Source organism: Rhinoderma darwinii, chromosome 11 (genome assembly GCF_050947455.1).
Source record: "Rhinoderma darwinii isolate aRhiDar2 chromosome 11, aRhiDar2.hap1, whole genome shotgun sequence".
NCBI lineage: Eukaryota > Metazoa > Chordata > Amphibia > Anura > Rhinodermatidae > Rhinoderma > Rhinoderma darwinii.
The window spans coordinates 46,552,841-46,659,808 of NC_134697.1; the positions used below are offsets into that span (position 1 = coordinate 46,552,841).

The 106,968-nt window shown below is 40.3% G+C and overlaps 1 protein-coding gene across 2 annotated transcripts; it reads left to right on the top strand.

The window, feature by feature from the left end:
- Positions 1 to 17,909: 17,909 nt before the first annotated feature.
- A1CF (APOBEC1 complementation factor) lies at positions 17,910 to 89,092 on the top strand. Of its 2 annotated transcripts, none has more exons than XM_075841195.1 (12): positions 17,910 to 17,992; positions 35,070 to 35,213; positions 55,612 to 55,746; positions 61,436 to 61,566; positions 62,495 to 62,733; positions 67,258 to 67,422; positions 68,603 to 68,700; positions 69,478 to 69,754; positions 71,702 to 71,919; positions 82,584 to 82,720; positions 84,156 to 84,280; positions 84,686 to 89,092. In XM_075841195.1, exons 2-12 carry the CDS (start codon positions 35,115 to 35,117, stop codon positions 84,835 to 84,837), a joined length of 1,776 nt encoding a protein of 591 aa, XP_075697310.1. In that variant the 5' UTR covers positions 17,910 to 17,992; positions 35,070 to 35,114; the 3' UTR covers positions 84,838 to 89,092. The 2 variants fall into 2 exon arrangements, with proteins under 2 accessions (XP_075697310.1, XP_075697311.1); XM_075841196.1 differs by having other exon boundaries at positions 71,726 to 71,919.
- Positions 89,093 to 106,968: the final 17,876 nt, after the last annotated feature.

Below are 106,968 nucleotides of genomic sequence, written 5' to 3' on the forward strand. Positions count from 1 at the left end.
TGTTCATTGGGGTTGAGGTCAGGACTCTGTGCGGCCAGTCAAGTTCTTCCACACCAAACCCACACAACCATGTCTTTATGGACCTTGCTTTGTGCACTTGGGCACAATCATGATGGAACAGAGGAGGGCTGAACCCCAAGCTGTCCCTACAAAGTTGGAAGCATACAATTGTACAAAATGTCTAGGTTTGCAGAAGCATTAAGATTTCCCTTCACTGAAACTAAGAGGCCTTGGCCAACCCCTGAAAAACAACGCTATAGCATTATCCCTCCTCCACCAAACTTTACAGTTGGCACAATGCAGTCAGGCAGGTAACGTTCTCCTGGCATCAGCCAAACCCAAACTCGTCCATCAGACTGTCAGATAGGGACGCGTGATTCATCACTCCACAGAACACGTTTCCACTGCTCCAGAGTCCAGTATAATCTGCAGTGCTGTATAGAGGCTGTGATCATGGTAGTATCATAACCATTGGGGCTTACAATCAAATTTTCTAATCTCGACTTGATACACACACACATACACATACAATGTCCATTTTTATAATAACCTCTCAGTAAGTTTTTGGAATGTAAGTTAAAACTAGAGTACCAGCAGAAAACCCACACAAGCACGGGCAGGACATAGAAATTCCATGCATATGTTGCCAAGGTCAAATTCAAAGTCAGAGCTTTTAGGGCTGCAACAGGGGTTAAAGTGTCCCTCCAATAAAAACATCCCACCCTGACATCGGGCGTGTAAAGACTCTCCTGCATGCTTAGCGACACAGTACCTGTGGCAACTGTATGATGTGAAGAGATTATCGTGCAAGGATCCAATTCTAGCTAATAGGACCCATGCGCGATACTCTCCTCGCAAGTGTACTGCAAAATGTGCAGCAGCATCTCTTCAAACCCAAATTGTGTGCCAATGTACAACTGGAGGCACTCTTTAGGATTGCATTAGTCACATTATATCTGTTTAAAATATATTTTTGGTCATGAATTACGATGACTCCTTCTTTATTACTGTTAGGGTATGTGCACACGTAGTGACCAAAAACGTCTGAAAATCCAGAGCTGTTTTCAAGGGAAAACAGACCCTGCTTTTCAGACGTTTTTTGACCAACTCGCATTTTTCGCGGCGTTTTTTGCGGCGTTTTTTACGTCCGTTTTTGGAGCTGTTTTCATTGGAGTCTATGAGAAAACAGCTCCAAAAACGTCCAAAGAAGTGTCCTGCACTTCTTTTGACGAGGCTGTATTTTTACGCGTCGTCGTTTGACAGCTGTCAAACGACGACGCGTAAATAACAGGTCGTCTGCACAGTACGTCGGCAAACCCATTCAAATGAATGGGCAGATGTTTGCCGACGTATTGTAGGCCTATTTTCAGACGTAAAACGAGGCATAATACGCCTCGTTTACGTCTGAAAATAGGTCGTGTGAACCCAGCCTTACGACAAATCAGCCAACTTCCCATTAACATACATATTTGACTTGGCCAAAGGTACCTCTTATTTCTACTGAACAGAGAGACTAGGGCGAAGATCGTATATTAGGGATGGGGTGGATTTAGACAGAAAAAATCTAACTTCTCTGATTTTACCCCCAAAATTTAAAATTGAGCAATGGTCCAGATTCTGCCAATAATTATCTAATGTCTATGGTCTACTTTACTTTTGTTACAGACCTTTCAGGCAGCAGGTAAGACAGAATATTTACACCATACTGTATGATGAATGCCAAAGGTCATTTTAAAAAAAATAGTGATCTCTCTTCTATAGGTTATCCCCCGAGTGTCAGTGTTTTGTAATCCTTTGTGACCTTAGTGTCAATATTTCATGGCTTTCTCAATAGAATATACAGTTAAAGGGACCTCAGAGGTAGCAGATTATCAAATATGCCAGACTATTGAACCTGGAATGCGGTTCAATAGTAATGTCAACAACGGGACATTTGCCCCAACATGATGATATCATGACACAGACATCTTAACCTTAACCAAGTAGAGGTAGTAATTAATTGCATAGACTATTACATATGAGAATAGGAGATTAGCCTAAAACTAATGTAATTGTCTATGTAGTCCCCATGCAGATGCCTAAATTAACTACTACAGAAATCTAATGGGATATAGGCAGTGGTGTAACTACCGCTGTAGAATCCGTAGCGGCTGCTACGGAGCCCGCAGCATGAGGGGGCCCGTGCCGCCCGCCAACACAGCTCCCCCATGCCCAGTGCCACCGCTAGCAGCTGTTATGGCTGCTACAACGGTAGCGACGCAACTACGGGGCCCGAACCGCTCGGCCTCTAACATTTTTGGGCTGTCGCCACGGGCCCCTCATGCCCGAATGCGTCGCTAGCACTGGAGGGGGCCCCGGTGCTAGTGACATCCACATTGACTTGCATCTGCGTCCTCTGGACATAGATACAAAATATTATAGGCTGCTGCTGCCTCTGTGAGGGGGCGGCGGTACCACTGAAGCCAGCCGCCGCCACCCCTCTTGCACTAATTGTACCTGCATTAGCGCTAAATGACCAGGCATGATCCATGCCCGACCATTTAGCGCCTTACAATGACGCTGATTGGCGGGGCAAAATGACTTGCCCTCCCAATCAGTGCCTTTTAACAATGCTAGCGGCGCGATTAAATCATCGAGCCACTTCCGTTGTTGAAAGGTGCTGATTGACAGTCAAGTCACTCTACCCTGCTAATCAGCGCCTTTTAACGACGCTAGCGGTGCAATGACATCATCGCGACGCTTGCGTCGTTCAGCCCCAGCAGACCTGCTTAGAAGAGAACAGGTCTGCATTCCCACCGGACGGCGCGGGAATGGGATCATGTGAGTGTGTAAAGTTTTTCATTTTTTTCTAATAAAACTGTGGCATTATCTACAGGGGGGGGGCTCTATCTACAGGGGGGGGTCTATATGTGGGGATGTGGCCCACTATATATAGGGGGAGCTATATGTAGGGCACTATCTACAGGGGTGGGCTATATGTGGGACACTATATACAGGGGTGAGCTATACGTGGGGCACTATATATAGGGGGAGCTAATTGTAGGGCACTATCTACAGGGGTGGGCTATATGTGGGACACTATATACAGCGGTGGGTTAACTGTGGGGCGCTATCTACAGGGGGCTATATGTAGGGCACTGCCTACAGGGGTGGGCTATATGTGGGACACTATATACAGAGGGAGCTATATCTGAGGCATTATCTACAGAGGTGAGCTATATTTGGAGCACTATCTTTAGGGGGAGATATATGTAGGACAGCACGGTGGTTCAGTGGTTAGCACTATTGCCTTGCAGTTCTGGAGTGCAAATGTGGACACTATCTACAGGGGTTCTATGGGGGTCACTATCTACAGGGGGCATGGGTGTGCGTGTGTGCGTGCGTGTGTGCGCTCGCGCATGTGGGACACAGTGTATGGTGCTATTATAATCACTGGTGTTGAGAAATTTATCTTCATTTATACAAAATAGTAAGGCAGGTAGGAGCAGCACAAATGCAAATTACCAAATAAATGGTCAGTGCTAAGCTTCAAATGATAGGAGTGACTTCTCCCCATATGATGTATAACAAAAAGACAAGAGCATGGAAGCAGCACTCACGGAAAAAAAAGTGAAGTTTATTCAACCAACAACTGCAACGTTTCACTTCCTCAATGGAAGCATTTTCAAGCCTCAATGGAAAGCTTGAAAATGCTTCCATTGAGGAAGTGAAACGTTGCAGTTGTTGGGTGAATAAACTTCACTTTTTTTCGTGAGTGCTGCTTCCATGCTCTTGTCTTTTTGTTATCTTCATTTATAGGTGCAGAAATGTGAAGAAAGCTGAAGACATCTGAGTGGAAAACTGCAGAAATGGGTTGTGGCTGGGAGAAGTCATCATAGTGGTATGGAGAAGAAAAGAGAAAAAGAACAACTAGAATCTGAGATGTCACCGGTGAGTCACGTAATGTAAATGTTTATTCTGCCTCTAATCAGTAATGTAGTCGCTGAATGATCTGCAGCAAGATGATAGGTGGTTTCAGTATGATATGATATTTTTTTTGCTAAACAGCAACTTCCAGCATATCCTTACCATTGTTTGGGCAATGCTGGGAGCTATAGTTTTATGCCGTACAAACCTGTATGGCAGGGTTTGCACTAAATTGAGCTGTATTTGTTCTGGTGCTGTATATATGTACTTAGCTTGGTTCTGTGGCTGTATATACGTACTGAACTTTGTTCTGGTGCTGTATTTATGAACTGAGCTTGGTTCTGCTGCTGTATTTATGTAATGAGCTTGGTTCTGAAGTTGTATATTGTAACGTCTATGGCCGAGAGCTGTCGCTCAGACTTACCCTCTGGCGGCCCCGAACATGGACATCTGTGTTCTCGGCGACATCTTCCTCCAGGGAGACGTCGGCACTCACTTCCGGGTTCTGGGACTGTTTCCCGCAGGGCGCGCCTGCCCGTGAGTGCACGGCCTTAAAGGGCCAGTACGCGTTCAGCTGTCATTACTCAATAATTAGCCCAGAATGCTGCTAGGCTATAAAAAGGGCTCTGCCCACTTGATCCTTGCGGAGCATTGTTGTATACCTAAAGATTGTCTTGCAAATGGTCTCCCAGTGTTTTCCAGTTCCCAGTGTTAACCGTTCCTGCTGCCTGTACCCTGTATTCCGTGCTATCATATCTACAGTGAGAGTCAAGTCATGTCTTCCGCTGCATCTACTAAGCCATCTACAGTGAGAGTTAAGTCGTGTCTTCCACTGCATCTACTAAGCCATCTACAGTGAAAGTCAAGTTATGTCTTCGCTACTCTCTATATTGCCTCAGGTACCTGTTCTGGACTATAGACATTGTTTTGTACCGAGTTGGCCAGCCGCTATCCCGCTACGCCGTACGGCCCAGTGGGCCCACACCCCACGTCGTGACATATAGATCTATTGAGCTTGGTCATAGTGCTGTATTTATGTACTGAGATTGGTTCTGGGGATGTATATACGTACTGAGCTTTGTTCTGGAGCTGTATATGTGTACTGAGCTTGGTTCTGATGCTGTATTTATGTACAGAGCTTTGTTCTGGTCCTGTATTTATCTACTGAGCTTGGTTCTGGTATTGTGTGTATGTGTATATATATATATATATATATATTAAGCTTGGTTCTGGTGCTGTATATATGTCAGAGCTTGGTTCTAGTGCTATATTTATGTACTGAGGTTTGTTCTGGTGCTGTATATATGTATTGAGCTTGGTTTTGGCGCTGTATATTTGTATTGAGCTTGGCTCTCGTGCCTTATATATGTATAAGCTTGGTTCTGATGCTGTAATTATATAGGATATATTTATAACAACAAAATTGCCGGACAGATGGAATTGTTTTAAACTCATTGTATATTTAATGGGAACCTGTCTGGTAGTTTTAACCCCTTGAACCGCCACAATGCGGTAAGACATGACCTGACAATATTTCTAAATGTATGGTTTTTTCAGATTCAGAAAAATCTATAAAATGAACTTTTAAAACGGCGCATGCTATATGCTAATTACTCATTAAAGGGCCATGGGGCGATGCCGCTATCCTGAAGAGTCACATAGTCCTGCCTCCAAACCCACCTTTCCATGTTTGATTGACTTCCCCCTGGCTAATACAACTTTCTCGGATGCGCCATTGCCTTGTACTACTTGGGCACGCACCGTGCAGCAAGGTGTACTCTGCCTGACTTCATCGCTGCACCGCGCATGCCAGGGGAGTACAAGGTAACCGCGCATTCGCAAGAGTTTGAGGAGGCTGGTAGTGATGTAGAACAGCCAGGGGGATGTCAATCAAAAACCGGGGGGCGCCATTTCAATTTTCGCCTGAGGCAGCTGAAAAGCTAGAATCGGCCCTGAGGCTGCATGCCACTTTAGGCCTGCAGCCTGTAAGGTGCTGGGAAGACTCCCTGCGCAGGCCGGTGTGATGATGTCACTGCATCACGCTGGTCTGCGCATGTGTTCCGACCAGAGCCTGTGCAGCGCTCCGTCCGTCGCAAGAACGAGGCAAGGTAAGTACAATATTTTTTTTGGGGGGTAGGGGCTGTGTGGCACTATGTACAAGGGGGGAGCAGGGTGACACTATATACAAGGGGAGCGGGGTGGCACTATATACAAGGGGGGATCAGGGTGGCACTATATATAAAAGGGGAGCAGGGTGGTAGTATGTACAAGGGGGGAGCAGGGTGGCACTATATACAAGGGGGGACTGTGTGGCACTATATACAAGGGGGGGCTGTGTGGCACTATACACAAGGGGGAGCTCTGTGGCACTATATACAAGGGGCTGTGAGGCACTACTAAGAGGGGGCTGTGTGGCACTACTATGGGGGAGGCTGTGTGGGGTGCAATCTGCAGGGGTCTGTGTGTGGCACTATCTACTAAGGGGGGGTTGTGTGGCACTATCTACTAAGGGGGCTGTGTGGCACTATATCCAAGGGAGGGGACTGTGTGTCACTATATACAGGGGTAGCTGTATGGCGATATCTACAGGGGGGGTCTGTATGGCACTATCTACAAGGGGAGGTGGGGGTGCTATCTACAAGTGAGTTGTGACACGATACAGGGGGGACTGTATAGCACTATCTACAGGGGGGCTGTATGGCACAATCTACAGAGGGCACTATCTATAAGGGGGGCTGCGTGTGTCACCTAGGGGGGCCCAGTCAAAAGTTTGCTATGGTGCCCAGTCTTTCCTAGTTACACCCCTGGATACAGTAACATCTGTGTCATGACATCATCACAGATGCCCCGATACAAACATTTCTACTTGCTTTAGGAGTATCCCTCACTGGACTATCAGGTTATCTTTATGATTATCAGGACCATGGGATGCCGGGTTAGTGGAATTTTACTGTATTGCATCGAGGTACTACAAAAATAAAGGTAGTGCAAGGCTACATTCACACGAGCGTGACAGATTTATGGGTGTAAAACATGCGTGTAAATCTGACCGTGTGCGTTGTATTGTGCATCAGTGTGCTTTGTGAATGGCATGAGTTTTTCACGCACTCGCAAGCACTTCTTTTTTTTCAATGTAATTGATGCGTAAAACACGGACAGCACACGGATGGCATCCGTGTGCTGTCCGTGGTTTTAACACACCCATTATTCACGCATGTGTGAATAGCCCCATTGAAATCAATTGGGCCGTGTGCTGCGCGTTGTTTCAACGCACAACGCACAAACAAAATTCACGCTCCTGTGAATGAGCCCTAAGAATACTGTTAGTAAAAATCTTGATGTCAGCACACATGAAAAGAATATAAAAAATGAAGATATATTTTATGTTCAAATGAATATATTGCACAATGAAATGTTTTCTTGGCTTTATTCAAATAGATAATGTTCAGAAATAAGCAGGAAATTAGATTTGTACAAATAAAGAATTACAAATGTAACGAATATCAAATATGTTATGAATGGACTCTAATCTAATTTTCTTTTTGTGAAACAGATAAGTTACTGAATACAGAACAAGACAATACAAACATCCAGGGAAAGAGTTAATGAATACAAAGTCACTTTGAAGTATCATCATCATCAGTAGTTTGAATAGACCAAGTAAAATGTATTAAAGGACAAAGACAGAAAATTACTTACTGGCCCACATTTACTAAGACGAGCGTATTTTACACCAGTCAGTTGAGAGGGTAGATGGCGAGATTTGAGCTAAAATTATTAAAAGGTGTCCTTTGACCTCTCTAACAAGCAAAAAAAAAATCTTTCTACCCCTACTATGAGCAGATGTAGATTTGCTCCACAAATTTGCGCCTTTTTTTGTTCTTCCATAAATTTGATCTAAACTGCACCTCCTAAGAGATTTATTTTTTTGTCACTATCAAATTTGAAGTGAGGAGAAAAGTCACAAAATATTGCACAAATTTGGTGCGTGTTCTGGACCACTGTAGTGAAGCCTTTAGAGTTATCAGTATTACATAAAGTGGACTGAAGTATTTTTAATCTACATCCCACAAGATAGTTGCATTCCCCAAGGGTCCCTCTTTTCGGGGGTTGTTCCTACTCAAAGTCCTATGTCCATTTAGTTCCTGAAATGTCTCTTTTGTCCTGTAGAATTGCAATCAGGGCTGGCCTTTGGTAGGTTGGTGCCCTGTGGAATACCATCTATTGAATCCCCCCTTATGGTATACTGCCAGACAGTTGCCCTAATAACAGTGTCTAATCAATAAACTAAGAAAGGTAGCTGCATCCTGCATCCATAGGTTTGGGTACAAAGTGTGGGATCAGGGGTGCAATCTCTGGGTGCCTAGGCCATCAAGGAGAGTGGCACCCTCTATATTAGTGACAGATGATGTGTCCTGTGCAATGGCACAGGTCACACATCCCTCCCTACGGCTGGAGCCACAAAAACAGTCTGCTTTTTTTTTTCCTGATAGGCTGAGAGGAATTCCTTACCCTGTGCATCCTTTATAATCAGATTGATTAAGATTTTTCTACCAAGTACATACAAAAAATGCTAGTTTTAATGCAATACCTTTTATATTAGTTGAGGCTCAGCAATTTTTGTAGGTTATATTATGCATTCTGTTGTTTGCACTGGTAAAAATAGCCTGTTTCAGACTGAGAAGCACCTCTGTGCAGCAATCTCTGATGCAGGGATGACAGGTTCTTCTTTTCTAATGAGATATTGCAGGGAAAAATACTTTTTTTATGAACAAAGTAAAAAATGAGATCAGTAGAGTATGTGATGTCCATGTACCCTTTATGCCACACGATCTACATGGACATCAGCAGGCCCTAATGACCTAATTTTTCATGGATGGTGATAAAACTGACAGGTTGGCAGCCCCGAGCTTAGATGTCCAAATCTTGATTTCAGGTCATTGGGTACAATTATCAATGTACAGTAAGCCCCAACCAAATACTAAATATGTTGACCCCTTTCATTTTAACAGTGCCAATATAGAGTCCTGGCTTACAGTTTCTAGCTTTTTCTTGTTTTACTAGAATCTTAAAATGAGCTGCCATTCCCAAATTATTTAAACACTAATATTACACAAACATTATTCACATTTTACTCCATATTTCCTGATAATAGTAACAATGAAGGCTATGAAGCTTATAAAATTGCTATATGTTGACCGACCATTCAGGAAGTGCTCAAGGTTCCCTGGCCAAAAGGGGCCTTCTGCAAGTCTGATTTCGTGGCTATTTAAGTTTTAAAACAGTACCTATGGTTGAACTATAACTCCACATGTACCCGTTTGGAAGCTAATAGTGGAACAATTTACTTTACTGTCAGCCTGCAATGAGCACTTCAATCTGTTGGCAGCTCGGCTACGCTAAGTGAATTCGCTGTGCCAGTGACATCAAACACAAGAATGAGGCAAACCACTAGCAAGAATGTCATGGAAGAAGATGCTGTTATAGTGGCTAACACTCTTATGTTGGCATTATGGATGGAACTGGTATTTGGACATTGTTACTGTTACCGTGCCTGATACATTTAGGAGGCAAAGTGGTTGGCGCTATCATAAGGGCATTGTGGCTGGCTCTGTTATGGTAGCACCATTGCTGCCAGGACACTAATACGCACCTGACATACTGAGCACCAGGTACCTACTTTCCCTCTTCTGTAAACACCATGTAACCTATTATTCTCACTGAATAAGTTACTTACTAACTGGTCACTAGGACACTTACCTAACTACTATTCCTCTCGAATTAGTTTAACCTACGTATGCTCTCAACTGGACGCCAGGACATCTAACTATCTATGACATAGGATATCAAGTCTACTACCTACCTTACCCACCTCCCACAAACACCAAGTAATAAACCTACTCTTCTTCACTTGAGACCGTACTAACCCTCTGTCTCTATTAAACTGTAAGCAACCTACTAATAATGCCTACCAGAAAGCGGTGAAAATAATCGGCCTCTCTTTCTTTCCACCAGACACTAAAGAATAAAACTATAAGTGGAATTTACCACTAGCCAACAATGAATGCTGCTCCAGATGAAGTTTACTTATGGTAGCATTCTTGTGGATATATATGGCACTTTGCAAAATATCTCTCCTACCAATATGTTCGGCAGCGCTGTACAGAGGTCCACAGCTGGCTCCCCCATCAAATAGCAAATTCTGCCAGGGGAAGCCGTAGTTTTGCAGGGGAAATGTAGCATTACATGGCAGGTATTCAGAGGAATGGTCGACCATGTAAAACAAAGATGGCTTGAGTCCGCAAGAACGGGAGTTCCTCGTACAGATCCGGCTCCTAGGGGTGAGATCCTATGATGTCCATGTGCCTAATAGGAAATATTGACAGGGGTTGGCTTTATGAGTTAATGGTTCCATCCTTGGATATCTAAGGCAGTGAAGGAATGATTGGCTAAAAAAAACATTGGTATCATAGACATGGTGTGTTCAGTTCATAGCTTCAAACTTTTGGAGGTAAAAACGCACACACATTTGGACAACTTAGGCCTACTAAAATCCCTAAACTATACCACAAAGTAATGGCCAAACATAAGCAAATTGTTCGTACAGTGGAGCCACTCAACCTCCCGCTTTGCCACTTAACTAATATACAAACTGTGCAGGTGCACCAGGTTCCCATGTGGCATATGTGAAGGAAGATAAACCACTATATTCAATGTCCATTTTGACTTTTGCTTCAAAAAATGCTTCAGAGGGGTAAGGATATTGACACCATTAACCCCTTAGTGACTAAGCTTGTTTGGACCTTAATGACCAAGCCAAATTTGTCAAATCTGGTATGTGTGACTTTATCAGAGAATAACTCTGTGAAAGTTTTGAATATCCAAGTAATTCTGACATTGTTTTTTCGTCACATGTTGTACTTTATTTAAGTGGTAAAAGTAGACTGATACGATTTGCGGAAATAACTTAAAAAATAGAAAAATTGAAGAAATTTTGTAAAAATTATCATTTTTCCCTATTTTTAACTGCAATATGTCACATATGTACACACATACTGTACAATTTTTTTTATTAAATATATATTTCCATCTCTTTACTCTATTTTGGCAGCACTTTTGAAAAAAAAAATAATTTTTGAGCAATTTAGAAGACTTACAAGTTAAGTAATAATTTTATAAATTTTGTAGTACATTTTGTTTTCCTCCACCAAGCCAGGTTTTCATAGGCTCATAGGTGTCAGAATGGTGACCCCATTTTGAAAACTAGACCCCTTAAGGTATTTATTAAGGGGTGTTGTAAGTATTTTGACCCCACAGTTTTTTTGTAAGAATTCATGCAAAGCAGGCATAAAAAAATATAATTTAACTTTTTTCATAAAAGTATCATTTTGAAGACCGATTTCTTTGTAAAGCGATCATGAGAATGAAGAAACACACCCCAAAATCTATCACCCTGTTTCTCCTGTTTTCAAAAATGCCCCCATTGTGACCCTAATGCGTTGCCTGGACACACGGCAGGGCCCGAAAGGGAGGGAGCACCTGGAGGCTTTCAGGACTCATATTTTGCTTGAAAATGTTTTAGGCCCCACTGTACATTTGGAGAGGTTTTGAACTACCAGAACGATAGAAACTCCCCATAAACGACCCCATTTAGAAAACTAGACCCCTTAAGGTATTTATCTAGGGGTGTAGTGAGTATTTTGACCCCACAGTTTTTTGCTCAATTTAATGCATAGCTGGTGAAATTAAAAAAAAATAATCACTTTTTATATAAAAGTATCACTTTGAAGACCGATTTCTTTGTAAAGCGACCATGAGAATGAAGAAACACACCCCAAAATCTATCACCCTGTTTCTCCTGTTTTCAAAAATGCCCCCATTGTGACCCTAATGCGTTGCCTGGACACACGGCAGGGCCCGAAATGGAGGGAGCACCCGGAGGCTTTCAGGACTCATATTTTGCTTGAAAATGTTTTAGGCCCCACTGTACATTTGGAGAGGTTTTGAACTACCAGAACGATAGAAACTCCCCATAAACGACACCATTTAGGAAACTAGACCCCTTAAGGTATTTATCTAGGGGTGTAGTGAGTATTTTGACCCCACAGTTTTTTGCTAAATTTAATGCATAGCTGGTGAAATAAAAAAACAAAACACTTTTTATATAAAAGTATCACTTTGAAGACCGATTTCTTTGTAAAGCGACCATGAGAATGAAGAAACCCACCCCAAAATCTATCACCCTGTTTCTCCTGTTTTCAAAAATGCCCCCATTGTGACCCTAATGCGTTGCCTGGACACACGGCAGGGCCCGAAAGGGAGGGAGCACCCGGAGGCTTTCAGGACTCATATTTTGCTTGAAAATGTTTTTGGCCCCACTGTACATTTGGAGAGGTTTTGAACTACCAGAACGATAGAAACTCCCCATAAACGACCCCATTTAGAAAACTAGACCCCTTAAGGTATTTATCTAGGGGTGTAGTGAGTATTTTGACCCCACAGTTTTTTGCTAAATTTAATGCATAGCTGGTGAAATAAAAAAAAAAACACTTTTTGTATAAAAGTATCACTTTGAAGACCGATTTCTTTGTAAAGCGACCATGAGAATGAAGAAACACACCCCAAAATCTATCACCCGGTTTCTCCTGTTTTCAAAAATACTCCCATTGTTGCCCCAATCTGCTTATTAGACGTGTGGCTGGGCCAAAAAGAGAGGGAGCACCCTTTGGCTTTCAGGGCACAATTGAATAAATTCTAGGCCCCATATCATCCATTTAGAGGTATTGAGCAGCCTGAACAAAAAAAAAAACACGCAGAAATGACCCCATTTTAAAAACTAAACCCCTAAAGGTATTCATCTAGTGGTGTAGTGGGCATGCAGACCAAAAATTTTTAAAGGAGGAAATAATGGTTATTATTTCAGACACTATGGGTATATAATGTTTTCTTCAAACTCTTATTACGTTTCCACATGAAATAGAGGAGACGTGGTAGAAGGTTATTTTGTTAGAAATATGCTACATTAATAAATTTGTGCGGCACAGAAGAGAAGTGAAGCCGTGTATTCATAACGGATACATGTTGCTATAGACGTATTTGCCTGTACTTATGACTATGTCTTGCTGAAGAAGCAGTTGGTGCCATTATGATGTCATTGTGGACAGAATTCTGTCCTAATATAAAATCAGTCAGAGAGGAAAAAATAAACTGTACTGGAGTGACGGGCAATATCTTCAAACAAATGGAGGAAAATGTATCTAACTATGTTGCAAACTCGAGTCTGTTCACTAGATAGAAGAACACCTGCAGGGCTGCCATGACAAGGTTTGTTTTTTTTAGTGACTGGTTGTACAACGTCTCTTTAGCTCCATCAATCCTTATGAGGGACGAATGTGCCAAGTGACGCGGTACACCATAACAGGCCCCAGCCCGGCAAGGTAGGAACCGCTATGTGCACAAAACAACCAATCACCTACAGAATATATAAAGGGACAGTGTCCAAAACCATCTATAGGAACAGTAAAGGATCACTAATCCCCAAAATGATGTCAGTATTTCCAGAAGAACCGTAACAAAGCCCATGGTGTATTGATAAGGAACAGCTCAATTATTAGAGATCCTCCAAATAAAAAAAAAGATCATGCCCGTATCACGGTACAGAATTAGGAATGTAACAGCTGTATGTGGCAGGACATAGTCATAAGAACAGTCAAAATAAAAAAATTGTGGATGTGGGATTTTGTACTGGACAATTAATTCCAGCACTTGATCACCCACAAATAAATAAAAAAAATCATAAGGGGTAAAATTAGTTTCACGGTCTGAAAAAAATGTGCTCTACAACCTCTCCCACAAGAAATAATCCCTACTTGGAAAGCCCACGAACTAAAAAGAAAATATAAAGAAATTGACTCCCTAAAAAGGTCCCCAACCCATTTTTTTTTTTTTGTGTTAAATTCTAGTAATTTGCAACCGTGTGAAAGGTTTCGAAACAGGGGTAGTTACAAAGGGCTGGTTTTGATGGACACATGGGGCAATAAAAGCGGGTATCCCTCCTCCTGCCATGCTTGCTACATACCCGACACCTTTTTTGGGGATATTTTTGGGTCTCAGAGGAAGGAATAGGGTGTAAAAAGTGGCGCTCTGAAAGCCTGCGCACATCCTCAGATTCGCAGGATTGTGCCGGTATAGTGGACTCAAAAAGGAGATTCTCAATGACCTTCTCCTGAAATTGAAGGAAAGTGAGCGTTCCTTGGGCTTTTTTGAAAATAAGAAAACTGTTATAGGTAGCAACCTGGATGAGGTAGATTGCTACCTTTTTGTACCAGGCCTTATTTTTGCGCTTCACCAGGTAAGGCTGAAGCACCTGGTCGGAAAGGTCTACACCCCCCATAAATTTGTTGTAGTCTGTTACACAGACAGGTTTCTGCTTTGCAGTGGTAGCCCCCCTCTCCGTAATTGCCACAGTGGTGTCCGTGTGTACGGTGGACAGCATGTAGACATCCTTCTTGTCGGCCCACTTCACTGCAAGCAATTCCTGACTTGCAAGGGCCATGGATGTTCCTTTTCCCAAACGCCTGGTCACCAACTGTTGTGGGAGTCCCACTCTGTTCTTCCGTACTGTCCCACAGGCCCCTGTATTTGCAGCATGGAGGGCTTTATAAAGGGCAACGCTTGTATAAAAATTGTCTGTATAGACGTGGTACCCCTTGTGCAGAAATGGCTCCATTAGGTTCCACACAATTTTGCCAGAGGTGCCAATAGTTTCTGGGCAGCCTGGGGTATGAATTTGGCAGTTCCTGCCTTCATAGATTTTGAAACCGCAGGTGTAACCCGTTGTGCTCTCGCACACTTTGTACAATTTCACCCCATATCTGTCTCGTTTGGAAGGGATGAATTGACGAAAGGAAAGACGCCCTTTGAAGCTCATGAGCGATTCATCTACAGACAAATTTTTGTCAGGGGTGTACAACTTTAAAAATAAATCATTTAGAAGGGTGATTAATGGCCTTAATTTATTAAGCCGATCATAGGCTGGGTCACGTCTTGGGGGGACTTGGGAATTGTCAGTAAAATGCATGAATCGCATTAGGGCCTCATAGCGGTTTCTGGACATCACTGCTGCAAATACAGGGGTAGCGTGGACAGCACTACAAGTCCAGTAGGACCGGACAGAGGGTTTTTTAACCAAACCCATATTGAGGGTAATGCCTAAAAAATTTTTTATTTCTGGGACACTTGTGGGGCTCCACATTCTGGAGTACATAGACGCAGGCTTTTGTAGAACAAACTGCCTAGCATACAGATTAGTCTGCTGGACTATCAAGTCTAGGACCGTATCACATATAAATAAATTAAAAAAATTATAGGGGGTAAAATTTTGGACGTCGACACTAATTCCTGGGGTCGCTTCAAATTGGGGTACTTGGGGGGAAAATGATAGTGCAGGATCCCACATCACGGGAGGGACTGCAACACTCGGCCCTGCACTTGACACCTCTACAGCGACTGACGTATCCACCACCATAGGACTATGGGGTTCAGCGGTGGAATTAGAATCGTCACTGTCACTGTCTGGAACAAATTCTGAAGCGGTGTCTGTTTCGCTTTCAGAAGTGTCGGAACATAGCAAGGCGTAGGCTTGCTCTGCGCTGTACATACGCTGAGACATATTTATAGATATGTGTATGTATATATATATATATATATATATATGCCCTATAAGTCCTAACCCTAAAGTAAACCTAAAATCCTAAAAACGACACAAATTATTATTATTTTTTTTTATATATATATTTTTTTTATATAACAGACGTAAAATAAATTCTAACGGCCCTAAACACGAAAGCTAAACTAGCCCTAACCCTAAAGTAACGCTAAACTAGCACTAAACCTAAAGTAACGCTAAACTAGCACTAACGCTAAACTAGAACTAACGCTAAACTAGCACTAACGCTAAACTAGCGCTGACGCTAATCTAGTGCTGACGCTAATATAGATTTTATATATTATTTTTTATTACTTTTTCTTTCTTCACAGCACAGGACGCAGACTGATTTCTCTCTCCTCTCAGAACAACTACAATGGGAGGAGAGAGAAACACAGCCCATGTCCTGGCTGTGTTATGAAAATAACGGTCAGTGATCTCTGTGATAGGTTTTATCACAGAGATCACCTGATCAGGGACCAGTCACAACGGTCCCTGATTGTTGCTGTGCCAGCTGCCGACACAGGTAAGATATGCAAAGCGCATGCGGGCGCCATTTTGGGGGGGGGGAATCGGACCGGGGAGGGGATCGGACCGGGGGGGAATCGGAAATGAAGGGGAATCGGACGGGGGGATCGGACGTGGGAGGGGGGGGGCCGCACTAATTACCCGTTCTCTCTCCTCTCTAAGGAGTTATTCCATGAGAGGAGAGAGAAATGGCGACAATTTGCCGCTTTAGCGTGAACGCCGTGAAATAGCGATTCACGGCGATCACGTGACCAGAGACCACTCGTTATGGTCTCTGGTTGTTGCTCCGAACTCTCAGCTACCTCCGGTAGCTGGGAGAACGGAGCTCTGATCTTTCATTTCGGCGCTACTTTAGGCTAAATCGATCACGTTAAAAGGCGTCGCCTTAGCCTAAAGCCCATTAGTGAGGAACGTAAAAAGGCGTACTGTTGGTCACTAAGGGGTTAATGTTCTTCATACTGTAGACATCTTTCAATTCCTGGATCCATATGCCACAATGGCTTATCCTGGAGCTTAAAGTAGTAAACACCATTGCTCCTTTTTTCAATCATCACACTTATTTATTATATTCTCCATAAAGATTTACATTTTCAGCCAACTATCAGCAGTTATCCTGACAAGTGTGTTTTACTAACAACTATATTCTATTGGATGCCGTATCACAGATGTGTTCTCCCCTCCGGAAGCGGTGCTTCTATGGGAGAATATCTCCGTAATATGGTGTTGTACAGAGGCACCATATGGCGGCACATAGAGTGCCTTAATTCTGTATTTCAGAGCTGATGGGCCTTTGTTAGTCGCCAAAAAGGCGGCATGCCCAAATGCATGAGGCCTTTGGCATACATCCGGCAGGTTTGCATCACGATACCTTTCTTTTACAGTACTAAAATAGGTAGGTTGATTCAGAGATCGAGAAGGGGGCTGGTTTAGCTTATGAATTGAGCCAGACAGCCAGCCCCTTATCTACGATCTACGTCATCATTACTCGGAGAGGAGGGGGAGCTCCTTGCCCCCTGACTCTGTGATGACACGTCACAGCTACAACAGCAGCTCTGAATCTGCGAGTCCATGAGACGATGACTGAAAACCTGCAATCCGTGCAAGTGTGAAAAATAAAATAAATTATTAAGGTTTTTTTTTTATTTCACGAATGCAAAATAATAAATAGTTTTTTGCGGACAACGTCTTTAAGCTTTTCAAGAAAATAGGAAAGCACCAAACAATGTAAATGTTGAAGTATATGGTTTTTTTATATATATATATATATATATAATGGTCAATAGGGGACCTATCCAAATGTATGCCTATACATTTTTTATATGTTTGTACAGTATACATGGAATTACTTCCCCTCTAACAAAAATGTAAGGAAATGTGATGCAACAGCTTTGTGTGAACACTGTTGGGCTATTTGGGTTATTGGAAAGCCTTGTTCTAAATTAATATGAAGCATTTAAAATAAATGCACCACTGGATAATATATTACTTCTTGTAACTAAAAAATATCCCTATTGGTATAATAAATCTTCTGAACATCTTCATAGAAAAATAATAAATGACTATATTTAGAATATTTTTGGTTCTCCCATATGCTACTGTCTGGGTACAGTTTTGGTCTGTTGTGTATTTGTCTGATGATGCTGTGTGTGCTGCAACCTAATTATCTGGTCAAAGGGCTATACAAGCTAAGAGATAGAGCAAGTTAAAGTTTAACCTGTAAGGATTGTAAACCAAACCTGGGGCCAATGAACCTTTGGAGTTTGATATGATTAAGGGATAACCAGAGGTACACGTCTCAAATTCGCCATAATCAAGCAGAACCTGCTGGTGGTGATCTCTGAAATTGCTCAGGTAAGGCTGGTGGGCTCTTTTCACTTGTGAAAAAGAATTCTAATATATAATACCGATGTAAAATTAGCTACAGAGGACACATGTAAAAACCCATAAAATAACCTTCCCTGGAAGACATATTAATTAGTCACCTTATTAAATATCACATATGTTTTATAGCATCCCAAAATTGTTCTAATTAAAAACAAAGAAACATTGATGTAAATACTAGATTCAGGTGTTATATTGTATATTTTATGTATAGAGAAATACAGGGCACAGTAAATGTATATTACAACGGTTTACATGTGGGTTGTGTGGGATGTGATATAGCAGAGCTCCATTAGTGTCTGTCTAGCTCTATGTAAAGCTGCAGTTGTTAATCATTTATATGTTTCCAGAAAACATTTGTGTGTGTGTGTGTGTGTGTGTGTGTGTGTGTGTGTGTGTGTGTGTGTGCGCGCGTGTGCGTGTATATATATATATATATATAGACACACACATTTATGTAAAAATATAAGGCTGCAGCTACTTTGCTGATGTAATTATTACATTCTATAATTATTATTTTATTATTATTATTATTGTTTTTATGATATTTATTCCAAAATGTATTTCACGACAAAATTTGGTCTTAAGCTATATTATTAGGCTCTCATAGTTAACTCCATCAGTTACCTTATATAATAATAATAATAATAATAATAATAATAATAATAATAATAATAACAATAGTAATATAATATATTGCTAGCATTATTAATATTGGTATTAATAGCAATATTTATAATTATACCGGTCACATAAATAACCGGTAATAAGCAAATAAATTATGGGAGCACGGTCTGTAAATAGCAAAAAATGGGACATGTCCTATCCTTTGCGGAGCCTTTCTACGGCACGGACACCTTCCCGTAACTATGCGGGAAGGTGTCCGTGGGCAATAGAAATGAATGGGTCAGTTATTACGGACCGTTATTATGGATGAATTCTACAGTCGTGTGCATGGGACCTAACACAGTGCAGTATTGACCAGTATTTTGCATCCGTATTTTCAAGACAAAACCAGGAGTGCATTGCAGAAAGAGAAGTATACGTCTTTCCATTATACTTATTCCGTGTTTAGGTTTCACTCCTGGTTTGGCTTTAAAAAAAACTGCAGAAAAATACTGACCAAATCTGCACTGTGTGAAATGGGGATAAGCATGTATTCCAGAACGATTACTACTTGGGCCTGTATTTACTAAATATTCTTAGACCCTAAGGAATGGCTTATATGACTGATGTTTTCCTTCCTTTGTGTACGGCTTTGTGATCTACGGCAGCTGCTTGTTTATATAGTCTTATTTATGCTGATAGGATTTCTAGAATTTAGAGTGTTTGCAACATTTGATGTTATTTTACCACAAACAAAGTATGTGGTCTGGATGAAATATTTAACATCAATTTTTAAAATCCATCTTAGAAATATAAAAAATGTATCTAATAAGGTTGGCTCTTAAAATTCTCAAATCATTAGGTCTAATAGTCCAAAAACTAAAAATGTATAATGTATTTATAAAATAAATAATAATTAAAAAAAATTCTGAAGAGATATTCAATGGTTTACAAAAGTGATACTAGTTGTGTAAAGATTTTTTGTATTTTATGAGAACTGAGAGTAAGATGAAATTCACAGCACATCTATGGTGCACCTTCGGCATTTAGACTGGGACAATCTTCTAACATATACACTGATGCACCTATAGACTCTAATGGGCAAACAAATGTCAAATTCTATTGGCTTATGTGTGGTCAAGATCCTGCTGCCTCAATTGTGTTGAAAAGTGTATACAAAAAAATGGATTTCATTTTTTTTATTTTTTGACAGTCTATGTCAGACGTCTGCAACTGTACAAGCTGTTCGAAATGGTCCAGGCAAACATACACCCCACATTTACATTAGTGTTTTTTGAGTCTGTATGTTTTTCGTGCGGAAGGAACAGCCCATCTGGTACATTTGTTTGCACTGGTTTTCCTTTCCGTACTCTATTGAATTTAGTGTAAAAGAAATATTTCCCTACATTTTCCCCTGGGTTTTTTTTTTTCACATTGAGTACAATGTGATACTTATTGGATAACTGCAAAAATAATGCATCATTTGTGCAATCCCTTCTGCACGTAGAAACATACACTCAAAGGACACCACTGTGAATGTGCTCTTCACATGCTTTAATTGCAAATCTGTTTTTACAGTATAAAGCTTATAAAATAATTACGCTCACACACGACAAATACAGAAAACAAACTGATATTTTTTTACACAACATATATGCACAGATATTTCTTTACTATTGTAACAACTTTCACGTGGTAAACCATTTGGATGTGAGCACTAACAAATATTTACATTGCCCTGCAAGGGAAAGTCAATTAATTGTTGTCAAGTGCTACAATTGTTGTAAGTGGTTCTACCAGTGTTTTTAGAGTCTTTTTTTGTCATGTATTTTGGCACTTTGTGTGTTTTTATGCATTTTAATTCATGATATAAAGGCTTTTGAAGTCTGTGGGGGGGAAGTGAAGCCTTAAAATATGGCACATCTAGTACATGTAATGCTCTGAAAAAAGTCACTGACCATAAAAACACCATAGAAAGGCCACAAACTAAAACTGTATATGTTTTAAGGTATTAATATGTTTCTATAGACTAAAAGGAAACCTCTGACCACAGAATTTTTTCCTGAAAAATTGGAAGCAGAACGCTTACAAATATCTGCCCATTGATGTCAATGGGAAAAACAGCGTTCTGTTCCGACGGGCCGTTTTTTTTAAAAAACGGCCGCGAAAAAGAAGTGCATGTCACTTCTTGAGCCGTTTTTGGAGATGTTTTTAATTGACTCTATAGAAAAACAGGTCCAAAAACAGCCGTATAAAACGCGAATATGATTAAAAAACGGCTGAAAATCAGGAGCAGTTTTCCCTTGAAAACAGCTCCGTATTTTTAGACGTTTTTGAGTTTTCGTGTGAACATACCCTAATAGATTCATAGAGATCTACAAATGTACCGTACGCCATACATGAGCACGCTCTGATTAATAGTGCAGATACAATTATAACAGGGAGACATATCCTACCTCTAGCCACGAACAGTTCCCACATGCACAAATAAACTAAATAGACATATCTAAAAGCTCCCAGCCCCAGCACTGGGGACTGTCACTATTTTGTCTTACATAGTGCTGGATGACCATGCTACTGCCTCTAGTGCTAGCAGAGCTTCTGTTGTATGAAGGTGCCCATGCTAAAGCTATAGGATCCCATTAAGGTTCAGCATGGTCACCTTCGCTGGTTGTTGGGCAGCTGCCCAGACTTTGAAGGAGTCGCAATGACTGATAATGAATAATTACAATTACAAATTGCAAGCAAGTTTTTCAAAGGCCTTTAAATTATTAGATCACATTTAGTGTTCTGTTATAGGAGCTGCACATAGGTAAAAAAAATATAGAACCTGTTACTTTCCATATTGAGTTGTAACATTATATCTAATTTACCAGGGGTTTAGACATTTCCACTGGGGCTTCACCGGTGATCAAAGTCCATGTCAGAATAAAAACATTAACATATCTTTAATTTGTCTCCTGAGCCCCATACAATAAGCACAAAAGGAAACCATTATGTTGCTAAACCAGAGATTACTGCAGGCAGGGAAAGGCCTGTGCAGCGATCAGTATATGATCAGTCCTGTCACAGTGGATTCCCAGTTACACCTAAGCAACCACTGAAGAAGCGCATCACCAGTGACACTCGTCTCACAGTTTAAGGCTACATTCAGGCGAGCGTGTCCGATTTGCACATGTAAAAAACACAGCCCTTTTCCTACATTTCGTGTCCCTGTGCATTGCGTATTGGTATCAGTGTGCTTTGCGTGTGGAATGCTTTTTTCACGTCCGTGCAAGCACTTCATTTTTTTTTTACATTTATTTCTCTGCTTTAAAATGTATTTGATTTGTGAAACATGGACGGCACGTGGATGGTTTTCACGCACCCTTAGACTTCAATGGGCGACTAGGTGAAAACGCACCAATATAGGACATGCAGTGAGTATCACGCAACGGACACGCTGCGTGAAAAACAACGCATGTGTGAATGGCCCCATTGAATTGCATAGGTCCGTTTGCTGTGAGTGATTTCAATGCACAGCACACTAACGAGTATTATGCTCGTCTAAATGAGCCCTAAGAAGCACTGTAATATACTGTCAATTTATTTCTCCCTGTATTTTATTTTTGTTAGTATTAATATTATTATTATTATTTTAACCCCTTAACGACCAGCATGTATACTTTTTACATCGGCCGTTCGGGGGCAGTTCTTCTGAAGTGCAGCCTTTTCACATCGGCACCTCAGAAGAAGTTTTCCCGCTTCGGGCAGGGTGCTTCTGAAGCCCAGGCTCTTACTAACAGGCCTGGGATTCAGGGCATCAATTCAAGACCACTAGCAGTGGCATGGCCTAACAGATGCTTGTCAGTTTTACACGGACAGCCATAAAACACTGCAATACAGAATTATATAAAATTATAATACAAAATTATTATAAGAGCGATCAAAACATCGCATAGTAAAGTCCCCTAGTGGGACTAAAAAAAGTAAAAAAAACGTTTTTTTACAAAAAATTTATTAAACGTAATCAATAAATTATAAGTACCCCAAATGGTGCTATTAAAAAATACAGCTTGTCCCGCAAAAAAACAAGTCCTTATACAGCTATGTTGACGGAAAAATAAAAAAGTTATAGCTCTTTTAATGCGTTGATGGAAAAACTTAAAAAATTGCTTGGTCATTAAGGTTTAAAATACCTTTGGTATTAATCGGATCAAATTAACTACAAAGCAGTTTCTGAATATTTACTGTTAATGTCCAGTAGCCATGTCAGAAGCCTCTTCATTGACAAGCAACCATAACAATATATATTTTGGAATAAAAATAAATGTAAACGTCGTTTTTCCAGGTAAGCCTATTTTATGTTAATTTTATATTTCAAGAATGCTAACGCTTCTTAAGAAAATATCCGAAGGTTAATTTCCTATTTCCTTATCTAATCTTGACATGGATCACACTATTAACTGCAGTCAATAGTGTATAAGCAGTAAAGGTGGCCATATACATTAGTCTAAAGATGAGCAAAACAGACGATTGAAACAAAACAATAGATCGTCGTGTGGAATTTGACAATGAATGATCGGCCTAGACAATCGATGACTAGTAGTCATCGTCTTGAAAGATATTTCATTTTATTTTAAATTTTCATCCGATAGTCAGCAGTTCTTGGCTAAAGAACCTATAGAAAAAATGGTCAAATATTAACCCAGACGTAATAAGTAGTAGAAATTTATTTTATTAACAAATACAGTTTAAAAATTGAGTGATACAATGTTTAAAAGGCGTCAACCTATGCAGGATATTTTGTAGTACTATCAAGGTATAAACAAATGTACGGAAGACATATGAGGTAGAAAACATATCAAGTTTGTGCTGACTACAACTGACATGCAATGATTGGACAGTGCAAGAAAAAAGTGCTATGTGCAATATGAAGTGCTATTCTATATATAGAACGCTATTTGATGTGTGTATAAATGTAACATACATGCAGGGCAAAAGCAGCAAGTAAACCGGGCCTTAAAGAGGCTCTGTCACCAGATTTTGCAACCCCTATCTCCTATTGCAGCAGATAGGCACTGCAATGTAGATAAGAGTAACGTTTTGTTTTTTTTAAAAACGAGCATTTTTGGCCAAGTTATGACCATTTTTATATTTATGCAAATGAGGCTTTCTAAAGTACAACTGGGCTTGTTTAAAGTTATGTACAAGTGGGCGTGTATTGTGTGTGTTACATCTGGGCGTTTTGACTTCTTTTACTAGCTGGGCATTGTGAATAGAAGCGTATGATGCTGACGAATCAGCATCATCTACTTCTCTTCACAACGCCCAGCTTCTGGCAGTGCACAGACACACAGCGTGTTCTCGAGAGATCACGCTGTGACGTCACTCACTTCCTGCCCCAGGTCCTGCATCGTGTCGGCCACATCGGCACCAGAGGCTACAGTTGATTCTGCAGCAGCATCAGCGTTTGCAGGTAAGTAGCTACATCGACTTACCTGCAAACGCCGATGCTGCTGCAGAATCAAATGTAGCCTCTGGTGCCGATGTGTCCTCGCTCGTCCGACACGATGCAGGACCTGAGCCAGGAAGTGAGTGACGTCACAGCGTGATCTCTCGAGAACACGCTGTGTGTCTGTGCACTGCCAGAAGCTGGGCGTTGTGAAGAGAAGTGGATGATGCTGATTCGTCAGCATCATACGCTTCTATTCACAACGCCCAGCTAGTAAAAGAAGTAAAAACGGCCAGATGTACATACACAATACACGCCCACTTGTAATGGTCATAACTTGGCAAAAAATGCTCGTTTTAAAAAAAAACAAAAAAACGTTACTCTTATCTACATTGCAGCGCCGATCTGCTGCAATAGGAGATAGGGGTTGCAAAATCTGGTGACAGAGCCTCTTTAAAGCAAAAAATGCAGACCGCCCTAGAGAAATTAAACCAAATGTCTAGATGAATGAAGGTACATACCCAGGTTCATAATCCCGCATAGAGGAGACGCCAAGCCCGACGCGTGTTTTGGCAGATGCCACCCTCGGACGAAAACCACCATCTTCAACGGTATACAATTCTGATATAACCTTATTTATTACATATTACTTGTTGGTATACATGTTTATACTATCATTCATTGAGATAGTCCATTAGCGCTTCATGTGTACAAATTGGTTGTATAGCAGTTCTTGACTGTATAGAATATAGTGCAGTTGGCCGTTACATAAACAATTATTCAGTGAAAGAGCGTTCCATACTGAAAGATCGTACTGCCTTCGCTTGACGTCATTAGCGATGTATGTCCAGTTTGAACAACTGGAATGGCCAATATGGACTAAAATATGTATGGCTGCATCTCCGTATCGATCGTTTGCGAGACGATCATTCGTTCAACGATTATTCAACCTTTAACTCACTTGCATCTAATGTTTACGGTAACCTTAAAGAGGACATGTCTTCTCTCCTGACATGTCCATTTTAGTAAATACTTGTACCTCCCATGAAATAACAATTGTGCAACATATTTTCTCGGCATTTTACCATTCATCTCTTATCCCTCATACTTCCTCATAAGTATTGGGCTTCTTTTTTTTTTTTTTTTAAAGCTCTTTGCAGTATCAAATTATCAAAAAAATTAATTAGTGCAGGAACCTTGGGGCTCAATGGTTGATAGGGGCTGAGTAAGACTCTGCCAAAGTCAAGACCAGGGCCGGCCTTTGGTTGGATGGCGCCCTGTGGGGCATTCTCTATTGCTGCCCCCCCACAAAACAAAAAAATTAACCACATATATATATACATATATAGACATGCACATACTGGAACGTATATACTATACATACATTGAGGCACATATTTAGACATACAGGCAAATATACACTATATATATATATATATATATATATATATATATATATAAAAACACACACACAAGGCATGTATACACACACAATAGGTCTTACACAAATACATATAGGTAAATATAAGGACATACAGGCCCAAATATACCCACGCAGGCACATATATACGCAGAACAGATAGTTACCTGCAGTCCTATGTAACACCACAGATAACACAGTGATAGCTTTCTGAGAACAGATAATGTAGTAGTTACCTGCAGTCCTATGTAATACCACAGATAACACAGTGATAACTCTCTGATTACAGATAATGTAGTATATGCACACACAAAAATATATACACATACAGATACATATCTAGGCACTTAGTCCCACAACTACACACACACCTGCAGTCCTATGTAACACCACAGATAACACAGTGATAACTCTCGGAGTACAGATAATGTAGTCGTGTTACCTGCAATCCTATGTAACATCACAGATAACACACAGTGATAATTCTCTGATTACAGATAATGTATTAGTGTTACCTGCAGTCCTACGTAACACCACAGATAACACACAGTGGCACATGCAATATTGTTGGAATGCACATCTGCCATACATAGACGGATAGTGTTAAGAGGTTAAAGGGATTGTCCGGGTTTAAACTTTTCATGTGGCAGCAGGAGAGGAGGGCTTCAAATAAAAAAGCAGCCCATACTTACCAGGGCCGGCGTCAGCACCCGGCGTACCCAGGCGAGTGTGACGGGCCCACTACCCTTGGGGGCCCACTCGGCCGCCGGGTGCTGACTCTGCCGTCGTCACGGCATCACTGTTCATATATGGACAGTCAGGATTTCAGGAGCAGAGCAGGAGAACCGGGGCAGAGTGCTAGTAGTGCTCTGCCCGGAACTATGGCTCTGGGGCTGCCTTGGAAAACACTGTCCATATATGGACAGTGATGTGAGGGGCTGCTCCTGAAGCGGAATCCCCACCCAGAGTGTCAGCAATGCTCTGGCTGGGGATTCCACTCCTAGAGGGAACCCCAAAATCGCAACCTACAGGGAGGGTGGCAGTATGGAACTACCAGGGAGGGGGGCTGTGTGGAACTACCAAGGAGCGGGGCTGTGTGGAACTACCAGGGAGGGGGGCTGTGTGGAACTACCAGGGAGGAGGAGGCTGTGTGACACTACCAGGGAGGAGGGGGCTGTGTGGCTCTACCTGGGAGGTGGGGGCTGTGTGGCACTACCAGGAAGGGGAGCTGTGTGGCACTACCAGGGAGAGGGGGCTGACGGGAGCCCCCAGCGCAGGAACGTCTGGGAGGAGAGAGGTAAAAGTGAGCTATTTTTTTTATTTTAACTCCTCGTGCTGCTTCAACAAAATGTTTCATTTGTATTCTGGACAACCACTTTAAAGGCTATGCACCCCTTTGAAATCGTGTTTTTTTTTTGTTTGTTTTTTTAAATAATCAGGGTGTTTTGTGCAACCTTCTAAATCAATACTTTTTATTAAAAACTATTTTTTTACTTTTTGAGATACAGCTGCTTTGTATTCCGTATACAGAGCAGCCGTATCTTGCGATGAGACCTGAATCCATCAGGCCAGTGGGACTGACGGGTTCAGTGTCAGCAGGTCCTGTGTCTCTGACACGCAGGATCCACCTGTTATCGATCACATCTAAGGTATGAACCGTCGACACACAGGATCCGCTGACACTGAACCCGTCAGTCCCACTGACCTGACGGACTCAGGTCTCAGTCCTAGATACGGCTGCTCTGTATACAGAATACAAAACAGCTGTATCTCAAAAAGTAAAAATAGTTTAATAAGGCTCCGTTCACATGTGCCTGGAGAGAGAGTTAAAAAACACATGGCGCCAAAATGGTGCAGGTCACATTTGGTAAAGGTAGAGCAAGACAATATGAATTGATAACTGCTCACCTATTGGGGTTGTGCTGCAACAAGCACAACAATGGTACAAATGTAAAGGATGAAGCTGCACCTGGGTTAGAAGTACCGGCCACCTGAATAGGGGGAAAAATGGAGCGCTGCTAACATCCAATAGAGGACAATCCAGTAGTTCAAAACATGTAGTTCACATGTGCGTCAGGGCTCTGTTCAGGCAATCCATCTGAGCTTTCCGTCAGAACGGAACCCTGACTGAATCAATATTGTAGTCGACTGCGCTTTTTATTGCGTCAAAACGACGAAACCCTTGCACAATGGAGACAAACGCAGACCATTTGCACCAAATCTGTAACCATTGAAATCAATGGTGATGCAAACGGAAACCTATGGTTTCCGTTTGTTTCAGTCAGGGCTCCGTTCTGACAGAAAGCTCAGATGGAACGCCTGAACGGAGCCCTGACACAGATGTGAACGAAGCCTTAAATGTAATTACAAAGTTGCACCAAACCCACTGATTTTTATAGAATTATTTTTTTTTTCAAAGGGGTACATAGCTTTTCACGTAATCTGAACAGGGTTTAAAAGGGCAACAAATGGTAAATGTGCACTATGAAGGCACTGAATTCTGTGCCCATTTGATATTTATTAACACTTTAGTGCCTTTTAGTGCCACCATGGTGCCCATTTGCCACCTATTGCCCCTTTAGCATCCTTCTGTTTGGTGGCCCCTTGATGCCGATTTGCCATTTACTGCCCCTGTAGCAAATGGGCATCAAGGGGGCACTGAATAGAAGGACACTAAAAGGGCAATAAGTGGCAAATGGGCACCAAGGTGGCACTGAATACTCTGTCCATTTGCCATTATTGCCCTTTTTAGAACCCCATCAGTTCCCACATTTAAACAAAGTTCAGTCAGTGACTTACCTGCTGGGCTCCTGGTAAACACTGCCTGCTGGAGCTGGTGCCGCCCTGGAGAAAATGTTCACTCGGTGTCCCCATTAGCACTGGAAACGCACAGAAAGCGCAGGGTCTCCTCCCTGTCTTGCATCCTGAATGATGTCATCACGCCTGTCTCGTCATTCAGGACGCAGGACAGGGTGAGCGGACGAGCGGTGGCCAGGGCGCGGGGCAGCCAGTATGAGGTCGGTGCAGTGAGTGGCACCTGACTCGCTGGTGTCCCGAATACTGGCCATGGCGCGGGGCATGTACTCCCGGTGGCGACCCCACCTACAGTGCGGCGGGCGGCGCCCTGTGCGACCGCACTGGTCGCACGTACCTAAGGCCGTCCATGGTCAAGATTAGCCTTGACATCAAAGATAAGAGATAGGAGATAGACAAAGTTCCTGCATAGGGTATTTCTGGGGGCATTCCGATAGAGATAGACAATTGTTATTGCTGTTAAATTGCAGTTATTTGATTATGAGATTTGCTGCACATTTGCTGTATGTAATTTAGAGAAAATATAACAAAATTTAACAGGCTTCATAAAGGATGCAAAGCAAATGTCATAACCTACACTACTTTTTTGTCCCCAAGCGTGAATTAGCTTTGTATTCTGATTACTGTAAATTAGAACCTTAACAATATTTGTAAATTGGTTAAGGTCCAATAGATGTTGAAAACTGAGCAGAAAACCCTTCTCTGTCATAAATGTTGGGAAGAGACTTTACTGAGACTTCCCATTGGGTTGCTCAGCAAGGGTGCACATAACATAAAGGCTGACCATGCAGCTTCTATGAGGCCCATGGAGAAGGAAGTCCCAGGTCTGACGAGCTCTGGGGAACCGTAACAAGCCATCCCCTATCTAGGATCACTTTGTTAGCAAACAAGGGATAAGAACAGGCCAGAAAATCTTCCTACCTTTGTATCTCAAAAAAGAGGTGGAGGACAGACGAGCCCTGACCCTTCATTCCCAGGATATGGGGGTGGGGTGTAACCGGCCCCATTTCAATATTTGTCTTCGGGCCTGCTATACTATATTTGTATTTTTCATAAACTTGTGTAGTTTACCAACTTATTGAGTTATAGGTGCAAATAGTGTGACAGATGGGATAAACAAGTCTGTCCGACAGTACATCAGCTGTTTATACACCTAGAAAACATTTAGATGGAATGATATAAAGCTCTTTCCTGCTATCTGAAAAAAAAATACTGCCTGGAAAATTGTACATAACATGAACATAGTTTTTCCGAGCTGAGAATTGCTCCGGAAATAAAGGACAAATAACAGTATTTGCAGAAGGACATTTCAGTCTGACCCTATTTTAATCTGTGATGTAGTAGTAACTTGCATCCATCAAAGCGTTTTCTTAAATGGTGGCAATACATTATATTGATATCAGTTCGTATTTGTAATTTAAGTCACAAGGAATTTCAAATGTTACATTGCTACACTAGTGGCCCAAAAATTCCAAGGTTTCCTATGGGCAAAAAAATCACAAATGACCTTGTGACTATCACAAACAATCCAGCCATGATGGTTGTAATCCTGCAATTTTTCCCACGACTCGTACCCTTGCCTTATAATAGTCACAGCTGAGAGCTTGGTACAATTGTATCTAGTCTAGGAAAATCCGAAAAACCCATTTAAAGGCTATATACACCTTTGTAAAGAATTTATTTTTTATTAAATCAATGTGTTATATGTTTTTAATAAATTTTCAAATTGAATTTATTTAAATTTGTTTACTATATAGCTTCTATGTATCCTGTATACATAGAAACTATATCATTCAATCTCAGCCGATTCCGTCAGTTCAGCTATACTGACGGCTCATCTGAGAGTAGGTCCTGTGTGTCTGCAGCTGATATCGATCACATCCAAGTCAGCTGAACTGACTAAATCCTCTGAGGGAGAACGATACAGTGTCTATGTATACAGGATACATAGAAGCTGTATCGTAAAAAGTAAAAAAAAACAACAATTTAAATAAAAGTCAATTTGAAAGTTAATTAAAAACACATAAACCATTGATTTAATAAAAATAAAAAAAAATTCTTCTAAAGCTGTACATAGCCTTTAAGCATTTGTACAGCCTGTTGGACAGCAAATCTTTCCTGTCTAAATTGATTATGGAACATAGTTTCATGCATCTATGGGATAACTTTAGGATTTTCAATAGAACTATATTTTTGTGATCATGGCTCCCAGATATAATGTTCTCTGTATGAGTCTTTGGCACATTGAAACATTGCTTATCTAAAGACTTGTATGGTGCTAGATTTATGGATGTCTACAGAGTAAACAGTTTCCAGAGGGAGATGGTGAGGTAATCAGATGGTGACAGCTCGGAGACAGTGCCGCATGGAATGCAGTGTAATGGGACCTTACCTTTCTGATAGCAGATAAGATAGGCGGAGCAAATTCATATATATATATATATATATATATATGTGTGTACATATATGTGTATATATATATATATATATATATATATATATATATATATATATAGTGGTCTTCTGACACATCATTCAGAATCCACCCCAATTTATATAACTCTCTGCTCGATTCCATCTGAACCACAGACGTTTGATTGTTAACCAAGTGCCAAGACCGGGGATATTGAGCAGGTTTAACTCACGAGTCTTCCTCAATATGATATCTTAATGCAGTGACTCAAAGCCACAGGTTGGCAACTACTGTTCTAAAATGTCTAAATAACATGTGAGAAGATTGAGAAACTGGACTAGTCATGTAATGAACGTCTGTATAAGGACAAGTCAGGAGTAATGTACAGAATCAGTAAACAGATTCTATAGATTCAGTCTTAGGCCAAACCATATACTTTCACAATGGTAGTGATGTCTATTCACTCTCAGGACACTTGAGTAACCTTAAAGTGTGTGTATGTGGCTGCACATAGTGAACAATGCAGGATCACTATGTGCAGAGTAAATGAATGGGGAGAAGTGTATGATGCTGATCGGTCACTGATTGGTCAGCGTCATACACTTCTCTCCACAACGCCCACTTGGGGATTAAGCATAAAGCTAAAATAGGTCATAACTCCGTCAAAAATGATAGTTTTTCTAAATAAAAAACACTGCTGTAATCTACATTACTACGCCGATCACATTATGTACAAGATAGGCCACTTATAATGTGGTGACAGAGCGAGCCTCTTTAAATAGGATATTCTGGACAAAGAATGTATCACCTGACTAACAATAATGTCAATTTAAATACAAGTACAAAACATCTGATCACTAAAATGAGGGTCCCGAGCTTCCTGTCCCTCCCACCACACGTGATGAAAAGTTTGAATGGGGCGGCGGACACGCATGCACGGAGCTGTTGCATTGAAAATCTATAGGAGTAACGGAGACAGCCAAGTACAGTGCATATCTGTTTTCATCAGCCCCATAGACATTGAATAGAGAGGCTGGGCGCATGATAGACGGCAACTTTCTTCATGCTCCTTCTCACTGTGGGGTGTGCAGTGAAAAGGAAAAAGGGGCTCAAGACTGCCGTTAAAGTGATTGGTGGTGATCCTAGTGGTGGAACCCCCAGCAATATAACATTTATCACTTATCCTGTTGATAGGTGATAAATATGTATTGTGGGAATACCCCTTTAATGTTTAATGCTAAATAATTAAATGTTAATTCCAGCTTAGCTAATACATATATATTGCAGTATATCGTGATTATGACAGGCATCTATTAAGCCCTGACGGAGGCAGAGCTTAATAGGAGCACAAAGATGGTGGACCTGTGGGCCTTCATTATGCGCCCAGGCAGCCATAGCAACTATTGCCACCCCACGATTTCATTGCGGGGGCGCGATGAGCTGTGAGAGGGGGTCACCCCCCTCTTTATAACAATTTAAATGCTGTAGTTGCTATTGACCGCGGCATTTAACAAGTTAAACGAGCGGGATAGCGCTCGAGCGCGATCCCGCTCGTTACTCTGAAGTGTCAGCTGTAACATACAGCTGACACTGACATCGTATGGAGCGGGTTCACTCCGTGAGCCCGATCCATACTTCCCCTACCCGACTTTGGTGTATGGATACGTCAAATGTCGGGAAGGGGTTAATATTATTAAAATGCTCGTGTTGACACAAAGTATTTCCTTCAGTATTAGATGGTTTTTAATATGCATTGTAGTAAAAGATTTTCAGCACTCTTTTGTATTAGTGCATAAGGTGACTCCCTCGTCACTGTTTTATATGTATTCATTTAATGTATTATTTGTATTTTATATAAGCTGGTAGGCACGAAATGTTGACCTTTAAACCACACTGTATTGATGATGTAACATGCAAGGCACTCTGGTATTATTTGATTGGTGGGTGCTGTGTGGAGGTTTTTTTAGAACAGGTTATGATTAAGAGTGTTAGCGCTTGAAATGCGTAAGCGGGTGCTTTAACTTCTCCATGTGATGTCGTATTTATTGGAGTTGGATTGAATAAAGAGCATCTATTTTTCTCTACACAAAGTGCTGGGCTAGTTTCATCTTGGACTAAGATTTGCTAGTTGTGGAAAAGCCTGTGATATTCAGTGGTTTACATTTTCACTGACCTATTTTATGTCCTGTCATTAGAATCTGGTAAGAACAGAGCATTCCATAGCTGTATTAGAACCTATATGTTAATATGGACTACTCCTCTTATCTCTGACTATATCCCAAGGCAAAGGTTTCATGATAACTACCATCTCTATCATTTTTGCTGTGACAACAGTGATACAATCTAACAAACCAAGCCTTCTGACAATGTTGCATTCTATTACACAGCTAAGGCCCTGTTCACATCTGCATCAGGGCATTCCGTTTTTCTGCTCTGTCAGAGGAGAAGAACAAAGGGAATGCTGGATGCAACGGTCCCATTGTAACACGGTTACCACCGGCGGCCGACAGAACCCATTGACTTTAATTGCTTCCGTCGGCTTTCCGTCAAGGTGTCTGTGGCTATTGTTTCCAGTAATTTCTGCCGGATCTGCAATGGAGGCCCTTAACGGAGCCTCCAATGCAGATGTGAACAGCCACTAAAGTTACAGCATAATATTAGCTTAATTGATTGAGAATGTTTTTATCATTGTAGCAGAGGGTTCTAAAATCAATCTTATTCATCTACTTATTCTACTCTACTATTCATGACATTTCTATGAAGGCATCAAATGTCTAGCATCTTTGTAATATATATTTTACAGTGAAATCTCTTTGAGATAACTAACAAAAATTCCATTGAGAATGGTCTTCTATATGGTTGGTCTACTCAAAGAAAATGGCAAGTATGCCAAGTATATAATGGAACTTAAAATATGTCACTGGAAATCTTGTCTGTACTGTAAAAATGTGTCACCTGGAAAAAGCTGCTGTTGACAGATCTGTTATCTCATTATGTATTCAAACCCTAATAAGCCTATTTGGATATTCATTATATAATGACCACCATTCATCTGTTGACTAGCACGCTGTCTAGGATTTCTGGATATTCATGCAGACCATGATTAGAATAAAAATAAGGCCATAGGATCAGTCAGCTTGTTGGTTTCCAGATAGTTACACATTTTTCCTATACTGCACAAGGTTTATTATAAAATGTTAGCCAGGAATCCACTTTTAACAACCCTTATACATATGACTGATTAGTAAATATGGATGTAAAAAGGGTGATTTCCTATTTGGGACATTGTAAAGAACCTCTTGTAGGCCTTGAGCATCCATTATTATACAGCCTGCCCTTTGATTTTGCCCCATTGATGCAGAGGATGAGGATCCACCGGCCACATACCAAGTGGTAATTGATGATCGTGCCAACAACAAAACCCTCAGAGATCAGCTCATCATAGGGGGATCCTTGGAATAATATGTAATATTATTAATATTGTACAAATGATAAATTTAAAGATGACAAAAAAATGGTAGTGAATATATATTACAAGGAACCTTCATTTGACCTTTCAAGGCTAGCTTCACACTATCACACTATGGTCCCTAAAACTGTACATATAATATTAGCATTGTACTTTTTAGTGAAAGCAGCCATTTTAAAGGTCAATATTTCAAAAGATTATAGCTTATCCATAGACTTGTAGTCACTGATGTAAGTAAATTTTTGGGTGACCAATATTCATATGGTGCTGGTTCCTTATTAACTTAGTGTGATAATTCATCTCACAGGGTGGCTGCTTCCATTATGTGAATGCAGTAAGGGCAGTTCATATATAAAATTGATAATATTATTTGCTTGTAGAGTCTCAGTCAGTTTGCATATTAAACTTTGGTAACTTCCGCCATGCAATGTCCATCATAAATAGGACCCTAAACTTAAGTTGTAAAATTTGAGTCACATTACAATAGGAGCCACGCTAGTTGCTACTGGCTTTTACTGGAGTGTGATTGGTGCTTAACACTAGTGTTGGAGATCAGAAAGTACTGTAACTGATCTTTTGGTACCTATGGTGTTGCGGCCACATAGGTTTGGACACTTTGTGTAACCCAATCAAAACATATGGGACCAGATTTAACATTCTGCGGCTAAAGTTGTTGTCTGTAAATAGCATGTAATCTGTCATAATGTGTTGTAAAATCTACAAATATGTATACAGTAAGCTAGTATTGAAATAAAAACAGATGACACCAAATAATTAATTTCTATACTTAGTGTGATAAATAATAATTTTAAAAACATCTTCAAATTATTTGTAACCTTTTTTATTTTTAGCAATATTAATTCATTTAATTTATCTTAAATTTGATTGCAGTGAGCACACCTAATTAACCTGATTTTTTGCTGATAATCATTCACAATGGAATCAAATCAAAAATCCGGGGATGGAATGACCGCCACACAGAAGGAAGCCGCTCTGCGCGCACTGATTCAGCGTACAGGATATAGTTTGACTCAGGTAGGAGCTTTAGCTACAGAAGGCTTGACACATAATCATCGTATGAGTTAACTATATAATATACTATGAAATAACTTTATAGTTCAGTGTTGCACAATTTTTCTTGCTGATGCATATCACTGATAAAAAAAAACATTATATCAAATTGAGATCTGGACTGGCAGTATAGACAATATTAAAAAATAGAGACTTTTTTTCAGGAACAGCACCACTATTGTCTCTGGGCTCTCCAGGGTATTGCAGCTCAGCTCTAAGCAAGTGAATGGGGCTGGGTTGCGATACCAGATACAGTCCATAGACAAGAGAGGCGCTGTTCCCCAAAAAAAGTAGACCCTTTAATCTAATGTCAGACAACCGCTTTAAAAATAAATGCTAATTAGCATAGTTGTTATTAATATGGGAGGATTTTTAAGTATAAATTACTACAGCTCTTGTATTTATCAGTCTATAGGCTTAGCATTAGATATTTTGTCAAATGGCATTGGTCGAAGGATTGTGAGGGCTTATAATGGCTGCCATGCATAACCAGCAATTTCTGATTTCTAGCATATATAAGAGCATCTTTTTATTTTATTATAAAGTCTAGTTATTTTATTTTAAATCGGGCATGCAATGATTATTATTTCCTTCTATAAAAATGTTGGGTTTAGCATCTGATTGTTAATACATATAGAACTATAGTATATAAGGTTATATCAATATTTTTATTCATGGACTATGCAGACTGAAGCATAACTTGAAGCTCCTGGGCCCGAATGCAAAATCTGTACCTTTGTCACCAACCTACAATGTGTGTTTATAGTAATGGTGTCCTCTTATGTGTCAGAGGGGCTTTCTGACCCCCATAGGCACCCAGGCACAGGTGCGACTGCTACCCCTGCCCCCTTATACCTACACGCTTGTATCCAGAGGTTCTGGAAAATTAAACATTAGGTAGAACATACAGCCACCTAGCCAATAGACCCCCTGTTGCTGCCAAGGCAAATAAGATAATTGAGTGCATCAAAAAGGGCATAGATGCATAGAATGAGAACATAGTTCTACCACTTTAGAAATCACTAGATTGACCACACATGGAATATTGTGTACAGTTTTGGGCACCAGTGCACAAGAAAGACATAGTAGAGCTTGAGCGGAGTGAAAGGTGGGCCACTAAAGTAATAAATGGAATGAGTGGACAACAGTACACAGAAAGGTTATCAAGATAAGGATTATTCCTTTTAGAAAAAAGATGTCTGAGGGGTGATCAAATAACTATGTATACATTTTTCAAAGACCAAAACATGTATTTATACACAGGACTGTAAATTTAACAAGGGGCAATCTCTACGTCTAGAGGAAAGACGGTTTCTACATCAACATAAAAACAATTTAATAAGTCTTCATAAAATTTCCCGTACATGGCTAAATTCTCACCCAGTAGGGAAAAAAATAAGACAGGGAATGTCAACTCGCAGCCAACATGCTTTTGATCTATGGTTCTGCTTAGCACATTGTATGCCCTTTCTCCTCATCCTTCCTTTAAAGAGGATCCGTCACTAGTTTATTAAGGCCCTATCTCCTAACTAATATTCACTATTGTGCTGATAACTACAGCGTAATTTTTTTCAACAACTTTATTATTTGCAAAGATATGTGCATTTTTCCAAATATGCTAATTTGGCTATACTTGCTAAATGGGAGACTACTCGTTCTTTTCACTCTGGGTTCTTTTCAATCTGGGCATTGTAATGTTTTCTGTATGATGCTGTCCAATTAGAGTCATACAGTTCTCCTCTACCCAGCCCAGCAACACAGCGTTATCATATAGTATAGAACTGCGATTCTAATAGATAAAAGATAGATAAAAGATAAAAATCTCATATTTCATATGCCACCCGAACCACTGTTCTAGGTGGTCCACAGCCCGAGATATGGCTGTTTGAAGTGATCCCCCTTCCCTCCAGCCTCAGTCTCTCACACTGTGTGAAGCAGCTTCATGCTGATAGGACAGTGTCAGAGGCTGTGAGGTAGCTCCACCTCAGGAAAGTCGCTGGTGTTGACACCCACTTGTCTAGTATAGCCTCATTTGCATATTTAGAAAAAAGCTCATAACTTTTAAAATAATATATGTTTTGGGGCACAATTTTCACTATCATTATCAGATTGGGCATTAATAAACTAGTGACAGTGTTTAATGCTTGTGCTGTTTATCTCTTTTCTATTATCGCATGTGTATCCTTTGTTGACTCTCAGTCAACCCACACCTCAGCTCTCTATAGGCCCTTTTACACTGGGTGATTATCGTGCAGATGAGCGTTCATATAACGATCATTGCCGATAATTGCCCTGTGTAAACAGGGCAGCGATCAGCAGATGAATGAGCAAACGCTCGATCATCTGCTGGTTGTATTGTTTTAAAAAAACTAAAAGATTATCGTTGTTGGCAGCATATCTCCTTGTGTAAAACAGAGAGATGCGCTGCCGACATGATAATAATGGATGGGGACCAACGATGGGGGTAACGACCGCTCATCCCCATCCATTGCTATGTGTGACAGGAGCAAACGAGCGCCGATCAACGATGTCTCGTTGATCGACGCTCGCTGCACCGGCCTATTATCAGCCGGTGTAAAATGTGTAAATTATGTCTACAGCCTGTTTTATACATTGTTTATTGCTGTTTCTTTCTTTATTCTATTTTCTGTATTCTTTAACCTCATATAGACAATTTATTCCTCATCTGATATTTTTTATTTATCAACCATGGTTATAGTAGTTAATATAGGGATTGCAGAGATACTGTGGCTATCACATTCAGGTCCTAACACCGACAGGGAGGTCTATATCACACTGGCACATAAAAGAGTGGTGTCATAAGTAGACAGGACAGAAGTGTAATTACAGTGTATGTAGATTCCATAAGATATATCACATCTGAGGTCATAGGCAGCTAATTGGAATGATCAAGTAAAGCTTTTTCACTAAAGCCCAAGACCTTAAAGGTGCTGACCATGATTATCAAAACGGGGCATGCTTTTTACCAGAAACAGCTCCATTCATCCATGTGTCTGGTATTGCAGCTCAGTTTCATTCACTTCAGAATTCTCAATAATGCAATTCTGCATCAGTAAGAACACTTAATATTAATCATGTTTGCCAATTTATGGCTAGGTTCTCTTTCTTCAGTTTTCATGACAATAATCTTTACATTTGTGATAATGTAATGTAGGCCATGATGAAATGAAGACCAGGATGATGGCAAAACAAAGTCTCTACTCAGACCGGTGTTACTCTCACACACGGCCACAGCAACAGAAAAGGAACACTTCTCAGCTGAACAATTGTGAGACACAGTTCTTGAGTGTCACAACTTGCTCAATCGTCCCAACTTGGTTCAGGCAGGAGTCTCGGAAACTGATATAGGGGTATGTTCTCTTAAATTTCAGAGCTTCACCTGGCACTTAGTGCTGCTTTTCCAGCTTGAATGCGGGGAGCCTGTTCCCCGTCCACCTGCCATTCATGTTGTCTCACATGGGGAGGTTCTTGCCCATCACTTGCCTGCAATGTTCCAGACCAACTCCTGGTCTGGGCCCTGACTCCAGCCGCCTGGCACCAATGCAGCTCACAGCACAGCACTCACCAATAACGCTTGTTCTTCTAGAGCTTAGCTTACTCACTGAGCCCCGTTAGATGGAAACCGCCACCTTATAAATGTTAAGCATTGCCCGCAGTGTGAGTATGTAGCGTGGCCATGCTGGTCACGTCCTAAGTGCTGTTATTGTGCGGCAATACCCTAACCAGCATGGCATCTGGGCTGATTCTCCCAACGCCAGAAATTTACAGCTGCAGCAGCAAGTGCCTGAACCAGTTACAATCACAACAACACAAAAGCAACACAATTGCCATATTTTCCGCCCGCCTCTGTACTTATGGGGCGGAAAAAGGAGGTTAGCATACAACATATAGAATGTTAAAAGGGACAGTGCAATACACAAATATATAAAATTCTTGCACAATTTAATGACGCCGGCTGGCCACAATACAGCAGAGATATGTTTTGCCTAAAGCAATCCCCTTTCCCAAAGACTAACAGTGTCTGCTGGTACTCAGTTATCCCCAGGACGTACAGTAGGGTTGAATTGTGAACCAACTGGACAGTTGAAGGGAAGGGAATTATGGGAGCGCATATCACAAAACTGACAGGCAACAGCAATACAAGAAACAGGAACTCACCAATTGAAAACAGGTAAAAAGATGATGATGTCAGACAGGTGATGGAAACAAATGTGTGATGATTACAGTCAGGTAACCACGGATGATTGGGGCTGATAACAGTCATATGATATAAAAAACTAATGGTATGATAAAAAACCTGGATGATGGCTGATGATAATAAGCTAACACTTACTAGCTCTACCTTTATCTTTTCATGGATCTACCCTAAGCACTGACCCTAACAACAGACACCACTAACCCTCACTGTCCCAAACACTGGAGTCCCTATTTTGCTGACACTGTTCCTAACCGTTCCTAACACAGCACTAGGAAAAAACTCAGAACCAGAGGCAATGAAAAAAAAAAGTTACATCCAAAAATCAGTGAAACAGGACAAGCAGAACAGAGAACAATTAAGACAGGATAACTAAACGAGGCCAAACACTGAAGCAAACAAGGACCTAGGAAATACAAGACAGGGCTGGAAAAACACAAGACTAGGCTGCTAACATAAGATCAGAGTAGCTGAAGAAAGCACATCTATCATATGCTATCACCAACCCCCGAATGAAGTCAGGGATTCTTAAGGCGAGGCCATTCCCATCAGGACATCAGGTCATTCTCTCTAAAGGAGCCACTGTGTCTCACATCAGTGTGTTTATATCCGAGCTGCTGCTTAATATCTAGGAGAAACGAAACGCTTGTCAGGGCATCTCCTGGGCATACAAGACATACCATCACTATGGGTAAGACACTTGGTCTCTAATTACCGTTGAGACATTATCTCTTTTTCAGGGTTTAGAAGTTTCTTTACCTTTACGTGTTAGTTTACACCCCCATAGTGGGTTCATAGTGTGTTTCATAATCACATGGTCTGCTCATAAACACTTAGGATATACACTATCACTCTTTCTCCTCCTCCTCGCATGGATTCATTTAGAACCCATGCTATTCCACTATGTATTTCTTTATTTACCTTTACTATTGTATATCTTTGATAACTGTAACTTCTGGCAAACACTGCATTTGTAATTTAGCGTCCCTAAGTAGGTATTTTATACCCACTGTGTTTTGCATTCCACATCATAGCTTTTCTCTTGATATGATTATATAACTCTTTATATGTGAGATATTATCGCTATTTGATGTGGATGATTTTTTTATGTAGCCCATATACATATATATCGATTTGAATCCTCTGTGTACAGTTTTAATATTTGTTCGGATTAAAGAAAATTTTGATTTTTCTACTTTTCCAATACCAGCAATAGTATATGACTCCTTTCTTTGAGAATATATATGATATTGCGGAGTTTCAATTTGTTACCTGGGAGCTTGGATACAGGGATCGCCTATCCCACCACTAAATTGTCCTGTGTTTTTAATATCTAGGAGATGACGAGCATACAGGAACAGACCTGCTGCTCGTAACACACAATAAATAAAATGCTAACAACCCATACCTTGTGGCCCTTTTATGGGATGGGGATCATCCCTACTTTATTAGACAAACAAAATTATTATTTTTAACCAATTTGACCAAAAATCTTTTTTATCAGTTTGGACCATCCAATTCAAGAAATATATTTTGGCTTTACAAAACACATCTCTTCTTGCTTGTGGCCATTAGGTATCAATCTAGGTATCAATAGGTATTAATGTAATATCTATGGGGCTACCAGGACTTTTAAAATAAAAAATGAATGGGACAAGTTGGATTTTCTTTGTTTGCTCCTATTGTACCTGATGTTGTTCCCAGCCATGTAGTTCCCCTTCTCCACATCATAGAAAGATCTAGCATGCACTTTTTGCTGAGCCAAATATGCATGTTAATAGGGGAACTGGACAGCAAATAAAGCATGCGTATGTCTTTCTAATGAAATAATCTGTTTGACAGTAGATTAAGTGAATATTAGCGTGTTTCTTTTGTAGCATGTTTGCCGAAGCGTAAAATTTTGCATATGCAACTCTTTGCAAATGTCCATCTGGTCTGACCAGACGTATGTTATCTAAAACATTTTTGACATTGCAAAAGTTACAAGCACTTAATAAACTGTGACAGAGTGACAGCAAGCCATGTCTACCATACCCTCAGCTTGACAAGCGAAGAGGATGTTTACCAAGATCGCCCCTCACCGCCAAACGCTTAGCATCTTCTGGTGCTTTAGCTATTTACATTAAAGAATATGCTAGGATATGTTAATATCGCCCAAGGTAATAATGCATTTCGATTCCATTACCTATATGCCTTTCCTGTTCGAGCAATTACATTAAAGGGTAAGGCTAAAATATAACTTTTAAATAAGTATCAAAAGATTTAATAGTTCTGAGAGGGGAGGAACACACAGACTCCTATGTAGGAAGAAATGGGAAGCTACTGATCTGACAGTAACTTATATTCTATTGAGTTTCTTACCCTAATATTAGTCAGTAGAAGGGTGACCTTCCTGAAAAGAGCAACCCCTGACCAAGCTGAAACCAATGCCCTACTCTGGCTGATTATCCCTAAAGTCAGTGCTCCTGCTCCAACATGTTTCGCCAGCCGGTATGAAAGACAAAATGGAGCAACATGGATTTAAGTCACTATTTAAATGGCAGTGGACGCTTCATGCTAGCAGCTTTTTCTTTATATATTAGAGGTCCTGTCCATTTGGAGACTCGTCCCCCCTTGGCCACCAATAAAGAATATGAGGAATGTCCTGACATCACTTATTCCCCGCTAGCAGCGGCGTCCATGGTCAAGGAGACCTTTTCTGCACGGCTCCACTCCAGTGATTAGCTTCTGATATTTGAATAGCTTGATCTACAATCTATCTCATTGATCATGTAGTTATGAGTTTGTGTAAATGTTTTTTGTATATTGCATCTCTTCCCTAATCAGATCCCAGTTCTTGGGGAGGTAATGTGGTTAAAATTCAACCATATCTGCAGATTTTGTATTGCTGCAGATATTATTTTTCATAAACATGCTAATAACTGAATGGAATCACCTATCGGGCCCTCATTATAATAAATAGGGACGGTTGAGCTGTGCATCTAATATCCCAGTCTATGTCAACATTTAGTTATATTTCTTCTTCCTCTTCTTTTTTTATTCTCACCCCCCATTAATGAGCTCTTTATCTAATCTGGCATAGAACATACTATGATAAGGGGGGTTAATATTTTAATACGAGACGTGGATGGGATGGAAGCAGTAAATGGGGGAGATGATCTCCAAATCATAGGTTAGAGAAAGCAACTAAAACGTAGCTGTTCATTTAATCCGTCCGGTGTGACAGATTTCATTTTATGAATCCATTGACACTGTCTGCAGGGTTCTTTTATACCAATACCTACCTCTCTGTTGTGCTATTCCTCTGTTAATCCTTCCATAAATTTGACCCAGTTTTAAATTTATTCATAAACATAGAATTCTAGGAAAAGATGCTCCAGATTTGATATTTCATAGGAATTACAGTTATTTACTAAAACAGACATGTCAGGAGTGGTGACAGGTCCTCTTTAAAGAGGCTCTGTCACCAGATTATCAAATCCCTATCTCCTATTGAATGTGATCGGCGCTGCAATGTAGATAACAGCAAAGTTTTTAGTTTTTTTAAAAACGATCATTTTTGCTCAAGTTATGAGCAATTTTATATTTATGCAAATGAGCTTTTCAATGGACAACTGGGCGTGTTTTCTCGTTTTACCAACTGGGCGTGTATTGTGTTTTTACCAACTGGGCGTGTATTGTGTTTTTACCAACTGGGCGTGTATTGTGTTTTTACCAACTGGGCGTTGTGAATAGAAGTGTATGACGCTGACGAATCAGCGTCATACACTTCTCATCGTTCCCACCCAGCTTCTTTCACTGCAGACACACAGCGTGACGTCACCCACAGGTCCTTAAATCTTGGCGTCGGAAGAGAGAAGACACATCGGCTCCAGGCGTCAGAGGGTACAAGGACCTGTGGGTGACGTCACGCTGTGTGTCTGCAGTGAAAGAAGCTGGGTGGGAATGCTGAGAAGTGTATGATGCTGATTTTTCAGCGTCATACACTTCTATTCACAACGCCGAGTTGGTAAAAACACAATACACGCCCAGTTGCCAAAACGAGAAAACACGCCCAGTTGTCCATTGAAAAGCTCATTTGCATGAATATAAAATTGCTCATAACTTGGGCAAAAAATATTGTTTTGAAAAAAAAAAAAACTTTGCTGTTATCTACATTGCAGCGCCCATCACATTCAATAGGAGATAGGGATTTGATAATCTGGTGACAGAGCCTCTTTAAGGACTCAAGGGTCCCCATTGTGTAATGTATGTCTATGACGGGAAATGGAAGCGTCTCTATTTTTGAGGTATGTCATACACATGGTCCCTCACCTGACGACGGAATTCGTGTTTGGGCTTCCCTACATAATAAAGGGGGCAGTTGCACTTAGCCAAGCACACTACTCCCCTTGATGTACAATTGATGAAATCTCTGATCTCAAAGTTTTGGTTGGTGGAGGGGCTCGAGAACGCGCATGTTACCTTTAGATGGTTATATATAAGACACCCACTGCAGTAAAATGTTCCACAGAGTTTGCGTGATAACCTGTGTCTGTTTACCAGACAGTCTTTTAAGCCCCTATCCTGCCTAAAGGTGATCTGGGGTTTATCCACTAAAACCTTCCTTAAATCTTGATCCTCAGGAAAATGCCTCACTATCTCTCTAGGATCTTCCTGACATTTGCATGAGCCTCATTATCCTAATTTGTTGTCCAGACACCTTAGTGTCTTTTGGCATTAGATGTCTATTCCAAATGCTTTTTTAAATACCCTATCGGAGTTCCTTTTTGACATAGAATTATAGCAATATGCCATCACTGTCTAGTGTGAAAAACCCTTTAAGCAATAAATCAAGCATCTCAGGCATTGAAGTCAGCAAAACGGGCTACATGTTTGTATAAGGATCTCATATTTAATTGTTGCTGGGCAATTTTTGAAAAGATGTAAACTCTGTTCTCTAGTACAAAGTCAAAAACATAAGTAGATGATAATGGAGATGAGTATGAACATTTATTTAGGTCATGACATTCATGCTTGCAGCTTCAATGAAGGTCTTATTAACCAAGCTAAGTGAGGTATATTGCATTTGTTCTGTTAGAAATAATATCTTCCTTATAGCCACCATTAAACTGATACACACTTCTATCTCCCCTGCTAACCTACAAAAAGTAGAAGGGGCAGAGGTAGTGACGTGATATTTTACTGCAGGATCAGACTACACATGGTTTGTTTACAATCTTTAACACTATAGACACATAGGTCTACATATAAGCTGTATTCACAAATGAATAGGATACTTTTAATCAAGACTATTTGCAATATAGCTTCATTATTAAAACCGTAGACATGCCCATTAAAGGGTTATTCCCACATTAGACATATATGGTATATTCACAGGAAATGCCATAAATGTGAGTCTCACCTCTAGGACCTGCACCTATATTTCAAACAGGGATCCCTCGACCCCGTGCCGCCTGTTGAGGAGGCCGCTGGCTGCCGCATCAGGGCGGAGAATCAGTGGGGAGATAACCAGGAATTACGGAAACAGCCGAGCTTGCTATGTTCAGTTATGTTTGTAATTCTCCCAAAGAAGTGAATCAGAATTACTGATACAGCGAAGCACGCAGTTTACTGAATGGACCCCCTTTCAGGAGATAGGTGCAGGTCCTATAGGTAGGACCCACATCTATCAGACATTTATGGCATATTCTGTGGATATGCCATATATTTCTAAGATGGAAATACCCTTTCAAGGTTAAATATTTTGGGGAGTTATGCATACTAGAGGTAACATGGACAGTTTATCTGAAGTATTATGTGCAGGAGAATTCTGGAATCATCTAGGTGCCAGTCCTGAAAATAACACCTCTAGTCGCAGCCAAGTCATCCTGGTAATGTTGCTATATAAACTGTCACTATAGTCCCCAATATGGACAGTGCTACATAATGTAGCCCTAACAATGTAGCCTAACAATTTATAAGACAATAGTGCCATCACAAATTAGACAAGGACATAGACATATGCAATACATATTTTATTGTATACATAATATATAATGTACAACATATATTATACATAATTATAATGTATAAATAATACATAATAGTTTTTTCTGTAATAACAAAATCTACAAAAATGTGAACATAGGAAAGATATTATAATATTAGTGGAAGGGTGGAGTTGGGGGGGGGGGGCAAGCAGAGCTTTTGCACCAGCGCCCATGAGCCTTTAGCTATGTTCCTGCTCAGTTTCATAATTCCAAAATGACTATGGTTGTTGAATATGGTTATAACCTCTTGTCCTGTTACTGTTGGAAGAGCAGATCTGAAGCACAAACTTCTAACACTAAGAAATGAAATACTGTGCAGACTAGGAAGAAAAATTGTTTGCCATAAATTCAAGACTTGATGTTTCCATAAGGGCGGATTCAGACGAACGTGTTTTGCGTCCGTGCCGGCCGTGTTGTTTTCACGCGGCTCGCGCGGACCTAGAGAAGTCTATGGGGCAGTGCAGACAGTCAGTGAGTTTTGCGCAGCGTTAGTGCGCTGCGTAAAACTCGCGACATGCTCTATGTGTCGGCGTTTTTCGCGCATCACGCACCCATTGAAGTCAATGGGTGCGTGAAAATCACGCATGCCCCACGGAAGCACTTCCGTGGGACAAGCGTTATTCGCGCAATAACAGTAAAGGAATGAATGTAAACAGAAAAGCACCACGTGCTTTTCTGTTTACAAACATCCAAACGGAGTGTCATAAAGATGGCGGCTGTGCGAAAAGCACGCAGCCGCGCACCATATGAACAGGGCACACGGAGCTGTCATGTGCCTTTTGCGCACGCAAAACGCTGCGGTTTTTGCGTGCGCAAAAACGGCACGTTCGTCTCAATCAGCCCTAACAGTTGTGGAATAAGAGTGTTGGTGCTTAAATCTCAACACGAGCCACCTATGGACAAATAGTAAAATATTGTTCGTCTGTAACTCTGTTTTTATTGAATGGGTCCACATAATAGAAAATATAAGTAGGTGATCTGTTTTACACATGCATGAACCTGTGCAGAAGTGGATTATATTTACACATTTCTAAAAGGTATTCCTTATGTAACTGATTTACTTATGACTCATTAAACAGTCATTTCCTCTCATATTTCTGGTGCCTGGAACCATTTGCCCTGTTTATAATGTTTCATTTTATTTGTGCTCCTATGCATATAATGTCTAGTTATTTCCTAGTGTAAAACTACATTATAACTACATTATAACATATCATATGACATAATGCATTATGTTATAATATATACATATATATATATATATATATATATATATATATATACGTATATATATTTGTATATATATATATATATATATATATATACATATATATATACACATATACATATATTTTTATATATATATATATATATATATATATATATATATATATATACATACAGGGCCTAATCTAGCTTTTCTGCAGCCTGAGGTGAAAATTGTAATGACGCCCCCCCAGATCTTGATTGACATCCCCCTGGCTGTTCTACATCACTAGCAGACTCCTCCAACTCTTTCGAATGCGCCGTTGCCTTGTACTCTCCTGGCATGCGCAGTGCAGTGATGAAGCCAGGCAGAGTACAACTCGCTTCAAGGTGCATGCCCAAGGAGTACAAGGCAATGGCGCATCCGAGAAAGTTGGAGGAGACTGGTAGTGGTGTAGAACAGCCAGGGGATGTCAATCAAGCATGGAAAGGTGGATTTGGAGGCAGGACTATGTGACTCTTCAGGATAGCGACACCGCCCCATGACCCTTTAATGAGTAACTAGCATATAGTGTGCACCATTTTAAAAGTTGATTTTTATAGATTTTGCTGAATCTGAAAAAAACATGCAAGGGAATGTTTGGAAATATGGTCAGGTCATGTATTACCACATGGTGGTGGTCCAATGGGTTAAAACTTCCCATTAGGTTCCCATTAAATATACAATGAATTTAAAACAATTTCGTCTGCCCTGCAATTTTGTTATTATAGATATATCCTTATAATTACTGCTCCAGAACCAAGCTCAATACATAAACACAGCACCAGAACAAAGCTCAGTACGTATATGCAGCACCAGAACAAAGCTTAGTACATATATACAATACTAGTACATACAGTACTTACAGTACTAGTACCAAGCTCAGTACATAAATACAACACCAGAACAAAGTTTAGTACATAAATACAGCACCAGAACGAAGCTCATTACATAAATACAACCCCAGAACCAAGCTTAGTACATAAATACAGTACTAGAACCAAGCTCAGTACATAAATACAGCACAAGCACAAATACAGCTCAGTACAGAGATCATTTGCAAATTTGGTGCAACCCCTGCATATAGGTTTGTACGGTGTAAAGCTACAGCTCCCAGTATGGCCCAAACAGTGGTAAGGATATGCTAGGAGTTGCTGTTTCACCCAAAAAAATCATATCACCCATCATCTCACTGCAGATCATACAGTGACTACAGTACTGATTAGAGGCAGAATAAGCATTTACATTGAGTGACTCACAGGTGACTTCTCAGATTCTAGTCTAGTTATTTTTTTTTTTATCTCCATCTGGTCCAGACCTGTATGATGTCTTCCCCCGGCCACGTCCCATTTCTGCAGTTTGCCACTCAGATGTCTTCAGCTTCACACTGTCAAAACATTTCCGCACCTATAAACGTAGATACAATTCTCATGGTGTCAGACACTACACCCCTAAATATAATAGCACATACACTGTGTCTCTGATTATAATAGCACCATACACTGTGTCCCTGATAATAATAGCGCCATACACTGTGTCCCCCTGTAGACTGTGCTCCCCATAGAGCCCCCTGTAGATAGTGCCCCCATAGAGCCCCCCTGTAGATAGTGCCCCACAGAGCCCCCTGTAGACAGTGCCCTACATACATAGAGCCCCCTATGGACCCTCCTGTAGATACTGCCCCCCCCCCCATAAATCCCTTGTAGATAGTGCACCCCATAGAGTCCCTGTAGATAGTGCCCCCCCCCATAGAGCCCCTGTAGATAGTGCCCCCATAGAGCCCACTGTAGATACTGCTGCCCTGGAGATAGTGCCCTACATAGATCCCCTGTAGATAGTGGCCCCATAGAGCCCCCTCTAGATAGAGCCACGTGTAGATAGAGCCACTAACACCTTTAACAAAAAGAAATAACTTTACATACTCGCTGAATCCCGTTCCCGCGCCATCCTCTAGCAATGTAGGCCTGCTCTCTTCTGAGCAGGTCTGCTGGGGCTGAACGACACAAGTGGCGAGATGACGTCATCGTGCCACCTGCAACATTAAAAGGCGCTGAATGGACGACTTCCGGTTCCGGCGCGCACATGAGTAGACGTGAGTAAGGAGAGCTCCGTTAACCCGACTCGAAAACCGGGGTCCCGAGGCTTTGTTACCTGATCTGAGGCTGCTGGCCGATAACCCTACGTACAGGCTTCTCTCCGGCGTATGGAGAGATATCTGGTGAAAACCGGGACCCCAGGATTAAAATCACAGGCCCTGCAGACTGACGACATGATGCCGCTGGGGAAAATGGCGCCTGAGCCGGCCAGGAACACGAGGAGTACGAGTTCGCGCTCGGCATCACAACCTCCTCTGGTGCAGCCAGAAGTGGAAGAAGGTGAGCCTGAGGCTATGTTTCACAATATGGACATTTCATGTCGAGTCTTGGCCAGGGAAGTAGCGAAACTTATAGCCCCAGATATTACAGCTTCTCTGGAGGCGACGGTGTCGAAATTATTGCACCAAATTCAGTCGGATGTTTCAGCTCAGGCGGAAAGGCTTAACGATTTGGAACAACGGTTCAGTTTATTGGAGGATGAGCTAGCGGGAACACAGGAGGAGGTGAAGAAGGTGATAGCTTGCAATCTACAGCTGGTTGATAAAGTGGATGACCTGGAGAATCGCTCGAGGAGGAGCAATTTACGTATTATTGGGCTCCCAGAGTCTATACCAGCAGGACAGCTGTTAAAGTTGTGTGCGGTGGAGTTGCCTCAGGCGCTGGGATTGCCAGCCCCGCTGAGAGCGGAGAGAGCTCATAGAGTGGGACCGATGCGAAGTGTGACCCAAGATGGCGCCCCAGCACGACCGCGACCAGTCATTGTGAAGTACCTGGACTATGTGGATAAAACGAATGTATTACAGGCATACCGAAGGTCATCGGCACAAGTGAGAGTACGAGGCAGCAGAATTTTAATGTTTGGAGATTACTCGGCTGAGGTTACACGTAAGCGGCGGGCTTTTAGCACGGTGTGCTCTCTACTGGTCCAGAAACGCATTCGGTTCTCTCTGATGTTTCCCGCCATTCTCAGGATCTTCGAACCCGGCGGTGGGGTGGAATCGTTTTCTTCTCCAGGGGAGGCGGCTAAATTTGTGGAAAGATTGTCTAAAGACAATAATGGTGGTAGCCAGACACACAGGGATGGATTGCCTCGCAGGGGACGTTCCAGAAACAGGAGTATCAGGAGGGGTCTCACCTCTTCTTCCCCGGATTGAAGGGAACTGTCCAGGCGGAGATGGAAGAAACCTCATGTTATTTTAAAGTTCCACATTGTTTGAGATAGAATTGTTATATCTATCGGTGCATCGGGGGTTGAGGTCTGCTGATGTTAATGGCAGGGGAGGGCCCAGCTGAAGTGAGGCTTGAGGAAATTTTTATTGCAAGGAGTCGGGTGGGAGTGTAAGGTGCTGTTGATATTTTAAGGGTATACAGGGAGTTCATGGTATACCAAAGAGTTTCTAGAGGTGGAATGCACAGAGATTCCACGCCAAAATGTGCGAAAAAAGAGAAGTCTGAAAGTAATAATGATCTGTTGTTGGGGTTTCAATTTTGTTTTATGTTTAGGGAGGGGGAAGGAGGGGGGGGAACTGTCTCGGTGAATGAGGTTTGCTTTGCCATTACTGTGAGATGCCTAAGGTAATTACATGGAATGTGAAGGGACTGCAGTCCCCACATAAACGCATGATGGTTCTTCGCCACCTGAAAAAGTTGAAAGCGGATATAGCGATTTTACAGGAAACCCATTTATTGGAACGTGATTTCCAGAGAATGAGTAAATTATGGGTGGGCACGGTAATGGGTTCTCCAGCAGTTAATGGCAAGGCGGGCGTCTTACTTCTCATACACAAGAGAATTGAATGTTCGGTGGTTACTTTTGAGCGGGATGAGGGGGGTAGATATTTGCATGTGATCTTGGAGGGTGCCATGGGGAGAGTGAGTCTGTACTGTATATATGCACCAAATGACAACAATCGGGTCTTTTTTAAATTTCTGGAAGGAAAACTTTTAGCGGATAAGGAACCTCAGATTCTGCTGGGAGGGGATCTTAATTCGGTCTTATGTACAACAGAGGACAGAAGAAGGGGGGATGGTAGGATGTTGGTCGAAAGAACACATGATAAAGTCTTGGCCCCATTAATGTCTTCCACGGGCATGGTAGATGTATGGAGAACACAATTTCCATTAGGTAGAGAATTCACTCATTTTTCTCATGCGCATACCGCATGGTCGCGTATTGACTATTTTATGGCTTCTCCGGTGCTCCTCTCTAGGATCCTCAGTGCTCGAATAGAGGACTTGGTGATATCAGACCATTCACCGGTTTCTTTGATCTTGGCAGATACGTTTAAAAGGGGGTCGGATATATTGTGGAAATTTCCGTCATTTCTGGCAACTGATGAATCCTTTCAATCCTGCTTGAAGGGATGGTTAGGGGAATATAGTCAGGAAAATCAAGCTCATAGAGAAAACAGCCACTTGTTTTGGGACACAGCCAAGGCAGTACTGAGGGGGAGGATCATTTCCTATGTTGCTTCGCTTAAACGGAAAACCAACAAACATTATAACGAGTCTAGCAGAAACCTTCGCATGAAATACACAGCGTACTTGGCAAACTCGACATTAGCGCTTAGGGGGGACTGGCTCACGGCAAAGGCAGAGTTTGAAAGGTGGCTGGATAAAAAAGAGAGGTTCCAGAGAGAGCAAACAACTGCGCATTTTTTCAGATATGGGAACAAATCAGGTTCCCTGCTGGCTAAAATGGCGAAAGGACAATTTCGCCCGACTCACATAGGGGGGTTGAGAGATGGGAATGGGGAAGTACAGAAAGATCCAAAAGTCGTCAATGATATTCTGGGAGATTATTACACTGCGCTATATGCACAGGACATTTCGGAGAGGAATGAGGGGAGGGAGTTTCTGGACTCCGTAGCGTTACCATCTCTCTCGGACTCTGATAGAGAAGCATTAAACGCATTGATCACGGAACAAGAGATAATATCGACCATTAAATCATTGACGAATAACAAAGCGCCAGGGCCAGACGGATTTTCTAGTGATTTTTACAAACTTATGAGGGAGGAAGTCACGCCCATTTTATTGCCGGTGTATAATCGTATGCTGTTAAATAAGGAATTTTTGAAGTCGGGCAATGTAGCTTATATTAAAGTATTGTACAAGGATGGGAAAGACCCGGCTAACCCGGGGTCCTATCGACCAATCTCTTTGATAAATCAGGATGTCAAAATATTGTCAAAGATACTGGCAGATAGGTTGGCTATGTTTCTCCCTAATTTGATCGGGCCACACCAGGTGGGTTTTGTCAAGGGGAGGTCGGCGGTCAAAAACATACGCACGGTTTTGGCGGTTCAAGACGCAATGAGGAATTCTAATATGGAGGGTCATGATTCGCCAGCACTTTTAACGTTAGATGCCGAAAAGGCCTTCGATAATGTACACTGGGATTGGCTGAGGATAGTTCTAGATAGATTTGGGATACAAGGATTGTTCAGGAATTACCTGGAAGCATTATATTCAGAACCTCTAGCTAGGGTGTTCACTGCAGGTTTTTTGTCAGCACCGATACATTTACAGAAGGGAACAAGGCAGGGATGCCCCCTGTCTCCGTTGCTGTTCGACTTGGCTTTGGAACCGCTAGCGAGACATCTTTTGTCATCCAGAGATTTTGAAGGGATTAAGGTTGGCAGCCAGGAGGTCAAGCTAACATGTTTTGCTGATGATCTTTTGTTATTTATGAAATCGCCTGGGGATCATTTGGGGGGGGTGCTGGAGAAACTAAAATACTTTGGGTCCTTCTCAGGATATAAAGTCAATGCGCAAAAGAGTCAATTACTTTACTTGAAGGAATCAGGGGCAAGACCACCCTTGCAGGGCACGGTGGAAATAGCTAGATCGTATATTACATACCTGGGGATTAAAATAGGCAAATTTCCCTCTTCTCTCTATAAACTAAATTATTCACCCTTGTTTGAAAAAATCCATAAGGAACTAAATCGATGGGCGTCATTGCCATTGTCGTTGTTTGGGAGGGCTGCTCTTTTAAAAATGATAAGCTTTGCTCGACTGTTATATCCAATGCAGACCATACCCATATTGATCAAGCACCTAGATAACCAGAAATTACAGACAGCATTTTTACAATTCTTGTGGCAAAGGAAGAGACCTAGGATTGCATATAAAAAATTGGCACTGCCCAAAGTGGATGGAGGTATTCAGCTGCCACTTATACGATACTACAATTTAGCAGCCATCTGCAGACATATAGGGGATTGGATACATAACACCAATATGTACTCCAATGTTCAGCTGGAGCAGGAATTGGCGGGATCGGTTCCGCTGCAGGCCCTGCTACACATGCCATATGCTCAACTGCCTAATAACGTTAAGGCAAGTCTGTTGCTGAAAGATACAATCGGCGCATGGAAGGCGGTGCGGAAGCTTTTTGGCCTTCCGTATGGTCTTTCTAAATTCTGGCCGTTGTGGGATAACCCTATGTTTCCACAAGGGAGTCAGAATAAATTGTTTTCGCAGTGGAAAGATGAAGGGATCAAGGTCCTGGGCCAACTCATGAATGTTGAGGAGGGGAGATGGCTTACGTGGCAGGAGGTCTCTAGCAAATACAATTTGAGGGAAAATCAATATTTGCAATATGCTCAAATAACAGGGTTATGTAAAAACAAAGTCCGCAATATTGATGGAGTAGAGATACGGGGAGCATTTGATGGGATGGTGCCGCAGGGTGGTGCGGGGAGAAGTCTTGCAAGTTTATATGGTAAACTTCGGAATGCTCATCTTGATTCCTTTAGTACTTCCTGCTTTAGAACGTGGGAGTTGGAGCTGGAGGATCCAGACATCTCCAGCAAGATACGAGATGGATGGGAGAGGGTGAGGAAGGTCATGGTGAATGAACAGTGGCGTGAGATGCACTTCAGGCTAATGCACAGAGCGACATACGCCTTTAATTTATCTTACAGGGACGCTCCAGCACACTATCTGCGTAATTGTCCAAAATGCGACTTACATAAAGCCAATTTACTTCATGGGATGTGGTTGTGCCCACAGATTCGCACGTTTTGGGATCGGGCTTTACAATTTATTAAAGATACCTGGGGGGAGGAGGTGCACGCAAGTCCACAGGCAGTGTTGTTTCACTATATTCCTCTGGATCCAGGGGGGGAGGGACCACCTCTAGTGGCCCGGAAAGGAGTGCATATGGCTCTATTGGCTATCAAAAAGTGCATCTTGCGTCACTGGTTACAGGCATCGGTCCCGGAAATTGCGGAGGTTGTGATTACTCTCAAGACTTTATTGGGGTATGATAAGACGGACCTAGAAAAACACAAAGAAAGGTCTACAGAACAATTTTTTAAAACTTGGCGTAAATTCATAGAGCAACATTATCCCACAGCGGAGATAGGGATGTTCATGCGCACATTTCGACACACATCATGGTATAGTTCACAGAGTATCCAGGGCACGCTAGGCAAGCTGGTGGCCAGTTAAGAAAATGTTCACCGAGATGGGGGAGAGTTGGGGGGAGGGAAGGGAATTGTTGGTTGTGTTTTGTTTTACTGCATACCTTGCAACTTAATGATGACAAGTAAAATGAAAAATAATTTTGAAGCTGGAACACATTGTTATTTGGTGTATATATTATTGTATGTGTGATACACATTGCATACTTGTAACTGTTCTGGTTTTGAATAAAAATATATTTGAAAAAAAAAAAAAAAAAAAGGCGCTGAATGGCAGGGCAAGGCAAATTCTTGCCAGGCCATTCAGCGCCGTTCAATGACCCAAGCTGCACAATGACATCTTGCGTCGTTGAAAGATACTGAATGGCAGGGTGCCTTGCCCTGCCATTCAGCGACTTTTAATGTGGCAAGTGGCACGATGACGTCATCGAGCCCCTTTCATCATTGAAAGCCGCTGAATGGCAGGGCAAGGAATGTGCCCTGCCAATGCTTGTTATGCATGTAATTGTGTCTGCGTCCTATAGATGCAGATACAATTATAGTGCAGGAGGGGGTGGTGGCGGCTGGTTTAGTATTGCCTAATGCTGCCGCCCCCTCAGAAAGGCCCTGTGTGTGTGTATATATATATATATATATATATATATATATATATATATACATACAAAATAGTCCCACATGTCCCATGCTCTGTCTTACATTGTTTATAAACAACATTGTGGCACACTTCACACCATATAGTTGTTTGTATGGACACTAGCCATTTTAATAGTTTTAGGTCCCTTTTCCTATCTTTAGTCCTAACCATTGATCACAAGGTTATCACCATCTAGTGTACAGAAAAACACAAGTCAATGTTATCAGTCTAGACATAGTATTCTCTTAAAAATATCCCCTTTTGGATCAATATTGTGAGGTTGGCTAAACAAAGTTTGACTTTTTGGCTCAACCAGGTTTTCATGAATGAATCAGGTTGTATAGGGGGATGGAAAGAAGAGCTTCTAACAATCAGAAGTGCTTGATGTCAGAGATATCTGATTTCTGAGAGCTTTAGCTTTATGAGCTCACAGGAAAAAGAAAGAAAAAAAGTTAAGAGAAAAATAATAAATTAATTAAACGATATATACTATTTACGTGGAATAGGGGGAAAATAAGGGAGGGGGATTTGAGGGGGAACCTCTAACAAGCCTCCCATCCCCACACCCTGCCCTGGTGACAGTCCCGCCATAAAAAATGAATACCTTTAACCGTAGAAGATCCATCAAGATATTTACTCTATACATTTATTAACTAATATATTGAATATGCATTATGGCTATTTCATTACTGATTAAATTCAACAGGAAAATGGCCAAAGAAGATATGGAGGTCCCCCTCCTGGGTGGGATGGCCCCCCTCCTGAACGAGGATGTGAAATATTTGTTGGCAAACTTCCCCGTGATCTTTTTGAAGATGAACTTATACCATTATGTGAAAAGGTAGAATAAAAATGATTGTGTTCAATATATAAAGTTCCTTGTTGGGTTAGCTATATGCATTTTATAAATATACATATACATTTGCCGATCAAATGCAGTTGTCTTTGTTATACTATAAAGGTTATTGATATAGCTAAAGGAGTTGCATCATTTTTAATTACATATGAGGCCTTAGGTCTGGGGGTTCATCAGGAAACTGCTGCATACTGGACAAGGTGGGGGCATAATGATAATGTACAAATGATGAAATCATATTAAATGGAATTCTTATTTGAGTTGTTTCTTTTCATAAAGTGTAATGTAGAACCTAGAAACATTTTTTGCACACTAGGTTCCATGGGGCTTAAAGTATGTCTCAAATTGAAGATTTTTTTCAATTTTTTCTGCCTGGTAGCTTCAAAATGGCCTTGAGATGCCTCAAATGCTTCATGGATTAAAATCCTGTGATGTGTGCTCACACCATGAAGACCCCACTTTGCCTCCTACTGGATACTACATAAATAATCTCTCATATACCAACAGTAAAGGTGTCCCAAAAGTCTGAATTCTGGCATAGTAATCCAAATGTAATCTAAATAAGCGATTTCAATTAAATTGGGAAAACCAAAGGCTATCCTTTTTGTAGACAAATCCAGAAAGAATAACTAACTGCTCATAAATAACAGCATAGTAGAAGTCCAATCCTTCCCTTTAGTTTGAGAAAAGATCTGTTCATTTCAAGAAGTGAAATTTTGGACTGTGAATTTGTGAGATAAAACCAGGAGTGGGTCCAAAACACAGAGGAAGTGCACATTTTTTCATTATACTTTTTCTTTGACCAAAATACACCCGCTCGAAAGCGGCCTTGTCGATAAGGGGCGATAATAATTAGAATGAAAATTCTATTTGTACACTGAATAAATTAGAAAAAGGAGACACGGCGCCACAGAGGGACAATTGAGGATCTTATAGGATGATAAAAGGAGGATAGATGCGACAATTCCGCTCACCTCGGGTGGTGGACACCAATAGGTGTCAGAAAAGCTTGGCAAACTGCAGCCAGGTCCACATCACAGTCAAACGAAGTTTGCTGTCGATCTGTAGTGCGATTCAAAAAGAAGAAAAAAAACGGGACCAACGGCGCTGCTTGAATAGGTATTACACAACCATACGGTAGGTAAAGTAGATAAAGGACTTTATTGTTTCTCACCCCGATTTCAAAAAACTCGAAAAATCAATATTTGACCGTCTCAAAATATTTGAAAAATCAATCATTTCCAAAAAACTACATAAACTTACACGTGATAGAAATGACTATACCAACAATAAAATTGGAGATTGGACATCCATTCAACCTCCAACCACCAATAACAATATTTTAAGTAGGAAAACCTATCCACCAATTCATCCCATCAAATCATTATTTAGGTTCAAATCATCACCTAGAATCCATCCGGGCACTAAATCCACTACCCCCACTACTCCCAGCCATAGTTTGGTCCAAATACCAAATATTTCCAACCAACAAATATTAACCACTACCAAGCCATCCTCCATAGTCCAAAACATTTGTGTACCCCAGACCTCCATTACCCCACAGAATGGTGCACCAAATCCTAAACCCCCAGGCCCTATCCCACAATTCGCTTTCAAATCCTATGACTTAGATGCACACCTCCTTCTCCACAATCTCCTTCCTAGCACTCCTCTAGGTTTTTCTCCCAATCATTCCATGTCCAACATATCTGGTAGTATCACCATCACCCCGGACCAGTCACCATCCCTCCTGGATCTCACTACCCATTTTGTCGGATCCTCCCCCATACTAACCCCCCAAAATTTTCCCTACTGTTCAGGTCCAACCAATTCTACCAATTCCCCTTCTTTTTTAGGCCTTCCCCTTGTCCCCACGATGCCTCCTATCCCGTCCATCCTCTCATCCCGGGAGGGGCAGACAACCCCATCCCAAACCATAAATTCATATTTCCCACTAGTAATAAGAACGAATTCAAAAAGAAAATTAGGGCTAGATACAGAGGTTGTAGAGGGGGGAGACATCGTACCCAGAATTCCACCATTATCACTAAAGAAAAAACACAAACTAATTTAACAAAAATCTTCAACTTATCCAATTTTACCCCTAGTACAGATGAAATCAGTCTACTATCCAAGGGACTCTCTTTTTGCCCCACCTCATCCCATGATGGTTTTGATTTATTCATGGATCTAAATAAATTCATGCGGAAATTGACCCTACTTCGTCACTTTGCTATTTCTCCAGCAGTGACTGTGTCCAACCAGACCACAACAGATAGCATCACACCCGTTATGACTGATCTCCATCCCAAATCTTCATTTTATCCCTTACACCATAGAGGTCCGGCCATAGAAACCTTCTCTAACCTGGTGAGCACGGATTTCAAAACCATTCAACAGTGTAGTACCCCCAGAGATAATCTATCCTTCTCCCAACGGATAGCTCTAAAAAACCTACAAAATAATCAGGACATTGTAATCAGGTCCACGGATAAAGGGGGGGGGGGGCATAGTCCTGCAGGACAGATCTGATTATTTAAAAGAAGCCCAGAGATTACTGTCAGATACCCTCTATTATGAAGAATTAAAATATAACCCAATTTCTGAATTCACAATAGAATATAAATCCTTGATAGAGACAGCATTCATTGAAAACCTAATATGTAAAAAAGAGAAAATGTTCCTGACCGTCCCGTTTCCAACCATTCCATTCATGTACCATCTTCCCAAAATTCACAAAACCCTTCTCAATCCACCAGGCCGACCAATAATTTCAGGAATAGGCTCTCTGACAAGTAACCTATCACACTTTGTAGACATTCATCTCCAACCTTTAGTTTCCAAATTACCTTATTTTCTTAAAGATTCGACACATCTCATAAGGGATCTTTTTCAACTACAGTCAACCTGTGACATATCTAATATTAGTTTTCTCACAGCGGACGTATCATCATTATACACCAATATTCCACACACTCAGGGTGCACAAGCCACTTTAGATTACCTTGCAACAGACCTACGGTATCCAAACACACAGATCAACTTTATTATGGAATGTGGCGATTTTATTTTAACCCATAATGTTTTTAGCTCAGATGGAAAATTTTATAAACAAATAAAGGGATGTGCAATGGGGACATGATTTGCCCCCTCATATGCTAACTTATATATGGGGGCCTTTGAGGAAGCCCGCATACTCAGTGAACATATTTTTAGAGATAAAATCCTGTTTTATAGACGTTTTATCGATGACTTGTTTTTTATATGGAAGGGCGACTCTGAGTCTGCTAGTGATTTTATAAAGCTTTTAAATAATAATACATTTGGCCTTACCTTCACTCACAATTTTTCAGATTCAAATATTGATTTCTTAGATCTAACGATCGGAAAGAATAATGGCCTTTTTTCAACCAGGACTCATTTTAAAATGGTTAACGTAAATAGCTATCTCGATTTCAAAAGCGCACACTATCCCCCATGGCTTAGAAATATTCCATTCGGCCAATACCGAAGAATCAGGAAAAATTGCTCAGATGATTTAGCCTTTGACCAAGAATGTGGGATTTTAAACCAGAGATTTCTAGAGAAAGGATTTCCAAAAAGTCTTATTAAAGGTGCAGAGTCAAAAGCCAGGAGTCTGACACAAAATGACTGTATCCAAGAAAAACCTCCAAACACTAATATCAAATCAGGTTGTGAAAGAGTTAAAACTAACTTTATAACATCATTTAATAAAGGAAGCAATACCATCGCTACCATCTTTAGAAAACATTGGCATATTCTGACAAATGACCCTTTTTTAAAACACCTGATACCAGCCAAACCTAATATTACATATAGACGGGCGAAAACCATAAAAAATCTATTAGCCCCCAGTAAATTGCGCAAGATGAAAACAACCAACCACAGCCTACTAATAGATTTGAAAGGCTCATTTCGATGCGGCCAAAATAGATGCCTATGCTGTAATAACATTGTAAATAAATGCAAGGAATATCATTCTACAACAACGGGGGAAAAATTTATGATAAAATAATTTTTAAATTGTGGGAGCTCATATGTTATTTATTTACTTCAATGCACTTGTAAACTCCAATATGTGGGTCGGACCACACAAACTTTGAGAAATCGAATTAATAAACATAGGTTTAATGTCACTAAGGGATTTTTAAAACAAAGTGTGTCCCGCCATTGTATGTTTAAACATAAATGTAATTTTTCGGACATTAAGGTCACTCCAATCGAACAGATACCAGCGGACCTACCAGATAGATTCATCAGGCTTAAGCAGAGGGAGAACTTTTGGATTTACAAATTAGAAACTCTACATCCAAATGGTCTAAACGACCTTACGGAGTCCTCTTTAGAATAAAAATGAAAATGAAAATCAATAAATAGAAAATAAAACCACAAATAAAATAAGTACCCTCAGCTATATAACCCCTGTCGTTGTGGTGAAAATATCAATTATGATATCCATATTCACCTACATTAATGTGCTATAATCCCTGACCCCTCTTACAGATATGAGGTTCCTCTTATAATATAAGGTCTTTTATATAAAAAGTGTACCTTATTCATATGTTTAGTCCTTTTATAAATGTATATTTACTGATATTTAACTAAATTTCTACGGATAAAAAAATAGGCTCTTATAATCCGGCTTTATAATTCTCAAAAAAATGCCTTTATTTATTTTGATATGAAATTTATAAACCAGAGATATATAGATTTTTTAGATAATAAGTTTTTATCTATATTATCTACCTATAATATGGGCTTTTATTAATTTATAACCTTTCAAATGTTTTTTCATTACGATATTGTATCACTTACCACCTCCGGAGCTTTGGTCTCCTCTTGACTCCTTACCGTTGAGAACCGCGTTCCTATGCGTGTCAATATGCGGTCCATTAAAAGCCTGTTGGCCCCCCACGGCCTCCGTAGTATTTCTGTTCTTCAGTAACCAAGGACGCTTTGACGCAACACTCCTGTGGTCAATATTGTTTCTACGTTAACATCTCCCAAAATCCGAAAAAGTCTATACCTATAAGTAATTATGGGACTGTTTGTACATACAGTCAGATGTATACACAGAACTTAACATTTTGAACACACGAGATTCTTGAGTGGAATTCCATAATGACCTGTCAGATGATTCTGACACAAGCACTGTGTGTATATATATTTCTAACACACAAAACATCCTCCAAACTCATTTTACTTCTGTCCTTCTTATACTGAATCACTATATATTTATGTTTTTAAAATTTACTAGATCGTTTTGTATCCGTTGTTTATGTGACCTTTGACCTGTTTCTTCTGGCGGTCTTTTTTCCTCGCCCTGATGTATAAATGAGGCAGGAACCGCACAGTCTGCATTGGCCTGAGGAAGACGTCAGTTCGGCGTCGAAACGCGTAGCCTTGTCAAAACAATAAAGTCCTTTATCTACTTTACCTACCATATGGTTGTGCAAATACCTATTCAAGCAGCGCCGTTGGTCCCGTCTTTTTTCTTTTTTTTTTTTTTCTTCTTTTTGAATCGCACATTTGTACACTGAAGGACTAAAGAAATGTTGATGAGGCAGATTAAGACAAGAACATTTGGAATTGAGGCCATGGTTTGCTGTTTATTTATATATGGTGTTTGTATTATGGAATTTTATCTTTGTAGATGGGAAAAATTTATGAAATGAGAATGATGATGGACTTCAATGGAAATAATAGGGGATATGCTTTTGTAACGTTCACTAACAGACTGGAGGCAAGAAGTGCAGTCAAGCAGCTCAATAATTTTGAAATTCGGTACGTATAGTGACTATAATAATTTCATAATACATGGTTTACAAAAATTTGGACTGCAGGTTGTTGTGGGGGATGGATTCTGGTTGGTTGGAGTATGTATTTTCCCTATTTCCCATGAAACTTATGAATGTATTCTATAGCCAAGGACATCACATGAGTGAACATTAATTTTGCCCTTACAGCCAGGGTCCCCAACATCTAAGGCACCACATTTTACTAGAATACATATCCAGCATATCCAGATTTTTTTGTTAGTTGACACATATTTATGAAAAATAAATATGGAACCAATTTAATTGGAAACTTTTCTAAACACCAAAATCTGTTAAACCCATACTTCTATGGCCACTTCACATCACGGTTACTGGACTACATTTATCCTGCATACCAGGAAAAGCTCCCAACATATAAGTCTAATTTAGGCTGTGAAGCATGCCCTAATAGTGACATTCATCACCATAGATTATAATGGTATCCGTTAAATGGATACATCATGATGTATACTTTAAAAGTATGCTTGTGACGTATACCATACAGTGGCATATGTCAACCATTAAAAAACGTACACTGTTTCTTTTTACAGGATTCCATTGTATGGAATAGCGTAGTCTACTACAATAATTCCATACCTAAAAGGACACTTTTTGAGCCTCCCTGGGGCTAATGGAGCCCTATATACATGTTTAGCGTGTTCATGGAACTTTACTGATGTACATTCTAAGCGTATTCTCCTTGCTTCACATAGTTATTATATAGTTATTATATAGCAGTGTATAGGGGAAACACCACATTCTGTGTTGATCCAGAAGAACGCCACAGAAAGCTGCTTTAACAATAATATGATTATGACATAAGACCATTTTACTCTATATAGCCAAATAAAAATAATTATATTATGGTGGGTTTTTTTTGTTTGTTTTTCTGGCAGAAACGGAAGATTGCTAGGGGTTTGTGCCAGTGTGGACAACTGCAGACTCTTTGTTGGTGGGATCCCAAAGACCAAAAAGAGAGAAGAAATCTCAGTTGAGATGAAGAAAGTCACAGATGGTGTCATTGATGTAATTGTCTATCCCAGTGCTGCAGATAAAACCAAAAATCGTGGGTTTGCCTTTGTAGAATATGAAAGTCACCGGGCAGCAGCTATGGCAAGACGAAAGTTATTACCAGGTGGGCTATTAAACAATGATATTTACATCAAATAAAGTCCGTATTAATAAGAACATGTACATAAAATGAAAAGTAAAGCTGGCCATATATTTTATTATCCATGGCTGATCCCACCAATGTAGAATGGACCCACAGAAAATCAAATGTGTAGGGGTACAGTTTGACAATCCCCCAGTGTTTCTTTTCAGGGAAAAGAAGCTTTGGACACAGAAATTGAATTGCTATACCTACGCTTCATAGACAAAATGCAGTGTGGGAGCTTTATCAAGATTGGTGCAAAGGAAATGTCAAGCAATGGCCAATAGCAGCCAATTGGCTTCCAGCACTGATTTCTTTTTAAGAGGCTTTTATGAAAATGAAATGAACCAATCTGATTGGTTGCTTCACTTTCTTTCAGCCAGTTTTCACAAATCTCCCTGGTTGTGTTTTTTAAAAAAAGTTTCCATAATATCCCTATCCGTGGCTCTTCTGCCATGCTTTAAACTGATACAAGCAACTTCTTTCGCGCTTACTTACTCTTTGGCTTTGACACCTGACTGGAGATGCTCATTTTCTGCGAATCTTCTCGGTTTTGATTTATTTGATTATATACTTTTTTTTTAAATTCAGAAGTTATACCTTCAGTGACTCCCTATTATAACTTGGTGTCATATATTGTTAGGACATTTTATTCTTTGGTGTATTATTAGAAATATTCGGCATAATTATATATTATATGTTTTTATTTGCACCACCATTGGTTGATGGTATGATCTGGATCCTGGTGATCCATAGGGGACTTTTAATCCATTTGATTGTAGAATATATTAAATATAAACACCTGGAATATATAATAGTTTTGTATATAATTCTACTATTGGTAATTTTGACTATTGTTTTTTATATTGTTGCATGTCTTAGGGTATTTTTGTATCTATAGTAGATCCTCCCTTGGCATTTTGATACTGTAAATGCCATTAAGTAGGCTTAATAAGATTTTTATTATCTAGAGTTTATCCTTTTTATTCATCACTTTTTGTTCATGTTGTAAGACCATACTTCCACTTGCCAAAGAAAACCCTTCTATAAAATCCAGACTTGTAGCAAGCTTACATTTTCTCCCACTAAAAGAAAAAAACGACATAACCATAAGAAAGTACATAAAATATAATTATTTACAATATTATAATTAATATTACCATAAATTTTGTTTTTACATTAAATGATCCATCATCCTAGATATTCTGTTTCAATATTAAAGAGGTGGTTTGTTTTGAACAATCTCTTTTTGTTTGAAGTTTCCCCCAACAATAAGCTGTTCACAGGTTATCCCGTTACTGTGATCCCCAGTGAACAGATGTATTCTGTGGGGGAATATGACCGCAAGTGTTCAATTCCCCTACAGCACCACCACAGGGAAAAGGAAGCATTACACAGTTGAAATCAATGGGCTGTCTTTGCAATATGTACTATGCTGGTAGTGAGATGCTCTTTGTGGCCAATCTTTGGTCGAGCTAACAGATAGGAGTCCTGAATAATGACCCACCCTATAAATTCAGATATCTTTAACCCCTTCGGGAGGCAGCCATTTTTTGATTTTTGATTTTCGTTTTTCACTCCCCGGATTCCAAGAGCCATAACTTTTTTCATTTTCCGTCAATAGAGTGGTGTGAAGGTGTATTTTTTGCGGGAGGAGTTGTAGTTTCTTTTGTTACCATATAGTTCCATATAATGTACTGGAAAACTGAAAAAAAAAATCTTGTTGGCTGAAAATGGAAAAAACTGTGATTCCTCAATAGTTCTTTGGGTTTCGTTTTTACGGCTTTCACCGTGCGGTAAAAACAACAGCTTATCTTTATTCTGTGGCTCGATACGATTATGGTGATGCCAAATTTATATAGGTTTTTTTATATCTTACTACTTTTATTGCTAATAAACTTTTTGTTAAAAAAAAAGATGTGTGTCACCGCATTCTGAGAGCCATAACTTTTTTATTTTTTCACAGATTGAGCGGTGTGCGGGCTTATTTTTTGCGGGACGAGCTGTAGTTTTTATCGGTACCATTTTTTGGTACGTAGAACTTTTTGATTACTTTTCATTGCATTTTTTTAAAAAGCTGAGTTAACCAAAAAACAGCGATTTTTTATGGCGTTCACCGTGCACGTTAAATAACACTATATTGTAATAGTTGAGACTTTTACAGACGCAGCTATACCAATTTTCTTTACTTTTTTTTTATTGTTTATATTACTTTAGGGGGAAATGGGAAAAGGTTTTTTTTTTTAACTTTTAATATTTGTAATTTTTTTTCACTACTAAAAACTTTTTTTTACTTTTTTTCACACACTTTATTAGCCCCCCCTAGGGGATTTGAACCAGTGATCGTTATTACAGGCATCTGTTAAGCCCTGCCACAGTCAGGGCTTAGCAGAGGCAGAGTTAGGGCACAGTGAAGGCAGCCTTGGGGGCCTTCATTAGGCCCCTGGGCTGCCATAACAACCATCGTCTCACTCCGGGGGGGGCGATGAGCTGTTGGAGAGGGCCGCCCCACTCTTTTCAATGCCTCAGATGCTACGGTTGTGATTGACCGCAGCATTCGAGGGGTTAAATAGCCAGGAGCAGCGCGATCGCTGCTCCCGGCTGTTAGTCCCGGGTGTCTGCTGTCAAATAGAGCTGACACCCTCAGCATATATAGCACACTCAGCACGTGAGCGCGCTCCAAACATCACCCCCCGCAACCGGACGTAATGGCATGGCCAGGGTGCGCAAAGGGGTTAATCGAGTATTTGAAAGTCTGTTTTTTAAAGCAGATAACCCCTTTAATTATTATTTTTTTGGAGTTGTCCTGATACACAATAATTAAAGAAATTGAAGCCATTTTAAATATCTGATAATTTTACTTCTTTATAACACATTTTAGGCAGTTGTGGAAAAATGCTTCAAATTAAGAATGTTTTAAAAACAAAGAAGTGTTAATAGTTTTTTTTATAAATTAATGAAATACAAATTGAATGAACAGAAGAGAAATCTAAATCAAATCAATATTTGGTGTGACCACATTTTGTCTTCAAAACAGCACCAATTCTTCTAGGTACACTTGCACAAAGTCATGAATTTTGTAGGATTATAGTCAGGTGTATGATTAACCAAACAGGTGATAATGAGCATCATTTTCACATGTAGATTCAAACACAGTGATTAACTGTAACAGAAACAGCTGTGTAGGAGGCTTAAAACTGGGTGAGGAAAAACCAAACTCTGTTACAAAGGTGAGGTTGTGGAAGACAGTTTCATGCCACAGGTCCACCATGGCAAGACTGAGCACAGCAGAAAGACAAAAGGTAGTTGTACTGCAACAGCAAGGTCTCTCCCAGGCAAAGGTTTCAAAGCAGACTGGGGTTTCAAGATGTGCTGTTCAAGCTCTTTTGAAGAAGCACAAAGAAATGGGCAACATTGAGGTCCGTAGATGCAGCGGCCGGCCAAGGAAACTTAGTGCAGCTGATGAAAGACACATCATGCTTACTACCTTTCGAAAGTGGAAGATGTACTGCAGTGCCATCAGCTCAGAACTGGGAGAAACCAGTGGGACCCAGGTACACCCATCTACTGTAGGAGAAGTCTGGCCAGAAGAAAACAGTAACTGGGGTGCAGAAAAATGGCAGGAAGTGCTATAGACTGATGAGTCAAAATTGTAAATATTTGGCTGTAACAGAAGGCTTTTTGGTTCCCTGGATGTTTGGGGCTACATTTCAGCAAATGGATTGGGAATTTGGTCAGGATTAATGGTGTTCTCAATGCTGAGAAATACAGGCAGATACTTATCCATAATGCAATACCATCAGTGAGGTGTCTGATGGCTCCAAATCTATTCTGCAGCAGGACAACTAACCCAAACATACAGCCAATGTTATTAAGGACTATCTTCAACATAAAGTAGAACACGGAGCTGTGGAAATTATGATATGGCCACCACAGAGCCCTGATGTCAACATCATCGAGTCTGTCTGGGATTGCATGACGAAACAGAAGGATTTGAGGAAGCCTAAATTCACAGAAGATCTGTGGTTAGTTCTGTGGTTAGATCTGTGGTTGTTCCTCCTGCGGCAGGGAGGAACAACCTCCCTGCCGAGTTTCTTCAAAAACTTTGTGAAAGTGTACCTAGAACAACTGATGCTGTTTTGAAGGAAAAGGGTGGTCACACCAAATATTGATTTGAGTTAGATTTCTCTTCTGGTCATTCACTTTGTATTTTGTTAATTGATAAAAAAAAAACAACTATTAACACTTTTGTTTTTGAAAGCATTCAAAATTGGCAGTATTTTTTGGCAACTGCCTAAAACTTTTGCACAGTACTATATATATATATATATATATATATACATACATATATATATGTATATATATATATATGTATATATATATATATATATATATATATATATATATATATATATATATATATATATATATATATATATATATATATACACTGTATATTTTTAGTATTATTACTTATTTAATTTTTGTTATGCTGTCATACTGCAGGACGTATTCAGTTATGGGGTCATCCAATTGCAGTGGATTGGGCAGAGCCAGAAGTTGAAGTTGATGAAGACACAATGTCATCAGTTAAGATTTTATATGTCCGAAATCTAATGCTCACAACAACAGAAGAGACGGTAGAGAAGGAATTCAATAACATCAAACCAGGTAAGCCACTTTTTTAGGGCTTATGTTTCAGATTAGAGACATGTACCTTTCTGATTGGAAATATATATTTCTGTTGTATCAATGCTTGATTCTTTTAACATATTGCTGAAACTCTAAGAGGCCTATAAAAAGGGAACACGTTTAGAAAAATTAGTTGAATTGCAGGGTCCTCCAAAGTCTTTTTGCATGACTAATACCAAATCCTGATTCCCATTGGAGTATTTAACCTAAAGCTATCCAGTTAAAATTGTGGACACTTTGAACTGTGAACCCTGAAACTTGACAAATCTCTAGGTAATAAAAATGGTTATTTACATGCTTCTCAAATCAACCAGGGAGATAGCAGTCACGTCAAGATCTTAGTTATTAATTTCTGACTTCAAAGTCCTCTCCTTGTAAGTGGCCGAGGAGTTATTTTTACAGCTCCGGAAAGATAAATTCTGCAATCATTTCAAAGCATTTGGACCCTGAGTAGCAACAAATGAAACATATTTAACACATGTTAAAGTGCATTTGGGTAACCTGATCGCCTTGTTGTTTTCATTCTCCACCATATGTGTGCCGCTTTGAAATGAGTATAGACAGAATTAACTGTATCCAATTGTAAGAATGGGCCAGCAGCATGGGATGAGTGTGCCGAGTTGTGAGGGGCAGTGAGTGACTTGACTTAAAGGGAATGTTTCACCTATATATATTTATTTTTTTTACTAATAAAAACCAGATAGTGATTTGATTGTATATTTTTTTATTCTATTTTCTGTACATGGTTATGTGGGCAGCCATCTTGCTTGAGTTGCTGTTAACATCATTTACAGATATGCTTTACAGCAGCCACATGGACCATAGGAAACAAAAGTCTGGAGCTGACCCACTGATTTCTATGGAATCGTTTTCTAGGCATTCTCTGTGACCTGTTCCATTGGGTTTCCGTCATGGTTTCCATCATTTTGCTAGACAAAATAGTGCTGCATGTTGTGCTCTTTTGCAAAAATTACAGAATTTGCGATGCAGTTGCCCAGATGTGAACAGGGCCTAACTCCAACCTAATTATATTGTATTAGCAGCACAATAGAAGGGACAACTACTATAATGCTTTGTCTTAGGAGCTTTTATTACATGATACACAGCAGTCAGGTTTTTGTACCTATTTTCCCATCATTATACTTTCCTTCTTTTATAGGGGCAGTTGAACGTGTAAAGAAAATTAGAGATTATGCGTTTGTACACTTTAACAATCGTAGTGATGCAGTGGAAACTATGAATGTTCTAAATGGCAAGGTATGATATTCAACACTGCATGCGGTATGTGTGCTTCTATTGCCATCTAAATAAATAACAATGACATCAGTCTGAGACGGTAATGCTTAGGGTACAGATATAGTAAGGTTTGCTTCAACCATTGCGCTAAATATATAACGTTTTACTAAGAGTGTGTTTTATTGCAAACCCTTTTTCAAAAAGAAGCAAGAGGGAAGTTAACGGGGAAAGCAGCCTCTGTTCTGGCACATAATAGGGCATATGGGCAAAGTATGTCCTGATGGGACAACCACTTTGAACACTTTGGTACCTACGGCACCTAACAGCATTGTACAGAAGCACATGGAGTCCCCCATGTGCTACCGTTCAGCCTCCCTGCCGTGTGCATGAGGCCCTGGAGGTAAAAGAATGGAGTAATACTTTGATAAACAAGTGAGCCATTTACATTGTTTACACCCTACTGGTCCTCTTTTCTTCTCACAGCACGAGTCTTATACAAAGGCTACGTCAGAAATTCTACACTTGCATCGCCCTCCTTACTGTTTAACACAAGACATTCTAAAAATTATAACCCCAGGTGGGATTTAAACTGTAGTGGGTATAGGGGAAAAAAAGCCATAACTCATAACTGCCATATTTTGCACCCAGATTGGTTAACATTTCATGGCACCATGTATGGGAAAACAGAGCTCTAACAAGGTGGAAAGTCCATTCAATTTGACCGGATCCCTATATCAATGTGTTTTTGCTGTGAAAATCTGGTAAATACATGAATGTCTTATAAGTCTCTGTTTCTAGATCATAGATGGCTCTCCCATAGAAGTAACTTTGGCTAAACCAGTAGACAAGGACAGTTACGTAAGATATACAAGAGGAACAGGAGGAAGAGGTGGTGCCATACAAGGAGAATATGCATACACAATAGCCCCGGTCTATGACCCAACTACAGCTTATCTCGGAGCACCTGTGTTCTATGCACCACCCACCTACACTGCCACCATCCCCAGCTTTCATTTCCCACCTGCCAAAGGCTATGTCAGCAATCGTGGCCTCATCCGACCTCCATCTGTTAGAGGTAACAGCACAGTAACTGAATTCAATGAATCTGCATTAAGTGGAATAAATGTTGGCACTTGTTATTAATAGAGAGGGCAGACCATGACATGGCAATTTAGAAATTTAATTAGCTGTTTACAATCCCGCTGCAAGTTAGTTCTATGTAATTTATTTAATTAGAATCCTAATCAGTCACACTTGTAATATTCAGGGAGCACTTACTAACCTGGAGTTTTGCATAATGCGTGTCCGATAATACTAACTATGTAAATAGATTAGAGAGAGTATGAACAATGACTGCAAATAAATCATTGCTTCTAAAATAGAACAGAATAGTTGCAATTCAATATTCTTAGTAGGAACATGATAAAATAGGTTGTAATTGCTTTTATTTGGGTTAAATTAAACCAATTTATGAGGACACCTACTGCTCCAATGAAGTCAAACTACAAAATGAAATTTGTCTGTATAACAGCTAAGAAAAAACAATAATACACAAGATTAGTTATGTCCTTGCACCTAACTCCTCTAAATAGACAATAATACACAAGATTAGTTATCTCCTTGCACCTAACTCCTCTAAATAGACAATAATACACGAGATTAGTTATGTCCTTGCACCTAACTCCTCTAAATAGACAATAATACACAAGATTAGTTATGTCCTTGCACCTAACTCCTCTAAATAGACAATAATACACAAGGTTAGTTATCTCCTTGCACCTAACTCCTCTAAATAGACAATAATACACAAGATTAGTTATCTCCTTGCACCTAACTCCTCTAAATAGACAATAATACACAAGATTAGTTATGTCCTTGCACCTAACTCCTCTAAATAGACAATAATACACAAGATTAGTTATCTCCTTGCACCTAACTCCTCTAAATAGAATATGACATTTTTGGGGAAAGTATTTACCAAAACAGACGTCAGGAGATCAGACAAGTCCTCTTTAAGGCTATGTTCACACGGCGGATTTTGCTTGGCGGATCCTACTGCAAAATCCGCCGCAGAATTATTCCTGCCGTCAGGAAGATTCCTGCTCACATTCACTTCAATATGAGGTTTGGGCGGAATTCGCCCGAAGATCTGGGAAGATGCTTTTTTTGTTCGATAGCTAAAAAAATCAGCTAGCGGGAAAAAGAAGCGTCCGCCTCCCATTGAAATGAATGGCAGTTGGAAAATTCCACCATGTGAACAGCGCCAAAGACAGACTACATTTTTTTAAGAGGCACAACAACTAGCTATGTTTCTCAGTCATTTCTTTACCTTATAAAATTTGTATCCAAAAAGTAAAATGTAATTATGGAAATATTATTCATGTTATTACGGCACCAATTTATTATTATGAAGAATAATGTTTGTAATCTAAAGCTATCATTAACTAATGGTGCTTTCTTTTACATAATCTGGACCGGTACTGTACCTTAGAAATGTTTAAAGCAATTATAAGGCAACAGACTATAATTTGTGCTTTAATTTAATAGAATGTTAAAGCCACTGAGTATTGAGCAACTATGAAACAATGGAGGAGCATTATCTGAAGATGAAAATTACACGTCTACCATAGAAAACAGTTTTTCTCATTTCCACCCATTGTTTCTATAAAACAGTCATATCACAAAAGTTGACATTTAAGAGGAGGAAGAATATAATGTTCATATTGGCTTCGTGGCTAATCTGATGATAATCTGGCCACAGGGGGCACTGTCCCTTTTTTTGATAGTAGGTAGCATTCATCTAGGTGTTAGAATGGTGATCCATGTGTCAACTACTACTCAGACTGTAGAGTTGTTATTATTATACGTTTTAAAATACCTCTCTTCAAAATACGCATTTAAGTATGTGACTCCATTGTTTTGAGCATGTTCAATGCAAATGGTGCAAGCTTCTTCATTATATCATGGATCTGGGTGATTTTCTGCTGATTTGATTCAGTTTAATGCCTTCTTACATTCCTAGAAATTTACATGAGTGTACCTGTAGGGGCTGCGGGCGTTAGAGGACTGGGAGGACGGGGATACCTGGCATATACTGGTCTGGGCCGTGGATGTGTAGGATACCAGCTGAAAGGTGACAAAAGGGGAGAAGACAAACTATATGACATTTTACCAGGAATGGAGCTCACTCCTATGAGTGCTGTTGCTTTAAAACCACATGGCATCAAGCTCGCACCACAGGTAAGCTGGATTTGCATACAAGCTATTCTTATTATACATTGTGGATGTATATAAAATGTATGGTTATTTAAATCTAACAGTCACTGACAGGATGACGAAAAACATATTATACAGTGATTCATTATACAGTATATAACATGGAATCTATAGAAATCTAATTTTTAGGTCCTATTATTTTATAAGCTCTACTAGCTATGCTGATATAACACGATAAAGAACATATTATTCAATATTAAAATGCTGTTGAAAAGATAGTACAAAGAGAAACATTTTCTGTATTGCTGCTGCATTGCATACATTATCTTCTCAATTATCTAGCGTTGTTTCTATAATATATTTCTTAAGGACTTCAATATGGTAAAAGGGTAACAGCAAAGTATAATCCAAGCCATCACTTTAATCTAGTCAGTGCCGGCCTTAAAAGGAACCTGTCACCAGCATTTCACCCATTGAACTCTACTCACCACTCGCTGGCCGCTGCTGTCATTGCAATTATCCCCTCTCCTAAACTCCTCCTCCAACCATAAATAATGGTATGTAAACAATTTGCGCCTTTTATGGTAATAAACCGGCAGTCTCGTTCAAATCTCATCTGAGATAGCGGTCATGAATGGTCCAACACCCTTCCCTGCATCGTTTGGGCCTCAAATCTAGTTGCTGTGCATGTGCCGTAACAACTGGTGTCCCGTTGTGCGCACGCACCAGAACAGGACATCGATGCCAAAGCGCGACATTTCTTGTGTGCAGGCGAGGAGCTGTCATTTAAAAGTAAGGAGGCAGGGTTAACTCGGAAAGGCTTGAGGAATGAAGATATGACTATTTTCAAATGAAGATATGACTCTTTTATGCTTATTAGCAAAAAGCACAGGAACACTAAAAAACGGAATACTAAAGGTGCAGAGTCTACTTTTTTCCGCCAACTTCCACAAGGTATTGCTGGTTTAATAGGTGAAATGCTGGTGACAGGTTCCCTTTAAGTTGGATGGTGCCTTGTACAGTACCTCCTCTTGAGACCCTCCTATGGTGTACCACGTAGTGCTCAAATATCATTTCCTACCGGGCAAGGGAACATTGTTGTTTAGCAAGAGCTCTCTCTCGACAGATGGCAGGATGGCATATCCTAGCAATAAGCAATCAATCTCTGTTATGAGACAACCCATTTACATAGGGCTGAAAGATGGGCAGGTTGCTGCTTTCTTCATTATTACATTTCTCCCACTCTCCTTTAAAGGTTGCATGCTTCTTTTAATTCTAGCAGCCTTTGCCCCCCAGGGTCGGTATGGGCCGCTAGAATGCTCCCATTCTCTGGTGGACTCAGGCTCTGACACAATAATGGACCCCAAAGGCCCGCAGACGGTTTATGTGTTGAATCACAAATAACCTATTACACCTCACTAATGATATATCCTGCACATGCAATTATAAAAACAAAGTTTATGACGCATTTAAAGGGGCTCTATAGATGGACAGCCCAAAAATGTCTATGCCCCCCCCACCCTCTCCCTCTCCCAGTCACTCACTTGTTTTACTACTTTTTACGATCTCATCCAGTGATCAGGGCTCATTCCTAGTCTAGGGTTGCAAACATCCAGCACAATGGGTCACAGTGAATAAATAATAAGAGGGTTCAACTCTGAAGTCTATGAATGCAACTAAAGATTTAGAATGGGAGAAAGAAACACCTGTGCAAAGTTGTGGTATTTACATATACTTTTATATAGGTATCGTTCAATTGTATATATATTACAAATATCATATGGTTGTGGATTATTACCTTTGTTCCACTATTACGCCTTATGCACACGACCGTGTGTGCCGTCCGAGTCCCGTCAGTGATCCAAGGAAAGATAGGATATGTTTTATCTTTCCTCGGATCGGAGATTCGGACCATTTTTCATGGACCCGATTCACCCGCTAAAGTGAATGGGTCCGTGAAGACTATCGGGTGCCACTCGGATGCCGTCAAAAACAACCTGAGTGGCACGACGGCTGTGTGCATGAGGCATTAGGAACTATCATAAATTGATTGAATACCCAACATTGTGCAGAGTGTAATAGAACAATATCTTGCAAGAGGGTGGCCAGTCTATATTGTGAGTATATTGTCACTTTTCGTGTTTTAAGTTAAAATATATATATATATATAAATAGAATCCAGCAGCACAGGCTTAAACGAAAGAGGGTGCAAGCCTGACCACTGTCCCTCTAGACAAAAAGCAGTAAATAGGCAGCACACACAAAGGCTTATAGTGAAAAAAGAGGGTGCTTTATTGACCCTAAAAATATGAAACTCAGGTTGTGTGAGCCAAAACGTTGCACTTTTGGGGTCAATAAAGCACCCTCTTTTTTCACTATAAGCCTTTGTGAGTGCTGCCTATTTACTGCCTTTTATATCTAAGTGCGTGCGTGCGTGTGCGCGCGCGCACGCTACACCATGGAAAGGGGTGGGATTTCCTTTCTTAGTTTCAATAGGTCATCATCTGATTCTTTTTACCATTCATTATCAGCATCCCTCATTTATTAGACCCAATACAACGTGCAAGAAAATGCCTAATCGCTTTTATTTTCATAAAAAATTAGAACTGCATTTTTTTTCAGGCAGGTCCGTATTTTACAGCATAATGATTGACGTTTCTGGTGTTTAGAAACGATCACATACAGAATTTGGCAAATTGAAAATGTCACGAGCCGGATGAGTACAGACTTCAATAGATAATATAGATGATAACAGTGTCAATAACTGTCGGCTCTAAGATAAACATTTGGGTGGCATTGTGTCTCTGCGATTACACTACTGCCCTGTAGCCCAGAAGCCATGGACTGAAACTCAGCCAGAGTGACATATACCTCAAAAACATATTGTTACACCGCTGGTGGTGCTCAATACCGTGAAGCACCCATCAATACTGACAGAAAACAAAAGGCACAAGTAACGCACCAGTTGATAAGCGGAGCCAAATAAAGGAAAGTAGTATAAGATGGAGATGATGCATAAATGGAGTGGATGACATCATAAATAGCATTCAAGCAGTAAACAGATGAATAGACAGTGGGCAAGAATTAACAGAACTCACTGACCCTATCTGAATACTATCCCACAGCAGGGTAAGACAACAGCTTGGCAGCAGACCAAATGCACAGAAAAGGCAAACAAACCAGTGGAACTACTGATCCCAGGATATACATAAAACCACTATACAAATCTAGATCTGTCAGAGGACCAACAATTCCCACACCACAAACAAACACATAGACAAGAACAAAGTCACCAACTAGAATCTGGTAAGAGTTTAGCACATGCCAGAAACAGTATAACCAGCACCTAAGTAATCTAGGCCTGAAGTATATATAATCCCAACAAAAGTACTTCCTCTAATTAACCAGGCAAAGCTAAATGATAACCAAATCCAGACTTAGACCAAACGCATTGTCTAGCAGTGCCCAAACATAAAGATAACAGAAATCAATGATTAGCAGCGGTCCTGAACCATGCTGAACCATACTTGAACCATGCTCTCACAGTGCAAAGTGTTGCAGGACTTTCCGCCGTGACAAACTAATGACTTCAAAAACCACATGGATAAATGCGTTTTTTCATGCACTTTTTGTTGCCTCACTATTGCCTAGTGTGTTACAAAACTGAGGTTTATTGGCCTAGTGCATGAGATAGGTAACTTAAGGCCCTATTACACCAGCCGGTTTTGGCCGGTGCAGCGAGCGCCGATCAACGAGACAGCTCGTTGATCAGCGCTCATTTGCTCCTCTCACAAGGAGCTATGGATGTGGATGAGTGGTCGTTACTCCGATTGCTCGTCCACATACATTATTATCATGTCGGCAGCGCATCCCCCTGCTTACACAGGGAGATGTACTGCCGACAACGATAATATTTTACTTTTTTAAAACTATACGATCAGCAGATGAATGAGCGTTGCTTGTTCATCTGCTGATCGCTGCTCTGTTTACACAGGGCAATTATCGGCAACGACCGTTCTATGAACGATCAATTGCCCGATAATTGCCCAGTGTAAAACCCCCTTTAACTTACATTATGAGCCCCACCTGGGAAAAGATCTGATCTAATTGATTATAGTCTTTCAAAACTGTGGAAGTTCATGTTAGCTGTAGAATTAGTGCTATGCTACATTTGGGAAATACATTGTTAAAATTTGAATACCATCAGAATATGCCTGTAACACCACAACATAGAGTCCTATTTACAATGATAGTTGTTTTATTTTAAATATACTCTTTCCTACCTAGATTGCATAGCTTAAATGAAACATTGCTGTCTAATGAATTACATGAATTTCCTTACCTGTGACATATCTCTATACAAATCAATACTGGAAGCAAAGCTACTCTAAGCAGAGATTTCAGATCCTGATGAGAATTTTTGGGTGATGGACATTTCAGCATAAGAGCCTCCTGCTACTCCTATGCAGAAATGTACTTCAGGTAGTGGAAAAGAGCGGGGAAGGGGTGGGCATTTCAATTTTACTATGTGGGCCCTACTTCCACATTGTAAAGTCCAGTTTCCTCTATCCCACTCTTAAGCTCTTTACTAAGACTACATAGCAAAACTAAATGCTGTGATAATACATATTTTTGCAGTTTTATGTTCTATTTTTTGGGTCACCAGATCTTAACTAATCATCAGGTTTTTAAGTAATGTGACTTTATGGCTTATAGCAAACATAGAATGGTGACAGCACCCTGCGACACTAATGCCACCTAAACCACTAAATATAAATAAATATGCACTAAAGCTAAATCTACTTACAAAAGGGAGGTTCTTAGTGCACATTTTGATCAAAAAGTGTTAGCCCACCTGCCACGACAAGGCGACCTCTGTAAGGTGGGAACCTACGCTGCACATACACCCAGAACTGGGACCAAGCCTAAAAATATACCCGGGGATGGTAGGATATGGCTTATAGGACACAAACCCTCATTCCCTTTTATCTACCCAGATATGTGTCCCACTTAACTGAAAATATAAAAAGAAAAACGCTATTCCTGATGGTATAATAATATTTTCCTTGATTTGAATAATACAAAATAAGACTCATAATGGACCAATTAAATATTTTGCTTCCTGAAATACATTTAGGAGCACAAAGTCTAAATGACTTTTATCAAATACAACATTTCCATTATGTAATTTATCCAACCACATTAACCACTTCTACATCTGCTGAGAAGCTTTTTACCTTAATTTGTAGATTAGGGAATGCACCATTAGATAAAGGACAGAACTTTGTGTTCTGTCTCCTGGAATAAGGCTGTAAATCACAAAAACATATCAGTCCTGGAGTGTAAATGATAGGGAACTAATGTAGATTGAAATATTCAATGTATCCAGGTACACTTTAGGCTAAATATCAATATTAAATAAAGCAATGAAAGTTTCACCCTGTTGCTAATAATCAGGGAAATCCATATTAAAGTTTTAAATTCTGCCCCAACGCTCATATCTCCAACAAAACCCTGTCTTCGAAAGAGGGCATTGGAACTGGGTTTAAAATAAGATGTAAGTTTGGTTTTGTAGGTTTGCATTGTCTTTCATCTCACTTTTTCAGAAGAAAAAGAGTAAGGCAAATATTAATCATCATAATACTGTACATTTATATGTTATTAAGTCCTGTACAGATCTAATGTACCCACAGTTCTCATGTACTTGTGTCATACTTAACTCCTTAAGGGCATGAACTACTTGGCATGTTCAGGACGCAGACCCATTTTTTAAATCTGACATGTCAATTTATGTGGTAATAACTTTGGAATGCTTTACGATATCCGATATCTGAGATTGTTTTCTCATGACACATTATACTTTAAGTTAGTGGTAAAATTTTGTCGATACATTCAGTATTTTATTGTGAAAAACACCAAAATGGAGCAAAAAATTTCAAAAATTAACATTTTCTAAATTTAAATGTATCTGCTTGTAAGACAGGCAGTTATACCACACAAAATAAATGCTAATTAACATTTCCTATATATCTACTTTAGATTGGCATCATTTTTGAAACATCCCTTTATCCTTCTAGGACGTTACAAGGCTTAAAACTTTAGCAGAAATTTCTCACATTTTCAAGAAAATTTCAAAAGGCCATTTTTACAGGGACGAGTTCAGTTGTGAAGTCGTTTTGAGGGGCCCATACAATGCAAACCCCCATAAATCGCCCCATTTTAAAAACTGAACCCCACAAAGTATTCAAAACAGCATTTAGAAAGTTTATTAACCCTTTAGGTGTTTCATAAGAATTACAGCAAAGTAGGGATGAAATTTACAAATTTCATTTTTTTTGCAGAAATTTATTTTTAATCCTTTTTTTTCCCTGTAACACAGAAGGTTTTACCAGAGAAAAGCAACTCAATATTTATTGCCCAGATTTTGCAGTTTTTAGATATATCCAACATGTGGGCCTAGTGTGCTAATTCACTGAAACACAGACCTCCGAAACAAAGGAGCACCTAGATGATTTTGGGGCATTCTTTTTATTCGAATATATTGTAGGCACCATGTCAGGTTTGAAGAGGTTTTGTGAGGCCAAAACAGTGGAAACACCCCCAAAAAGACACCATTTAGCAAACTACACCCTCAAGGAATTTATCAAGTGGTATAGTGGGCATTTTGACCCCACAGTTTTTTTGCTGAATTTAGTGGAATGAAGCCGTGAAAATGAAAGTCTACATTTTTTCCAATAAAACGTAAACATTTTCAATTTTTAAAACAGCCCAAAATTTAAAAGGCAATTTCTCCTGATTACGGCAATACCCCATATGTGGTAATAAACTGCTGTTTGGATACACAGCAGGGCTCAGAAGGGAAGGAGCTCCATTTGGCTTTTTGAGCTCAAGTTTTGCTGGAATGGTTTTTGGATGTCATGTCGCATTTGCAAAGCCCCTGAGGGACCAAATTAGTGGAAACCCCCCAAAAGTTACAACATTTGGGAAACTACACCCCTAAAGGAATTTATCGAGGGGTATAGTGGGCATTTTGACCCCACAGGTTTTTTGCTGAATTTAGTGGCATTAGGCCACGAAATTGAAAAGCTACATTTTATTCCGATAAAACGTGGACATTTTCAATTTTGACAAGGAATAAAGGAGAAAAGACACCCCAATATTTGAAAATCTATTTTTCCCGATTACAGCAATACCCCATAAGTGGTCATAAACTGCTGTTTGGACACACGGCAGGGCTCAAAAGGGAAGGAGCACCATTTGAGCTCAAATTTATCTGGAATGGTTTTCGGGTGCCATGTCATGTTTTCAAAGTGCCTGTGAGGCCAAAACAGTAGGAATACCCGAAAGTGACCCTCTTTGGGAAACTACGCCCCTTAAGGAATCTATTCAGCGGTATAGTGAGCATTTAGACCCCAATGCTCTTTTGCAAAATTTATTGGAATTAGGCCGTAAAAATTAACATCAACATTTTTTCCACTAAAAAGTTGAATGTTTTCATTTTCCCAAGGGTTAAAGGGGAAAAAGCACCCCAACATTTGTAAAGCAATTTCTGCAGAGTAAAGAAATACCCCACAAGTGGTCATAAATGGCTGTTTGGACACACGGAAGGGCTCAGAAAGGCAGGAGCGCTATTTGGCATGCAGATTTTGCTGGACTGGTTTTTGGGCGCCATGTTGCATTTGCAAAACCCTAAGGTACCAGGGTACAGTGGAAGCCCCCAAGAAGTGACCCCCTTTTGGAAACTACATCTCCCAAGGCATTTATCATTTGCCTTGGCCCACAATTGCAGGGTCCTGAGGTCAAATAGTAAACAAACCCCCAAGAAGTGACACTTATTTTGGAAACAGCATTTTTAGGGGTGTAGTGACCATTTTGCCCCCACAGGTGTTTTTTCATTAGTAATTAATACGCAGCGTAAAGTGCAAAGTCAAAATTAAAATTCACCGCTGATATACCATTTTAGTGCACAATATGTTATGCCCAGTTTGTGTCACCGAAGAAACACACCTCATAAACTGCTAAGCTGGTTCTCCCGGGTATGGCGATGCTTTATATGTGGACGTAAACTGCTGTTTGGGCAGCCTGTAGGGTTCAGAAGGGAGGGAGCGCCATTTGGCTATTGGAGCGCAGATTTAGCTTGGTAATTGTTCTGTTTGTGGTTTTGCCGGTATTTCAGTTTATAATGTGAGGGCATATGTAAGCTGTGCAGAGTACATCAGGGTATATGTAATCTGTGTGGAGTACATCAGGGCATAATAAGGACTTGTCCACACACAACGGAATTGCAGCAGAAAATTTCTGCAGCAATTCCGTTGAAAGTCAAAGGCGGCAAGAATGCACCATTTTCTGTGTTTTTGCGGCAGAAAATGGTGCATAAATTGCTGTGTTTTTCCCAATGTTAGGAGATGGAGACGTCTTCATATGAAAAAGGCAGCAATTTTGCACACTTTCTGTAGCAGGAATCGATATGCTGCAGTCTGAAAATTACGCACCGCAGGTCAATTTTGGCTCGGAAATATTACGCAGCATGTGGATGAGATTTGTTACATCTCATCCACTATGCTGCTACTGTATTTTGCTGCGTTTTTTCCAGGCAGAAATTCTGACCGGAAAAAAACGCGGCAATTCCGGAGCGTATGGACAACTCCTTAGAGGGTATATGGGGTAAATAAATAATATTTCAGAGATATGTTGCCAATGACGCACTGATAAATGGTGCCCAATCTTATCCGCTTTTATACACTGCACATTTTGTGTCACCATATTCTGGGAGCCAGAACCTGTTTATTTTTCAGTCAAAAAAGCTGTGTAAGGGCTTGCTTATTGCGGGATGGGTTGTAGTTTTTATTGGTACTATGTTGGGGTACATGGGACTTTATGATCACTTTTTATTCCATGTTTTGGCAGGGTTGGTGATAAAAAATAGCGATTATGGCATTGTTTATTTTTTGGCGGTGTTCACCATATGGGAAAAATAACATTATAGTTTTATAGCTTGGGTCGTTATGGACGCGGTGATACCAAATATGTGTACTTTTTTTAACGTTTTAGTTTTTTTCCTATAATAAAGGGAAAAAGGCAGTGTTTGTTTTTATTACCTTGAAGCTTTTCTTTTTAAACTTTTATTCAACTTTTTTTTTCTGTCTCACAGGGGGACTTGAGGGCCAGCAGCTCTGATCTTTACTCTAATGCATTGCACTACCCACGTAGTGCAATGCATTAGAGGTGTCAGTCATTCACTGACAGCTAGCCTATTAGGACCCGTCTGTGGGTGGGGCCTAATAGACTATTGTACGTGGCAGACCAGGAAGCCATTATTAGGCCTCCAGTTGCCATAGCAATGATCGGCATCCTCACGATCACATTGTGTCGATGCCGATCTCTACAAACCACTAAGATGCCGCGATCGCTTTTGATCACGACCTCTAAGGGGTTAATGGCAGGGATCGGAGCTAGCTCCATTCCCTGTCGTTACAGCACGGTGATAGCTGTAACATGCAGCTGATACCAGCGGCTGATATCGCAGGCTCAGCTTCTGGGTGGGACCTAGCAGGCTTCCGTACTTAGCAGACAGCTGGCCATTGTTAGGCCTCCGGTCTGCCGGAGCAGTCATCGGAACCCCGCGATTTCATTGCGGGGTTCCGATCTGCTTGTAAATACCATAGATGCAGCACTAGCTTTTGAGCGCTGCATCTAAGGGGTTAATCGGCCGGATCAGAGGCTAGCTCCAGTCCTGGCCTTCAAGCAGTGATAGCATTAAGCTATCACTGCTTTAAAACTGTGTCTGCAGACATGTCTGCAGACAAAGTACCCTGTTAATGCTAGGGCGTAATAGTCCGTCATTTTAACAGGACAATGCCTGTGACGAACTATTATGTCACATAGCATTAAGGGGTTAAGGATGTAGCCAATTTTGGCCTTCAGGTCGCAAATTTTTATTTTATGTTTTTCTTTCCTGCATTTACAGAGCCAGAACTTTTTTATTTTTCTCTTGACGTAGACATGTGAGAGCTTTTAATAGGAGGGGACCAGTTGTATTTTTTTATGACACCATTTTTTTTTATTTTTTTTTGGGTGGATGATAAAAAAAACAGCAATTTTGACATTGGTTTTGGGTTTTGTTTCCACGGCGTTCACTGTACAGTATGACATGTTAACTTTATTCTGCAAGCCAGTAGGATTACGGTAGTATCACATTTATATATATATATTTCATGTTTTACTACTTATGCACAATAAATACACTTTTTTCTAAAAACAAACATGTTTTTGTGTTGCCATATTCCTCCTTATCATAATATATATTGTTGTCTCTGCTTCTTGCTTGTTTCACCCATTATTTTGCAGTATGTGGTCTTCAGGTTACCTAATAACCGTGCAACTTCCTGTCTGGGTGATCCATATGTAACAGAAGTACATACGGAAGTACAACCTAGTTTAACAATATACTACGAGACTGCAGACGCTTGTTTTAGGTTACGGCCACTCAAAAGGCACACAAGTATAAGATGGTTAAACAAGAAGTCATCCAGCTACAGGATATGGAACATCCATAAAGCTACAAGAATCTTTATAAATGCTATTTATATACTTTTAATTGTGTATATTTCAAAATAAGTTATTTTTGCTTTAAATATTTAATTTGAGTGAATATTAATGGCCTTTACATGAAGTTTTACATTTTTTAGGTTTTGGAAGAAATTTGCCAAAAACACAATTGGGGACAACCAGTTTATCAGCTACACTCGGCACTTGGTCAAGACCAAAGACAGCTGTTTCTGTATAAGATTACAATTCCAGTCCTGGCTAACCAAAGCCCTGCAATGTGAGTGGGTGTATTATCCTAGTGTTATGCTTGATGTTAAAGAGTGATTACATTTTCATCAAACTTTTGATATGTCATAGAGACATATCCTTCGTCTGTGATCGGCGCTCCCTGTCAAGCTGAAGACTGCTTACATAGAAGGTGCGTTTCTGCACCTTCGCTTCAGCAATAATGGGGTCTCAGCACCCAGACCCCCACCGATCCAAACTTTTGATATGTCTATAGGACATATCAAAACTTTGATGAAAGTGTATTTAAACCCTTATTGTTCCTATAGGGCCCATGATTGGGGTAACCAGGCTCCGAACTAGGGTTTCTCCAAATGCTGAATTCAAGAGGTAGAAATCAAGATGTGATGGCAGTTATTATGGTTGTTGTTGTTATTAGTTGTTTTTGGTTTCAACAAAAAAATAACAATAATAATAATTTTAATTGAACAAAGAAAGAATTTTCCAACATACTTTCTGTATAATTTCTTCAAGGTTTTAAGCTCTCTGCTTGTGAACCTTCATTATTTACTTCCAGGAGGTAAAAATCTGTCCTGGTCATGTGATGTCTCGTAACGAGCCAAGCACCTCTGTGATCATCACATCACCAGGACCCTGGAAGAAAAACAATGAAGGTTCCTATTGCATGACTGCAAGCAGAGATTTTTAAGACCGTCAGGAATTTATACGGAAAATAAATTGGGGAAATGTATATGTTTCCATTATAAAAAGGATAACCCTTATTTACCGAAACCATAAAACCCCTTTAAAGGGTAACTAAACGTTCAACAAAGTTCTGACATGCCAGAAGTTTTGATTGGTGGGGGTCCGAGCACTGATACTCTCACCAATCGCTAAAACGAAGCATCAGAAGTGCTCATGTGAGCTCTCAGCCACTTCGTTTCTGTTCAGCTTTTTCCGGAAAGCCGATGCATCAGAGTATGGGCCCGTAGACATTCTATTGAGCTCATACTCCTATGCATAGATTTACGGAAAAAGCCGAACAGAAACTAAGCGACTGAGCGCTCACACAATAACTTCTGTCGCTTCGTTTTAGTGATTGGTGGGGGTCTGAGTGCTCGGACCCCCACCAATCAAAACTTCTGACATGTCAGAACTTTGTTGAACGTTTAGTTACCCTTTAATCCTCCTCATGATGCTAACCTTATTCCATCATTGGTATGGGTATGAACCAGCACCAGGAAGGGTGGGATTAAATTTGGATATAGCTATGAGTCTCTCTTTTGTGCATGCCTCTCTGTAGGACACTTAGTAGGCAAAGCAAATGGTACCAAGGATTAGTGTATCTGTATGGACACCTAGTGTTGCTCCAAATATTAAACTTGATTCTCCTCGGATTCTGCTGCCCTAGGTCATGGCCAGTTTGTCTGTTTCACAAACACAGGGATTTTTTTTATTCATATATGATTACTATTTTCTTTCTGTAGACATCCATTTACACCTCCAAAACTCTGTATATCAGTGGATGAAGCCAAAAACTATGCTGCAGAGTATACACTTCAGACCTTGGGTATTCCAACTGAAACAGCAGAACCACAAACAACATTTGCAGGTAACATTGTTATACAAGTAAAAAAGGGCATAACCTTTTTTGGTTTTATTTATACATGTAACTAAAGTTTACATATAATCATCTAGGGGTCCCAATTGTATTGTCATAGACATTTTAACTCATTCCAATAAATTACTTTTACGACGTGCCATAAAAGATACATCAATGGGGTACAGCAGCTGTATAGAATGAATGCTTGGTATTCATGGAGAAATAACCAAGTATGTGTGGCCAAATCAGATATCCATTGGAATCAACAAAAGTTAGGGAACTATTTACTTAACTTCCACTGATTTCAATGTGTTTGATGCACATGCGCCGTTCACACCTAATAAATGTAAATTATTATTGTATCAGAATATGTATCATGTCATGTTTATTAGTGAATTGTCTATATTTTTTTAGGATATGCCATAGCTACCTCCCCAGCAGCAGTGGCCGCCACACAACTGAAACAAGCTGTGGCCTTGGGACAAGACCTTGCCGCTTATGCAGCTTATGAAGCGTATCCTGCTTTTGCTGTAGCAACTCGAGGAGATGCATATGGAGCATTTTAAAAATTCACTTTATTACAAGTAGAAAACCATCCTGTATGCGGTGAATGTGAATGAGAGATCGGCTATTTTATTGTTATTTTATTGTATTTTGTTCCCTTTATTCTAACATCCCCTTTATCTATTAGCTTTATGTCATGAAAGGGAAATGAGTTATTTAGTTCATATGAGTTATTTAGTTGTTGTTGTTTTTTATAGCAATTTTGTACTTCATGTCTGAATGTCCTCTTCAAGCATGCTGATTTTATTGAGACTTTTTGAACATTATTCTACAGGCTAAGTCTTAAAGACTTTGGAGGACTTTAAGCATTTTCCAAAAGAAATTCATAAAAACATTACGATTATTAAGTTCATCACTTTACATACTGTATATTTTATCTGTTCCCAGTCTGTGACCATATTTGTATCTATATTAAGTATATTTGACTACCTGGAAACATTGTAGGAACGCCTAGGGGTCAACGCGCCTCATTTATCTTAACTGTCCAACAGAAAAGCTGGTCTTGTTGCTCATAGCAAAAAGTCACATTGCTTCTTTCATTTTCAAAAATGAGAGCTGGAATGGGATTGGTTCTTTCGGAAAACTGCTCCAGTTTTTTAAAATCTCCTACATGACAGTAATATGTTTATTATTTGTCATTTGGGTGTAAATTAGGTGTTCACAAATCTAATTCAGGGGCCTTGTAAAGGCTATACTTAAAAATAATAAAACTTGTAACTTAAATATAAAATGTTACAATATGCTGTAAATGAACCACTGAATAACCGCAAATTGAAGAAAGTGTGCGGTATGTGTAGTAGTCCTGGCATTGGACTAATGTTGCCAAACTAGTGTACAAATAAGAGATAAACTATTTGCATATACAGCGTCTCCAATTCATTTTGAACAAAAGAGGGTGGATTAATGTCTATTTCCATTCTACATTGACTTCAATGTGGAAAAAAAAAACTATTGAAATGCATGTCTCTCGAAAAAACACATTCTTTACATGTTTTATGTAAAATGGATTAGGCTTCGTTCACCTCTGCGCTAGGGTTCAGTTCCGATGTTCCGTCTGAGCCTTTTGTCGGAACGGAGCCCTGACAGACACAAACGGAAACCATAGGTTTTCGTTTCCATCGCCATTGATTTCAATGGTGACAGATCCGGTGCCAATGGTTTCCGTTTGTCTCTGTTGTGCAAGGGTTCCGGCATTTTGATGGAATCAATAGCGCAGTCGACTACGGTATTCATTCCATCAAAACGACAGAACCCTTACACAACGGAGACAAGCGGAAACCACTGGCACCGGATCCGTCACCATTGAAATCAATGGCGATGGAAACAGAAAACTATGGTTTCCGTTTGTGTCTGTCAGGGCTCCGTTGCGACGGAAGGCTCCGACGGAACGTCAGAACGGAGCCCTAGCGCAGATATGAACGAAGCCTTAGCCAACTGATACATAAAATGCATCAGCAATCCCTGTTAATAAATAAACTCACAGACTTGAAAAATACTAGAGGGACTTCACCCTAAAAAGGGGTTTTCCAATAATCTATTTTTATGGCACTTCATTCAGACATGTCATTAGAGTAAAATGAGTGGTGCTAGAATCCTTACAAATCCCTTAGAGTGGAGAGCACCACTGTAATGCGGCATGCCATAGAGAATGCCCCCAGTATGTGTACAGTATGGGCTCATTTAATTTTCTGGATCCTTTATTTTGGATCTGTACCACATAGATTCCTAATAATGGCTGGTGGTAAACATTTTAATATGTTCAAAGGCAGTTTGAAAACCAAAAACTGCAATTCAGAAAAGAACAGAAAACCCATATGTTTTTATAGTCATGTTTTAGTTTAATGTACTTTCTTTTAGAAGGGATTAGCTCTTCTTTTTGGCAAAAATTTGTCGGCGACACATGGACAGAAAATCGGGTGTGCAACCATTCCCTGAGGCCTTGTATACACGGTCAGGCATGGTTCTGCATTACTTCTACAGAAGATTATCCCCAACATACTGTACATACCCAACAGAGCAACATATGGCGGCACACAGAGTCTTCATGGTCTCGTAGTAGGGAACTTTTGGGGACTGTGTACCACTATACAGTCTCCAGCACACATCTTGAAATAAAGTGTATAAAATAGATAAATAGATATTAGTTGTTCTTATTGTGTTTTTATTGGTTTGTTCTGTTTCTGGCAGAGGGTGATATATTGAGCAATGAATGTGAACTTAACCAGAAAATGACCAGTTAAAGTTTAACATTAAAACAAAGATAGAAAAAACTGTATTTAAGGTACACGACATAACAATGTTAGTGATTGGTCGTTTTTCTTGCATTTGAAAAATTTTAGCAAAGGCAGCAGTATTAAAATGTGCATGAAGCACTTATGTTTGTATAGATGTTTGTAAAGAACTGTCGTACTGTGAATAAAAAGCAATTGTTCTAACATCAAATAAAAAAGATGCTGTAGTTATCATCAAGATACAGTCTCTGAACAAAAATCTGTGCTCGTAACATCATCAGGTGTGCAGCATTAAATGAAATAGAAGTTATATTTAATTCATTACTTTAATTTATTTGTAGATAAATACAGATACAAACAAAGCAGATACAGTCACAATGGTGTCCGAATCTCCAAATCAAGAGAAGGTTTCTGACTGAGATGAAAGTGATGTAGCAGTGCTAATTTTGTAATGTACCGTAAGGCCTCATGCACACGACCGTAGCCGTGTGCACAGCCGTGATTTTCGGGTCGGCCGGCTGCGGACTGTCAGCCGCGGGCCACCTGCAAATCGTACGACATGCACATGGCCGCCGTCATTGTTTTCAATGAACCCGGACCGCAGAAGATGTCCGTAATAGGACATGCCCGTTCTTTCTGCGGTGCGGGTTCCCGGGCCATGCACGGACCGTAAAAACTACGGTCGTGTGCATGGCCCCATAGAAAAGAATGGGGCCGCAATTCTCCCATGGATTTTCGGGGGAATTGCGGCCGCAAAAACACGTTCGTGTGCATGGGGCCTAACTGTTAGATAGGTTTACTTTGCACTCATATGTAAAACCACAAGTAAATTATTAGTGTGATATTGTGAGTTGTACCAAATCACAATCTCAGCCCTGCTACACTTACACACACACCCCTATATAGTAAAAATCCCTTTACATCAACATTAATGGTACATGAAAATCAAATAGTCTGGAAAGTCATAGAAAATGTGTATCAAAGTATATAAAATGTACTTGTAGAGGTAAAAAGCTATGAGGAAGGCAGCCCAAAACTAAATATTAAAAGTAATACAATATATACAGTATAACTATAATCGGATCAGTCTTATAATTGGTTCTCTCTATTCAGTCCTCTATTTTTGTTTTGTGATATATTAAAGATTATCATACAGTTTGGCTTTGAAACCAGATACATAGTATCAGAATTTTTTAATATTGAAACGTAGAGTTTGCTCAGAGCCATAATACACTTGTGTGTGTGAGCCATTAGTCCATAGTTAGGCCCCTCTACAACCTCACTTTTAGCCACTGTTCCTAAAAACTCCTACGATCCTCATGTAGTCCATCATTCAGTAGAGACAGTAGTCTACATAGGAATTTCCCCATCTGCTTAGCTGAGGCCTATCTGAGGATAACTTTAAAGTGAAAAAACTTCAGGGGTGTCAGAGGGGTTAAAGCCAAATAAAAAAAAATTCCCCAGAGTTCAAATTTAATCACATAGGAGCTTGTGCTGTACATATCCGACCGTTATATACCCCATTATGTTGCACTATTTATTAGGTTTACATAATCACTGCATAAAGTAGGGGTACTCAACTACTTTTAGCAAAGGTCCACTTACCGGGCACTGTCATCAAGTGAAGATCTGAGCTGAACACCGGCAATAAAGAATACTGCTCCACATATGTTTGTGATATTTATTACAGTGTCTGAACTATAGTCAACAGGTCAGGCTGTATGTTTATTAAAAACAGATAGGAATGGTTTACATCAGATATGAGCATTGTAAAGGAGTTCATGGAAAAATGTATCTTGATGATAGCTTATCTCTGCAGGAGTCACAAGGTATTTACACTGCGTGTAGATAACTCCTCTTGTGGGAAATTTGGTTTATAGAATTTGGATTTTAATTATGTTGGTATCTGGGGAGCATCTCCAAGGGATAAATAGAATTGGTGCCCAATAAGTGAAATGGATATGTAAATAATGGTTGACATATTATTGATTAACATATCTTTAATAAACTTGTATATACAACCAATCACCATGCGTCTTTTATGTTTTTGTGCTTACTAGAAATGATACATATGTAAAAGAAGGAAGATATCAAAATGCTGAGTGCAGCTCAAAGACGATGGAATCATTGGGTCAAAGTTTTAAACAAATATATAGCTTGTTGACAGTACACCCCTAACAGTTAGGCTTAGCTCCTATAATGCATTGGAAGAGTCACCTGTTCACACTATATAGTGCCGGGTGGAAAGATTACACTTTACAAATGCAGAGTACCAGAACAAACTCTATGCGGTCATTGTCAGCAAGGAATGCTGGGATATTTTAGCTCTAAAGCCTGCAGCTTGTGAATGTAGCTCTACGGGCTGTAACAGGATCATTACACAATAAGTAATGTATTTTCAATGATTTTCAGAGTTTTATGTAGAATAATTTGATATATAAAATTGAGTTCAAATGTGGAAAACCTTTAAATATTACTGACTTGGATGTTTAGCATTGTAAAATGTATTATTTATACCTGGAATGTAACAGTCAAGCTGACCCCGCTCAGTAAATGTGAACTTTGCTTTATTTGATCAATCGATTTTTAACTCTAAACTCTGCCTTCTACTAAAGAAGAGCTTTTGAAGCATTTTTAGTGACAATTTTGGCACCATTTAAGGTATATATATATAAATTTGCAGTCACAGGTGTTCCTGCACCTGCATACACGTTTTGTATCATTTTGTTGGAATGTGCTGTTCAAACTTTTGTGTTGATTATGTGATCCATATATGTGGGGTTAGTGACTGCCTCCATTTTTTGTCCTTGCACTCCTCCCATTCTGCCCTGGGTGATTTTAATTAGTTCAATGCTGGTTCCTACCATCCCCAGGTATATATGTAGGCTTAGTCCCAGTACTGGGTGTATGTGCAGCGTAGTTTCCCACCTTACAGAGGTCGCCTTGTCGTGGCAGGTGGGCAAAGACAATTTGATCAAATTGTGCACTGAGAGGCTCCCTATTGTAAGTAGATTTAGCAGTAATGCATATTTATTTATATTTAGCCGTTTAGGTGACATTGGTGTTCGCAGAGTGCTGTCGCCATTTTTTTGTGTTCTGTATGTATATATATATGTGTGTATATATACAGTATATATATATTTATGCATCTCTATATATATGTGTATTTACAGAGAACTAGCACATATTGTGTTCCTTGCTCGTGGAAGAAAGACGTTTCAGACATCAATATAGGAAAGGGTTCCTTACAGCTAGAGTAGTCAAACTATGGAATGCCCTACCCAGAGGCGTAGCTAGGAGTTTAGCACAAGGGGGGCAAAACATATCTGAGTTGGCCCCCCCCGCCCCTAACGCATGTTTACAACTGAATGGGCGCATTCTAATTATATACCAGCCATTAATCAGCCTCAAAAATAGAAAGGCCAGATTAGACTTTGCCAAACAACATCTAAAGAAGCCAGCATTCTGGAACAGCATTCTTTGGACAGATGAAACTAAGATCAACTTGTTATAGAATGATGGGCGGAAGAAAGTATGGAGATGGCATGGAATGGCTCATGATCCAAAGCACACCACATCCTCTGTAAAACATGGTGGAGGCAGTGTGATGGCATGGGCATGCATGGCTGCCAAAGGCACTGGGTCACTAGTGTTTATTGATGATGTGACTGAAGTCAGAAGCAGCCAGATGAATTCTGAATTGTTCAGGGATTTACGTTCTGCTCAGATTCAACCAAATGCAGCAAGTTTGATTGGACGTCGCCTCACAGTACAGATGGACAATGACCCAAAACATACTGCGAAAGCAACCAAGGAGTTTAAGGCAAAGAAGTGGAATATTCTGCAATGGCAAAGTCAATCACCAGATCTCAACCCGATCGAGCACGCATTTCGCCTGCTTAAGACAAAACTTAAGGCAGAGAGACCCACAAACAAGCAACAACTGAAGACCGCTGCAGTAAAGGCCGGGCAAAGCATCACAAAGGAGGAAACCCAGCGTTTGGTGATGTCCATGGGTTCCAGACTTCAGGCAGTCATTGTCTGTAAAGGTTTCTCTACAAAGTATTTAAAAAAACCATTTTATGTATGGTAATATTAATTTGTCCAATTACTTTTGAGCTCCTGAAATAAGGAGGCTGTGTAGAAAAATAGTGGCAATTCCTAAACTTTTCACAGGATATTTTTGTTCAACCCCTTGAATTAAACCTGAAAGTCTACACTTCAATTGCATCTCAGTTGTTTAATTTCAAATCCAATGTGGTGGCATGCAGAGCCCAAATCATGAAGATTGTGTCACTGTCCAAATAATTCTGGACCTAACTGTATATACATCCCCAGCACAAATACAGCTCAATTTAGTGCAACCCCTGCCGTATAGCTTTGTACGGCGTAAAACTACTGCTCCCAGCATGATCCAAACAATGGTAAGGATATGCTGGGAGTTGATGTTTCAAAAAAAAAAAAACATACCACCCAGTGACCACTGTACTGATTAGAGGCAGAATAAACATTTACATTAAGTGACTCACCGGTGACATCTTTTCAGATTCTAGTTGTTCTTTTTCTCTTGTCTTCTCCAGCCGGTCCAGACTTCTATGATGACTTCTCATGGCCACAGCCCATTTCTTCAGTTTGCCACTCAGATGTCTTCAGCTTCTCACTTTTCAAACATTTCTGCACCTATAAACGAATATAAAATTCTCATGGTGCCACACACTATATTAAATATAATAGTTCCATACACTGCACCTTTAATTATAATAGCACCATACACTGTATCACTGATTATAATAGCACCAAACACTGTGTCCCTGATTATAATAGCACCATACACTGTGTCCCTGATTATAATAGCAACATACAATATGTCCCACACACACAGTGCTCCCTGTAGATAGTGCCCCTATAGAGCCCCCTGTAGATAGTACCCACATACAGCACACTATAGATAGTGCCCCACATATAGCACACCTGTAGATAGTGCCCCATATTTACCCCCTTTGTAGATAGAGCCCACATTCAGCCCCCTGTAGATAGTGCACCACATATAGCACCCTGTAGATAGAATTCTACATATAGCCCCCCTGTAGATAGAACTCTACACATAACCCCCCCTGTAGATAGTGCCCCACATATAGAGCCCCTGTATTTAGTGCCCCACATATAGCCCCCCTGTAGATAGTGCCCTACATAAAGGCCCCCTGTAGATTGTGTCACACGTATAGCCTCCCATGTAGATTGTGCCTCACATATAGCTCTCCCCCCGTAGATAATGCCACACACACTTTTAAGTGAAAAAACTAACTTTACATACTCACCTTGATCCCATCCCCGCGCCGTCCTGTGTCAGTGCAGGTCTGCTCTCTTCTGAGCAGGTCTGCTGGGAATGAACGCTCCGCTTGCATCGTTGAAAGGCGCTGATTAGCAGGGCAGAATGACTTGCCCCTGCCAATCAGTGCCTTTCAACAACGGAAGCGCTAGCGTCATTGAAAGGCGCTGATTGACAGGGCAAGTCATTCTGCCCTGCCAATCAGCGTCATTGTTAGGCGCTGAATTATAGGGCAAGGAACGTGCCCGGCCATTCAGTGCCTATGCATGTAATTGCATTTGCGTCCTATAGACGCAGGTACAATTACTGCAGGAAGGGGGTGACGGTGGCTGGTTTCAGTTGTGCCGCCGCCCCCCTCAGAGAGGCAGCAGGCCGCCCTGTGTGGCGTGGCCGTGGCGGGAGCGGCAGCGATCGCATTGGGCCCCGCTATCTCAGTGGGCCCGGGGCCACCCCCCCCCCCCCACACTAGCTATACTACAGGCCCTAAAAGGCAGTAATGGTAGATACTATGTCCGCATTTTAAAAAAAACTAGATGATTATTTTCTGACAAATGGCATTGAGGTTCATGACTAATCTAACAATCTAACAATGAATAACATATTATTGATTGAGAAAGGTTGAACTTGATGGACCTGTGTCTTTTTTCAAGCTATGTAAGTATGTCCAGCATTAGAAAAAAAATGGTCTGCTTTTTCACCAAAACAGCGCCAATATTGTCAATGGGCTGTGTCTATTATTACAATTGTCTGAACTACAATACCAAACACAGCCCGTGGACAAGAGTGCCACTGTTTTTTGTATAAAACAGACCTTTTCTTAATCCTGGATCACCCCTTTAAGGATTAATTACCAAAAAAAGAGAATATGTGCAAAGACATGCCATAAAAATGTATACGTTTATTCACAAGTATAGTACATGTACATACAATAAAAAATGAGACACATGACTACAGAACAACAAAGGAACAACATCAGGAGGTTTGCAGAAAGTGTACAGGAGTACACAACAAATGGTAGTAAGTAACAATCAAAATAAATAGTACATACAAATTGCATGGAATGGAAGGGCAACGTACAGGTGATAAAGTGGAATGCAGTATATGATCCAACAGGTAAAGTGCAAAGTGCTGCAAACAGGATCAAGCCAGTAAGACACATTGATGTTCTGTAGTCGTGCGTCTAATTTTTTATTGTATGTTTTCATACATGTACTATTCTTGTGAATAAATGTATATCCTTTTATGGCAAGTCTTTGCACAGCTTCTCTTTTTTGGTAATTAATTTCTACATATGTGCTTATGAAAGATTTCTCTTTCTACTTGGTTGGTTTGTACTATTTGTTTTATTTACCCCTTTAAGGCCGGGTTCCCGCGGGTTGGATACCCTGTGTAAAAACTACACCGTGTATCCGACCTGGAACTCGCAGCACATTCTGTCCAGAACTTTTGCTGCGGTAAGCAGCATAGAAATAAATAATAAAAAAACACCCATACTTACCTAGGACGTCATAGTGACACGTCCCTCATTTGCCATCCGGTCCAGCCTCCCTGGATGACGCTACAGCCCATGTGACAGCTGCAGCCTATGATTGGCTGCGGTGGTCACATGGTATGAAACGTCATCCCAGAGGCCAGACTGGAGGAAGAAGCCGGGAGTCCTGGGTAAGTATGAATTTAAATTTGCGATTCCACCGCAAAAGTCGCAACATTTGGCTTTCTGTTGCGGGTTTTGCATCTCCATTGGATTCAATGGGGAAAACCCGCAATGAAAACGCAGCATAAATTGACATGTTGCGGCATTAAATTCTGCACCGCAGATCAATTTATGAAAGTTTTTACTGTGTGGTTTTTTCCGCAGCGTGGGCATGAGATTTACTTAATCTCAAACACTTTTCGCTACTGTAAATACTGCGTAATTTCCACACAGAATTCATAGCATTTACGCTATGTGGGAACCCAGCCTTGGGCCGGGTTCCCACGGGTGGGATACGCTGCGTAAAAACCACACAGCGTATACGACCTGGAATCCACAGCACTGTCCGTCAAAAAAATCGCTGCACGATCGCTGCAGAATTTCCGCTGCGGAAAGCAGCTCTTGAAAAAAAAACGTTGATACTTACCCCCTCCCTCTTCTCTGTGCATAGTCCAGCCTCCTTCGATGACGTTGCAGGTCATGTGACGCTGCAGCCTGTGATCGTCTGCATCGGTCACATGGGATGAAAGCGGTCTGCAGGAAGAAGGAGAGCATTCTGGGTAAGTATGATTTAATTTTTTTGCTGCAAAATTCGCAACACTTGGCTTTCTGTTGAATTGAATTCAATGGAGAAAAACAACAGAAAATGAACGAAAACGCAGCATGAATTGACATGCTGCGGAATTAAATTCTGCACTGCAGGTCAATTCATTAATGTATACGCTGCGTTTTTTTTTTTCCCGCAGCGTGGGCATGAGATTTTCTGGATCTCATCCACTTTCTGCTACTTTAAATGCTGCAGAATTTCCACACACAATTCCGTTGCGGAAACTCGGCAGCTTTTGCGCTACGTGGAAACCCGGCCTTAGGATGTTTGTCTTCATAACTGCATCTAATGCTGGAATTATACATGGACGCTGCCACCATGTACTGTATACGTTCCTCCTGGGTGGACGTAGTCTTAGAAAAAGGACTAATGCAATGAGGAGCAGGTAGTAAAGAAACTTGACAGACCTTTCTCTGTGAGTGACTGCGCACATTGTCTGATAGGGTTTTCCACCCGGCCGCATAATATATACAATTGTCCTATATTAGCTGCATTATGACAATGTCTTTTTACATGTGGCCCTTATTGAGATGATCTCAGTAGCAACATTTTTTAGTGCAGTGATATTTTCCATATTTTCCATATTTGCAGATTCCACTCTCCATGACAGCATTTCGTCTCTTTCATGCCGCCAGGTTCAGTAGAGGACATCAGATAAAAATATTTGTTCTAACACTGGTTAGCCATGAACTTTTAGCAAAACAGAATATTTTCAACTCATGCATCATTCTATGTAAGTTATTGCTTACAGTGATCACTGTGATGTATGAATCCAATGCCATATGCTCTACATACAGAGAATAGTCGCACAATTACTGGACAAATACAAAAAAAAAATGATGTATTGTTCAGGAATTTCTGCTAAATTTGAAGACAACTAAAGTTGATGGTGAAAATAAAGACATAAAAAAGGAGACAGATTTGCCTATTTAAATGATCAACTACACAGAAACAATAAACAATAGGATGCCAACCTGCACATGGTAAAATCTGGATAAAAGACCTGGCAAAAGATCTACAAATATAATATAAAAGCATAGATTAGGATTGTACCGGGTCTTGAAACTTGAGTAAGTGAATACTGACATCTAGTGGTATGTTTTAAAAATTGAATGTTAAAAGGAAGCTTCCCTTTTATAGTTCTTGGCGGGAGTCTCTGAATAGTGAATATAGTGAATTTAATAGGAATAAATGCTGCTTTAACGCAATGCATTAACCCAGCCCAAGTGTGTTATGACTATGATGATTTTAATTATTGTCTGAGTGACATTACAAAGTCAGATGATTGATTGTAGGATCATTTAAATTGTGACAAAGCCAGGTGACATAAGCAAGAAGCAATGGATGAAGAAAGTTGATTATAGAATTACTTCAATTGTGACATAGCCAGATACAGATCTGTCTTTAGGGGCGTGTGACCTGTGCGATCTTAGGGTATGTGCACACGACAACGCCAAATACGTCTGAAATTACGGAGCTGTTTTCTCCTGTTTTCTCATGGGTTGAAACGTTGCAAGTGTTTTTATGTTTGGTGAATAAATCAAATACACTTCTTTGGATTATCTTGAGTGCTGCAGTCCCTTTCTTCGATTGCATATTGATTGTCTCCCTTGGACCTGGGATTCTTTACTACGTGCACCTCCCATGTTTGGGGAGTTGTCCTTTCACACTGAAGATTTTTTTGTGGCTGTGCTGCTGTTTTCCTGAATATCTATTAGTTTGATAGCACTGTTAGTAGTTTATGTATGGAACTTTTATTTGGTCAATGTATGTTGGTATTATTTGAGCACTGTATGGTGGTACTTACATTGTGAAGCTCTACTACAGAATACATTTTGGCAGTGTATGGCGATGGCGGCACTGTATAGAATTGTTATTTAGGTATCTAAATGTAAGAAATGTAGCCAAATTATGACACTTTTATTTGGGCACCATACTGTATGGTGCTTATCATTAGGCACTGTATGGAAAAGTTATTAGTAGACTGTATAACCCGTACACCATATAGAAGGAGCCAAAAGAAGACGCTGCACCGGGCACCATCCAACATAAGGGGAAACCCCTGGCTAGTTGATATAATAAATAATAAAGTGACATTTTGTGAAAAAGTAGTTTAAAGGATTCTTCTAATTATGACATAGCTAAGTGACATCATAGACAAAAAGAATTGGGCGAAGGAGGTTGTTTGTAGGATAATTTCTATTGTTACATAGCCAGGTGGTATCATAATCAAGAGAGATTTGGTGAAAAAGGTTGGTTTTAGAATCTTTTTTTCATTTATGAGATAACCCAATGACATAATAAACAAGAAGTATTCGGTGAAGAAAGTAGCCAAGTGACATCATAATCAAGAGGCATTCGGTGAAAAGGGTTGGATGTAGAATAGTTTTAATTGTGATATATTCATGTGACATCACAAAGACAAGCATTGGGTGAAGAGGGTTGGTTGTAGGACTATTTCAATTGTGATGTAGCTCCCTGCCTGATCATGTCTTCACATTTATGACATATTCTGTGGATATGTCATAAATGTCTCTGATGGGAAAACCCCTTTAAGCTACAGCCTGAAGCCATCCATATGATTTCTATTAGCCCATATTAGCATAGCAAGAGTGTCACTGTGTGGTCACAGGGGTTCAAGCTGCATACCCACCCAATGTCTGACAAAATTAAAAAATGAATAAGATGTGCATCAAGGACTGGTTATAATGTAATTTTTCACTTTTTTTATGGCCAGTTCGACATACACTGCTATATTTAAGCTATTACTACTGGCATTCAAAAATTGTCTGATTGTTCAGATTTTTTGTACAAAATTATGTGTTTTGTTCCTGCTATACCCACGTACCCAGAGGCGGACACAGACTGCAGAGGGCCCCTGTGCAAAGAATGTGCCTGGGCCCCCCATAACCTAACCACGCCCGCGCATATAAAACTATACAAATCTATATTGCACATTTTCTTACTAGTTTAAAACACAAGTAACAAACATAAATATTGTAAATAATGTTACAGAATAATACCACCACACCATAACCACATAGTGACTGACTAATACCCCCACACTGCCACGAAATAATACCGCCACACCATAACCCCATAGTGACTGAATAATACCCCCATACTGTAACTGAATAATACCTCCACACCATAACCCCATAGTGACTGAATAATACCCCCATACTGTTACTGAATAATACCTCCACACCATAACCACATAGCGAATGAATAATACCCCCATACTGTTACTGAATAATACCCCATATTGTTACTGAATAATACCACCACACCATAACCCCATAGTGACTGAATAATACCCCCATACTGTTACTGAATAATACCTCCACACCATAACCACATAGCGAATGAATAATACCCCCATACTGTTACTGAATAATACCCCATATTGTTACTGAATAATACCACCACACCATAACCACATAGTGACTGAATAATACCCCCATAATGTTACTGAATAATACCTCCACACCATAACCATTGAGCGACTGAATAATACCCCATACCGTTACTGAATAATACCGCCACACCATAACCCCATAGTGACTGAATAATACCCCATACTGTTACTGAATAATACCTCCACTCCATAACCACATGGTGACTGAATAATATTACCATACTGTTACTGAATAATACCTCCACACCATAAGCACATAGTGATTGAATAATATTACCATACTGTTACTGAATAATACCTCCACACCATAAGCACATAGTGATTGAATAATACCGCCACACTGTTACTGAATAATACTGACACACTGTTACTGAATAATACCACCAAACCATAACCACATAGTGACTGAATTATACCACCATACTATTACTGAATACATACCATAACCATATAGTGACTGAATAATATCCCCATACCGTTGCTGAATAATACCACCACTCCATAACCACATAGTGACTGAATATAACCCCGATACTGATACTGAATAATATCCCACCACCATGACCATATAGACTGAATAACGCTCCCACAATGTTACTGAATAAAACCACCACACCATAACCACATAGTGACTGAATAATACCCCCATACTGTTACTGAATAATACCTCCACTCCATAACCACATGGTGACTGAATAATACCCCCATACTGTTACTGAATAAAAAACTCTATACAAAGACCAATATTACCACCATTTAGTGACCATATAGTGGTAGACATCAGTTATACACAGGAGCTCTGCAGCCCATACAAGTGATTACAGCACATTTATATCTAGTAACTCACAGGTGATGTTTCCTCTGATTAGAGGCATTCACTTTCCCTTATCTTCTCCATCCGGCCCAGAGTACTGTGACAACTCATTCCAGTAACCACTCGTCTCTGCAGAATTTGACACCCAGACATGTTGGTTTCTCGCTTTTCCAGCATCCTCCCCACCAATGCCCCATCTTCTAAACAAACTCATCATCCACAGTGCCCCAGATGGTAATAATGATCCCTCAGTGCTCGACACAATAAAAGTGCCCCATCAGCAACCGTGCCCGGTTTGTGCCCCCACAGTAATAATACTTCAGAGTATATAGTGCCACAGAATCCCCTGTAGATAGTGCTACACAGCCCTCCCCTTGTATATTGTGCTATATAGCTCCCCCTTTGTAGATAGTTCCATGCAGCACCCTTCTTGTATATAGTGCCACCCAGCCCCCCCTTGTATATAGTAACACACAGCTCCCCCCTTGTAAATAGAGACACAGCTCTCCCCTCCCCTTGTATATAGTGCCACGCAGCCTCCCCTTGTATATAGTGCCACACAGCTCCCCCATCCCCTTGTATAGCGCTACACATCTCCCCCTCCCCTTGTATAGAGTGCCACACGGCCCCCCTCCCCTTGTATGTAGTGCTACACAGCTCCCCCCTCCCATTGTATATAGTGTCGCACATCTCCCCCTCCCCTTGTATCTAGTGTCAGACAGCTCCCCTTCCCATTGTATATAGTGTCACACAGCCCCCCTTTTATATAGTGGCACACAGCTCCCCCTCCTGTTGTATATAGTGCCACACAGCCCCCTTGTATATAGGGTCACACAGCCCCCCTCCCCTTGTATATACTGCCACACAGCTACCCCCTCCCCTTGCATATAGTGCCACACAGCTCCTCTGTCCGATTGTATATATATAGTGCCACACAGCTCCCCCATCCCCTTGTATAGCGCTACACATCTCCCCCTCCCCTTGTATAGAGTGCCACACGGCCCCCCTTCCCCTTGTATGTAGTGCTACACAGCTCCCCCCTCCCATTGTATATAGTGTCGCACAGCTCCCTCTCCCCTTGTATCTAGTGTCACACAGCTCCCTCCCATTGTATATACTGCCACACAGCGATAGCCCCTGCCACATTGCTTCTCCCTCTCCCCTTGTATATAGTGATACACAGCTCCCTACCCCCGTGTATATTGTCACACAGCCCTGCCCCCCCCCCCCCCCCAAATAAAAGAATAAAAACAATTCTGCTTACCTTGCCCCATTCCCGCGACGGACGGCGCGCTGCGTAGACTCCGGATGGGACGCTTGCGCAGTCCAGCATGAAGCAGTGACCTCAACATGCCAGCCTGCGTAGGATGTCTTCCCAGCTCCTTATAGGCTGCAGGCCTAATGTGGCCTGCAGCCTACAGCATTCAATTGTATCTGCGTCCTGAGGGCGCAGATACAATTGAATGTGGCTATCGCTAGCATCACCACCGGGCATGAGGGAGCCTGTGCTGGCCAGCCCATAAATGTTATATGCTGGGCGGTGCGGTCCTCCTTATGCCTCGGGCATTGGGACCCAGTGAGGATGGGGGCCCTATGCCGATCTTTGCTCACAGTGTTTAGGGCAGCTGTGCGAGCCCCCACCCCCTCCGGGCCCTTGTGCAGCCGAACCAGCTACACCGGCGATATTTACTCTCCTGTATGTACCTATATCCTCCAATTTTATCTGCACCATTGTTTTTTCTAAAAACAATGAAAAATATTACGAAATAATTAGAAAAAAATAATAATAATTCAAGAGTTAGAGTAAAATCATAAGAAGCAGTTGGTCACCCCCATCACTCTGATAAATACAATATCAACTATGAATCACAAGCAATGATCCCATTTTGCATCATCCACTCACACAAGTATATTGTTTGTATATTGTACAAACTCTTCACAAGATTCACAATGTCTTGACATATTGATAGTCTTGGCTCGAGAAGCCTCATTTCCAGTTCCATGTTGTGCATAAAATATGACTTTAATTTCAGGCTAACATGACTTGAAATGAGCAAATCCTTATTAATATTAAACACATGTTATCACTAAAAGCTTGTAGAAGTTGGTGATAATGGTCCATTTGGGCTTAATGTATCAAATAATGTTCCTTTTCCCCGGTTCATTAAATATTTCATGGATTTTAAAATACATAAGGCCACATGTAATTATGTGTAGTGGATATATTGTATGTGTCACTGTGTTAGGATTGGAAACAAAATATAATTCACATAAATACAATACAAGCTATGCTGGATATAGGGGCTGTTAACCCTCATCGCAGTAACATATATTATACTAAGCATACATGCCTGAAAGTATATGCCGTGCACACATTTTTCATACATAAACCACTCATTCAGAAACTCCTGGCCAGTGATAACGAAATTAGTATGAAGTGAATATATGTACATGTTGATTTTGTAACTTTTTTGCATAATATAATCTCCATCGTACTGTTGTATACATATGGCAATGTTAATAAGCAAAACACATTTCCGCCATAACAGCAACAACTACTGTGCCCCAATAACAGTGATGACACCCTCATAACATTAACAGCTACAATGGCTTTATAACAGTGTCAGTCACAATGACCCCCATAACAGTGTCATATACTGTACACAAACAAGTTTGGATTGTCTCAGTATATTAGAGAAAATGACTAACATGTATAAGGAGTCCATAATCATCTCATCCTATAAGAGTGTCAGCTACAGTGTCCTATAACAGGGTCAGTAACAGGACCCCGATACCAGCGACAGCCACAGTGACAGTGTCTTCAAAGTGAAAAAATAAAAACACATTTTTCTCGTTTTTTCTTCTACAAATTTGCAGCCAACAAGGGTCCACATGTTACTTTCGTTTCTAATGGTGAATGTGGAAGGTCTTCCCTCTTGGATATTATCGGAGATTAGTATCATTGTGTGGGTCCTACCCACATGTCAAATTACTGAGAACTTATAGATAAGATTGATGTTTACATTGCTAAGGCAAAGTGTTTTGTTGGCACCTCCCTGGCATCCAGCCCCTAGGGCACATGTCCTGGTAGCTTTCCCCCAGCTAGGCCTCTGATTTATTTCACAGTTAGGCTACATTCACACGAGCGTGGCCGACCTCGGACATGAAAACTGCAGTTTTTCACATCCGAGGTGCACCATTATAATATTAAGCTTAATTTACAAAAAAAAACATCAAAAAAACATTTTAGCTTTGTGAAGTATAATAGAAAAAGTTACGTTTATTAGCACTGTTCCAAAAAAAAAAGCTTACTTGACTCAAAAATACCTCTACTCCAAAAAGGCCGAACATAATACAAAATATGGATGATTATTGAGCTTCGGGCCAAGGGTGACAGTATTTCTCAAATAGCGCAGTTTGTGAACTGTTCTCTTACTGCTGTAGTGAAAATGTATCGTGAGTGGACAAATAGCACCATTGGGAATAACCGACGTGGTAACTGCGGATATGAGCGGTGAACGTCGGCTACAAAGGTGCGCGAGGGCCGAACGACACGCTACAGAGGAGCAACTCAAGGTGAAAATAAACCAGGGGGCTACCAGACTTGTGTCTAAAACAACAGTTCAGTGCACCCTACTGCGTATGATACTCTGAAGCAGACAGATGGTCACTGCTCCTATGCTAACAAAGGTGCATCTGAAAAAAAGGCTTCAATTTGCATGGCAGTATCGGTATTGAACCACCGATGATTGGCAAAGGGTTGCCTTCTCCGATGAGTCACGTTTTCTGCTTCATCGAACGAATGGATGTTGGCGTGTCAGGCGAGAAACATCAGAGAACAAACACCCTACAACCATTGCTGGAAGAACACAAGCTGATGGCGGCAGCGTTATGGTCTGGGGAATTTTTACATGGCATTCTCTGGACCCGCTCACCCATGTGGAAGTCACTCTGAACCAATTTGAGTATGAATCCATCATGGCAGATAATGTCCACCCAGACCAAGCACGACCAAGTCTTCCAAGTACTTCCCTGGCCCCCTAATTCGCCAGAATTGAACCCAATTGAGCATTGGTGGTAACACCTTGATTGTCTTGTTCGCTCTATGGATCCTCCCCCACGCACCCTCCAGCAAATGTGGGATGCACTGCAGGCAGCATGGCTCCAGATACCTGAGACAACCTACCGGCACCTTATTGAGTCACTCCCAGCCCGTCTAGCTGCTGTCCATGCTGCACACGGCGGTTACTCCGGATGTTAACTGGTGGTCATAATAATGTAACTGTGTATAAACATATTAAGCCTGGGGGCCCAAAAAAAACCTGTAGAAGAAACTGAAATTTTAATTGAAACCTATTCAACCTTGTACATATAAACCGTACAGATGTATACCACCTAAATAATATAATCAACAAAAATTATAAAAAAGAAAAGAAAATCTATATAAAATATATAGAAATAAGTAGCACACATGGTCTGGTACATCAGACTGTTAGGCTGGGTTCACACAACCTATTTTCAGACGTAAACGAGGCGTATTATGCCTCGTTTTACGTCTGAAAATAAGGCCACAATACGTCGGCAAACATCTGCCCATTCATTTGAATGGGTTTGCCGACGTACTGTGCAGACAACCTGTCATTTACGCGTCGTCGTTTGACAGCTGTCAAACGACGACGTGTAAAAATACAGCCTCGTCAAAGAAGTGCAGGACACTTCTTTCAGACGTAATTTGAGCCGTTCTTCATTGAACTCAATGAAGCACAGCTCAAAATTTATGGCTGTCAGAGAAGCCTCGCAAAATGCGAGGAGGAGCATTTACGACTGAAACGAGGCAGCTGTTTTCTCCTGAAAACAGTCTGTCTCTTCAGACGTAAAAGCCTGCTACCGTGTGCACATACCCTTAGTATGCTTGGACCTTATGTTTTTGTAAAATTTGCAGTAGTCAGGGATTACATAGAAGGATTCTTATGTAAATGTGGACAAAATATATAAATACCATGCCAAGATCTGCCATTGGAGGACTATGTCAGATGCCCCCAATCCTTCTTTATGGAAGAAGAACCTTGGTATTATATATTATGGGAGAGTAGATATGAAACAGTTTCAGAATAGTTTGTGCGTGTTGCACATTTGTTTTAGCGATTGATATTGGCCAATTTCAGGATTTTTTTATTTGCACATTTTAGATGGTTATATTGGTAGTGGTACTAGCAGCTGGCATCTCCACCAATTACCTAAATGATGGGGTCCTGGCACTCTTTGTTTATGACTCTCTGGTCGTCTGTGATTTTTAGAGATGGACACATGCTCTGCCATCACTGTACTGAAAACAATGGGCCTCATCCAAACCTATGAGTTTGATCCAGGAATCTGGGTCACTGAAAAAGCAAAAGTCTGAAATATAAACATTTATATTTTATATTATAGAAAATGATGTGAATATTACAGTGTAAAAGATTATGCTTTATTTATCATGGAAGATAAAAATAAATCTGCAAAGCCTACAGATAAAAGAGCTTTCCCAACTTAAACATTCATGGCATATTCATGGGATATGTCGGTCCACCAAGACCATTTTAAAGGAGAATGTAAAATCAATATCCAGACCAAAACAAAAAATTATAATTTGGTAGGAGAATGAACGTCCCGATCCCTGCCTCGCTTAGTAGACCTCCTTAGTAGTGGTTCCATGTCTCCAAATTCTCGTGGGAGAGGTCCATGTTTGTAAACCTTAGGATTCAAACATCCTGCAGTCCTGCTATGTATGATTGACCCAAGGGTGGTGTAGGGTATGGTAATCGCACCCAACCGAGTTACAATTGCTCAGTAATGGTGGGACTACTGCCAAAACTTTTTCTTTTAGGTTTGGCTGGAGAATGGCTTCAGCTTTTAGCACACTGTCAGAAATTACATATATAAGTTTATTATCTTTACTTTATTATTTTCTCAGTTCTGTCATTGACTCTCACAATATTGGCACAAAGCCCATAATATATATAAACAGATACATTCTTGAAATATTTCTCCTTGACTTACGGATGGCACCAGACCGTCAAGTTGTTTATGTCAATTGCCCGTAGGATGAAATTGTCCGTATATAGAGGCTCGCCTAGATGCCATCAGACAAAACTGAATGAAGTCAGGGTAAAACTTGACAAGGCACCCTTTATGGCTCATTCACACGAGCATGAATCTCGTCCGTGTACTGTGCGTTGAAAGTGCTTGCGTGTGCGTGAAAAACACATGCCACTCGCAAAGCACACTGATGCATAACGCAACGCACACGGACAGATTTACGTGCGTTTTTTATGCGCGTAAAATCTATCACGCTCGTGTGAATGTAGCCTTACACTTTACAGTCTCAGTTATAAAGCAAGGATTTAACTTTGGTTTGGCATTATCAGCAATTCCCTACCTCTATTAGCCAAATATCTCGTTTTACAACTAGGAGTGACTCCGCTAATAGAAGATAAGATGTAGCCCTCAGCTGAATACAGATGGTGTCATCCCAACAGCCCATCTACACATGTCATCTGCTGACTGGCTACTGTTGTCAGGTAATGTGACATCATTGTGGATGACATGTCATCACAGCAGAGACAGAAACATTGGAGTGGCAGAAAAGTTGGGGACTTGCAACTGGAGGAACAGAGCAGAATGTTAATGATAAGTATATTACAAAGATTGCATTTTCACTTTTTGGGAGACTTTTAATAAGTTTTCCCAACAGATCCGTAGTGCTATTACACAGAGCTTTCAATATTGTGAATAGAAAGTCAGATCTAAAGTAAGGAGCAGAGCAGAAGTACCAAGAGAATAAGTATCATGTATGAGGCTGTATTTGTAGGCCATGCAAGGTAAAACAAGGGTCATGGAGCCCCGTTCTAGAAATAGGTGCGGGTCCCATAGGTGGAACCTGCATCTATCGGTCATTTACAACATATCCTGTGGATATGCCATAAATGTCCAAGGTGGGAAAACCCTTTTAACAGTAATGTGAACAGAGCCTTACTGAAACTACAATGATCCAGCCAAAGTAAAACACAAGTGTCAATTACCATATCAACAAAATTTCTGTGGGCAATTATACATCTTTGAAATCTTTTTTTTTTGTTTGTTTGTTTTTTAATACAAATGTCTATCAGTGTGTTTGGTGTAACTTTCTAAATACTTTTTCCTAAAAACTATTTTTACTTTTTGAGCTAGAGCTGCTTTGTATTCTGTATACAGAGCAACTGTATCGTGCTCTAAGACCTGAATTCGTCAGGTCATCAGCAGTACTGACAGGTTCAATAATAGTGGGTCCTGCGTGTCTCTAACACGCAGGATCCACCTGTTATCGATCACATCGATGTTATGAACTTAGATGTGATCGATAGCAGCTCGATCCTGCATGTCACAGACACGCAGGACCCGCTGACACTGAACTTGTGGACCTGACAGCTACAGGTTTCAGCGCCAGATACAGCTGCTCTTTATACATAATACAAAGCAGCTGTATCTCAAAAAGTAAAAATACATTTTATTAAAGAGCATTTTGAAAGTTGCACCAATCACACTGAATTATCTTATAAAGGGGAAATTGGCAACTTTCTTGCCTCTCTGTAGCCTGTAGCTCCCCTTTGCCTACCTTCAGGCTGTCTGTAAATGTTAAGAAACCTCCTCAGTCACTAAGAAACCTTTCTAGACTAATACAGTATTAGTATAAGGAGAGGAGGGAGGTGCAGCTGCAGTGTTTCAGTAGGACAGCATGAGGATCAAAGAGGAGGAGGAACAACAGAGGAGAGACAGCCGATTGGCTCAGAGCACACAGCACAGCTGTTATATCACACCAGGAAGAGCCCGCCCCCTCAGCAAGCACGGAGAGAGAAAATTTATAGAAACCAGCGGTGTTAAGAAAAAAAGAGCCAAAATCTGCAGGTTAGGCTCCATTCACGTCATATGACGTCTTGCCATATGTTTAGCATACACCCTGGGGAAACCTCCCGACGTATACATTAAATGGAGACTGTGATTGATGCCTAAAAATGCCATCTGT

Coding starts and splice junctions, on each gene's coding strand:
- A1CF (XM_075841195.1), top strand. CDS start 35,115: ATGGAATCAAATCAAAAATCCGGGGATGGAATGACCGCCACACAGAAG. Junction 35,214..55,611: donor CAGGATATAGTTTGACTCAG/GTAGGAGCTTTA, acceptor TAAATTCAACAG/GAAAATGGCCAAAGAAGATA. Junction 67,423..68,602: donor ATTCAATAACATCAAACCAG/GTAAGCCACTTT, acceptor CTTCTTTTATAG/GGGCAGTTGAACGTGTAAAG.